Source organism: Apodemus sylvaticus, chromosome 17 (assembly GCF_947179515.1).
Source record: "Apodemus sylvaticus chromosome 17, mApoSyl1.1, whole genome shotgun sequence".
In the NCBI taxonomy this organism is placed as follows: domain Eukaryota; kingdom Metazoa; phylum Chordata; class Mammalia; order Rodentia; family Muridae; genus Apodemus; species Apodemus sylvaticus.
The window spans coordinates 68,257,024-68,397,193 of NC_067488.1; the positions used below are offsets into that span (position 1 = coordinate 68,257,024).

A 140,170-nucleotide genomic window follows, 5' to 3' on the forward strand; every position below is an offset into this window, starting at 1 on the left:
AGTGAGTGTGTGAATATGGATGTCTGTGTGGATGTGAATATTTGTGCATGTAAATATGTATATGGAGGTATATGTGATACACATATATGTATATATATGTATATGGATGTGACACTGTGCATATGTGTGTACACACAGTTGTGTATGCCTGTGTTCACACAACTGTACGTACCTGAGGGAAGCACACTACAGCCCAGCCCTCTCTATCACTGTATGGGAGGGGAAGGTCCACCTGTGGGCAACTGGCAGGGGAAAAGTGAAAACTGGGTTTGGTGACACGAAGCAAATGCCATGTGTACACTTGGTCTATGTACCCAGATCCCTCTCTGTGCCATCTTTGTTCCCACTGCTAGAGAGGAAGACATAGTAAAAACATAGAGCCATTTCCAGTCTCTCTTTCCTAGGCAAGCAAGGGAAATAGCAAATTTGGGTCATTTTTCAAATGTCAGCCCAAAGCTCTTACACTTGGGCATTTAAATGCATTGCAGGATTTTAAAAAGCAAAAGCATATGTTTTAAAATTTATGGATGGGTTATGATAGTATTTAAATGAAGTTGCTGTCTCAAAAACCACAGTGACAGTCAGCAAACATGGTGGTGGATGCAGGGGGCACCCACCTAAGAATATTTCAAGATCGGTTGTTCCTTCTGCTTCTTGTCTGCAGTCATGGTCTATGTTCCAATAATAAAGACAATGGACGTGGTATTCGCTTATGTTGGCATGGACAAATTGTGGGGGTGAGAGGTCCATTATATAAATGGTATAGCTGGATGGAACTGGCTGGGGTGACCTAAGGAACCACATTGCCTCCCTTGATGGTCAGAAGGCCCATCTTGAATTTCTGAGGCTTGAATGTGCTGTAAGGCTGCTGATTTCTCTTCCCATGGAGAAAGCTGTTCTGAGCTTGGGGTGTTCTTTAGGTTCGCTTCCTGGAGCAGCAGAACCAGGTGCTACAGACAAAATGGGAGCTGCTGCAGCAGGTGAACACCTCCATTCGGACCAGCAGCCTGGAGCCAATCTTTGAGGACTTCATCAATCAACTGCAGAGGCAGGTGGATGCTCTGACCACCGAGCAGTTGCGCCAGAACACGGAGATCAGGACCATGCAGGATGTTGTGGAGGACTACAAGAACAAGTGAGGAGCCAGGGTGGGGCAAAGGGCTCAAGGAGAAAACTGTCAGGGTCCTTCTGCTGCGGGTGGGAGCGGCAGAAGGTAGGCTCTGCATTGTGTAACTGCAGGGGGCACCATTTTACACGTGATACTCCTGTGTAGGACAGCAGTGACAGCCAGGTGTCAAGTTACATGGAGCAGGTGTGGGTGTGGGGGTTGGAGGGTGGGGTAGGGAATGGGGGAGGGGAGGGCAGGAGATTGGTGAGGCCTACTACAAGTTCACCTCTCTGCCTGGAGTGTGCCCTCCTTGCTGAGTTCTTAAATTTTAGATGCATCCTGTTGCATCCAACTCTGCACCCCACGCCAGTGCTTCTGATCCAGTGGGTCTGGGTGCAGCCAGTATACGTGTATCTCGAATGTGTGATGCTACTGGGGACCACACACTGAGAAACAATATTTAATAGTTCTTAGTATTGGCCTTTTCTAAGCACAAGCAATTATGGGCAGTCATGGTAGGGATGACAGTTGAGTTTCAGACCAGCTGTCCATGAGTGATTGCAGGTGCCCCAGTGGCCTTTGACAGCACCTTGATGTGCTAACTGTGTTGGGTCACTGGAGGGTCAGGTGTGTGTGAGTCTACAGGGGAAAAAAAACAAAAACATTTTGGAGGTGGAGACAAAACTGTAGTTGAAATATTTTTCTCTTAAAAGATTTAGTTAAGGTGGTTATGTTGATGGAAAAAGCTTGAGGGAACACATATAAAGGAAGTCACAACATCAGAATAAATGTGAACATTTGGGGGACAGTCTGTGTGCGTGCGTGCATGCCTCTGAGGTTTCCTGTCAGGTCCTCATCCTGTTGTTAGGAGTTTGGGAGCTACCTGTAGCCATTCATCTGCCAGAGCACCAGTCCCTGGCAGGGGGCAGCAGTGCTGTGAGCAGGGGGTGGGGGCGGGATGAGGTAGGGGTGGGGTGGGGGCGGGAGTGGGAGTGGGGATGGGTTCAGGACAGCGGAGGATTGGGAGCGTCTGGGTTTTCTGCTGGGAGGCTGAATCTCAAGAGGCTGAGGTGAGCCCTTACAGCCTGCTTCTTGCCTCCCTCAGGTATGAGGATGAAATCAACAAACGGACCAATGCAGAGAATGACTTTGTTGTTTTGAAGAAGGTAAAGGAAAAGAGGGGTCCTCGGGGATTGAGTAGGAGAAAACCCTGGGGGTACTCTGTGCTAGGGACAGGATGAAGTCTTGGACTGAAACTAAAGTTGCAGAAAGTCAGGTCCATTCAACTGTGGCTCAAGGAGTCCTTTAGGCTTTGGAAATGGAAATTAAGTTAACAGGCAGCTTTCAAATGTCAGCTATGTGTAGCCTTGGGACTGGGAAAGGACCTATGGAGTTGATGTCACTGACTGAGGAGGTGTGGAGGTGCTGTTGTGCCTCTTTCTGGCTAGGAAAGTCAGTTTCCAGGTCTGACTTGAGTGAAGTGATGACATTTTTAGCCAGGAAGTGGCTTTTGCCACTGGCCTGGGGGCAGCCAGGAAGCTGGTGGCCGGCGGTGCCTGGGTGATAAAACTGAACCCCTTTGCTACACAGGACGTGGATGCTGCTTTCATGGGCAAATCAGACTTGCAGTCCAAAGTGGACACGCTGTATGGGGAGATCAACTTCCTCAAATATCTATTTGATACGGTGAGTGCAGCCCCTTTTCTTTTCCACATCCCATAAGAGTGCAAACTGGGGCAGGCTCACCCCACCAGCACCAGCGTCCTTCCTCAATTGGGTCATTCCCTCAACTTGAGTGGTTCTGGGGGAGCAGTGGAGATGTGGGCGGGGCAGTGAGACCAGCGAGGGTGAAGTAGTTCCCTGCTTCATGCTCTCAGGCCATCTGGGACATGAGGGTAACAACCGGGTCTTCACACCCTGTGGGAAGTCCATAGGACTCTGGGAGAACCCCATAGAAGGCAATAGAAGGAATTTTGTGGTAAGAACAAACTGAAGGGGAGCAGGATAGTGTGCTCCCCACCTGTCACTTGTGTCTAACATGGGGGTTCATGCTCTGACCTGACCTGAGTGCTGTGTCAGACTAACTTCATAGTCAAATGGCTCCAAACTGGATTCTTTCCCATTGTCTCTGAGGACTCTATGGCAACAAGAGGCAACTGTGTCTGTCAAGGGCCTGTATCAGAAGGGTGGTGAAGCCACAGCAAGGCTGGGCAGTTTGTACAAGAGAAGCTTGATGCAGTCACGAGCTGCTTCCTCCTGCCCAGGTGCCATTAGTCATTACCTTTAGTCAATACACTTAAGACCTTCCCTTTATGTTTCATAGCACAAAACAATGGAGAGAACATCAAGAGGCCTTTCTAGTCCAGATTTCTGGCTTCCCCAGACGTCCTTGAGGGAGAAGGGTGGAAGGAGTGAACTGTGTTCTGTGTCTCGCAGGAGCTGTCCCAGATACAAACCCACGTCAGTGACACCAATGTCATCTTGTCAATGGACAATAACCGCTCCCTGGACCTGGACAGCATCATCGATGCCGTGCGCACCCAATACGAATTAATTGCACAGAAGAGCAAAGATGAGGCTGAGGCCCTATACCAGACCAAGGTGAGCTTAGGTTTCCAGTTTTTACTCCAAAATAAACAGACAGCCTTCAAATTGCTATTGCCTCCTGTCTGTGGAGTCTAACATATCTATAAAAACCTCATATATAAATATAAATATAAATATAAATATAAATATAAATATAAATATAAATATAAATATAAATATAAATATAAATATAAATATAAACCTCACATATAAAGACTTCAGAAATTATCTTTCTCTCCTCCACACTGAATAGGACAGGATAGTTCCTGCCTATTTTGTTTGTCTGCTCATTTTTAGTTAATCCTTCTGGAGAACTCATAGGTGCCAGGCTACTTAATTTTCCTAAGCTTTGTAACAAGCAACTGTCCTGAAAACACTCACTAAACCCAGGTGTGCAATTTACAAACCCTTAACCCCTACAACATTTGTTATTTTTAATAGCACATTTTTTAGTTTTCCACTTTTTTAATGTATCATCTCTTAGAAATCTTAAGAGTCACTTTCTGCTACTCCAAATATTTTTAAAACATTCCTAGCAGTACGGGAACTTAACTGGGTGAATAGACTTGTCACTGTGCCACTGGGCATTGTTTCGACAACTTCTTGGGTAAGAATTGATGTTTTTGAACGTTTAAGACTCTAGTTGAAGGAGCAAAGGTTGAAGCCCCCAGTTATCGCGTTCTGAATAACTAGGATGTGGCGACCTGCTCTGTGGATTTTAAAGCCAATTCCAATGCCACCAACTTCTGTCCCACAGTCTGAAAACATGTTCTGGGCTGTGGTGGATTTTGTAGGAGACTGGGGAAGGAGAGCTTTGTCAGAATGCACATTTGTCAACTCTTCCTGAGGATGCCCTGGGTATAGTCTGGTTGATACAGCGATACTGACCATGATGGTGCCTCTGGCCCATAGTACCAGGAGCTGCAGATCACAGCTGGGAAACATGGAGATGACCTGAAAAATACTAAGATGGAGATCTCAGAGCTCAACCGCAGCATCCAGAGGCTGCAGGCAGAGATTGCCAACGTCAAGAAGCAGGTAGGATTCAGGGTGGGCTCACCAGGCATGCTACCTCCCGTAAGGCCCAGGTCAGATTGTAGGAGCTCAATACCTCTGTGCTCCCTCACCTGTTTCCGATTTAGGTCGAACAGATGCACGGATCCATTTCCGGTGCAGAGGAGAGAGGAGAAAGGGCACTCCAGGATGCCAAGCAGAAGCTGCAGGAAATGGAAGAGGCCCTACAGCAGTCTAAGGAGGACCTGGCCAAGCTGCTGAGAGACTACCAGGCAATGCTGGGTGCCAAGCTGTCCTTGGACGCGGAGATCGCCACCTACCGCCAGCTTTTGGAGGGCGAGGAGAGCAGGTGGGTGTACAGTCGCCATGTTCCATGAGCCAAAGATATGGATACACCCATGGAGTAAAGAGATTGGAGGGGCTTTCCCATGTGTTCCCGGGAAGATTGTCCAGGGTGAGCGGGAACATTCAAGTTAGGATGTATAAGTTACAAGGGTAGGGAAGAAGTCATTGCTACCTGCCCCCTTCTCCCAAGCACTGCGCTTCTACCCTAGCCAAAGCTGGGTGCAGCCATGTGTGACCCACAGATGCTACAAGGCTACATGTCAGTGCTGAGGGACACCTCTGCTCTACCCTCCCACCAGCCTGTCTGCTCTTATGATTGATGCGTATACTTTGATTTCACAGGATGTCGGGGGCCCTGCAGAGCCAAGTGAGCATCTGTAAGTAGCAGCATCCTGGGACAGGAGGCTGGTTGGTGCTGGGCAGAAGGTGGACTGGGCCCCATTGCTTTTGTTTTCTAATCTCATACAAAAAACACCAAAGTGAGAAAGGCCTACTTTCCTTGCTTGAGATACTCGATAACACCTGCTAGAGATCATTGGATATGTACTCAGTAAGAACTGAGCACAGAGGACCTGTCTCTAAACAGGGGTGGCACACTTTACTAAAGTGAATGCCTACATCCTTCTGAAGTGTGCCGTTGCCTTCCAGTGCCTCTGTTTGCAAAGGAGAGGGCATCATTGATTCCCGGCTGCAGGCGCTCAGGGCTGATGCTGCCCTGAGGGTCCCTCGGCTGAGTTCTCCTGACCATTCTGTGTCTGTCCTTTCCGGTACAGCTGTGCAGAGTAGCCAGGTGACCATTGGTGGCGGCGGCTCAGGAAGTTATGGAGGCGGCAGTTCCCGCGGAGGCGGAGGCAGCGGCGGTTACGGAGGAGGATCAGGCTCCCGTGGTGGCGGCGGTGGCAGTGGAGGCGGGAGCTATGTCTCAAGTAGCAGAAGCAGCAGCAAATACAGCGGCGGCGGCGGCGGCTCCTCCCGCACGCAGATACTGCAGACCTCCACCCACAGCTCGCGCAGGCACGTGGTGGAGTAGCAGCCACGCTGCTGCACTTGTATAGCCTTCTCCCGCAATCTCTCCCGGGCTCTCTCACCTATCTTTTCTCAATGGGTCTCAGCACGTGTCCGGGTGACACTCAGACTCTGGTCTTACCACTATCCTGATCCTCAGGGGCTTTGTCCAGCAACGAAGAAAAAGCTTGGTGAACAACTTCACTAAGCTCCCCAGTCCCAGGTTCGTTGGTAAACTGGACAGCTCAGTAAATAATAACCCACCCTGCAGAGGCAAGCTTGCTTAGCAAGGGAGCCATGTGAGCCAAGAGCCTTCTGTAGGCTCACACTCTTTCACCAGGACAGCAAGGGTAGGTTTGTTGTTCTGATTCAGTACCTGCAGGCCATGCCTGTGCTGACCTGTGTCCACTGGTTAAGTCTGTCGGATATTTCAGTTGATATGGAGACTTAAGAAGTGGGTGTGGATGGGATAGGTTGGTCATCAAGCTCTGTTTCTATCCCTCCCACTTTCAGCAGACCCCTGCATTTAGAGCCATCCCCTTCCCTGCTGAGAAGTGCTCAAACACCAGCACGGTGGTGGGGCAGCCCTGCTCCATACAATTGTCTGGGCCTGGGGAGTGAGAGTTGCTGACTTGGATTGTAGAGTGGTCCAGCCTTGTGCCAATGTGGAAATGGCCAGGCTTTTTGCAGACAACTCAAGATTCGTTTTCAGACCTCCTTTGTCCCTTCTGTTCTCTGGTTCTGAGACTTTGTCTCCTAATTTAAAATTTAATTTACAGTTCTATCAGAAATACTTGAGCTGTGCTGAGGGGGCAGGAAGAGGAAAGGACCAGCCAATGAAGAGTCATGAGAGAGGGAATGTGCCTTTGCTTCGTGTCCGGAGACCCTTTCACTTGCTTGCCTAGTTTCTACATCTATAATTCTGTCCGGGAGAGCTTCTCTGCAGGGGCTGCTGGGTAATGCTTGTGACCTCATTTCCTGGTTGGAAGTTGAACTCTGAAGGGCTTGGCAGTTCTGTTTTTTTTTTTTTCTACAAAATAAATTTCTCTGTGATCTCTGTACATTGTGTGGTCAGAAGACGAGTTATTATTTTGTCAGCACTTTAAAATTAATTCTAATTTGAAAAGTTAAGGCTTATTCTTTTTTCTTCTCATGTGAGTATGGGTATATATGTGCACAGGAGCACATGTATGCGTATGTGTGTGCAGCTGTGTGCACATGCCTATGGAGACAGAGGACATTAGCTGTCAGTCTTTGGATGTTGTCTCTTTCTTTCTTTCTTTCTTTCTTTCTTTCTTTCTTTCTTTCTTTCTTTCTTTCTTTCTTTCTTTCTTTCTTCTTCCTTCCTTTTCTTTTTCTTTTTTCTTTTGGTGTGTGTGTGTGGGGGGGGAGGATGACAGGTTCTCTAACTGGCTTGTAATTCACCACTTAGCCTAGGTGGTGGGCTGCCCAGTGAGCCCGGTGCACCCACCCTTCTCTGTCTGACCTGGTGCTAAGATTGCAAGTGTGTGTCACTATGCCAGGCTTTTAAATTCTGGGAGAAAACTCAGGTTCTCATGCTTGCAATGAGTAGAAGCACATCCCTGTGGTGGTATCACTGCCCCCCAAGGATTATTGCCTTTATTATTTTTTTATTGTCTAATCAGCACACCATCTTGGAAAGGCCCCCAAACTCTCACCCTTACTAGCCTGTAAAGTTGCTCGTCCTTCAAAAGCCAAGCCACACAGCTGTTCAACGGGATATTTGTGTAGCTCCTACGGTGGCTTAAAGTGGGATGCAATCAAACTGGAGTGAATTGCTGTGCAGAAGGCAGTCAGTGGCTCAGGCACTGGAGGCCATGCAGGATGGATAGACCTCTGAGCCTTGAGCTGCTGAAACGCAGATGATATATTACAAGGGAAAGAAGGTTCAGAGGGAAGAGAAAGCAGAGAGAGTGTGTGTCTCTGGGTCCTCCAACTTGATGGCATAAACAAGACCCCTGAGGACCCAAGCAGACCGGAATGATGGAACTGCATCAGGGGTCATCAGAGAGTAGGGGTGGCTTCTGGAGACTGGAAAGTTGTCCGGGGCTTGAGGTTAAAGCAGGGGCAGATGTGGGCAGGCAGGACTCTCTGGAGACTAAAAGGTAAGGAGAGAAACTAAATCAGGAGGCAAGGGAACTGAGGCACACTCAAAGACAGAGTGGCTTTAATAGAGGCTTTAAGATCAACGAGGTGAAGAAACATTTAAAACAGAGCAAACCACTCCATAACTGCGTCCTATGTAAAAGTTCAGAGTCTGTCTGTGGGTATAACATAAGATTTCCATTCAGTGAAGGAGTATAGACAGAACTCTGATATGAGATGCATTTGGTTTTGACCACAACTTATCTCGGTAAAATGTATTCCCAGGCACACCTGACATTCTGCCTTGGCAGCAGGCCTGTTGGAAGAAGGCTAAGGGAGGGAGATGTGAGTAGAGGGATTGTCCCAATGGAAATAGAAGGAGAGGATACAGAAGCAGGATTCTGTATTTAAAATAAAAAGACAAGAGCCCAGGCAGCAGCCAAGGGAGAGTAGGGTAGGCAGCAGTGAACGTAAAAATGATTGACAGTGCTTAGCTGTTGGTGAGAACACGTTAGTCAACAGGGCGTGGTGATGGCTGTGGGAACCAGGAAGAGAAGAATCAGGAAGAGGAGTTGTCAGACCACTCCGGGGGCTCTGAATGCTAAGATTAGTAACAGAGAGGAGCCCATTCAGTGGAGCAGTGACCAAGACAGTAGTGGTGGGCATCATAAGTCTGGCCGTGAAAGGAAAGGCCGGAGGAACTGAGGAGCAGCCTGGGGAGGAGGGAGCTGGGTTTGTTACGTGCAGAGAGCCTGCCTAGGCAAGAAGGTTTGTCTCCAGCCGATGACCCAGTTGGACAGGTGGAAACTACAGCAGATTTGGTTTCAGTGAGAGCCACCATTTGTGACTGTGATGAGAGAGGCCCCTTGGGGGAGTTTTCAGGTTGCAAGCCATGTTGACTGACTGCTTGGCACTAGGTTGAGGGAAGTCACAGGGATGGTTGGGATGTGTGCATGAAGGCATTCCACATCCCTGCTGCCCAAAGTGTGCATGAGGGAGAGCCAGAGGAACGCAGGGAAACATAAAAAGTAAACTTGGTATACTTAATGGGAAGAGTAAGATCAGACTCCAGGGAAGGCTAAGTCAAGGAGAGGACAATCATGAAGCCAGGATCATAAAATAAACCCCAGTTATTTGGCAGCACTAGACCCATTAAAGGGTGTGGAACGGGATCACTCACATGCGTATGAAGCTTGAAGGGAATCCAAGGTGATTTTGGGAAAAAGCAGCAGGACAGGGCCAGTCATAGGTCATCTTTCCCAGTCTCCTTCTGGGCAGGATTGTCCCAGAAAACATTGCCCTGCCTCTTCTAACCTCAAAAGACTCTACTATCTTAGTCAGAGAGGAGTGGAAATCATGAACCAGAAGAAGGGAACCAAAACCCCAGTTCTAAGGCTGTGGGCAAAGAGAGTCTCAGGACAGGTGCATAGGAAATATGGGGAGAGGGAGAAGAGGCAAGCGAGGAAGGAGTCAGAGTCTAGATGTTTATGTTCTGGGCTATAGGAAGCTCTCTAGATCTTGAATAATAGAGACTAGCACAGAGATTAGAAGACATAGAAGACATTGGAAGACATCAGAAGACTAGAGAAGGTTTCCTGGTGTGGCCAACGAACAGTCTCATCAGGGCCAAACACCCTCACATCCAGGTCATCCCAGTGAAAATAATAAGCAATTCTATGAATGCTATAAAATGCCTAGCTCGCATTATCTTATTTGGTTCCCACTGCCTCTCAAGAGGACCTGGGAGACCCCAGTGGGGTCTTGATGGGATATTCCATAATGTTGAATTAGTAGTTTCCCATAAGGCAGGTAGTCAGAAGCAAAGCTGGCCCATCATCCATCACCCATCAGATATGGGCTGGCAGGAGCTAGTATAAATCTCAGGGGAGCTTTGCCAGCTGCTCCTCCCCTCTGGGAGACTGTGACAGGGCGGGCCACAATAGAAATCTAAATTTAATTCCACCTGCTTCTCAGCTGCAGAGATTTTTATCTAGGACACGGCGAACAGGAGGAGCAGTCATTGGCTCACTAACATTCTAACTCCATCTGACCTTGGGTGAATGTGCGTGTCTAGGCTGGGAAAGTTCTTGGTCTAAGGAGGAGTCATATGCCCAGCCCTTTGGCCCAGGAGGTATCTTCGATTAAAGAGACAGGTCTCGCTCCTTCAAGCTCTCCGTTGCTCCCACGGCTTTGCTGGACTCGATGCCCTGGTTTTATCAGCTTTCCGATCAGTCCAGGAAACTGGATGTCTTCAAGTTGATCAGTGCTCTGTTGCTGGGTTGGGCTGGGAACTTGGGCTGTTGGGAGGTTCTTCAGAATGAACAGTCATTTCCAAATGTCCCATTGCTAAGCCCGGAAAGCCACTGGGGGCTCCAGTGGCAGCCTTGGTTTCCAGCCCGCTGCCCCAGCATGCTGAGTCTGTGGAGCTTGGCTCCAAGCCACAGAACAGGCTTCCTATGGTTTCACTCAGGGTTCCTTGCATCTAACCCCACCTCCCTTCTGTCACAGGAGCTGGCTGCAAGCATCATTTTTATGGGATGCAACATATGGGATGCATTATCTTTCCTATGACAAACCTATGGTCCTTACAAGTCCTGGGGAGTTTCAAGAACTTAAGCCTTTCTTAGTATTTTGATGAATTTCAGCAAGGGGCTTGTATTCCCAATGATTATATCAGCTTTTGGGTCCTTCCAAATATAAGGAGGGCAGAGCTCACTTTCTCTAGGTATCATCTGCACCCTGCAGCTTCCTTGCCAGGTAGCTTTAGCTCCTGCTTTACAAATGAGGAAAGTGAGTCTCAGAGCTGGTAACCTGCCCAGGGTCATACGGCTAGTAATGTGCAATGGGCAAGTGTGACACCCCCAACCCCAGCCCCTGTTACCCCCGTGCAGCCTGAGGCAGCATCCACAGTCTCTCTCCTACACACACAGCGCTTTGTTCCCTCCTCTCTGGCCCCTGCTGGCTCTCACACTGCCTAGCAGTGACTCTTGGGGGCTGTCTGCTTTGCTGCCTGCTTTCAGTGGATCTGTCCCTTTATCCCCACCTTTCTACCTTGCATTAAAAAGCCTCGGTGGCCGCCCCTCAGCCATTTATCAGCTTTCAACATCTCACCCCGCCTCCCCATTGTCTGTGACTCCCCTGTACTCCTCCCAAGCTTTGGCTTTCCCCACTCCCCTGAAATTCCCTTCTCCCACAGCCTTGCCAGAGCCCCACGGGGCTGGGTGGCTTGTCATTGCATGTTTCTCTTAACTCTTTTCTGGGCCCCATCCCTCAAAAAGCTCTCAAAACATCACCACACCCGCCCCTGCTGTGCCCCAAAGCTTCTCTTGGCAGCGATGTGGGGGTGGGGGAGGGCCTGTGCAGGTGTTCCGGAATGCTGTCAGCGTGTACTGTGGGGATTATCTCTCCATTGGTCCCCCTCCCTCCCACCTAGGAGGCTGAGAAGCCCCTATGCCAAGGAGGATTAGTATTAGTGAACAAATACACGGACAAGCCAGCAGAAGGGCCAGTACCGCAGCATATTCTCAGCTAGGGCAGGGACCAACACACTAGTAGCATGGTGCTAATCAAGGAAACCTCCTTGGAGGAGGTGAGGTCTGGGCTGACCCCTGACAAACTGAGCGTTGCTTATTACAGTCGCAGAATAAACTGAAACCAGAGTCTAGAGCAGTAGCTAATCAGTAGAAGAATCATGAGATTTTTCTGTGGTCCCAGAGCCTGTCTGTGGGATGGGATTTAGAACAAGTTGTCAAGATAGAAAGAGAAGAAGGAAACTTGGAAAATGCAGAGGAACAAAGAGAACTTAGGAATAGGAACTTGTCAGTCTGGACAGAGCGTGGGGAGGAAAGGTCACCCCAGGGGGTTGAGCAGAGAAGGTATAGGTGACGCAAGTATGGCTGGTCGAGGGCAAGAGGCATGTGCTCTGGTGTTGGACAAACCTGGCTCGTCTGGGTGACCCCAGGCACACATTTCAGCCTCTATGATAAGTTATGTTTGTTTTAAAGTGGGGCCAGGATCTCTCAGCAATGTCTACCTGAGATATAGCGCCTGACAGTGCTTGGCGCCAAAGAAGTTTGGGCTGCTTCTCCCCTTCCTCCATGTCTGTGTTTTCTAAGTGTGTGGCTTACACCTTCCGCTAGTTTTAAACTATCCTACATCCTAGGACATCTTAGGGAGGTACTGTGGCTTACTAGCAGTGTTATAATTCCTACCCTGTGGAGTTGAAAGTGAGCTGTGGAGAGAGAACAGGGGCTGTGATTCAGAAACTGGAGCATCCCCGGGAACTGACTCTATGACCCAGGCAGAAGTCAGTTACTTCTTTGAAGCGTGTTCTCACTTCTGTGGTGGGCAGGCTTGACGGTGCAGCCTCTGAGTACCAGAAGATGGGAATAGTCCCCGGTACTACTTGCTGTCTCTGTACCTCTGTCCCAGGATAGAAGGAAGGTCAGCAGAAAGTCCAGGGTCTGGACCCACATGTGTCTTGTCTTAGCGGGAGTGTGTTAAGCAAGCCACAGCCTCTCCGGGTCCCAGGTTTCAGCCTCATTTACTAGGTTTTCAGGGCTCTACTGGGAAGCAAACTTCGGTATGTATCCTGTGGGAGCTGTGAACTTAAGCAGAGAGTGATTTTGTGTCTTCTTGATGCTTCCAGTTCCTGTCTTTCGCCTTCTCAAGATGTGCCTGTGGTGCTGTAAACTGTCACCCTTGCCCCGTTCTCTGCTCTCTTTCTGTTGGTTGCTTAGGGAAGCACCAACATATGCACATACACACGCATGCACACACATATGCACTCCCCTCCAAAATGCTAGAAGGAGTCGATTGTGTCTCATAAGGGAGTGTGCTGAACGAAAAGAATTTTGATTGCCTATTAGAAGGCGATTAGGCAACCGTTGTTAGCACACCAAGGCCACTCGAGTCCCATTGTTCTAAGACTGGATTACTCATTCCCTAAAGAGATGGTTAGTTTAGCAGTCTGAGGATGTCAGCGCTAGCTAGGACAGAGTTCCAGAAGAGAGAGTGCTGTGCAATAGGGAGGGGTGGGGGACAGGGGCAGGCTGGGGTACTTCTTGGAGGAGGGAAGGGCAAACACTGGTACAAGAGAAAGCTTGATGGATAGGGTTCAGAGTATTGTCACAATTCCCTGGTTCAGAGCCGGCAGGCACTGGGCCAGGATGGTCTTTACAGATGCCTCCTCTTCTACAGAGCTTATTTGTACAGGGGGAATTCCCACGCATTCACAGGTTGTTGGAGCCAGAGCTCTCAGAGCAGGTGCCTCCAGAAGCTGTCTGCTACTTTGTTTGCATCGAATGTGAAGAGCATGCCAGGCTTCCATGATGATTATCTGTGTGTTAAAGTCACGACTGCCTGTAAATACTGATCTGGTACTGCTTTTCAGAAAGGCTTCTAGCCTGGTGCGATGCATGCTGGGTACGCTAGCACCAGGACAGAAGCCAGCATCTCCCTCATCTTCAGGTTCCCCTTCTCAGAGTGATGTGAGGGAATCTTTCCAAAGTGTTCCCACGGCCAGGAGCCAAGGACTCAGAGCCTTCCGCACCAGCACAGCATCTCATGCTGTCCAGTTTTCCCCGAAGCACACAGGAGAAGGTGAACTCAGTTGCCGTGCTAACACACGAAACGTGTTAGGATCTGCCACACTGTCCTTAGTTAGGTACCCTCAGTTACACCCAGGTGGACATTGACCACCCAATAGGATGTGGGGAAGCTTTTCAGACCTCATGCCTTACCTTTCTCATTTAAAAATGGGTAGATTAATACTGTTCTCAAATTTCTGTGAACAGTAACTTACTGCATATAAGGCACAAAACACTTTCGGGTACATAACCAGTTCCTGACTGGCTTTAGCACCTCTCCCTACCCTAATCCCTCTGACCCCCAACCTCCGTCATCATAGTTGTCACTTACTCTAGAAACACTGTGAGCATCTCAGGTCAGGTTTTTCAGACTTTCATAACTGCTTTCTTTTCCAAACCTACATCTCTCCTGTGGTCCAATGTGAGGTAAGGTTTAACCCTGTCGTGCCTCAACTGCCCCACTTTGCTTTACCACACGAGCCAGGTGCCAACTTACCTTGACACGCTGTGTACTTTTTATAATGGCATTTGCAAGCTGCCTATTTCCAACTGCTAGTCTCTGGTGCCTGCTGTTCTTTGTTTGAAAAGGAACAACCAGGACGCCTAGGAAAGAACACATCATCCCCTCAGGTGCTTCCAGACTACCCACCCTTCCATCCTGCTCAGTGACAGCTACCCCTTCTTTAATCAATCCGCTAGGTGCATTTGAAAACTTACTCTAGAAAACATTGGATTTTCTTTTGCTCTGTGTCAGGAGATGTGATTTGGTGAGCTCTGGGGTTTAAAGGGGCAGTCTCAGAAATGGATAAGAGCCCCTTTAGGGATTCAAGCTCGACCAAGCATCCTGTCACTCAAGGAGCCTACGAGGCCCTAGTGAGTGTGTGGGCATGTGAGCCTATGAGCTGGGGATAATGGTGCCGGGGATTATGAAATCCTATCAAGAACCACCAAGAAGCCAATGTGGGGGTCCTACTTTCTCCAAGTCACAGACACTCCAAGAGAGATCCTGTCTGATAAAGTGATTACCACACGAGTCAATCTTGTCTATGCAGCAATTTTGAGAGCCCATCCTGGGAGCTAGGTGTGTGGTGTTTATCGTATTGTTGAGGCTCGTAAAAATCTTGTATGGCTGCAGGCAAGCCAAACCCATTGCAGGCTTTGCATCTCCGGCTGACTCTGAGGACCAAGCCCAATTTCCTCTCAGTATATAAGGGCATGGCACCAGGCTCAAGGCAGAGGAGTTCTCAGCTCCTTCCGCCTCTTGTCTTTGCTCTCACCTCTCTCTAAGCCATCATGAGTCTACAGTGTAGTTCCAGGTCTCTGTGCCGCGGTGGTGGCGGCGGCGGCAGGAACTTCAGCTCAGGCTCTGCAGGCCTAGTCAGCTTCCAACGCAGGTCCACCAGCTGCTCTATGCGCCGCAGCGGTGGAGGTGGTGGTGGTGGTGGGAGATTTTCAGGAGGAGGCTTCTGTGGGAGTTCGGGTAGTGGCTTTGGAAGTAAAAGTCTTGTTAACCTTGGAGGTGGCAGAAGCATCTCCATAAGTGTGGCTGGAGGTGGTGGCAGCTACGGTGGTGGCTTTGGGGGTGGCAGCTATGGTGGTGGCTTTGGGGGTAGTGGTTTTGGTGGTGGCTTTGGTGGTGGTGGCTATGGTAGTGGAGGTGGTTTTGGTGGTGGTGGCTACGGTAGTGGAGGTGGTTTTGGTGGTGGAGGATATGGGGGTAGTAGATTTGGGGGTGGTTTTGGGCCTGTCTGTCCCCCTGGTGGCATCCAGGAAGTGACCATCAACCAGAGCCTTCTGCAGCCCCTCAATGTTGAGATCGACCCTCAGATTCAAAAAGTGAAGTCTCAGGAGAGAGAACAGATCAAGTCACTCAATGACCAATTTGCCTCCTTCATTGACAAGGTGAGTTCACCTGCTTCGAGTGCGGAGAGCTAGCTGTTCCTAGGCTGTGAGACTGAGCAGGAAAAGGGTGGGCTTAGTCTTATGTGTCTGCATTTGATGACTAAAGGACTCATCGTGGAATGGAACTCTGGGACAAACACTAAACGTATCCTCGGGAGTGATGCTAATGAGTATGTTCTTTACTGGACAAACCTGATGGTGAATGTGGCTGACATCCCATCACAATGCCACTGAGCTCTTGAACTGAGTTGGGCTCACATCTGTTGGCTGAAGATTGTAGAAATGGGGCTACTGGAATTTTCTAGGGTGCAGAAAAGAAACTCATAAGGGTTTCAATGGTCACAAAGAGGTGTGACTCAGGATGCCCTGTGAGGGAGCAGGAAAGGCAGAGTAGGTCAGCATCCTGTGTTCTCAGAGGGGTCGCTCTCCTCCAGCAATTTCCTACAAGTATTGGATCAGAGGGAGATTTTTAAAAATACGCACATTCCAGGGTTCAGTTCCAGAAAACCATGAGGGACTTTTGACTTTCCTGTTAATTTATCAATAATGTCAATATAAAATTAGACACATTAAATTCCAAATCCAGCCCGGTATTTTCCTGACAATGAACCGCATATACATCCCTGTGGTGTAAATGCCCATCTACCTAAAAACCATCGGAAGGCAAACTTCTGAAGCATCACATATCTACCTCAAAGCATCATGTCAATAATTTTATGTGTGTGATGCTATTGGTGATATAGAGTTACTTCCTTCCAGGGCTTTTCTGCATTAAGATGCATGTTAGCTTTCCCTCTGATAAGCTTCTCCCTACGTCTCTCTTGCTGTCAAATGGGAATTGACATTCTTTTTAAAATACTGCATTCATCTTGCTCAGTGGCCTTTAGATTCCATTCCTGCACTTGGGGTAATGGATCCTCTGTTTCCAGGTGCGCTTCCTAGAGCAACAAAACCAGGTGCTGCAAACCAAATGGGAGCTGCTGCAGCAGGTGGACACCTCAACCCGGACCCAGAACCTAGACCCTTACTTTGAGTCCTATATCAGCAATCTCAGAAGGCAAGTGGACTCACTGAAGAGTGACCAGTCACGGATGGATTCTGAACTGAAGAACATGCAAGACCTGGTGGAAGAGTACAGGACCAAGTAAGAAAGCCCAGTCGGGCGTGTTTACTATTGAACTAAACTGTTTCTGGAAACTGATATGCTAACCTGAGGCTTTCCCTCAGTTAGGAGCAAATCAATTGGTCATTAAAAACAAAAACAAAAACAAAAACAAAAACCTCTTCATCTTCTCAGAACATAGATATAGCTGATGGTTTTAGTGCTCAGAAGAAAGGGGTGGCCAAGATGACCCTGCTTGTAGATGGAGGCAGGGGCTCTTTTATTCCAGAACACCTTTTTGGACATCAGCCTGCTTTAATTGCCTAATCACCTATACTTTCCTGCAGGTACGAGGATGAAATCAACAAGAGGACCAACGCAGAGAATGAATTCGTGACCATCAAGAAGGTGAGCAAGTCCTGTGGGGTGGAGTTCATCTGTGAAACAATAGATGAAAGTCACAGCAGAAGGAAGCCATGCTGTGGGGAACTGGGCAGCAAGCCTGCTGAGCATCTGGGGTAGGCTGCTACCTAGGCTCATCCCAGGACGCTGCCCCCGTGCATCCTAAAGCGAGCAGGAAGGCAAGTTCTCAGCAAGTCAGGCCGGCCCTTTGTGGTAGATGAAGAGAGAACAATCTAGATCTATGGTGTAACTGGGCAAACAAAGAATATATTCCCCAACTCCATTTCTACTTGGAAAACCACTTTATGGACAGAGAGAGGAGGCCCATCCTCAAAAAAAGCATGTGCTTATGATACCTTCCTTCCTCTAGGATGTGGATTCGGCTTATATGAACAAAGTAGAGCTTCAGGCCAAGGCGGACACCCTCCAGCAAGAGATCGACTTCCTCTCCGCACTCTACCAAACGGTAATGAATTTCAAGCAAGGTTACCTACCTTGAGTCCTGACCTCACTGCTTTGCAGAGTAGAAACCTTCCATTCCAACCCCCATCTCCCAGTCTCCCATATCTCCAAGCCCCCCACCCCCAAGTTTTATTTTGTTTTAAAAACTCTGTAAGAGTTACTGAATTATCACATCCTGCAGGAATTGTCTCAGATGCAAACTCACATCAGTGAGACCAATGTTGTCCTGTCCATGGACAACAACCGCAGTCTGGACCTGGACGGCATCATCTCAGAAGTCAAGGCCCAGTATGACAGCATTTGCCAGAGGAGCAAGGCTGAAGCCGAGACCTTTTACCAGAGCAAGGTAAGCGCTTGCATGCTTAGCTGGTTCTCTGGGACATTTGATGTTGTGTCCTGTGCTTGCGGGTGTGTTTCTGTGCTGAAGCACACTGGTTTCTATCCATATTGAGCTGAAACAATGTGTCACCTTTAGTATGAAGAGCTGCAGATCACTGCTGGCAGACACGGGGATAGTGTGAAGAGTTCAAAGATGGAGATTTCTGAGCTGAACAGAACAATCCAGAGACTTCGATCCGAAATTGATGGTGTCAAGAAGCAGGTACCCTCAGATACACAGAATGGGGTGACCCTGGGGACTTGGGGGGAGACTTTCCTGATTTTGAGTCTTGCAGTCTTTACCAAGGCTGTACTACCTTCCCCATTCCCTTTGGGGACTATGCCAGCTTCCAGAATTTAACTCTCATGAGGACTACTCTTGAGGGAAATTTGAGAAGATGACGTATTAGAGGCAAGATGGTGGTGACAGTGAACTCCTAGCCCATGACCTTAGGAGCAGAGGGATGAGGAGAGGTAGTTAGAAGTTTTGAAGTTGGAATGTGGTAAAAGGACTGCAGAGCCTTAGGTCAGGCCCGGGAGAAGCAACTAAAACCTTTCAAGTCCTTTAGGGAAGTCATGACGATGGCTAAGGTGACCCAGAGGTGCACTGGCCCACTGAGGTGGTGAGGCTGACGGAGCCGGAAGCTCATGGTGACGGGAGGGATTGTGAGCCCGGGTAACGCACTGTATTCTTCTCTCAGATCTCCCACATGCAGCAGAACATCAGTGACGCTGAGCAGCGGGGCGAGAAGGCCCTCAAAGACGCTCAGAACAAGCTGAATGAGATCGAGGATGCCTTGACACAAGCCAAAGAGGAGCTCGCCAGACTGCTCCGAGACTACCAGGAGCTCATGAACACCAAGCTGGCGCTGGACATGGAGATCGCCACCTACAGGAAGCTTCTGGAAGGAGAGGAGATCAGGTGATTCCTGGCCCCCTGGCCACTTCTTAGGGATTCCTTGCTGTCTGTAATTTGTCTTGGTTTGGGAAGATCACTACAACACGGGGTGAATGGCGACCTTGAGTTCACAAGTCCTAATTTCTTTTCTCTTCTTTCTTCTTCTACTTCTCTCTACACTGTTATTTTTCTGACTTGCCCTCTGCCTGCCTCCCCATTGCATACGAAATGGAGCAGTTTATTGGGGCCCGGCTTGGATTCCTTGACACACAGTCTAATAATAGTTGGGCCACACAGCTCTAAGAGCCTCGTCTGATTTAGGGAGAGCTCTCCCTGCTTGGACTCAGGATGGAGAAAACCAACTGGGGAGGGCTGGGAGAAGTCTGGGATAGACCCCTTGGGAAGGGGGGCTGCGAGGGTGCAGGTTCTGAGGGGTTTGGTTTGTTTCCCCACAGGATGTCTGGAGAGTGCACCCCCAGCGTGAGCGTGTGTAAGTACAAGCGGAGTTCTCAGGGCGCTTGGCTGGGTTGGGGAAAAGCTCAGTGGAATGGGGTGTGACAGGAGGCTTTCTGCAGCGGTGAGCACCAGCCACACCAGCATGAGCGGAAGCAGTAGCCGAGGCGGCGGTAGATACGGAGGCGGCTCTGGAGGCGGCAGCTACGGCGGCGGCTACGGAGGTGGCTCCGGGGGCGGCGGCAGTGGTGGCAGCTACGGCGGCGGCTCCGGAGGCGGCAGCTATGGAGGTGGTTCCGGAGGCGGCAGCTATGGCGGCGGCAGCAGTGGAAGCCACAGAGGTGGCTCTGGAGGGGGCGGTGGCAGCTCTGGAGGCAGCTACGGTGGCTCCTCTGGGGGAGGCCGGGGAGGATCCAGCTCCGGTGGTGTTAAGTCCTCTGGCAGTTCTAGCGTGAAGTTTGTTTCCACCAGTTACTCCCGAGGGACCAAATAAAGTGGTGCCCACCACCCCATTAGCTCTCCCTTTCCATCAAGGCCAAATATGGCTGGCAAGACCAAGATCAATTGCGCTAGCTGTATTAAAGAAACGAGCTATGGTTAATTGCACAGATTAGGCTTATTTCCTCTGCGCTTTCTTTTCTGCTCCGCTTGCAAAGTTTTCATACTAGTAGCAGTCTAAGTCCTCTGGTAACAATCCCACTTTATGTTTTGCTGAGAAACAGTTCAGAACTGCCATCACCAACATGACATTTCAAAGAGGACTTCAGCATCCCGTATCCTGCAGCAGCGCTCTGAGTTGCTTTGGTTTTGTACATAAGGTGTTTGCTAGTTTGTCTTTTATGGAGCGCTCTGAACGGCCCCCACCCCTGCCCAAACCACATTTCTTTGTTTTTCTGCAATAAACTGCATTAGAAACTCTCAATCCGTTTCTGCCTGTTTGTGTACGATGGGGTGGAGGGTGATTGGGTGACTTGTGTGACTGACAGGTTACACAAACAAATGGCTTGGGGTCGGGGGTCAGGGGTGGGTCAGGATCCAGAAAATTGAGTGAGAAGGGAGACAGATCAGGCCACTTTAATGGGGGTGGAACCCCAGAGCACAAGCTCTCTCCAGAGAAGTGGTCCTGCTGGAGGGCTCTATTTGAGCATTCTGTCTAAGCTCCGCCCCACAGTTACCTGGCAACAGCCAGGTATGCTCCGCCCCACAGTTACCTGGCAACAGTCAGGTTTGCCTGAACCACTATAAAAGGGGCTGCTTGCCCCCTTCCCTCTCTCTTGCTCTCACCTTCCTGCTGCCCCTTCCTCCTTGCACATGGCTAGCCTCTGCTCCTCTACTCTCTCTTTCTTTCTCTGCTGTTCTCTGCCTCTACTACCCTCTTAACTCCCCTCCCCATGGCCTGAATAAACTCTATTCTATACCATACTGTCCTGTGGCTGGTCCCTCAGGGGGAAGGGATGCCTCAGCATGGGCGGGCAGAGGCACCCCCTTCTCCCACTCCTCACCACACATCCACCAAGCACATCCCTCGTCTCTTTATCTTTTTATAAACACATCACTATTCATGTGAGAAGGCTTTCTTAGAAGGCGCAGGTCGGGAAGGTATCCCTCATGGAGAAAGAAGAGAGGAAAGCACTGTCTGGAAACGACATGGCTCGTGTGGAACAGCCAGTGGTGAAGGATCTGCAGGGACAGCAGCCAAAATGCAAGCATTGGCCGGGGGTGGGGATGTGGGGGCGGGGTGATGGTGGTGATAGACAGGCCGGGGGTGGGGGGTGGGGGTGTGGGGGCGGGGTGATGGTGGTGATAGACAGGCCGGGGGTGGGGGTGGGGTGGGGGCGGGGTGATGGTGGTGATGGACAGGCAATGCTCGCTCTTCGCCTTCCCCACAGACCACCAGCCAAGGCTTTGCCTAATCTAAGATGCGCCATTCTTGGTATGCAAACCAAACCTGTGAGGTAACCAGGGCATGGCAGAGCGACTAGAAACACAGGCATCTGAACTCTGGTGCATGGGTTGGAGTCTTAACTAGTCAGGGGCAAATATAGCTCAGCTATAGCGATCACCACTGGGTGCCCTTTGATGATGATGATGATGGTGATAGTGATGATGATGGTGGTGGCGAGCTAGCCATTATTAAAATTGCTTGCTGAACTTTGGATAGCCCAGTAAATTCTCGTTTAAAAGAATCGAATTACCGCTTTCCCGATGTCTTCCTGATGGTTCCAAAAACCACGAAAAAGCCAGTTCTCTAAGCACCACTAGAATACGTCTTCCTATCTATCTCTAGGGTCAGGCAGGGCTAAGATGGGCAGGGGTAATGTATAAACAGCACTGGGGCATGCGCCCTGTTTCCCACGTCGTCGTCTCTTCTATAGGATCAGTTCTTCCAGATGTCTTTGTGTCCCACAGAACACCTGGCACCTCGACTGCTCTGTGGCTTAGCCACCAGACTTTGCTCGTTTCCCCTGCAGGCTTGAGCCTCAACTGTTCCCCTGCACTGGTAAGCCTGTCCAGATTGGCTCTTGAAAACACTGAGAGAAGTTAATCCTTTTTGCTAAACACGTAGCAACTGGCCCCTGCCCGAAACAAATTTCTTAAGCTCTCATGCAAAACCGGCTAGCTCAACCCACTCCCCGTTGATTTATTGGTGTGGACCAGCCCTCGTCTTGTGGTGTACCTCAGGATGTTTCAACCACCTCTTTATATGAGCCTTCTTAAGAAATGCTACAGACCCACCACTTTGGCACAGAGTGTTGATTTTTTTTGGAATTCTGACATTCCCCCCTCCCCCACCACCACCTTGGCATGACTTGGACACTCCTTTTTGGAAATTTCCATGCTGCAACTTTTGAGGTCACTCCAACTGTGTGTTCAGCTGGAAGAAATATCTTTGTCAGATGTGTTACTGACTGGACTGATATGAGAGTTTAGAAAGTGTTTTGAAGCAATGGCACCCAGGCAAAGAAGAGTAACTCAAGCTTCTAGGATGTGGAGATCCTTGAATGAGCTCTTTGGCTATCCTGTATCTCAGTTGACTCTTGGGTAAAATGGATAAGAGAGCATTTGCCCTAGACACGCAGAGAATGAAACATAATTATGGCTGCTAGATAGAAATGGTTAGTGATATTAAAAGGGAGCTTGGTGTTGTGTTTTATAAAAGATAAGGGAGAGAAGGAATATGCTTGGTGGATGTGCAGTCAGGTGTGGGAAAAGGGGTGCCTCAGTGGGCCCATGCTGAGGCATCCCTTCTCCCTGAGGGACCAGCCACACAAAGGTATAGTATAAAATAGAGTTTATTCAGGCATGGGAGGGGAGTTGAGAGGGGAGTAGGGACAGGGAAAGAGAGAGAGGATGAGAGAGAGAGAGAGAGAGAGAGAGAGAGAGAGAGAGAGAGAGAGAGAAGAGGGGCCAGGCCAGGAGCACATGGAGAGAGAGAGAGAGGGAGGAGGGGAATGGGGAGTGGAGGGAGGGTCAAGAAGACAGAGAGGGAGCAAGAGAAAGAGAGGAGGGGGCAAACAGCCCCCTTTATAGTGAGTCAGGCATGCCTGGCTGTTGCCAGGTAACTGTGGGGTGGAGACTAGGCAAAAAGCTAACACTGGGGAGCTGGGTTGGTAAGGGCTTGCTGCATACACACACACACACACACACACACACACACACACACACACACACACACAGTTTGGAAGACATGAGTTTGGATATCCAGCACCCACATAAAAGGCAGGGGCAGCAACATGGCTCTGAAACACCAGCCCTGGGAGGCAGGGCAGGGGTATGGGCAGGAGGGGACCCATTGGCCAGTCAGCTTGCCAAATGGATGAGTTCTAGATTCCATGAGAGACTGTTTCAAAACATAAGGTGGAGCATGACTAAAGACAGTGTTGACCTCTGACCTCCCTAAGTATGCACACACACATGCATCTGCACACACACATGCATGTACACATGTACCAACACAAACTCAAACGCACAAGACACATACAATCGAGAGGGGATGGGACAGAAGTAGAAGACAGCAGTTTCTTGGGACCCAGCATACACTGCAGAGTGGTGGATCCATTTTACCAGTGCGCACCAAGTTGAACCTGCTCCTGACGTCTGATTTGTGTGAACTACACATATAAGGAGTGGGTTCTGCCGAGCTTGCACTAGCTTGTGAAGGAACCCATATTTCCACTGTCTGAACTATTAGATCCAGCCTACCTTATTGGTGTTTGTAGATTTAGAATAATGGAGGTTGGATGGGCTTGAGGGGATGGTTTACAGTCTACATAAAAAGAGCTGAGTTCTGCAGGATGATGCTTATAACACCAGCCTGCTGACCTCTGCAGGGATGATGGTTATAACACCGCCTTTCAAGGATGCCACATGTTCCTGCACTTTAACTTGCATGTTTTAGATTCTGTTTAAGGTTACACTGCAGCATGATGGTGGTGTTAGTGGTGGTGGAGTGTGTGTGTGTGTGTGTGTCTGTATGTGTGTGAGTTCATGGGGTATGTGTGTGTATGTGGTATGTATGTGTGCATCCATGTGGTGTGTGTGTGGTATGTGTATGTGTGTGTGGTGTGTGTAGGTATGTGGTGTGTATGTGTGTGTGGTGTGTGTATGTGTGTGTTCATGTGGTGTGTTGTAGGGTTATAGGGTGTCCTGTATCCACTCTGCTACAGGGCTCAGGCCACTGGTGGAAGCCAGACAGGGAGTTTTGACTGCACTTAGCCCATGCTGGCGCCTGGTGGGTGATGGGCTATGCGAAGCCACTGGACAATGCTCCAGTGGTGGGGGTGCACAGTCTGAGCTCCAGGGGATAGCCAGAGCTGGCTCAGAGGTCCCTAGGCCTGCTCGGAGGCTGGGCTGTCTGGGACAGCCAGAGCTGGCTCAGAGGTCCCCAGGCCTGCTTGGAGGCTGGGCTGGCTGGTTCTCATGCTCTTAGGTACCCAGGTGCCTCGGGATGCCGCAGAAGAGCTGAGAACAGAGTACCCCTCCTCCCCCTTGAGGGTGGATCTAGTCTGGGGCAGAAGGGGAAAAGAAGGGAGAGCTCCGGCTGGGACCTGGGGGAGGAGAGTCCTCTTTAGATGAAGGCCTGTTCCATTATTCCCACAGTGGATCCTGATGAAGAGAGGCAGTCCATGGTTTTAAGACATTTATTGTCAAGGAGGAGAGTGCCGATGAGTAAAACTGTACCTCACTTTCTCAAGGCAGGCCTGAGGTTAAACACTTTTTGCGGGGAGAAGTGTCTGCGAAGGGGAGTTTATTGGCTAAGCCTCTAGGCCTTTAGGCATCTCATTAAAATAGACATCTATCTTGAGGCTACATGATCTGTGGTCACATTCTTTACCTGTGGAGGGGCTTGGGGCATTGCCCTTACATTACTGATGACAAACATATGGAAAGCTGTGGCCTCGTGCCAGGAGTCTGGCAAAACACCTACCATTCCTTGCAGAGTTATCCCCTACGGGGTTACCGGGGTTTCAAGCCTATGCTTGACCAGGGACCAGGCTGCCTATTGCAGCCCTACAGTGTGTGTACATGTGTGTGTTCATGTGGTATGTGTATGTGGTATGTGTGTGTTCATGTGGTGAGTGTGTGGTATTTCTGTATGTGTGTTCATGTGTTGTTTGTGTGTGTTCATGTGGTGTGTGTGTGGTGTGTTTCTGTATGTGTTTGATATGTGTGTTCATGTGGTTGTGTGTGGTGTGTGTTTCTGTATGTGTATGTTCATGTGGTGTGTATATGTGTGTGTGTGCATGTGTTCATGTCGGGAGGTGTGAGGTGTGAAGGCCAGAGGTGGACATTGGTGACTCCTTTGATCAATAACTCTCTACTTTAGTTTTTGAGACAGGCTTTCTTACTGAGATTGAGCTCATTGCTTTGGCTGGCCTGTTGGGCTAATGAACTCAGGGGATCTGTTTGTCTGTCTCCCCAGCACTGAGATCACAGGCATGCACTGCTGTGCCTGGCCTTTTTGTGCACTCTGCAGGTTCAAAGGGAAGTCTTTGTGTTTATGCAGTGGGTACTTTACCCACTGAGATTCCATCTCTCCAGCCCCTAGGTTACATGATTTTTTACCATATTTCAGTATGTTTCTTGTTCGTCATTTGTGCCTGGATTCAAGACTGCTCAAATACAAATTTCCTGTACAAATAGTATAATTCAGAGGGTAAAACCAAGCTTTGGGGACTCTGCTGGGTGAAACATGTTTTTTGCTTCTAGAAATATCAGAAATGTGGATGGTAGGGAGTATAACAACATATCAGTACAATTCCCATGACCCAAGCAATGGTGGAAACACACAAGGCACAGAAAATGGGGTACAGATATAAGTGTGATTAAAGGCGATGTTTGGCAGGGGTTTAAGGGACACATGTGAGTTTTTTGAAAAGATAATCAGAGCTTCAGGAAGAGGGAATTATCTGTGCAAAGGTAAGGGAGAATAAAATTGCTTAAAGCATAAACTCAGTGACAAAAATGAAGTTGAAGAGATTCCTACCCAATGAAAATGGGCCGTGTGGGCAGCTCGGACTGCCATAGCTCAGACTGCCGATGTGGGCTGTGTGGGCAGCGGAAGTTGTGTTGGCTGCCTAAGGAACCCGGAATGTCAATGTGGGCAGTTCTCAGATGGAGTTTTGGGCTTATTACAGGGGATACTGGGTCAGTGGAAGTGAGGGGATTGCATTGCTGCCGCCAGGACAGGAAATGGAGTGGATAACAGTCTTGTGCCTGAATTCCCCAAAACATCTGATCTGCTTGTGGGAGGGAGGGCTGTGTGTGGACAGGAATGGCAGCCATATGTGAGAGGCGTCATCAGAGGAACAGGAGCTTAACGTGGTCAGATTGGGGCTTTAAAAGGATCACCAAAGGCAGAAGTTTTCATAGGTTGCCTCATAAGAGACATTTCAGTTTGTGTGTCATGAATGGTGTTGGCTCCGTGCTCCTGCCCGAGCACTGGGAGACAGTCCACGGAGCCCGTTTGTCCCGCAGTTGGTTTTTGAGCACAGGTTAGGCCTGGGTGCAAATACAGACACTGTCCTTGGCACCCAGGGAGCTCACTCTGGTGGGCACAAGCTTCAGGTGTCACATGGCAACACTTTCTCTGGGAGGGAGAGGAGATCTGAGTACTACACCTAAAATTATTTGCTTGCAAGGATGTCTGGAAGATGATTTCAAAGCCAACCATCCCCTGTGGTGTGCCTACCCTCTGCAAGGAGAGCCTCACCTGCCAGTCTCAGGAATGGGTGAGACAGGGCAGAGCATGTCTCATCCGATCTATACTTCTGTAGCTTTACGAACCCTCATTTGCGAAGCAGCAGCACAGAATAGGTTTTTCCTATGTCCCCTATTTCATGGGAAACTTAAAAAGATCTTAAAACCCGTGTTAGCCACGTGGGTCTGTTTACTTTGTGAAAACTCGCCAAGCACAATGGACTTTCATGATTTGTACATTTTGAGTAAGAAAAGATTACTGAAAGTTTATTTATTTATTTATTTATTTATTTATTTGGTTTTTTGGAGACAGGGTTTTTCTGTATAGCCCTGGCTGTCCTGGAACTCACTCTGTAGACCAGGCCGGCTTCGAACTCAGAAATCTGCCAACCTCTGCCTCCCAGAGTGCTGGGATTAGAGGCATGCGCCACCACCGCCAGGCTCGAAAGTTTATTTTAAATTTTAAATTGACAGTTAAAGGAGAGGAACCAAACTGCACAGGAATCATAGACTTGCATCTGAATTTAATTTGAGAATCAAGAGAGGTATGCAGTAGGACTGTCTAGTGGCTTGTGGACCATCCATTTCCTTTTTTAAAAAATAAAGATTTATTTATTATTATATGTAAGTACACTGTAGCTGTCTTCAGACTCCCCAGAAGAGGGCATCAGATTTCATTATGGATGGTTGTGAGACACCATGTGGTTGTTGGGATTTGAGCTCAGGACCTTCAGAAGAGCAGTCAGTGCTCTTAACTGCTGTGCCATCTTTCCATTTCCTCTTAAAAAAAGAAAATGATCACTTAGGGAGGACTGAACAGGTCCTTCCTGGAGAGAAAGAATTGCAAGGACATAGACAGAAAGTTCATAGGGCAGGCAGAAAGTTCAAGTCCTTAAAGATGGCAAAGCCACCCAAAATGAGGCTATACATTTCACAGACAATAAGCAGTCAGATCTTACAGGGTGGGTCGAAGACCAGATGTAGGTAGTTCAGGGTGAGAGGGCGAGACTCAGGAAGCCGAGAAAGCTGACTTCCATGTACATGACCTGGGTCAATGGTACAGGCAGCAGCTGGGGTGTGATGTAAGAGAGAGGTTGGTCGGCGGCTGCCTCTGCTCTGGATCTCTTCCTACCAGGGCTACAGATATAAACTTGAGTCACTTATGCTGGGAAAACAGAGTGAATCCTCAGATAACTTAGAAAGAAGGGGTTACTTGGGGGCCACAGAGAACTTCCAAAGGAGATGCTTGCTCGACCGGAAAAAACTTCAAGGATCTGAGAGTAAGGATTCTTGAACAGCTAGTCAGCAAAAATCCTGAGGTCTCCAGTGAGACTATGACATGCTATCTCCTGGTGGCCTGATGTGGAGGTAATACTTACTGTTTATCTAAGCAGTCACAGCCAGCAGGAGAGAGGTCTTCATGGATACAGCATCGTGGTCCACTTTCTCCTGCTCTTTCTCCCTTTTTCTGGCAGCCACTGTCCCGAGTGTCTTGAATATCCTTTGGAATGCTTTTTTGTACATCAGTAGAAAAGGTCTATACCCAGTTGCTCTGCTTTCTCAGGCTTTCTGCTGCTCTGGAATCTCTCCCAAGCTTACTTAACTACCTTCACCCCACTGGGATTTAAAAGCTTGCCATGTAGCTCATAAGTATTTTGGAACCTGGCTGTGGCTTTTACCCATTGGCAATATAGCAGAGTGGTTTTGGCATTTTGTGTGAATTTTCATATATCTGTAGACACCTCCTTCCTCAGCCTAGACCCAAGAGTCTCCCTCAACATCATGTAGCTGGAAAGATAGAATCCCTTAGTCTGTCAACTGAAGAAGTCATGGGGATATCTCTGAGCCATTCTTTTTTTCCCTTGAAGGGTCACTATGTTCTAGCTCTTTTTCTCTTATAACTGTCTGGAGTCTTCCACCCTATAGTGATATGGTTTTTATACAGATGTCTCTTCTAGCTCTAGAGACAACTGGGCTACTCATTCCCCCATTCCCCCAATACCAGCTGCCTTCTCTTTCACTACTCAGTCAACCCAAGACAACCTCCTGGAGACTCCGGCAAGCAGGCAGTCCTAATAGCTCTTCCCATACCTGTCACCTCTCACATCCTAGCATGGCTGAGTTCACTTCACCATTCAACTCTCTCTTGTGGGTTTTCACTGACTCAGGGAGAACTTAGGGAGGAAGAAAGCCAAAAGATGATCTGGAACTGGAGACTGTGGTGTTCTTGAAGTCTTAGGAACTAAAATCCTCCAGAAGATTTAATTAGAATAAAGATGGAGAGGTCTCATACATATACACACATACACATATGTATGTATGTATGTATGTATGTATCATCTATCTATCTATCTATCTATCTATCTATCCATCCATCCATCCATCCATCCATCCATCTATCTATCTATCTATCTATCTATCTATCTATCTATCTATCTATCTATCTAATGTATCTGTCTATGTATCTATCGATGTACATACGTATGCATGTATGTATGTATGTATGTATGTATCTGTCTGATCTATCTATCTATCTATCTATCTATCTATCTATCCATCTGTTACCAGGAGGGCTGGGAACATATATCTCAGTAGTAGAGTTTTGTTTAACATGAGTCTCAATTTAAATTCCCAGACCTACAAATAAACATAAAATAAAAACAAAAAGAAAACAAACAAAAAAAACCCCAATCAAACAACCATGACCAACAACAACAAAAAAGGTAAAAAAACAAAAAAACAAAAAAACAAAAAAAAACAACCCAAAACTTAGCTTTATGGATATTGATAAACGTTTCTTTGGAAAAAGAATATTAGTATTGTCACTAATGTTATTTGAGACAGGGTCCAATTCTTTAGCCTAGGTTGGCCTGGAACTTACTATACATCCCAGGCTTGCCCTGAACTGGTGGCAATCCTCCTACTTCAGGTTCCTAAGCACTGACATTACAGACAAGAGCTACCAAGTCTGGTTAAGATATTTCCTTGGTCCAGGATTCTGAAAATACCATTCTCATTGCTCCCTGTCTTAGAATTAAAGTGGAGCCCTGCACTGTCAGGAGGAGATAAGCATCGATGTATTATGGTTACACCATGTAACCATAACTATAACCATAGCCATAACCACAGTTGTAGTTACAGCTGTGTAAACATAGACACAGAAGGAAAGGTTGGTAATATGATCACACATGTATTTCAGACATAATGTTTTTATTAATTCACTGAGAATTTTATACATTTCATACATTTTAATCAGATTCACCTCTCAACAGATCCAGCCTCACTTCCACCCCTCCCAACTATGCCTCCCAGCTCACACACAAAATTTCTCACCAAGTCTAATTTGTGTGGCACATATACTCATAGCCATGGGGGTCACCCTCTGAGGGGGAATGGTCAACCTACCAGAGCCACCCCTTGGAAGAAAACTGATTCTTTCTCCCCAACAGCTACCAACTGGGAATGGCTTCCAGGTAGGGGTGGGGGCTTGTGAGCCCTTCCAGAGTCCATATATTATGTTATGTAGACTCTTAGGCCAGGTTTCTTTGGAATGCAGAATTAAGTAGTGTCCTGCTCAAACTCAGAATCACTATTTGGTTAGCAACAAATGTGGCTCTCTGTTGGAAATGTTGGCATTCTGAATAGTTTCATCATGGATGACACAAGTTTACAAAGAATTAAAAAAAAAAAACCTACTGCAGTTAGTCCCCTTATGAAAAGAAAATGAGTTCTTCTCTTTAGACAGCAGCTATCTTCTGCAACAACTTAGTGTACTAGAAAGTGACAAAAATACCTTTTATTTGTGTGTGACATGAATTCTGGAAGTCAAGCACAATCTGACCCAGAGGATGAGATATTAGCAACACTGCTGTGTCAGTGACAAGGGAAAACCATATCAAGAGGTTTCTGAAAGATCCCTAGAAGAACAATCATCTTCACTGAGTGTGTGTGTGTGTGTGTGTGTGTGTGTTTGTAGGAGTAGGAACATTAGCAGAGCATTCTGGGGTTAACCTAAGATACATAGTTTCAACTATATGGCCTCTTTTTCCATCTCAGTTATAGAAAAGGTGTATCCTGGGGGAATATTAGAGGTATTCCTGAGTGTGTAACTTTCTTTGTTACTTTGTTTTATTCTCCATGAAAGCAACTTATTTTCTTAAAAGGGAGAGAATGATTCAAAACAGAACCCAGGGCCTGTAGGATAAGATACAAAACCAAACCAAACCAAATCAAACCAAACCAAATCAAACCAAACCAAACCAAACCAAACCAAGGCCAGTCAAACATGTTAAGGGAGCTGTCACTTAGGGAAGGAAAGGCAGAGGCCATGCCGTCATGGAAACCGAGTGGTGAGCACATTGTAAGAAGCAGCCTGGAAGAGAAGCCAGTGGAGATGACTCTGGTAGAAAAGAGGCAGAGCAGAGTCTGACTGGTGGGAGTGACTCAGAAGCTTCTTCCCCCAAGAAGAGGATATGGCCTGTGGGCAGCTTCAGTGGGAACCTGGAAGCTGCAATGGTCTGTAAGATGGCTCTCTAAAGGAAAAGTTGGCTGGATCTGCGTGCCAGATAGAAAGGAGAGGAAAGATGCCCACAAGACATTTGGGTGGTGCCAGTAATTTTTAGTTCTTTGTTGAAAGAATTAAATGGGTACCCATGATGCCTTGCACCACTGTGTCAGTGTTCTCGCTCCTCCCACTTCTGCTGGAGGACACCTGACACTCCCTGCCAATTCATTATTGGAAAAATGGCGCCCCATGTCTTAGTCAACTTGTGACCTTCTTCACAGGTTCAGGAGGAGGGTGTTCCCACCCTTCCCACGGGCCCACACCCAGTTTCCAATCTGTCAATATAGGCCCGGCTCGCTCTGTCTAGGCAGTGTGGAGTGTCCTCTGCTGGTACAGAGGCGTCTTTACACATAGACACTGCTGCCTGCAGGACTACACAAGGCAGAGGCTTCTGGAACGAGGTGGGAAGACGCTGTAGTTGGAACAGTTCAGGGAGGTTCTTGGCTTTGATTGTAAGATGCTGTGGCTGAGCCCATTCCTTACTCTCTTCCCACATCCTTCAGATTCCCTCTCTCGTTCCTGTTCCAAATAGTCTCAGGTTCCTAGACTGAACTTCTAGAATGTTGTGATGAGTTATTTTAAAAATGCAAAGGCCGGGGCTGCAGAGATGGCTCAGCGGTTAAGAGCACTGACTGCTCTTCTGGTGGCTCACAACCATCTGTTACAAGATCTTTTTTTAAAAAACTTAAAGGCCATTGTACTGGCTGGTTTTGTGTGTCAACTTGACACAGGCTGGAGTTATCACAGAGAAAGGAGCTTCAGTTGGGGAAGTGCCTCCATGAAATCCAGCTGTGGGGCATTTTCTCAATTAGTGATCAAGGGGGAGGGTCCCTTGTGGGTGGTGCCATCCCTGGTCAGGTATTCTTGGGTTCTATAAGAAAGCAAGCTGAGCAAGCCAGGGGAAGCAAGCCAGTAAGAAACATCCCTCCATGGCCTCTGCATCAGCTCCTGCTTCCTGACCTGCTTGAGTTCCAGTCCTGACTTCTTTTAGTGATGAACAGCAGTGTGGAAGTGTAAGCTCAATAAACCCTTTCCTCCCCAACTTGCTTCTTGGTCATGATGTTTGTGCAGGAATAGAAACCCTGACTAAGACAGCCATGGTTTTGGCTTGGGCTATCTCATAGGCTACCTGGAAAACATTTTTTTGGCTTGATCAGTTAAAATATAAAGAAAAGGTAGGGTCTAGAGAGACTGCTCAGTGGTTAAGAGCACTGACTGCTCTTGCAGAGGACCTGATCTCAGTTCCCAGAATTCACTTAGAAGCTCACAACCATCTTTAACTATAGTTCCAGGGGACCCAGTGTCCTCTGCTGACCTCCATGGACACCAGAAATGACTATGGTACACATACCTACGTGCAGACAAATGCTTATGCACATAAGATGAAAATATGGAATTTCTTTAAAAAGAAATTCAGTCTTCGGCATGGGTCGCTTGGTTTAATTCTGCTCAGGTTCCTGCTATGTACCCAACGTGGCTTAGAACCTTGCAGATGGGGACTGTAAAAAAGCTGAGGGCTGGAGGCTGTGCCTGCTGCTGGTCCTGCTGCTGCTGTGCCTGCTGCAGGTCCTGCTGCTGCTGTGCCTGCTGCTGTGCCTGCTGCTATGCCTGCTGCTGGTCCTGCTGCTGCTGTGCCTGCTGCTGGTCCTGCTGCTGCTGTGCCTGCTGCTGGTCCTCCACTGCCACACTCTTCTGTGTAGCTGTAGAAATGCTCTTGCCATCTTAGCAGGTCATTTACAGGACAGGGAGATGGTCCATCTGAGGTTGTTATGGCCTATTGTCTACCCCCAATCTAAAAACTGCACAAACAATGTAATGATAACATGAAGGAAGGCAGAGGGGAAGGAAAAGCTGCCTCTAAAAAATATGATTGTTCTACATTGTTCTAGATTGTTTCTTGATGTTGCGGCTGTGACTGCAGACTATGTATAACCATTAGGAGGTTTAAAATAGGAATTTTCAACCAGGTGCAAGGCTAGCTGCTCTAGAGGTAGAGGCAGGAGAATTCCAATTCAAAGCCTGCCCAGGTACTTTAGAGAAACAGTAAGCCAAAAAAGATGGGGGTATAGAAGGACTCAGTGGTTAAGATCACTGTTGCTCTTGTAGAGGATTCAGGTTCATGGTGGCTCCCAGTCATTTGTAACTCCAGTTCCAGGGGACCCAGTGCCCTCTACTGGCCTTTGTAGACACCAGGGATGTAAGGTATGTAGACGCACTGCATAGTCACAAATGCACAAAACACTCATAAACATGGAGTAAAATAAAATAAGTGTAAAGAATTTTAAAATGACCTTTTATTCAAGGCCCAGACCATAAGATAAGAGAGTGTTCTTCATGTCCTGTTTTAACCTGCCCACATCTCAGTGTTTGAGAAATGATGTGGCTGTCACCTGAGCGATTTGGGAGGCCCTAGGTGGGTGGCAGGGTCATACTTTATTTAATTGTGATTCTTTTAAAATACATTTAAAAATCACTAAAAGAGCAGCAAATGGTGTCTTTACTTTTCAGACTGTCCCAGGGACAGAACTGTGTCCTAGTGAAATATACTCCGTGGTCTAAAACAAGACCACTGCTTTACTGCTATCCAGCACGTTGCAGGACAGTGCTTCCTGTGCAGGGTGGGGCTTGGGTGGGTGGGGAGGGGAGGGCCTAGCAGGAGAAGCAATGACATCTGCCTATTGTGGGGTTGGAGAGGTCCCTAGGGCCATTCCTGGGGAAGAGGAGACTAGTAATGCCTTAGAAAGACCTGAGCGAGTTAATATTTCCTGAAATTGGGGGTCAGGGCAAGGAGTTTGGAGTGTGTAGTAAGTTATGTAATTATTCATTATGGGGAATTTGTTGTGGGCAAAGTGGGTGCTTCAGTGGTGGCAGATCTGGGCAGGGAAAGGTGTGTCAGTGTTGTGTGACAGCCTTTGAAGAGATGCTACACACACGCACACACACGCACACACACACACACTCACACACACTCACACACATTTTCTCTCTCATATATACACTCACACACAGTGACACATACACAGTCACACACAAACTCACACACTTGCACCCATATTCAAACATACTCACAATATACTCTCACACTCATACACACACACTCAAACACAGAGTCAAATACACATTCATACACATACAGTCACATAACCACATACACTTATATACTCAAGCACATTCATACTCCTCATACACACACTCACATGCACTCACCCACACATTCTCATACACATTCTCACACACACAAGCTCAAAGAGCACATACGCAACACACACACACACGCGCGCGCGCGCGCGCGCGCGCACACACACACACACACACACACACACTGAGCCCAGGAGCTTTTGGGGGAGGTCACTAACAGGAACATAAATGAAGAGTTACTCATATGGAGCCAGCAGGGGTAATTAAAAAGCAGAATGGCCACCCAAACACAGCTCATCACCCTGAGACCTGCAGCCCTGAGCTCTCCACAGGCCACTCCATATCCTAACACCTTTCAGCTTGGCTGACAGGCTCTCCCCCTTCTTGTTCACTCCCTTTTATTCAGTTGGCAGGGATCTTCAAGGACTCCAGGCTCTGTTGCCCCGGGATACCTGACCTTGGCTTACCTCCTGCTTGCCACTCCAGGCCTTAGACTCCCCTGTTCACTGGGGCCAGTGCTTCAGTTAGGAGGAATGTCACCATTCAGAGGAACACGCTGGGTGACAGGTCAGGATGGCCTAGCCTCTGAGGCCATTTTCAGGGTGGTTGAGGCCCTTCACCTTGATTTTTACTAGAAAGGTGGGCAAAAGGCCACTGTGGTTGGGCTCAGTCATGGGTTCGTGCTGTCAGCTTTGCCAACCAAGGGGTGAACAGGCTTTGGGGTGGTAATCTTGGGGTCACTGTTGCCCTTTTCTTTGTGTGTGTGTGTGTGTGTGTGCGCACTAGAAGCCGGCTTGGTATTGTTTCTCAGGCACTATCTGCCTTCTGTTCTTGAGATAGGATCTCTCTCTGGAGCTGCTGGCTCCCTGAGTAGGACAGGCCAGCCATTAAAGCATGCACACCACCACTCTTGGCTTTCTACCTGGTGCTGAGCATTGGATTCAGGTCTTCATACCGACATAATAGACACGTCACTAACTGAGATGCCTCCATACCCTCGACGGTCCTTTATAAAGAGTTCCGACAAGTTCACTCAATGCAAGAGATGAACATTAGCCACACAGAACATCTAACTTTAGTTCAAGACACCCTACCTCAGATGTCCCCATCATGACAGATGCCCGAGAAGTTACACCAAGCAGGTTCTCCTGAGATGCCACAGAGGCCCTGCTAGGGTTGGTGAAGGCAGGTGGCAAGGGCATGGGATCCTGGCTGAGAACCTACACAGGGCCTTTTCACATCCATTTGCTGGGAATGTTACTACCAACTTAGTTCTTGCCAGGGTCAGACCTAGGCAGAGGTGTGATACTGTTGTCTGCTAAACAAACCAAACCTACCCATTTTTATGCAAGTGCGTCTTCATCTCAGAGTTCCTCTCTCCCTTTTAAGTGCATAACACTTATCAACCCTTTGAAAGCTAGCTATTGGGTGTTCCTCCTTCTCTGACTCCTGTATCACCTTCTCCATTTTTTTGCCCCTGGTTGTATGCCTGGTGACATGCCAGCTCATGAAGTCCAGCCGTGTGCCTCTGCTTTTAGCTAGAATCCATCACATTATGTGCTAGGTGGAAGTCAGCTTTGGTGGCTGTTTTTGTACCACCACACAGATGAGAAAATACTCCAAATCAGAGCTTCCCTCCACCAGAGACCAGCTGTTAAACCCCGACCACATACCACCTCCATACTCTGCATCTCTGTGGTGTTCTTGCTCATGAGTCTTTTGTCCATGGGCTAATGCATTTCTTGTGGGAGGCGACTGTGTCTCCATCTTTTCATCCCAAGAATATGGCAGAGTGTGTATTTTACTACATAGGAGCGGAGAATGCTTGTTCAGTGACTGGAACAGACAGGAATCAGAGGGAGGGACACCATCAGCACAGGTCAGGGTCCACTAGTCCAGAAGAGATTGTGTCTGGGTTGGGTCTTGGAGGGTGGGTCATGGTCTTGGGTGGAGGTTTGGGTAGGATCCCAAACATTCCTCATCCCAGAAGAAGAGTCTATATGGCAATCTCTAGTCTGGATGTTGTCACCTATCCATCCTAGATTTAGGTGCCTATTTTCCCTCAATTATATGAAATGGTAGAAGAGGCTTAGGCTTAGCTCTCTCTTCCCAAATCCCACACAGTTGGTCTCACATTCCCTTTTCTACTCTACACAACATGGCCACTGGTTGATCCTTTCGGTATCAGGTTTAAGCTTCTTCTAATGTCAACAGAGTTGACTTCCTCTTGTCCCATCACTGGTGATGCTGAAAGAACATCCCAGGTAAGAGAAGAATGTGATGTCTATCTCTGTGCCCCAGAAGAATGTAATGATTCGCTGGTGAAGTCACCTGTGATCGGCATACCGCGAAACAGTTGGGCGTCTTCATCCCTGCTCTGCTAACTGCTAAGGTGTGCTTGTGTTGGAGAAAGCTCTTTGCATTCCCAAGGAAATGCTCTGGTTTGTTGGCTGCATCCCCTCATCCATTCTCTCTTGACAGTGGATAAAAAGGATTTCCGTGGTGAAGACATTAGGCTTGGAGGCAAGAGGCTGTGTCAACACAAGGCTACCTCATTGGTACTTATGGCCCCGCACGTGTCACCACAGAGAGATGCATGCTGAGCAGGAGCAGGGGCCAGTGCAGTCTTTTCACTGTAAAGCTGTCACCAACCTATGACTGCTTAGGCAGGGTTGGGCTCCTGAACGTAGTTCATCAGCCCCTCTCCTGGCCCATCTACAGGGAAGCCGGTAGGAAGGTGCGGCTGGTCTGTTCCCTGACAGCCCCAAGGGAAGGAAGCATTGCAATGAAAGATTTAGACAGTTGTGAAGAACTTGACTGTATGTTTCCTCTTTTCCATCATTACGTGTAATTGAGTGTTGACTGCAGTGTTTATTATGCCCCTGCCTTTGGACTCCCTAGCCTTTGTGCTGGTTGTGAAATTAGTGTGCCCGGGCTGGTGCAGCCTGGTGAGGGAGCAGCTGGGCTGGGATCCCACTTTGTCAGGGACATCTATCTGTCTGTCTGTCTGTCTGTCTCTGTGTGTATGTGTCTCTGTCTATCTCTCTGTGTGTATGTGTCTCTGTCTGTCTCTGTCTCTCTCGCAATTGGATGTTTATTGAAGACAAGTTTTTCCTAGAATTAAAATCCTGTACTGGCTGGTTTTGTGTGTCAACTTGACACAGGCTGGAGTTATCACAGAGAAAGGAGCTTCCATTGGGGAAGTGCCTCCATGAGATCCAGCTGTGGGGCATTTTCTCAATTAGTGATCAAGGGGGGAGGGCCCCTTGTGGGTGGTGCCATCTCTGAGCTGGTAGTCTTAGGTTCTATAAGAGAGTAGGCTGAGTAAGCCAGGGGAAGCAAGCCAGTAAGAAACATCCCTCCATGGCCTCTGCCTCAGCTCCTGCTTCCTGACCTGCTTGAGGTCCAGTCCCGACTTCCTTTGGTGATGAACAGCAGTGTAAGCTGAATAAACCCTTTCCTCCCCAGCTTGCTTCTTGGTCAGATGTCTGTGCAGGAACAGAAACCCTGACTGAGATGAATCCTTTTGTTACCTTTCTCGTGGAGCCAGGGTCTTGCAGTGCATCCCCAAAGCACTGATTGGCTTGGAATTTGCTAAGTAAGGCCTCAGACTCACAGATATAGGTGGGGATTAAAACTGTGCCCAGTTTTTGGTTTTGTTGTTGATTTTTTGTTTCATTTTGTTTTCTCTTAAATTCTTCTCTCATGTATTGCATCTTGACCACAGCTTCACCTCCCTCTCTTTTCCAAGTCTCTCCTCCTCACCTCCCCTCTCACCCAGACCCACCCTACCTCTGTCTGCCCCTTCAGAAAAGAGTGGGCCTCTCAGGGACATCAACAAACCCAGCATAACAAGCTACGGTCAGGGACACCACGAGAACACAAGAACATGGCACTCTCAGAACAATTGACTGGGACTCATGGGGCCTCACAGAGATCAGGGAGCCTGTAAGGGTCTGACCTAGGTCCTCTGTGTAAGTTATGACTGAGTGGCCTGACGTTCCTGTAGAAATCCTAACAGTGGGAGTAGGGTTTGTCTCTGACTCTTCTGCCTGCTTATGGGTGCTTTTCCTCCTGCTGGGTTGCCTCACGCGGCCTTGATGCAATGGTATGTGCCTGGTCTTGCAGAAGCAGTCTCTTCCTCTTAACCGTGAAGACAGAGAGCAGCTAAGATGATCAGTCTCTGCTGGGTTTCTGAGCTGTCTGTGTGGGGGCCAGAAGGGAGAGAGCCCAGCAAGGTGCAGAACACTTTGGCTCCATATTTTTTTCCCCTCAGCAGGGAGAATTGGACCAGAGAGGGCGGAGCTCTGACTTCTGACAGATGTGGGTTGTGTGGTTGTCAGCAGCTCTTTTTGCTCTGGGAGAGGCTCTACTGGTGTGTGAAGATTTCGTATTGACTGTCATCATTTCAGAAGGAGGTTGTCAAAGCAAACAACACACAGGGTGACCTGCAGCTATCACGAAGGGGACCCTGTGCCTGCTCCTCCTTGACAAGGCACTGAGTGTGGGATGAGCTGCATCTGGGGTTTCTGGGAAGGGCCACTTCCTTGGTGGCCAAGAGGTGTGTCCTGCCCGTCCTTCCTAATGTCTCAAGTATCCTCCTTTGTGCAGAAATGCTAACGCCTCTGCTTGATCAGGACCTATGGTCACCTGGGGTGAGTCATATCGCCCTGTGCCCCATAATATGTGCAGCTAAAATCAGAATAAAAAGCTCTCTTAGAAGCAAGCAAAAGCTTGGCTGCAGAGGTGGCTCCTCACTTAAGAGTGCTTAGTGCTCTTCTGGAGAACCAGAGTTCAGTTCTCAACACCCAACACCCACGTTGGCTAACTCACAGTTGCCTGTAACCCCAGCTTCAGGAGAAGCTGGCCTCTTCTGGCCTCCATAGGCACCTCCCCAGCATTCTGTGAGAGTATACACACACACACACACACACACACATACACACATACACACACACATACACATACACACACACATACACACACACAAACACACACACAATCTTAACAGCACACACACACACACACAAACACACACATAATCTTAAGAGTATACACACAAACACACACACAATCTTAACAGCACGCACACACACTTACACACACACAATCTTAAGAGTACAAGACACACACACACACACACACACACACACATACACACACACAGCTGCTATATAATGGCTGGGTGCCTGGCACCCCCAGGGAGGAGCCCAGAGCTTGCTGGGATTGGCAAGAAGGGAAGAAGACAAGCATGGTAAGGGCCTGGGAGATAGGCTTATATTACCACAGGTGAGGGGTGTCCTACAAGGCAGCAAGGTGGAGCCCAGAGATGTGGTGTTTCCAGCTTGTTGTCACAGTTAGAACTTCTATAAGATGGGCAAGCCAAGGGGAGGGTGCTTGCTTTGCACTGGGAGTTATGGTGAGTGCCACTGGCACTACAGCTCCTTAGCTAATCCTGGCATTGTTATGTCCTCTTCACAGGCCAAGTGACAAAGGCAAATAAGGGGTAAGCCCTTGTGATGAGGTCAAGGCTTACAAGTGATGAAGCCCTGCCTCGGTCCAGCTGTGCAGGGTAGGCACGTGCCCTTTATTTAGTAGAACTAGAGGAGAACTCGTGGGAACATCCACCCCTCCTGTTAACTCTCCTTCAGACAGCCCGGCCTCGAGACTGCACCGCTGCTGTGTTCATTAAAGGGCCAAGATTAGAATCATAGCTTTAGCTCCTAAGTAAATAATCCCTCAAAACCATTCCTCCGGGGATATTGCAGACATTGGAAAAGAAATACTGGAACTAGGGCAAAAAGAAGCCCCAAAATGACGGAGAGAAGCCCCCACCACTGCTGGGCAACACTACTTCCCCATGGCGTAGGGGAAGTGGGGAACATGACTGCCCAGGCTTGGGTGGAAGACAGGTGCCAACATTCGGGGCAACGTTGAAATCTGCTTTTCAAGGTAAAGGGAGTACCTGCCAGATCTAATGTGATGCTCTGTGATGAGGGCCACGGGGCGGGGCAGCAAGGCTGTGGGGCCAGGCCAGGGGCTGGTGGAGCACGCTCAGGTGGGAGCTGTGTTCAGCGTCTCAGAGCTCACAGGGTCTGAAGGAAGGACCCAGGAGGCTGAACAGTGGGTAAGAGATCAGATCTGAGGGAGGAGCTGCTCATCTCTCAGCACTAGCTGTTGTGGTAGGCAGTGGCTGGCTCCCTGTTTCCCAGGTGCTCCCATCCTCCGCGCCCCCCCTTTCATTCATTCATTCATTCATTCATTCCTGCATGCATGCATTCATCCAGTGGACCCATCCTCCATGTCTTCTGGAGAACCCTAGCATTCAGGGCTTTGAGCTGTCTGCCAGTCTTCCCTCAGCTGTCATGACCGCCTCCAGGGATGTTGGGAACTCCCTATGATGTGGTGGCAGCCCAGTTTTAAGCCAGACTCCCAAAGCAAGTCTTGGGGGTAATTCATGCCATTATCTCATCTGTGAACCCTTTGTCTTCAGACTGTCACCAGACTCAGGCCAATGATGTTTTTGTGTTTCCAAACTCGACAGGACAAGGGCCTCTGAAACATGTCCTTGAAAAACCCCATGGGAGTTTCCTGCTGACACCACACACTCAGCAGGATGTAAGCTATGCTTTCTCCTCACAGAGAGAAAGGATGACAAGACTCCCCGTCTCTTCCAGTTTGTGGCATATGGACTCCCAAGATGCCAAGAAACTAGGGGTCTGCTCTTTCTCCTCACATTCAACCTGACAATTTGCAATTCTCTCTCCTAGTCCTGTGGCACTGCTAACCCTCCCTGCAGCCCCTCCCACTCTGTGCTGGCACACTCCCCTGTCTCCACCCTCCATGGTGTGAGCAGAAACCCAGAGAGTCCAGACACAGCAAAGTTCTTTCCACACGTGTCTTGGTACGTGCTTGGAGAGCAGTGGCCTAGGATAAGACAGCCAATCAAAACACTGCTTGGGTTCTGTCACCCATTGAAGTTGGTTCTGGGAGCCACTGCCTGGAGCAGCTGATGAGAGACACAGGGAAGTGAGGGCAGCTCAGGACACTGGCTAATGTATGTAGATCCCGAAACCTGAGAACATGTGAGATTCCTTCTCCAGGAAGAAAACACTCCTGGGTCAGCATGCAGCTTGGTGCAGATCTCACAGAGACTCCTGCATTAGAACCAAGCTGAGAAGTTTGCGATCTGAGAATACCATGTGCTCATCCGGCACTTGGGACTGGTGTAAGAGAATAAGGGGAAAAGAAGGAAAGGTGTGATAGAACCAAGCAGGGAGCATTAGCTTAAAGAAATAAGGGCAACTGTCAGGGTGAGCAGCTCGGGAGGTGTGGAGAGGAATGGACTTGGGGAGAGGAAGGGCAGATTGTAGAGGAAGCTGGGAGGATGAACACATAGTGCCACCAACTATCTGGAGTTCACCAAAGTGCTGGGAATCCTTGTTGAACACCATAAGCAGATGTCCTCAGCACAGACCCCACACGCCTGGAGAGACTCTACTGTCACCATTTACCATTCTTATGATTCTCCTCTCATGGGGCTGTTAGCAGACAAAGGATGAGAGTAGAAAAGTACACACACACTCATGTACATACAGACACATACATACTCATGCACACACACTCATCAACACATATACTTATGCACACATATATAAATACATACACACACGAACACACACTTATACACACACATACTCATACACAAACATTCATATGCACTCATGCACACACACACATTCATGAACACACACTCACGTACACACATACACTTGTGCACACACATATGCATGCACACACATATGCATGCACACACATACACACACTCCTACACACATTTATAACATACACACATACATGCACATAGACTACACACACTACATATACTCTTGCACATACATGTGCATGCACACACATGCATACCACACACACACACACACACACACACACACACACACACACACACAGAGGAAGAAAGTACAGTTTCAATGAGAAGACTTTCAGGCCCCACCAAGGATGTCAAAACAAAATGGAGAAGCTGCTTCAGCCAGCTGCCTCTGCTTCGGGAGAGACGGTAAGTCAAGATGCTGTCTCCTCTGTGAAGTGGAAGGAGCCTGGGGAGTGGGTGAAACTGGGCCCTCCTGCTTTCCAGCATCAGCACTGAGCAGGGCAATGGTAACATATGTTGGCAATGATATGGCTTCACGGATTTGCCTGGACAAGCCTGCTATAACATCTTCATCGTAAAATTCTGACATTATAATTTTTCTTACCAGAGAGACATTGTTTCTGTTTGACAGTGAACGGCTGTCATGGAGATAAACCTTCTGCAGGGAGGACTCCGTCCAGAGGCTTGATGATATATATCTGTGTCTTTGGGCCTTGTGTGGTGTGGGAGACGACACAGCACAGATGCCTACAGACCCAAACAAGGTAGGTGTTGAGGTGAGCCTGGGGCACAGGTCCAAGGGAAAAGAGGACTTGGGGGTGATTATATGTGATGAGAGACTCTGATCCTTTTGAGATTTCTTTAAAGTATTCCTGTGTGGTGAGTGTGGTATCCCAGAAGGGAGGTGAAATTGCTAGCCTGCCCTGGTGTCCCAGAGAAGGAGGATGCTGAGAGAAGAGACTGGAGCAGTGCAGCTGCGTCAAAGGGACTCAGCTCCATTTTGGAGACAAAAAGGAGACATTGTTGATCTGCTCTAGACATCTGTGAACAATCTGGGATGACCATCCCACAGTTGAGGTATAAAATACAAGGAAACTGTCCTTTCTGATCCTGTCTACCCCACAGGAGAAACCCCATCACCAGCTGGTGGCACCTGGTAGCTTCTGCTTCCTCTCCCCTCTGTGCGGCTCCTGAGGTCTACAGGCCCGTTGTCATTGCCTGGGACTGGGTGGAAGCAGGCTGGCACTGCATACCATTCCCAGGCTCCTGCAGAGCTGCCTCAGCTCTGAATATGCTTGAAGAACTGTTGGTATCTAAACCTTCTGGATCGGCAGTGCAGTGCCGTCTTTCACAGAGAAACTGGAAGCCCGGAATAGTTAGGTGCCAGCCCAGCATGGTCATGGCTCAGGGGATCCAGGGCGGAAAGTGGAGTGCAGGTCCCCTGACACCTTCTCTAAGAGTCTCCCAATGGCCACCAAGCCCTTCAGTCCACAGGCAGTGCATGGGGCAGAGTGAACTGATGTGTGCCGGTGACACATCTGCTTTCTGGTACAATGAACCTGACCTTTGCTCCTAAACACACGCTATTATCACCCAGCTTCCCTTGTAAAAGTCTGCTAGCCAGAGGTGAGCACGCTTTGTGAATACTCAACGGGCTATGAAGTGTGCCGAGAGCTCATAAAAATATAATTCAGTCATAAATTTAATACGTCCTGGAAGAATGACTGTACCAGGTCTATTTTTAATTGCTTAGTCGGCAATGATTTTGTTAACATCTTTTGTTTTATTTTGTATTTAAAAGGTTTTTTTTTTTTTAAAGAATTTGCAAGATCTGTTGTTTTGGATGTCAAGAAACATAAAGCTGTCCAAAGAATTCTGACCGGCTGTCTGCCTTTCCCTCAAATCCTTACAGCAAACAACTTGCTCAGGACGAAACCGGTGGCTGTCTTTAAATGTGTTTTGTTTTGTTTTGTTTAAAGTTTATTGCCAGGCTGAGCAACAGAAATCACTCTAATTTTGGCTTCTAAAATAAAAGTTGTTTTAAATGTATATTTTGACTCATTTTACTGGGAGAGCGCGACTTCACCCCACCAGCCCTTGCTTACATGATCCACATGGGGACAAGACAGAATTCCGACAAGAAGACTTCTTCCCACTGGTGTTGGAGGGAAGGGGAGGTCGGATGTGGATTCTGACCGTCAGTGGGGGCAGTACACTATGGGATTAGAGGGGTACCCACCTCTGAGGGGCTGGGTGTGAACGGGGCAACACTGAGCCTACAGTAGACTGGGAGGCCTCTGAAGCCTGAGGAGGGCGTGGACACATGGCTGTGGTGATGCTTCTGTTCTGATCCTGATTAGGGTGGCATGGGATATCCAACGATCTGGTTCTTCCAGGTTTGAGTGGCTCCATAGGAAATGGACAAAAGTAAGCTCTCAGATCTGGCAGCAGAGACAGTTGTCCAGGGAAGCCATGTGGCTGGAGGGAGGATTTGGGCTGAAACATCAGGGCTCTCTAGGAAGACCCTTTGTAGTTTTCTCTGTGTGAACAAAGGCCTGGGGCCACAGACATACGTTGTCACACATTAGCCAACAGGGACCAAGTCTCCACTAACCTTTAAGATACCTACAGAAAGAATTTGAGTTGATGGAGGGGCAGATCCACCATACAAAGAACAAATTCACAGTACAGAACTTGCAGTTTTCTGGGCCAGAAAGTTGGGCATGGCAGTATGTGCCTATAATCCTCACACTTGTAAGCCTAGAGCAGGAAGATACCTGATTTCAGTGTTAGGTTGGGTTATGGGACTGCAGTTTTACACACACACACACACACACACATAGTCACACACACACACACATAGTCACACACACATACATATACATATATACATACACACATCCATACAGACACACACATACCCATACATATATACACATACACACACATACAGACACACACACACACACACACACACACACACACACACACACATACACACCTCGATTAAAATTAAGTTACATATGCCCATAGCAAGGAGAAATGAAGTGGCATTCATTCACTGCCTAGCATAAGCCAGCTTCTGTGCTGGTGCCTTTCTTCATTGACTAATTGATTTGTTTTTCACTAATTATTGCATTTCACAAATGTGTGTCAAATGCCTGCTGGCCACTGGGCCTGTCCCTGTCCTCATTGCCCCTCTGCTCCTGAAGCTTGCACATCCGCTCTCTCCGGAAGCCTGGCATGTGTGTCCTGGAATGCCCTCATTCCGGGACTGTCTCCCGGAGTGAGGCTTTTGGGAACTGCCAGCTAACCTTTTCAGTTAACAGTTTGGTCAGGACCCTTTAAAAAAAAATCAACAACCGCATGTTGCTTTATTTCAGAAAAGGGGGCAAACAGAAACCAAACAAGAGCCCAAACCACTGGAAAAGAGCAGGTTAGGTAAGACAGGAAGGAGAGGCTGGAGCTGGGATGGGGAACTGGGTCAGGGGCTGGTCTTGGACTGAGTAAGCAAGCAGCTTTAGAATAATCGTTTACAAAGAAAGGCCCTGGAGGGAGACGTTGAGCAAGTGGCTCCTCCTGGGAGTCTGCCAGGCTCTGTCCCACCTTTCCTTAGAGCCACTGGCTCTGTGATTGCGCTCTTCAGAGCTGCATGTTGGAGCTCCGATTGTAGCAGAAGTAAGCTGCAGGCAACGCGGGCATGCTGACCACCTTGGGACGCGGCTGGCACGGACGGCTCTTGCTTTCTGTCACTTTCAGCACACGGGGGCTGGAGGAAGAGGAAGAGGTGGAGGAGGGCTGTGGTGTTGTTTTATATTTATTTAAAAAACCCAAATGCTTATCTCTATCTTGAGAGTCCGGGCACTCTGCTCAGCTAATGCACAGACTTCAGGAAAGGGAGATGAGCTTGTTCGAAGGTATGAAGGGGGGGGGGGGTCCTGCTAGAGTGACATAGAACCTGTGATCACTCCCACAGTGGGAACATCAAGGCCTCCCACAGTGAGATCACCAGGGACTTGAGCAGAGACTTTGAAGGCTCAGGCTCAGACAGGGTCACCACTATAGTCCTGCACCAGGACCAGTCTGCAGTCCCAAATCAAACTCTAGAAATGAGTTTTGGTTACAGGATAATTTCTGGGGTTATGGAGGTTTCTGGTAAAGGTGAATATGATCTCGGCTCTCCCCTGAAGAAGACTAGGGGCAAGTTCATTATAACATAAAGAAGGTTGTGCCGGGAGGCTGTAAGGGACAGGGATTTGCTGCTAAGGGGTTGTGGAGTGTGAGACTTCTTTCTGCTGTCACACCTTGCTTAGACTTCGTTTTCTGTGGGCTAAAGAACTGCTCCCCCCCCCCCACTTATCCCTAAGACTTCAGCGTTGTTCCACTGGCCCACAGACAGCCATGAAAAGCATCAGGAACTTGGACTTGCTGGCAGCTTATTGAAAAAAAGGAACTGAGGTATACAGGAAGGGGTTCACTCCATAGGATTCTTGTTCTGTTCAGAGGGACAAAAGCTGTCCTTTCCACCAATAGGTTAATGTCCTCATGGCACAGTGACTATCTGGGACAATGGTTCCCATGGACATAAACATCAAAACCACAGCCAGACCAAGATCCATTCCTTCAAAGAATGCAAAACATGTTATTTTTAAAAGAGTATTAAAGTTGTTTTTTTAAATGTGAAATTAAAAAACCCGCATAGAAATAAAATCATAGATAATATTTAAGTTCCAATGGTCCTAACCCCCACACTTCAGTAGAGGAGGAGGAGGAGGAGTGTCCTTCAAGTTGTTTTCCACACACTAGAGACTTAGGTGCTCAGTAGAGAGAGCTCCAAGATTGGAGAGAGCAAAATTAAAATGTTCATGTAGACTATGTGCTGGGCACAAAACCAGGACACAGCAACCGCTCACTAAATGGTCACTCCTTTTTCTCACTTCAGACCCCTCTGAAGCTGGCACAGCCCGGGCACAGTCAGAGTGGAGTAATGGACAATTAGGGCGTTGCTTAGATATCCATAGATAATGACACATTTGGCTTTGGATTGAGTCTCCAAAGCTTTTAGATTTATAGTGTATTTGCATGATTGTAATTATATAAGCTGGATTGGGAAAAAAATCGAGGAGACTCTTGGATTGCTTTGTTCAGCACTCTTCTACAGCAAATGAAATAGCTCTAGGAGTTCCCCGCTTCTTATCTCTGTTCCCTCCCACCCCTGCTGTGTAGTTACCACACAGGGCTGAGAAGGGGGAGAACCAGAAGGTGAATACAATTCATTGGGTTTCAGCTATTAACTAGCAATCGTGTCTTATACATGTGCATTTGTGCATTTCTTCTTCTTCTTCTTCTTCTTCTTCTTCTTCTTCTTCTTCTTCTTCTTCTTCTTCTTCTTCTTCTTCTCCTCTTCCTCCTCCTCCTCCTTCTTTTCCTCCTCCTCCTTTCTTCTCCTCCTTCTCCTCTTTCTTTTTTCCTCTTCCATTCTCCCTCCTCCTTCCATTCCTCTTCCTCCTCTTCTCCTTCTTTTTTTTGCCCTCCTCTTACTTTTTAAAAGATGAAGAAACTGAACAACCAAGGCTCACAGAACAACATGAGTTATCCAACTCTGTTTCTCTTAGTCACTATGAAAGTGTGACCTAGGCCATTAGAAGAGAGACTATTGCACTGAGGTTGAAAGAAAAGGAAAATATGCTTGTCTCATTCAAAATAACATCATCTAATGTTTACAATAGCATGGTTATCAAGACATCACATACCAGTTTTCTACCCCATAGCTAAGGCAAACAGGACTCAAAGTTTCATCCAAGGTCACACAGCCAGAATGATGGCAAAACTGAGATTTAAATCCAGAGTCTCTGAGTTTGTTTTGCTTCTATTCCTTCACAGCACCTGTCTTATATGCATAGCCATATGGACAGGAGAAACTATGTCTGAATTTGGTGTCAATGAGTGTTCTGTGTGGCTGGCAAATTTGTGCAGACTGTCTGGGTTTTCCCAAGCTCACCTGTCTTTGAAAGTCAATGAAGAGCCTGCCTTCTTAATGCCTTCAAAATCACAAGGCAGTACACGGTTTCTGAGCAAGAGAGTTGGTTCACACTTGGATCTCAAAGCAACACGTTCACATGCATCCCGAGTCCTACCGACTTAAGAACTCTTCCTTTTGTTCTTTGTCCCCCCATTGGAGTTGATGGTAATAAAAGTTCCTGGTGACAGGACCCAATATGATCCCCTTCCCAGTGGTTGACTATGTGTATGTTTGGTGTGGTTTCTGGGAAGAAAGGGGTTGAGATCTTTTGATAAACGGCTGCAACATTGCAGCAGTGGAGGCAAGCCTCTCTTTGTAAGCACAGGCTGGTCCCTCCACCGTAGCCACGGTGTATGGTGCCCCCCCCCCCACCTTGGCCACATGGAGGCAAGAGAGCTAGAAATCTGAAGTGAGTGCTCTCAGAGTCTCAAACCAGACCTCCCTCCCCTGGCAAGCTAGGTGGGAAGCCCATGAAGCCTGGGTGGTGGCCAGCTTCCCATGGGTCGGTCCAGCAGGGAGCAGCATATTCTTCAGGACATTTTTTTTCCAAGTTGGGAAACCCAACGACTAATCTCCTCTTCTGATGATTTTACAAAAATCAAATTGCATGACAGATGCGCAGATAAACAGGAGCCATTCGCAAATCAAAGCAGGTTCTGGATTGGAGCTGATTAGTAGATGTTTTAATGGCCATTAGGTTGATAATCACTCACCAAGAATAGCTTCCAGGCAGACCAAACCCATGCATAAGTGGGCCCACACCCAAGCTCACCAACACCTAGTTGGCAGGTATATAAGGGACCCTGTGAGTCTCCCAACAGCACAGTTTGGTCTCCAGCCTCGGATCTGCTCAGGAATATTCACTTGTCTTGCTGAGCAAAAACATCATGAGTTGCCAGATCTCCTGCAAGTCCCGAAGAGGAGGAGGAGGAGGTGGAGGAGGCGGTGGATTTAGGGGCTTCAGTAGTGGTTCGGCTGTGGTCTCTGGAGGGAGCCGGAGATCGACTACCAGCTTCTCCTGCCTGAGCCGCCACGGTGGTGGTGGTGGCAGAGGAGGCTCTTGTGGAGGTGGTTTTGGCAGTCAGAGTCTTGTTGGCCTTGGAGGCTACAAGAGTATCTCTAGTAGTGTGGCTGGCGGCGGCGGTGGCTTTGGCGGCAGAAGCTATGGTGGCTTCGGAGGTGGCAGCAGCTTCGGAGGCAGCGGTGGCTTCGGAGGTGGCTCTGGCTTCGGAGGAGGGCGAGGATTTGGAGGTGGCAGTGGCTTCGGAGGTGGCTCTGGCTTCGGAGGAGGAGGCCGAGGATTTGGAGGTGGCAGCGGAGTTGGTGGATTTGGCGGCGGCGGCTTTGGCGGCGGCGGCTTTGGCGGAGGCCGATTTGGAGGTGGCCCTGGAGGTTTTGGGGGCCCTGGAGGATTTCCCGGTGGAGGCATCCATGAAGTGTCTGTCAATCAGAGCCTCTTGCAGCCTCTTGATATTAAAGTAGACCCAGAGATTCAGAACGTGAAGTCTGAGGAGCGGGAGCAGATCAAGTCCCTCAACAACAAATTTGCCTCTTTCATTGACAAGGTGAGTGGAAGAGGCCGCACCTTCTGTGATGAGACCCTGGGATCCTGCACTTGCTGTGCTGTCTGAAAGGGAAAGGACAGACTCTCCCTCAAGAGTCATCAATGAGGCCACAGTAGCCAAGGGACTTTGCAAATTCCAAATTGGAGAGACCCTGGTCTTGTGGACTACACATTCTTCAACAGTTTCTTTGTATTTTGTTTTCCGGCCCCAAAAAATGTGCTATTTATAGAAAATTCTGATCTCATAGAAAGGTTGAAATAGGCAAGTAATAACAGGGCAGGTCAGGCCAGGTGATGGCAGGATTGGAAAGCAACAGCGAGAAAGGATAGCATTTGTTTCGCCTGTTATTAGTCTAATAAATCCCAGGAATCTATACTTGAAATATCTTTAGGGCTGAATAAAATTCCAGCCTTCCAGAGAACCAGCTCGTTTTGGTGACCCATAAACTGCTTATTGGTGTCGCTTTGGGGTGTTGTTGTCTTTCTTCCTCTGCCTTGGATTAGACAGGATTTACAAGACTCTTAAAACTCAGGGGAGGAGCCCTGTCCCCAGGACTCTCTTACTTGATGCAATCTGCTGCTGGGACAGCAGGTGCCCGCATTTTTTTGGTCCAGAATTTGTAGGGCTTTGGAAGTGTTAGAACAGAGGAGGGGCCTGAAGTCTGGGAAGGAGCTGGGAGCAAGGCAGCAAGCCTGAAGTAGCAGAGTGCAGAGCGGAGAGCATCAGTGTCTGAAGTCTACAGAACTTCCATGTGTGATGCCAGGAGCTCAGAAGCTCCACCCGGTGCTTCCCAGCCCTCCTTGGGTAGTGAGGGTGAAGTCTTGTGACTTGTACATCTTCCGGAGCAGCACCAGAGGTTCTCGGGTTGAGAGTGGCTCACTGGTGTGAAAGGCGACCCCACCTTCTGTATTTTGTATTCTTCCTCTGGCCCCTGTAGGTGCGCTTCCTGGAGCAGCAGAACCAGGTGCTGCAGACCAAATGGGAGCTCCTGCAGCAGCTGGACGTAGGCACCCGCACCACCAACCTGGACCCCATCTTCCAGGCCTACATTAGCATGCTCAAGAAACGCGTGGACAGCCTTTCTGCAGAAAGGACCTCACAGGATTCAGAGCTGAACAACATGCAGGATCTTGTGGAAGACTTTAAGAAGAAGTAGGTGACGAGGAGACCTCAAGTGGAGATGGATTGTTTTTTAATCCAGCATCTGCTCTCAGCAGTGCTTGGGCTGGGGCAACCAGGGTGGCATGGAGGGGCATCCTTTTTGAGTGCAAAGGAGGCAGGAATATACAGCTCATACATGCCTGAGTTAATAGAAAGGCACCTTCAATTTGGATTTTTATATTTTCAATCTGGGCATTTAAAGAGTTTAATTTTTCTAGTAGAAAAAGGGGAAGAAAGAAAGGAAAAAAAAACCCTGGCCAACTGGATCTGGCCTAACCACGGTTGTCTTTTGGGGGCTCAACAGGTATGAGGATGAGATCAACAAGCGCACGTCTGCAGAGAATGATTTTGTGACCATTAAAAAGGTGAGTGAGAGACTACCCTGGGCTCGGGGTGGGGGGTGGAGGGGGTGGGGGGTGAGGGGATGAGGGTGGGGGTGAGGGTGAGGGTGAGGGTGGGGTGGGGATAGGACTGTTCCACATCTTACCGTGTCTAGAGAGGTGGCTAAGAAATCACTGTGAGGGTTACACAGCCAGAGCTGAACTAGGGGTACGTCAGGAGTTGGCTCTCCTGAGAAGAGCAGGGCCTCTGTGTTCTAACTTCCATAGGTGATGTTCCAATTTGCTTACTGTGTTTGGGAGAGCACCCCTCATCAATAATCTGCTTAAAGAATGTCATGAAAAAATGCCAAAAGGACTTAAAAGCACAGGAGGAATAGGTCTCTTTAGAATGCCTGCTTTGAATGCGTTACGCTCATCAAGGATTGAACTAGAAAACTACAAAGTGCTAGCCTAGGTCCTGCAAGGGTTTTAGAGAACAATCCATGTAAGTTCAGGAGAGTCTGGCTGGGCGGGTAGGATGGAAGGTGTGAATATGGTGGAAGGGCACAGAAACCATCTAACCTACCCCTTAGGGGAACTCACCATGTCTTAAGCAGGAGGGAGACTAGTTGGTGATGTTCTGTCTATTGTAAGCTCTCGTGATGGTGGAGTGTGTGAACGGTAGATCACCTGGAAGTGCTGGGATATCAGAGGGTAGTTAACCAGCAGTTGTTAACCAGCAGTTGTTAACTAGTGGTTTTTAACCAGCAGCTAACCAGCTGGCACTGGGTGGAAGCATCAGAGAAGCTGGAACTCACTCAGGTGGCCAATCATGACCGGTTGTATTCTTCTTTGCAGGATGTGGACAGTTCCTACATTGACAAGACAGAGCTGCAGGCCAGGGCAGACCTACTGACACAGGAAGTTGATTTCCTGAGAACACTCTATGACGCGGTAAAGGACGCTGTCCCCAGTACACCCTTACTTCCTACTAAAGAAAAGTCCTTCCAATGTTGAAAAGCCTGCTGTAGCAGGGTTTGTTGACTCACTGATTTCAATGCAGTACAACCACTGCAGACCTCCAAGGTGCTTCCCTAGTGCAGGGTTGGGGGAGAGAAATTTCTTCTGAAGTTGCATGAGGTTTGGAACTACCAATGTCTCTTTCCTCCATCCCCTGCACACCCAGATCCATTTGGAAGAGACCTTCCCTGTGCGCATTACATTCCAGAGGTTAAAACACGTGACAGCTCCTCCCTTCCCAGCCCACTTCTGAGACAGGAAGGAAACTTTGAGAAGTTTGGACCATGGACTATGGACCAGTTTCTTTCTACAGTCTATTGGCATGGTGGCAAAATGTTTTATTAGAATGCTCATAAGCATCTTTCTGTCACCATTGCCATCCTGATGGTGGTCCTGTGGTGACACCACTCTTCACACCGAGGGCTTAGTCTGAGAGTCCCCATTTGCTCCATGCCAAGGAAGGGAGGCCTTTCACTTTGTGGCCACGGACAGAAGATGATGGCCAATGATCTGTGTATTGTAGGAACTGGCCCAGCTGCAGCAGAATGTCACCGACACCAACGTCATCTTGTCCATGGACAACAACCGGAACCTTGACCTGGACAGCATCATTGCTGAGGTTCAAAATCAGTACGAGATGATCGCCCACAAGAGCAAGACTGAATCAGAGGAGCTGTACCACAGCAAGGCAAGTCCTGGGGACACAGGGAGCCACAGCAGAGTGTCACTAACTAAGTCACACCCGGGAAGGGCACTGGAGTGTCTGTCTAATGGAAGTTGGGCATCATTGCTAAAGCAGCGCAGAGGGTAGTGACCAAATCCTTTGGGCCACGTGAGATGGTTTCTCATCTGCCATCCTTTAGCTCAGGCTAAGCCTTCCTCAGATGGACTTCCTGTGAACTGACTCCCCTTTTCCTCACCAGTATGAAGAACTCCAGGTTACCGCTGTGAGACATGGGGACAGCTTGAAAGAGATCAAGATGGAGATCAGCGAGTTGAACCGCACAATCCAGAGGCTGCAAGGGGAGATATCACATGTGAAGAAGCAGGTGGGGCCTCTGTCTCTGTTTCTGTCTCTGTCTCTGTCTCTCAAAGCAAAGGGGAGAGTCAGAGGGTCAGGATTTCTATCCCTCTGAGAAGTTCTAATCTAGTTCACACCAATCCCAATGTCCTCCAGACCAATGCTTTTTAGATTTTTAGAGTTCAGGAAATGTTCTGAAGTGAATATCAGCAAAGGGAAAGAATCCTTTGACTTAAAGGGAGCAATGGCCAGTAAAGCAAAATCTGGTTTGGTTCTGCTTGCAGTAGTTGTGGACACAGCTTCCTGCTCCTGCATGGTGCATCCCCTAGGCACCAGCTGTGATGGCTGTGTTCACAGAAGCGCCGTGAATGGGCTGGTGGACCTTGTCCATGCAGCTGATTGCTAGGGACATAGTCTGCTGAATAGGAGGCAGAGATACCTGTGTTGGGAGGGTCAAGGGCATTGCAGGGAAGCCTATGGGTCCAGTCAAGGGCATGTGGGAGGAAGGTAGCCGAGGGGCGGTGGCTGCAAGTCAGGGCACAGTTGTCTTCAACTATTAGCCCCAAAGGGGGAGGGGAGTATCTGAGACTTCCAGAGCCAGTGATTCTGTTTTCCTGCACGGAGTGTCCCTGACCCTAATGCCCGATCTCAATCTGTACAAACGGAGCCTTCTCTTCCTTCCTTACAGTGTAAGGGTGTACAAGACTCCATTGCAGATGCAGAGCAGCGTGGAGAGCATGCCATTAAAGATGCCAGGGGCAAGCTCACTGACCTGGAGGAGGCCCTGCAGCAGGCCCGAGAGAACCTGGCCCGGCTCCTGCGGGACTACCAGGAGCTCATGAACACCAAGCTGGCCCTGGACGTGGAGATCGCCACCTACCGCAAGCTGCTGGAGGGCGAGGAGTGCAGGTGAGAGGTGCTGCTGGGAGGATATCAGGGTGTTCATTCGCTAGGCAGGGGCTCAGACTAGTGAGGTAGCTGTCAATAGCGCTTTCAGGATGAGAGCAACAGCGTTGTTCTCTAAGGGTTCCAGAATGATAGGCAGGCCCTGTCACCAGACACATACACATTCTGGTCTTTAAAAGAGACACAAAGCAATGTGAATATGGGTAGACAGGCTGAAGGGTTTGTCTCTAAGTCTGTAGGATGACTAGCTTCCCTCTCCACCATGGTATGATCTAGAATGGGGACGTGGTATCAAATGTGTCCAAGGAACAAGCTTTGTTCTTTTAAAGCTTCTAGAATGGCAAAAGAATCATTTGACTACTTTAAGGAGAGTCCTTTGCTTACTTTGTCACCAGCATCCTTAGGGACTTAAAGTGACTGAAGCCATTGAAAGGGGAAACACCCTTAGTGTCAGCATCCTTGGGCATCAGCATCCCTGGGTATCAGCATCCCTGGGTTTCAACATCCCTGGGTATCTGCATCCCTGGGTATCAGCATCCCTGGGTTTCAGCATCTCTGGGCATCAACATCCCTGGGTATCAGCATCCCTGGGCATCAGCATCCCTGGGTATCAGCATCCCTGGGCACCAGCAACCAGCATGACAAAGGAGCTGCTTTTTCCAAGTGACTGCTACATGCTTGTCTGAGGCAATGTCTCCTGTGAGCATGAAGGAGCTGGCAGGCATTGTAATCTGGGTTGGAACAGCCAAGGTTTCAGTGGAAACAGGAGGCGGGGAGCCCAGGAAAGGTAGGCAGCTTGACAGCAGTTCTTTCTGCTGAATGTTCATGGTGTGACCTTGTTTTGAAATGTTGGGTGTGGCACGGACTCAGGACAGCAGATTCCCTGAGCTGTAAGTACAAACTGGGGTAGGCAGTTGGAAGTGACTTGGTTTTTCGGCCACTCTGGATCTACAGTGTATGTGTTTGTTTTGATTGAAGCAAGACCTCGGGATGGACTGAGATGCAGGCTATAGATAAGTGTGGGGTCTGTCACCACCTCTGTCATCATCCATCACCTGTCAGCGTAGAAGGAGTGGCTGACCCAAGTAGCTAAAATGAATGTCAGTAGGTGGAAGTTGTAAGACAGTTTTGTTGATCCATGCAGAATCCAGATGCCTGCTCACAAATCCTTTTCCTTCTCCCCCTGACAGGATGTCTGGAGACTTCAGTGATAATGTGTCTGTGTGTACGTAGAGGGGCATTTACCTGTCTAATGGGGAAGTGGAGGGTAGAGGTGGTCAGAACTCCTGGGTTAATGTTGTCTTTCCCACAGCCGTGACAAGCAGCACCATTTCCTCATCTGTGGCATCTAAGGCTGGCTTTGGCTCTGGAGGTCAAAGTTCAGGAGGAAGAGGATCTTATGGAGGACAAGGAGGAGGAAGAAGCACCTATGGTTCTGGAGGCAGAAGCTCCGGAGGAGGTGGATACAGCTCTGGAGGAGGCTCCAGGGGAGGATCTGGAGGAGGAGGATTGAGCTCTGGAGGAGGCTCTAGAGGAGGCTCCAGCTCTGGAGGAGGAGGATACAGTTCTGGAGGAGGCTCCAGGGGAGGATCTGGAGGAGGCGGATTGAGCTCTGGAGGAGGCTCCAGGGGAGGCTCCAGCTCTGGAGGAGGATACAGCTCTGGAGGAGGCTCCAGGGGAGGATCTGGAGGAGGATACAGCTCTGGAGGAGGCTCTAGGGGAGGATCTGGAGGAGGAGGATTGAGCTCTGGAGGAGGCTCTAGAGGAGGCTCCAGCTCTGGAGGGGCAGTGTCTGGCTCTGAGAGGGGCGGTTCTGGATCAGGAGAAGGTTGTGGCTCCGGCGTGACCTTTTCCTTTAGATAGAGATGGGTCTTCTCTCTACTCTTTGATTCCAGAATGTCAGCCATATCTCTGTATCTCTAGCTCTGATCAACCCCAGTATTTGTAATCCACCCCATGTGATTGTTTCTGAGAGGGGGTGATAAAAGATGTCTCCTCACAATTAGAGCCAGAGATACTCACTGTGTTCTGGGAAAGAATCTGCATTGTCCAAGTGTGTCTTCAAGCCATGTCGCACTCCTGGCCTCTCGCATTGCCCACCTGGTGTCCCCACCCCCAGATGGTGGTGTGTTGAGGACCCCAGGGTAGCCTCCTTAGACTACTCCCAACAGTGGTCTAGGGGACTATGCTTTTTGTACATAGCCTCTTGAATGGACTCTGCTTTCTGAGTGCTGGGGTCTGGGTCTCTGCATAATAAACTTCACTTGCAATTGATATTGTGTAATGTCTATTGAATGTCAGGCTTTTGCAGAAGTGGGGCCCATATAGAAAGGGCATTTTGGAATGATGAAAGCAGGTTTCCTGCGGGAGGGATGGGGCTTTGAGGAAGGGGTGTCTGGGGCACACAGGAGGTTTTCCTGTGCTGGGAGAGGGCAGGGAATGACCCTGGAGTTAGGGTGGTGAAACATTCTCAGAAAGGGTTTGCCAGACTGGGGACCACGGCCTTGCTGGGTGGCAAGCTGGGAAACGTATAGAAAATTTCTTTCTAGGTAGAAGTGCTCTTCCTGGGAAGCAGTTCCCACAGAGTGCCCTCCGAAGCTCTGCTCAGGGCAAACCAGCTAAGCCCTGGATAGCCACCAAGTTTGTTGCAGCTGAGTTTTCAGGGCAGAACACACTCAGCCCAGCACAGGACAGATTTATGTCCCTAAGAGTGTTCTCTCCCTTGCCAGGCTGAAACAGAATACCTGAATGGAATCTTCAGAAAAATCTGCTCCTGTTTGTACAGGTTAGCAGCCTGGGTCAGCACACCAGGCACCTTGCTTTCCTTGCCATTCATAAACTCTCCTTCCTGCCACACCCCTCCAGGAGGCCCACTGAGGTTGAACATTCAGCTGTTCCCAACCTCACACTGGGAATAAGGTACACTTGTGTGACATCAGGAGAATTGCTTTTCTTCTCAAAGTGTATTTTTGTATCATTTCAGAGGGGGTTAGACTAGGAGCTCTGAATGCAACATAGTCTATGTGTCCTCCATTTCCTCAGAGATCATGGTTTATGACCCACAGTCGGTGAGGAGCCTGAAGAGCTGTCTGAGCATGAGTGTGAGCATGGGTGTGAGCATGGGTGTGAGCATGGGTGTTGAGTATGGGTATGAAGATAGGTGTGAACATGAGTGTGAGCAAGGGTGTGAGCATGAGTGTGAGTATGGGTGTGAACAAGGGTGTGAACATGAGTGTGGGCAAGGGTGTGAGCATGAGTGTGAGCAAGGGTGTGAGTATGGGTGTGAGGATGAGTGGGCATGGGTGTGAGCATGGATGTGAGTGTGTATATGGGTGTGAGTTTGGCATGAACATGAGTGTGAGCATGGGTGTAAGAGTGTGAGCATGGATGTAGAATTGTGAGCAAAGGTGTGAGCATGAGTGTGAGCAAGGGTGTGAGCATGAGTGTGAGCATGGGTGTGAACATGGAACCCTCTGAATTCTTTTCATTCTACTTAGCTAAGTGTCACATACCATGATGGAGGCGAGGGGCTGTGTTTGGCTGTTCAGAGAGGAAGGCTGAGCTCCGCTCCGGCATGTAGGTAGGGATGGATGCACTTATTCAAAGTGGGATGCAGCTAGTGAGGTGGCTACATTGGGACCTGCTGTGTATAGTAAAGCAACTTGGAAGCTTATTTAAAACACACACTTTTACTTTCAGCTCCCAGAGGAGTTGTGAGGATCCTGGAAATGCACAGGATTAACAAACTCCAGGTGCGCCTGAGGCTGTGGCCTGAGAACTGCATTCTGTGGTCTCAATGGGGGGGGGGTCATTTTCTGGTTCTTTGAAATTCAGTAGGCATTTAGTAAAAATAGTAAGGACTAGACAAGAAATGTAAAACCTCTGGTGCATTTTATCAATGTAATAATTCAGAACCTGGGTTTATACATTTATAAAACAATGAAATAGTATCTCTTTACAGGGCTGTTAGAAAGATAAACACAATGAAAGTGAGAACTGTCTGCTCACTCCTGAGGGCCTGTGATTTCACCACAGGCAACAGTGTGTTTCTCATTGTTCTTACGAGACAGTATTGTGGGGACGGGGAAGATTGCACAGCTGAGCTGGGTTTGCACACAGGCACATGACTGAAAATTGACACCAATTCCACACAAACTCTTCCAGAGGACAGAAAAATGAATACTTTCCAACTTGTTTTAAGGACCCACACCAAGACTTTTTTTTTTTAAATACCTAAACATGTTCACATCCCTCAAAAACAAAGACTCCAAAGTTCTCAAGAAGATATGGGCAAATTCAACTTAGGGATTTGTAAAAAGGATATGACATCATGCTTATGTGAGGCTTATCCCAGCAGGGAAAGACTGGTCAGCATCAAGAATCAGTGACTTGCTTCACTTGCCAGAACTGAAAAACCAACCCAACCCAACCAACCAACCAACCCAATCCAACCCAACCAACCAACCCAACCCAACCAACCAACCCAACCCAACCCAACCAACCAACCAACCCAACCCAACCCAACCCCACCCACCCAACCAACCCAACCCAACCCAACCCAACCCAACCCAACCAACCAACCCAACCCAACCCAACCTAACCAACCCAACCTAACCCAAACCATTTGCTGTATTGTCACACTATAGAAGAAAAGCACACATGGCTGTGTGAACAAATGCAAAAGCACTTATTAAGTTGAGCATTCATTCCCTGAGAAATCAGACAGTGCACAGTGAGCAAAGAAGATGGCAGGGATTTGCTGGAAAATTCTCTGGCAGCTGTTCTCTGAACTCAGCTTTTGGATCTGAACTGTGTTCTCCAGCTTGCCGTCTCCCCCATCAGACTCTATACTGTGAGATTTCCACAGTCACCTGAATCAGTGGGAGAGAGGAAGAGGGAAGGGGAGGGAAGGAGAGAGAGGGAGGGGGAAGGAGGGAGAGAGAGGGAGGAATGGGGAAGGAAGAAGGGGAGGAATGGGGAGGGAAGGGGAGGAATGGGGAGGGAGGAAGGGAAGAAGGAGGGAGAGGGAAAGAGACAGAGAGAGAGGGAGGGAAGGAGGGAAAGATAGAGGGAATGAGGGAGTGAGGGAGAGACAGAGAAGAAAGTTGAGGGAGGTTGAGGGAGCGATGAAGGGTGGGAGAGACAGAGACAGAGAGGGAGGAAGGGAAGGACAGGGAGAGGGAATGAGTGAGGGAGAGAGAGGGAGGAGGAAGTAGGGAGAGGGGGAGAAATGGGGAGAGAGAGAGAGAGAGAGAGAGAGAGAGAGAGAGATTTTCCTTAGAGTAAATATTAAATGCTGAAAGCCGCAGTGCTTTCCCCATAAGATTGGGAACAGGTACTAACCTTATTTAGCATTATCCTGGGGTTCCTAATTCAAGAAGTATAAAGCATACAGGTTGAGAGGAAGCAACGAGATTGGTGTCATTTATACACTGATTGTGTTTGTGCAAAGTCCCAAAGAAGTTGACTAGTATTGACTAGCATGCCTGTGTCATGTTGACTCACGCAAACACTGGCGATATTTGTAGCTTGGTGCTTTCCAAATATATTACTACTTTCCGTTGAGATAAATAGTGGGCGGTGCTGCCCAGGAGACCAAGAGCTCACCAGCTCCACACAGGGCACTCAATGTGTGTTCCCTCGGGCACCTATGGATCTGGTGCCTGATTCAAGTCTATACGTGTGTTTTGAGCAAGGAACCAGTTGGCCGTGGTTCAAATCCTGCTTCTACCAGTTAGCTTAGTCGCATCATTAAAGCACTTAATCTTCCGAACCTTAGTTTTCAGTTCTGACAAACAAAGGTATTGTTTGTAACTGCCCCCCAGTGCTGCTTTCGGTACTCACTTATTTTATGTGGATGAGTTTTTCCTGAGTGTGTATATGTGCATCATGTGCATATCTGGTGTCCATGAGGTGCACAGAGGTTAGATCCTTGGGGATTGGGGATTGTCTTGGGTCTTCAGCAAGAGCAAGGTCTTCTTAACCTTCCCAACCAGGGCCTTGGGCTTCTCTTATCCACCAGCTGCTACAAAGGCGAGGAAAGTACAAGCTATCCCACTGACCAACAGAGATAAGCTCTGAGTTATCCCTTCAACCTGCATATTTAGTGTGTGTGTGTGTGTGTGTGTGTGTGAGAGAGAGAGAGAGAGGACAATTTCTGAAGTCAGTTCTCTCAAATCATGTGGTCCCTGGGGATTGAACTTGGGTCTTCAGGCTTGGAACAAAGTTCCTTAACTCACAGGGAGTTCCCTCTGCATTAGCTTCCCATATTGCTTCCCAAATGCGCCCCCCCCCCAAGTCTAGGCATCTCTTCCAGTATTCTTTCCCTCTCTCCCTCCCTCCATCCTTCCCTCCCCCTAAAACCTTTCTATTTCAATTCTTATTGCTTTCAGCCCACCCATGATTTCCCTTTTCCAGGGAGATCCATGTGTTCCCCACTAGAGCCCTCCTTGTTACTTAGCCTCTCTGGGTCCGTGGACAGTAGCATGATTATCCTTTATTTAACAGCCAATATCACTTATCAGCGAGTACATACTGTGCTTGTGTTTCTGGGTCTAGGTTACCTCGCTTAGGACGATCTTTTTCTTTTTTCTAGTTCCATCCGTTTGCCTGCAAATTTCATGATGTCATTTTTTTTTTTTTTTAAACAGCGGCGTGATACTCCTCTGTGCAAATGCACTGGTGACTTTGTACACTGCTCCTTCCCAGTAATACTCCTTTGAGCCAAGCTTGCACTGAGGCTCTCTGTAAACAGGGTTTGGGGTAGATGAGGCTCACAAAGGCTGCATACTGTGCGAGCTCCAATGGGATGCTGTGTTAATGCCAGTCTCATCTTTATCTTGCCGTCTTCTCCAGGGAGGAGGAGACGTGACTTAGCATGACTTAGCATGACTTAGCATGACTTAGCATGGCAGCATGGATTTGGACTGGGCACAGGTGAGCATGCAGTGAAGCAGAGTAGGCGGCTGTGTCTAGTACTTTAGGTTTTGCCAGTGTACATGCACTGTAAGGAACTGCATCTTTGTCTGACCCTGCAGGGGAGAGAGGGATGGGACGCAGTATATGGGATGGTGATGGAGAAGATTCCATGTAGGCAGAGCGAGCTTAACCATTTCTACCAGGAAGACAGGTAAGGAGTTCCAGATACTCACTGTCAGTTTATTCACACGTTATCACCAAGACAACCTTTTCCTGGCTCCTTTGCTACTGGTTGCTTGCAGCCACAGGCCAGGTCATGAAGACAGCAAGAAGGGTGAGCAGGCAGACCATTGCTTACATCAGACGGCTGTGGCCACGACAACAGGGCATTCTGCTATCAGAATGAAGGCAGGAGAAGATTCCCAAGAGAGACCTATTTCCCAGGATCCCTTGGGGAACAGCTTCTTGACATATAATCTTCCTCAGAGATCTAGACCAATAGTTCTGCAACTCTGCCGGAGCTCAGCATCATCTGAGCCACTGGTCACTCCGTGAGGCGGAGAATATATCCCACACCTCTGCTTTCTGTTCAGCTTCCCAAGTGGTCTTTTTATGGAGCTGGAAAGACAGACACTGGCGTCAACCATTGTGGGATTGAGGGTAGAAGTCTTTGCGTTCAGGTGAAGGCAGATGGGCACCTGGTTAGCACAGGGCATCATGGGATCTACCTGAAGGCACGCAGGAGGTTCACCACCAGAGGGTGGAGTCTGGATTTGGATTCCTGTCCTGTGTCCCTGACGAATAAGCCATGAGAAATGTTTCCATCAGCCTTGGGAAACCAGGCCTTGGGACTTCCTAACCACATGAAAGCAGCTTAGCCAGGGTCTCCGAGGCCGATGATCTGATGCTGGCACAGGTGCGAGATTTCTCAGAGATGACACTGTCAATTAGAAGTCTCCTTCAGAACTCCTACAGTCCCAGCCCTCTGGAAAAGGACAGCTGGGACCATGACAAGCTTCCTAGCCAAGATCTTTCTGGGGATAATATGGCCTAGCTAATTACCCCATGCTAATAAGATAAGACTCAATTACATGCAGAGGACTTGCAAGCCCAGCACTTTGGGGGTTTTTAAGTTGCCCTATGTCTATGATTTCCATAGGAGAAAATGATTTCTTCCTTCCAGGCAAATTAAACCCAACAATTAGAGCAATTGTTCTCTTGAGCTCTATAAAGGGGAAGGCCAAGATCACAAGCAGGTGAGCAGCCAGTCTCTTGGTGAAGGTGTGCGTCTCATTCCCTGTCTGTGGCTTCTTCATGATGAATCGCCAATTCACCTGCAAGCCTGGAGCTGCCAACAGGGGCTTTAGCGGCTGCTCAGCTGTGCTATCGGGAGGAAGCTCATCCTCTTACCGGGCAGGGGGCAAAGGGCTCAGCGGGGGCTTCAGCAGTCGTAGCCTCTACAGCCTGAGGAGTCCCCGGAGCATCTCCTTCAATGTGGCTAGCGGCAGCGGGCGTGCAGGGGGATATGGGTTTGGCCGGAGTCGGGCCAGTGGCTTTGCTGGCAGCATGTTTGGCAGTGGGGCTCTGGGGCCTTCAAATCCATCCCTGTGCCTGCCTGGAGGCATCCACCAGGTCACAGTCAATAAAAGCCTCCTGGCTCCTCTCAACGTGGAGCTGGACCCGGAGATCCAGAAGGTGCGCGCGCAGGAGCGGGAGCAGATCAAGGCTCTGAACAACAAGTTCGCTTCCTTCATCGACAAGGTGGGACTGCTGATAGCTAACTATCTCCCTTCTTCCTCCACTGCCCTCGGGGCCCCCTGTCTGGAGATGGGATGATGCTACCCCTTCCCGGGGCACAGACACATACTAGGGCAGAGCAGAGAGGTAGCAAACAATCCCCGGGACCCCAGAACTGAGAGGCAGCGGACCTTAAAGGCATGTAAAGAGCTTGAAAGAGTTCTTTACATTTGGAAGTTGTCTAGGAGGCAGAGAAGTGGCTTGGTACAGAAGCAGGTGAGTGGGGTAGAGAAGGCAGAGAAGCGGACAACAGTGGCCTTGTGAAGTCTGCCTTCCCACGAGTCCTCTAGGAACACTGATGCATACTGAAGTCTGAGCACCTGAGCATAAGTGGTAGGTGAGCACCAAGCAATGGAAATTCCTGGCGTGAAAACCACAGAGAGCTCAAGGTCCCAGTACAGCTGAGTACAGGGCTCCCAGGTAGGCTGGAGAGGCCATGGATACGGAGGGAGGGAGAAGGCCAAATATAGACCAGATTGCCAGACCCCAAAGAGTAGGAGGCTAGCAGGCAAATTTATATCCAAGAACTTGCCACAGAGTAGCAAGTTTCTACAGTTGGTCAATATTGACAAAGCAGTTATAGACAGCACTAGGAGACAATCAGCCAACATTGTGACAGGTCAGAGGGAAGCTCACCTTCTCACCTTGGGCCCCTCCTGACCTCCAGGGCTGCCTTCTGGATGCTAGACTACGGACTCCCAGAGGGAGCTGCTTGGGTGGCTTGTTTTTTCCTCCTCTGAGCTCACCTGTGAAGGTCACAGGGTAGATCAAAACCCACCCTTTTCCTCTGGAAAGAAAGTCTCCCATCCCCTGTGGAGTGGGTTCAGGCGGCTTCCTTTTGCATCCAGGTGCGCTTCTTGGAGCAGCAGAACCAGGTGCTGCAGACCAAGTGGGAGCTGCTGCAGCAGCTGGATCTGAGCAACTGCAGGAGGAACCTGGAGCCTGTTTACGAGGCCCACATCAGCAGCCTGCAAAAGCAGCTGGATTCGCTATCTGGAGACAGGGTGAGGCTGGACTCTGAGCTGAGGGGCATGCGGGATGCAGTGGAGGACTGCAAGAAGAGGTGAGTAGGACACTGTGGGCAACTGATTCCTGGGGTGAGGCTTCCTAAGTAAATCCTGGGACTTTTGCCTGTAGCCCCAGGGGGATGGAACTTGAGCAAGACAAACCATTTGAGCTTACCCAGCAAGAGGAGAGCCTTCATGGGCATAGCCAAGCAGGCTGGGTGTGGATACTGAGTGTGCTGGGCAGTGCCAGGGATGCTCTTGAAGGCAGTTTGCTCCTTCATGTGTTGCTTCCTAAGCCCTCCTAGAAAGCCTCTGTGCATGTTCAATTCGTAATGACAGTTCCTTAGCTTACCCAGGGTGCCCTAAGTTCCAAGGAAACCCCACAGAGCAGAAGATGGGCTTCCCATTGGGGCTCTCTCAATCTCACCGGGTCCCACATATCTGAGCCACATTCTTTCTTGACATGGGTAGGGGTAGTTGTAGCTTCCTGGGCCCCCTTCCCAGGTTGGAACAGCATTGTTGGTGATGGGTGTCTGCTGGCAGAGTCCTGCTCTTATGATTTGGATTCTGAGGAGGAGAAAAACCGAATACCTTTTCCTTGCATCAGAAGAACCCTAGACCTAACCCCCCCCCCCACAGCCACCAGGCCCAGCTCCCCACTGATGGCTCAGCCAAACAGTACTACTGGGTTGGGGCAGATGAAGACAACTGCTTAAGGATGCACAATTCAGACATCTTGTATTTCTCAATGAGATCATACAGATATAGACACACAGACACGGGCACCCTAAGCCCTGCTTACCGATGCTTTCCCTGCAGGTATGAAGAAGAAATAAACAAGCGTACAACTGCTGAGAATGAATTTGTGGTGCTTAAGAAGGTAAGCAGGGTACCTGGCCTCGGTCCCCCACTGTGGGTAAGAGCAGAGGAAGGGATGAGGCCTGCATTCCCCAGAGAGGGCCTGGGGCCCACAGTCCCAGAGATGAAGCTGGCTATGTCCATGGTGGACCCTGCTGATTGCCAAGCACAGATCACATAGCCAGCGTCTTCACGGTTGTGTAAATGGGCAAGGGTCCAGCTGTGGATCGTCAGTCCCAGCTTATGCCCAGCAGCACACAGGACTCTGGGAAGGGCCAAGCCCCCTTCTAACTCCCCTGTCTCTGACAAACTCTTATGGCTGCTTCAGCAACTGTGGGGAGGAACAGGCTTTGTACCTCTGTACCAGGCTTTGGAGAAAGGGGATGAAATTCTCACAGCAAGTCTGGGCTGATGTCAGGTTCCTACCTCTCGGGTCTTGAGTCTGTCCCTGGGACAATTTAGCCATTGGGGTATGGGGGGTTCATAAGAGAGGTTGGCCAGCAGGAGGTGTCTGGATTCCCCTTAGGATGTGGATGCTGCGTACATGAGCAAGGTGGAGCTTCAGGCCAAGGTGGATGCCCTGGATGGAGAGATCAAGTTCCTCAAGTGCCTATATGAGGGGGTAAGGCTTGCCCTTACCTCTTGCTTTGTAGTTGATAAACTTACGTATTTATCAGTTGGTTTAAGAGCCCAGGAACTCTCCAACACTTGTGTGTGTGGGGGGTGTGGTGGGGAGGGCTTTTGTTCAAAGGCTGTGTGAGAGCTAGGCATTTTCCTTTGCTTTTCTTACTCTTGGGACAGACATGGATTTTCTTCTCAGTTTGTTTTACATCTACTGGGCAGTTTTTCAACATGGTATCAGAACCTTGGGCTCTGTCCTTACATAGCTTTAGAGTACTCTGCTTGTGCCTGTTTGGGTAGTCTGGGGTTATCCTGCTGGAAAAGGCCATCATTCTGTCCCCCTCCCCTGGTTGCATTAGGCATTCCCACACCTTCTTGTTCCCTGCAGGAGATTACTCAGATGCAGTCGCACATAAGTGACACCTCGGTGGTCCTCTCCATGGACAACAACCGCAACCTGGACCTGGACAGCATCATCGCTGAGGTCCGAGCCCAGTACGAGGACATCGCCCTGAAGAGCAAGGCAGAGGCTGAGATGGTGTACCAGACCAAGGTGGGGTTGACGGTACACCTCTCCAGAGACTCGGGTAGGGAGGGGAATCTGGTTTGGTCTCATTAGCTCTGTTCCATGACTCATGACAGCCCCCAGCTTGCCAGGAACATGACACTGTCCTGGGCATTGTGGGAGCAAGAAGGGGGAAGACACAACTCTGTCTTCGGACTCCCCTTGGACCCTATGGCAGCCATTTCAGGGTGCAAGAAGCAGATGAAGTATCCTAACACAGGACTAGGTGGGATTCTTGGGACAGAGTGCTCTTTAGTACACGCGGGGGAGGGTAGGCATGAGCAGTCGAGGGTTCAGCTCTGTCATCACGGTGGGTAAATCACGGGTCTCCTCAGTGTGAGCTGGGAGCAGCCGACTCCCAGGATGACAAGGGCGTTGCTATCCTTCACATCTCAGCCCCTCTGATGGGTGTGGGTGGGAAGCGACTCTTAGATAATCTGGCTTCTCTGATCCTGATGCTAACTGTCTAATTGGTCCTTGCTGTTCACTGGGCTTTTTCTCTCGGGAAATCACCCCTTAGAGATTATCGCCTTATCTCTTCTACTTCCCAGTCTAGGATGGAGAGGTTTAGCCTGTTGGGGAAGGGTTAGTAGCCTTCAGGGCCTAAGGGGCAACACAGGCCTGGGCTTTTGACAACAGAGTAGGCTATGGCCTGGTCCCATTTCCTTCCCCATTTATCCTCATAAGCCAGGGTTTAAAATGGTCACGTGACTTAACCCCTGTGGGTTGTCAGGATCCAGCACTCGAACTCAGGCTGTTACCTCCATAGACCCTTCTAGAAGAATCAGACAAGTCTCACGGATGTGATTAGGGACCATTTGCTGCAGGGTTATCAGCACCTCCACTTCACCATGGACTTATGGGGAGGGGTGCTATGGATGGGTGCTGGCCGCAGTGTCTGGATGCTGGCCACAGTATGTGGGACTAGTCTTTATTATCACCATTTAAAAATAAGTGAGCCTTGCAGGTGCAGGAAACTTACTTACCAAGAGTGTTAGTACATAAGGGATGATGGTGCTGTCCAAGACTGGGGCACTGACTGGGGTGCTAAAGCAGATCAGGGCTTAGCATCCAGGGACAAGGGCAAGGCAATGCATCACCCGGAAGCACCTGTTCTGCTTTCCATTTAAGTCAAATTCTGAGATAGAATTGGCATATTCTCTGTTGACTATTCAATGGGCAACCCAAATAACAGGAATTACCTCCTGAGATTCATGGCTGATATTCAGTGCTAAGCCCACCTTCCTGCCAAGTCCAGTAAGACAACCTCGAAAGCCTGTGCTCAGCCCAGCTAGTTAGGAGAAGGGAACAGGAGAAAGTATAGCTGGTCAGCTCCTTGTGCAGTCAGTCATTGGATTTTTCTCTTGAGCACAGCGAGGGACTATGCCATGTACTGAGAATTCAGAATCAAAAGAAAACATCCACCCACTGAAGTCTAGTATGTCTGATTTCTGGAGAGCATGATCAAGGGAACAGAATTGTGTCTAATCAGAGGATTAGGGAAGGCCTCTTGACTTGGCTGAGCTGCAGCTACTTAAGGAAGAGAGATAAGTTCATACTCCCTCAGAGACATGGGGCCATGTGACAATCATTTGGGGGTGATATATTAAAGGAGTATATGTCAAAGCTTGGAACCAGAAAAATGCAGGCAGGGGCAGTGAGAGGTGAGTACCTCGTGCTATGCTAGGAGTTTGAATTTCATCTTGACCTCAAAGGGCTACAGGCAGGGAGGGTCATAGTTGGGGATTCATCTTCTAAAGATGCAGTATGGAGAGGCGGGACAAGAGTCCAGTGGCTAAATCCAACCCTCAAGAAGATCAGCCAGGCTTAAGGCAAATCAATCAATCAATCAATCAATCAATCAATAAAATAAATAAATAAATAATAAAAAAAGTAAAAAAAAATCAGGGACCGATGGTTAGAGAGGAAGAGGCTATATCCCTTTCTTCCTCTGCCACATGGCATCAGGCATTTCTGTGCTAAGTTAGGCTGACACAACCCTTGAGTCACATATGTGTTTGTTACCTACCCTCTGCCAGTTCCAGGAGCTGCAGCTGGCAGCTGGCCGGCACGGAGATGACCTCAAGCACACCAGGAATGAGATCTCTGAGCTGACCCGACTCATCCAGAGACTGCGATCAGAAATCGAGAGTGTGAAGAAGCAAGTGAGTGACTGGGGCTCCTCCACACCCCAATGGAGGCGGGGCTTAGAGCCTTCCCGCCCTGTCTCCTTCTCTTCATCCTCTGTTCTAGAAATCCCTTCCTCAGAGAATTCTCATCTCTTCCCCTACTTTGTTCCCCATCTGAGTCTAGAACGGTTGTGGTAGTTTCCCAACCCAATTACCCGGTAAAAGAAATCACAACCCAATCAGTATTTAGACAAGCTATAAGCCTGGATTGGACGGATCTCCCACTACACTACTCTATTCCCATCTAAGTTATCCCATATAACTTGCGGCTTTATCCAACCACAAGTTTTCTTTTCTCCCTCCTCTTCTGCCTCCTCTGTTGATCCTCTCTCCTCCGGTAGATCCTTCTCTTCCCACCAAAACCTCTCAGCTCCTCCTTCCCTCCTCCTGCCCAATCATTGGCTCTAGCCTTTATTTGAGAAGGTGGAGAGAAGGTTCTCAAGGCACCTGTGTACAACTCCTAGTCTGCAGACCCTCCCAGGAGTGGAATTAGCATCAAAATACAAGCCCAGGGCTATCCACAACATAGAACCTCATAGCTACAAGACCGAGAAAAACAAGCTTCCCTGAGGCCAAGTAAAAGTCCTCATTGCCTGATACATTCCAGGAAGTATTGCAGTATAGTAAGGCCCATCCACGATCAATACATGGGAATAATCAGGGGTGTGCTGCCCCTTGCCCCCAGTGCTCCAATCTAGAGACGGCCATTGCTGATGCTGAGCAGCGAGGTGACTGTGCCCTCAAGGATGCCCAGGCCAAGCTGGATGAGCTGGAGCGAGCCCTGCACCAGGCCAAGGAGGAGCTGGCCCGGATGCTTCGCGAGCACCAGGAGCTGATGAGTATGAAGCTGGCCCTGGACATTGAGATCGCCACCTACCGCAAGCTGCTGGAGGGGGAGGAGTGCAGGTAAGTGCAGGGGTGCTCAGACGCCATCCTTGCCATCCAGGTCCCTGTGATGGGAATGTAGACACTGGAGGAGCTATAGATGCTCCCCAGCCTCACCACAGATTCCAGAGTGATTTCCAGCCACGCAGTATGACAGCAATGGTCTTTAAATTCCCCTTCAGCTTTTCAGAGCCTCAACTTAGTATTGCTTCAAGGCCTTGATGTCCCTTACAAGTAATGCACGTTCATACAGGGGCAACGGATACTAAGTTCAGCCTCTCAGTACCACCTAGCGCTCTCCCTTCAGCTAACTAGCTCTATTTTCATTGCATTTATTTTTAGTGCCATTTCTTTTCTTATTTGGTTATGTAATTCTGGTTTTGTGCATTGCGACATATAATCTTCTTTTAAGAGAAATGTTCCCCCCACCCCATAAAAAGCTGTCAGTTAAAAATACTCAATTGATAATAATATAGGCTGCACAAAGTCCAGTGCATGGAGGGACAAGACAGATCGTTGGCATTTGGAAATCCTGGGACTGGCTTAGAGTCACACAGATGCTTCGTCCAGGGCCGCCTTCGTTGTCTGCATCCCCACACCTCCACTTTCTCAGGCGTCAGCTGCCCCACAGTCAAGCAATGGGTTCAAGAGAAACTCCAAAGGCAGAGAGGGACCCTGGAAGTAGTGTTAGTGTGAGAGCCCCAAGAGTACTACAGCCTTTACTTCTCTGTGGTAGGGTAGACTGGGGAGGGCAGGAGGATCTTGGAGACTCAAGTCTAGAGACAGAAGTTGTTAACTCTGACTGTTGGTACTCATGGGCTTGATGGAGGTGGAATTAGACCGACTGGTGATTCTGGCTACTGTCTGGTGAGTACTGGGAAGGACCACTCAGGAACTCAAGTGTGATGGGGGATCCCTGTGCTTTTTTCTGGGCAGGATGTCTGGAGAACACACCAGTGCCGTGAGCATTTGTGAGTATTTCATGTCTCTGAGGGGATAGTTCCAAGCAGTCTACAAGTACTAAGTGAATGAATGAGTGGTTGTCTGCTGTTGGGGTTCAGTCCAGCAGCGTGTGCTAGGCCTCCTGCTGCCTCCATCATTCAGAGCTATTTCTTCACCAGTGGGGTTAGTTTCCCACAACTCTGACTTCACACACTCACCATTTCCCAAGTGCTGGGATGAAACACTTGGTAGCTGAATGCCCTCACCTGCTACCCACACTGCTCTGCAGGATGGGAAACAGAGTCACCTATTCCTTCTGTCAGGAGAGATCTATGAAGCCATATGGCACGAATCAGTGTTAACACTGGCACCACAAGGTTCAAGCACTCTTTTCCTAAGATGAGGGCCCCAGCACAAGCATCCTAATTCAAGCCACAGGAAACACAATAGAATCAACATAAGGATGCCTTCTCAAGTCAAATGCAAGAAAGCAGCTTATGCCTGGGCATCATTTGTCCATTGGGGAAAAACATTGCTTTTCTTGTTCATCCGAGAAAGAGTAGGTGCCGACTGGGGATTCTGTGACACCTGGACTCATTTTCCTCAAGGTTGATCTGCTTGGGATTGAGTATGTGTTAACAAACTTATATTTGAGGTCTGCCTCTAGAGTTTAGTCAGCAGGGATATGTTTGAGTCTTTGGATACTGTTAAGGACTTGGGGCCATGTCTACCTTAAAGCACCCTCTGATGCCCAGTCTCTCATTCTTTTTCACAGCTGTCATCAGCAGTTCTGCACCCGGAGCAGTCAGCACCGGGACTGGTTTCGGGTTCAGTAGCACTGGCACCTATGGCTACCGGCAGAGCTCTGTTGCCGGGGGCTATGGCATACTGTCAGGGGGCTGTGTCACTGGTAGTGGGAACTGTAGCCCCCGTGGAGATACCAAGACCAGACTGGGTAGTGCAAGTGAATTCAAGGAAGTTTCAGGAAAGACCTTGGGTTTGGGTTCACCCTCAAAGAAAACCATGAGATAAATTGACAGCCAGTACCCCATTTCTGCCCAGTTTTGGTTTTCTCTGAATGCTCTTCCAGGAAATCCTTCTGTTTTATTTACCATTGCTTGCTTTTTACTTTTATTTGTTGCCAGCATTGCCTTCTCTCCAATCCTTACCCACTCCGATCCCTCTGCCTTTATTAACCACACCAGGATTCTAGGGTTGACACCTCACATCATTCTGCCCCAGTGTGAAGGGACTACTTCTCTTAGCCTTCTGTACATTCATGAGGACTTGCTTGCATGCCCCCTTGTAGCCTCTACCCTGTCCTCCTGCTGCCCATGACAGTCTGGGCATATGAGACTTGAAGTGTGTTGATGGATGTTCCTGTGAGAACCAAACCAGCCTGGATCAAGTACCTGGCCACCATTATATCTGGCATAATCTCTTGTTAAAGGACTGGGAGTCCCCATCCAGTCTGGACCTTGCGTAGGTCCCAGCTCTCTGTTCCTGTATCACACAAATAAACTTATAAAATAAGGTCAGACTGCCTCTTTCTTGAAGAAATCTTCATTTCAGATGACGCCCCCTTCAGTATGGTGTGTAGAATAGTCACTGAATGGGAACCTCTGGCACCTGAGGTTCCTCCGTTCCACAGAATCCTAAGAATTGCTAGATCTGCATGAGCAACACCCAGTACAGGATCCCTACCAACCTGCATGGAACCCAGCACCACCTACACTGTTACCCAGCTTTCATTTGTGCTTACCTGACAGGTGTGCCATCTGAGTCCTGCTTTCCTCAGGTCGCAGCCAGGGATGTACAATGTTTAACAACATACAGTCTACCAGGAGAAGAAGTTGAGTATCTGGCAGCAAAATTTAAAGAGGCAGAAGAAAGACAGTTCCAAAAAGCCTAGGACTTGATTTGTTTTCTGATTGAAAACCCCAAACATAGATTCTTCTTTGGAGTAAAGACCCAAGTTCTTGTGGTCCTTAATAAAGTTTGTATGGACTCAAACACAGGCATATCTGCATGTATGCAAGAACTTATATGTAAGTACATATGGATATGTGTGTGTGTGTGTGTGTGCAGAAGTGGATGGGCATCCCAATTATACATGTCACTTTTTTACAGAACTCTGTGCTCAGTGATATTTCCCAGGTCCCTGGGCTACAGGGATATTGTTAGATGCAACAGAATCAAATGCAAGTAAGAGACCGGTGCACAGTTTTCTGGGGACTCATGAACATCTGAGTGAACATCTGAACAGGGTCCCTGCAGGTCCAGGGAGAAAACAGGTTTCATGAACAGACCAAGGACTTTTGAATTCTTGATTCTGCAACTAACTGGTGATCCTGAGCAAAACTACCAGACCTGTGAGCTTCATGTCTTTATAAACTAGGCAGAACGGCACTTCCAGCGTTAGCTGGTGTGAGGCAGAAAGAGCAGATCCGTAGAACAGCACTTCCGGTATTGGCTGTGCCGAGGCAGGAAGAGCTGATGCACAGAATGGCACTTCCGGTGTTAGCTGGAGTGAGGCAGCAAGAGGACATCCTAGCAATTCAAGCTGAGGCATTTTAACTTGACACAACTGAAAACAGAAGCTTCCTATCTCTTTGGTTCAAAGGCTTGACTTAATTTGCTTACTGAAAGGTGCATAGGAACTACAAAAGCAATTCGCAAAATGGGTGTGTGTGAGAGTGTCTCACGAGGGATTGTACTGGTTACTTTTCTGATTGCTGCGCCAGTATTCCCGACAAGAAGCAACTGAAGGGAAAAAGGGTCACAGTCCACTGTGGCAAGGGAGGTGTGGCAGCAGAAGATGGGTGATCACATGAGAAAGCTCTCTGTCTCCCTTTTGTACAGTCAGGAACCTAAGCCACCAGGATGACACCGCCCACAGTCAATGTTTTCTTCTATCTTCAAACCTTTCTGTAAACATTCTTAAAGACACACCAGTGATAGGTTTCCATGGAAATTCTAAATCTTGTCAGAGTGACCATGAAAGATTAAACATACCAGGGTAATACAACCATGTTTTCCAACAGCTGTTTTGGGCCAGCAAAGAAGGGCAATTCAATGGTCTAGAGACGATTGTTGATATTATGACTCATTCCTCGTAGTAGACAGCTTATGGATTTGGACAACATGTAATGGCATGTGTCTTAGCCAGGGTTTCTATTCCTGCACAAAACATCATGACCAAGAAGCAAGTTGGGGAGGAAAGGGTTTATCCAGCTTACACTTCCACACTGCTGTTCATCACCAAAGGAAGTCAGGACTGGAACTCAAGCAGGTCAGGAAACAGGAGCTGATGCAGAGGCCACTGGGGGATGTTTCTTACTGGCTTGCTTCCCCTGGCTTGCTCAGCCTGCTCTCTTATAGAATCCAGGACACCAGCCCAGGGATGGCACCACCCACAGGGGCCCTCCCTCCTTGATCACTAATTGAGAAAATGCCTTACATCTGGATCTCATGGAAGCATTTCCTCACCTGAAGCTCCTTTCTCCTGACTCCAGCTTGTGTCGAGTTGACACAAAACCAGGCAGTACTGCATGTATCTGCCATCATGACAAAATACAGAGTTATTTCACTGCTCTCTAGATCCTCTAGAGCTAGGAAGTCCTGTGATCAGATATCTGCTTATTCCACATGTGTTAACACATGGAATACAGGTATGAAGAAACTCAGTGTATGCTCTTTATGGAGGTATGACTGCAAGAGAAGCTGAGTGCACCCTGGTGAGGTAACAGCAACCAAAGACTACCCAGAGGCAATCCTGGAAGTGAGGGGCCATGGGGAGCAGGAGTAGGAGAGATGAGGGGAGAGAGGAAGCGAGGGAGGGATGAGGGGAGAGAGGAAGCGAGGGAGAGATGAGGGGAGGGAGGGAGAAAGGGAGAGAAGGAGGAGGTTGGGCTCTCATAGGAGGCAGTGTGTCTGGAGGCTTCAGAGGCCTGAAGCTTACTTGGTGAACAACGGGAAGAAGGAAAGATTGGAGCAGAGGCACTTGAGTGGGCAAACTTCTTTCTTGTTGCTGGAACTAGCCTGGTGAGATAGGAGAGGGCTCAAATGACAGGCATGGCTGCCCCTGGAGACCCTTTCTCTTCTGCTGAGAGCCAGGATTCTCTCCTGCAGAGGGGGAGGGGGAGATGACACCTCAGCCGCCAAGTGAACTGAATCAAGACGACTTGGACCAGGCTGTGACCGGATATTTTGCTTTGTGGGTCAGAGATTCCTCATCTGTTGAGTGGTTAATAACAGTAGTTATCATAGGAAGTTGCCATGACAACTAAATTTAAAGGGCTAGCATTTGAGAGCCATTTATCTCACAGCCTGGTGCCCAGAAAGCTTCGCGAGAGGCTGCTCTTGGTATTATGAGGTGCAGAACGCTCTTCCAAGAATGTCCCATGAAGAGGGAATCAAAGATTAGAAATCAGATTATCTGATGAACATGAACTTAGGATAAAGAACATTAAATGGTTCTTCTGCCATCTAATTTCTTTTTCTTTTCTATCCTCAAATTTATTTGTAAAAACAGCATAGGACACTGGTCACCTGCAAATAGTGTGTGAGTAGGTGTGTCACAGCAGTCCATCTGTCTTTACACTGACAGGAGCCTTTTCTATGGGGCCTTCACAGAGGCCTGGGCACCTTTGGGAGCTGAGCTGGAGCTGAAGCCTGGGCCTTAGCTGGAGCTTTGGCCTCCGCCTTGGTTTGAGCCTTGGGCTTTGTCTGGCAGAGCCTATGCCCTTGGCCATGTAGCTTCGAATCCACTTCCCAAGCCTGGGGTGAGTGACGAAAGCCAGGCAGCTGAGTTTGCTGCTGGGGCTCTTTGGCATCTTGGGCTTGATGGCCTGAGGCTTCACAAGGGCCTTGATGGCCGCTGCGCATGTACTCACTGCCTTTGTATTGTCGGCCTGTATCTTCTTCAGGCCCTTCTTGTTGTGCTTCTTGGCAAAGCACATGTTCCTCAAGAGCTTGGGGTCAACCCCCTTAAGAGATTCATACCTTTGTGACTGGGGTTTCTCGATGCCATTTGTGGGACTGGTTGTGTGTGGTGTGGTTCTTGGACTTGGCCATGTCTGCATGGTAACCCGTGGCTCCCGCAGCACCTGGGACTGGAAGAAAAAGAGACTGCCATCTAATTTCTATGCTTAGCTCCAGAGAATCATTGCCACTGCCTCAGTGGACAAACCCTGAATGTCTTAACCCAAAGGGTCTAGTTTCTCTCCCACTGTCTGGAGCAGACCATAGCATCTCCTAGGGCTGTTCCAACAGGTGACTAGTGATCTTGGGTTTTTCTTAGCTAGAGTGCATGGGAGTCATGGCTTCCAAGATGACTGAGATAGAAGAAAAGGACACCCAAGCTCCTAACTGCTTTGTCACCCCAGATGTGGCTCTTTTCAGTGTCATTGACTTCTCCATGACCAACACTCATCCACGATTCCAAACACCAGTAGAACCTCAAAGGAGGCTGGGAGATAAAGAGGAGAGTGGGTTCAGGAAATTTCCCCCTGTGCCCATGTGTTTGAGGCTTTTCCCTACTTTCTCCTCTATAAGTTTCAGTGTATATGGTTTTATGTGAAGGTCCTTGATCCACTTGGACTTGAGCTTTGTACTAGGAGATAAGAATGGGTTGATTTGCAATTTTCTGCATGCTGACCTCCAGCACCATTTGTTAAAAAATGCTGTCTTTTTTCCACTGGATATTTTTTAGCTCCTTTGTCAAATATCAAGTGACCATAGGTGTGTGGGTTCAGTTATGGGTCTTTAGTTCTATTTCATTGTTCTTCCTGCCTGTCTCTGTACCAATACCATACAGTTTTTAGCTTATGCTCTAAGAGCAAGAATCAACAAATGGGACCTCATAAAATTGCGAAGCTTCTGTAAGGCAAAGGATACTGTCAATGGGGACAAAACGGCAACCAACAGATTGGGTAAAGATCTTTACCAATTCTACATCCGATAGAGGGCTAATATCCAATGTATACAAAGAACTCAAGAAGTTGGACTCCAGAGAATCAAAAAACCCTATTGAATAAAGAATATATCCAATTTAAAAACAAAACACAAAAAAGAGGAGAGTCAGGCTACCCGTCACTATCTGATAACCTCTGGAACAAGCTGCCTTAGTCTGAGAGTTCCTTTGGCCAAAGCTGAAAGACACTGGGCACATTCTCCAGAATCCATGCAAGCACCCTTCTCTTTTGGTTTTGACAACAACCCTGGACACATTACTGTAAGCTACATGAGGCTGCATGTTATATTTAAGTCCTTTTTTTTTTTTTTAAAAAAAATAACTGTTAAGAGGTATTTTCTACAACTTGGAGAATAATTGGAAAAACAGTAGCCATGTTTTTTATTTGAATGTGTAAATTCATAGAGTATATTAAGCAAAAGAATAAATATCAAGTAGCTGATAGGGAGATACAGCAGGTATATAGCAAGCTTCCTGAAATCAGGCAGAGTTGGGCTAGCCCAACATTGAGAGAACAAAGAACAACACCCTCAAACCAGAAAGTCAACCCGGAAAGCCCTACTGAGACCACCGGCTGGGGTTCCCAGTGGAGAGCCCCAGGGTGAATAGAGATCTGGTGAGGCTTTTAAGAATACTTCAGTGCAAGGGTGGAGATGTGGAACAATTAAGCTGAAGTGGTCAGCTGGAGTTTCTGATAAATCTGTATGAGCACTGCCTGGCTGAGCTCCTGGCTCCCAGTCCCTCTCCAGAGATTTTTATATCACAAGCGAACAATAGCAATCTCGGTTGGGAAGGGCTGACCTTCTAGCTATTCTCAAGGATACAGTGATTTAAATCACTGTTTAGCTCATCCTTTCTCTCCTTGTCACTCAGTGAGGGCCTGCCCATCTCTGGACAAGGTGGAGGACAGTTTCAACCAAACACGCTTGGGTCTGAAGTGAGGAGGAGGGGACTCTTTCCAGACCCAGCTAACAGGAGGCTCAAATAGCCCGTGATAACTTACCAATACGATATACTTTACAAGGAGGTGGAGCCAAGCCTTCTGGGTTTGGAGAATTTAAGTCTATTAAATGATAAGGTGGTGAAACCTTATACAGTGTCTCTCAAAGGCTATGTCTTGGAACCCTGGTTTCCATAAGATAGATAGATAGCCAAAGAGAACACTTTGGTTAAAAAGGCTCTGTATACCTTTCTTTTGTGAGTAAGAGGAGTATTTTATGTCTGATATAAAGGTCAACTTTCTCTCTTTTTATTCTCTGGTTTTATTGAAAAGTACTTCACTTATGAAAAGATTTTCTGCTCATATTTGAAAGGCCAGAAATAGTAAAAAGTTGAAAATGCCAACCATTCTTAACCCTACATTGGCACTGTATGCGGAAATCAAGGCTTAGAGTACCATTTGGCCTGAGGAAAGCAAATATCTTTGCTGCTGTTAACACAATTGACTCCACCCATCCATTTATTTACTTATTCTAGGTTTTTTTGTTTGTTTGTTTTAAAACAGAGTCTCTCTATGTAACCCTCTCTATGTAGCCCTGGCTATCCTGGACCTCACTATGTAGGCCAGGCTGGTTTGAACTCACAGAGATCCACCTGTCTGCCTCCCAAGTGCTGGGATTGAAGGTGTCCCCCTCCCCCATCAATCCCAGCATGGGCTTGATTTTTTTTTTTTAAAGGAAAACTTTAAGATTCTCAGAGTGGTAGGTACAGTGCTTCCTCCCATGTCCTCTGCCTCACAGAGGCACTGCCTCCCCCACCATCAACATCTTCCCCTCCCCAAGAGGTGCGCTCGCTCAGTGTAGTTGATGAACTTATATCACAGGGACTACAAGCAGCGACTAGAGCCCATGGCTCGATAACCCTGATGGGCAGTCCTTCCATGTTTGTTTTTAAGTGTATGTGGAGTCCCAAGGTTGGTGTCGATGTTTTTCTTGGCCACACTCTACTGTATATACAGATGAAGGGTCTCTTAGATCACTCCGGAACCCACTGATGGGGCTAGTCTAGCAAGCAGCTTGCTCTAGGAATCCCCTGTCTCTGACTACCATGCATTTAGATTATAAGTGGTACACTACATACCGGAATATCCGGTATTTGTGTGGTTGCTAGAGATCCAAATTCTGGTCTGTTTATGCATCTCACACACTATATCCACTGAGCCTTCCTCTCAGCTCTGGTGTAGGACATTGTATGGGCTTGGATAACTGTATAGCAACATCATACTGTCTTGAAAACACTCTACCACTAAGTGTGTAAATAGACTAACAAATCTCCCACACGAGATCTGCCTTTTTCTTAAAACCTAAAGGAAAAACAAAACAAAACAAAACCTAAAACCAAAAACCAAAAACCAACATAAACCCAACCTACCACTTTTTCACATGAAACCTTATTAATTTCTCAAGAATGGGTGTGTTCCAGGGCAAAGGAGATCCAGTTTAACCAGTACATTTGCAAGTCCCATCCCAGAGTGGTCTCATCTGTCTTTGGTTGTAGGGCTCTGGCTTTGAAGGGAGACATTCCTGTCTTGGTCTACCCACTTTTAGGGGCAATCCAATCCCAAAATGAATGGTACAGAAGTCACCTCCAGACCCCGAGGTGACACAGCAACCTGCTATCAGAGGCAGGTGCCAGGTAAACCCCTCTCCTGGGCCTCGGCTGTCTTTGATCTGCCCACGCCCCCACATGTCAGATGCCTCAGAAACCACATGTGTCTCTCCACCATCTGTAATCAAGGCAGTGCAGGGATGAGGAGCTCCTGATTCATCCAGCAATGGAGCCCTCAGGGGAAGGTAAGAAAAAAATCATTTTTACCTGTTCTCTACCTGGGGAAGAGGAGACCTGGCCCAAGAGGGACAGAGATATCCCTGTGCCTTAGTTTTCAGGAAAAGGTAACAGCAATGGTTACTTTTGTAAGCCAATGCTCCATAAGGATTATCCGCTATAAACAGATTTCTTACTTTTCTGTTCTTAATGGCTGGCATCAATAAACTCTCATTCTTGTGAGGGAAGCAGGTTAAAAACTGAATAGGTGGGACTGAAATAATAAATTGTTAAAAGCACAACCTGGAGTTTCTTAAGGGCCTGTTGACCCCACTGCTACCTCCAGCAGCACACTGGAGAGCCCACTTCTTCCCCATGGGGACACCTCAGGCTCCTCTATCTGTCCATCTTCACCTGGCGCCGCCATCTTTACCACTCCCAATACCCACATCACACTGTCCAATGTGGACAAACAGCTTAGCTGTTATTATGCCTCTGACAGGCTCACTGGAAGTCATATCAGCTGCCCCCAGGGACTGCCCCAAGGGGAAACTAAGCTCTGACATAACGAAGAGTCCTGTCTGAGGCACTTGTGTCTTTCAAAGTCATCCCCAATGCACCAAGACTTGCTCTGAATCCCGGCAACAGGGGAGAGAAGAGTAAATCCCGGCTGGGCTGTCAATCACATGGGGAATTTCTGAAGTAGGGCCAACCTAGACGGCTGCTCTGCTTGGTGCCCTCTCCCCGAGTCCTCCACGAGCCAGACCCACTGGAATTTTCTACTGAAGATCTTGGTAGTGATGACCTACATAATTGGAGGGAAGCCTATGGAGATAAGGTTATGAAATTATTATAATGCAGGAGACGAGTACGGGAAATTCAGGGTTCTGGGCCATTTTACAGGGGGTTCGTGGACAGGTGAAGTGGAAGAGACAGAAATCTTTGCAAGCGAACGGTAATTTCCTAAATGAAGGACCCAAGAGATCGTCCCCCACTCCACCCCAATAACCCAAAAGGGGTTTCCAACATACAAATTAGCTGACTCCATCCTACCGCCCAAGTAGGACTATTTAAGGGGCGAGCTGGGCCAGGAGTGCAGCTGAATCCGTGCCCCAGGCCTGCCTGCTGCCGCCCTCCAATCCTTGCCCGCTGCCAACCATGAGCCGCCAGTTGACCCTCTATCCCGGTGCTGAGCGCCTGGGCTTCAGTGGCTGCTCCGCTGTCATCTCAGGCCGGCTCAGCAGCAGCCATGCCTCGGTCAGGGCCGGAGTCAAGGGAGCAGCATTCGGCAGCAGAAGCCTGTTCTGTGTAGGGGGCGGCCGGCGGCTGGCGTTGAGCTCTGCGGGGAGGAGCGGCGGCTTCACACTGGGCCACGGAGGGGCGAGCAGTGGGCGGCCCGGGGGCTTCGTGGGCACTGTCTTCGGCAGCGCGGGGCTGGGTCCCACGTGCCCATCTGTGTGCCCACCCGGCGGCATCCCCCAGGTCGTCGTCAACAAGAGCCTTCTGGCTCCACTCAATGTGGAGCTAGACCCGGAGATCCAGAAGGTGCGCGCACAGGAGAGGGAGCAGATCAAGGCTCTGAACAACAAGTTTGCCTCCTTCATCGACAAGGTGGGTTCTTCTGCAGCTGCTAAGCCTGGGTTGGTTACATCACATGGTACAGAGCTCCTACTCTGTGGCTGAAGAGAGGGAAATGGTGTGAGCTTCCTTTCTGCACCTGTCAATCAAAGGGGCTCAATAATGTATCCTACCCCAGTGGCGAGACACTGGGACCAACTGTCCCGTGTGCTTAGGACATTAATTAACCCAATGAAGGGGAACCTTATCCTTCCTTTCATGTGGGAAGAGGCTCTGGGAAGGACGGAAGACTTGTAGCACGAGTCCTACAGGGGCATCCGGTGTTAGACAAGAAGTTAAAGACCCACGTCCAGAACAGGGGCACGAGAGGGACAATGGCCAGGGAATGTCACAAGGCATGGAAGTCAAAGCAAAAGGACAGGAGGCAGATTTCCAGAAGAGGGGAGAACAAAGAGCCAGAAATTTCCAGTCAACCTTAGGGGCATCTGCAGGGAAGGGCACACCAAGGTGCTCGGCCATGCATGGGGTAGCTGGAAAGGTGACTTTGGAGAGTCAGTGGCCGGGACCCCAGAGAATGGGAAAGATGCGAGGAATCCATTTCCCTTGCCCGGACACTCACGGTATAAGAGATCTTGACCGTGAGGGTGTTGGGGACATAATAGTGATGGCCAGCATTGATGAAGACATTACTGCATTTCTGGGGTGCCTGGTGACTCTTATCAACTCAAGGCCTCTGATTCTGTTTTCCTGGCTTTTATGCAAAGGAATTAGGCCTGGAATGATGAGGCACAAGCCCATGTTGAGAGAAGAGTTGATGTAGTTTCTCCTCCTAACTTTCCTCTACCCGAGTACGTTTCCTTCTGTCCCTATGCTGAGAGACGGTAGGACAGGGAGGCTGGTGAGCAGAGAGGAGCAGACATGGGAGGAACCCTGAAGTATGTGAGAACGACTTTGAACAAATAGCATCAACCAATAACATCTGAGCTCTGAGAGAAGGAGCATTGGCTCATCAGAATGTCCGGTTTTTCTCCTCTACTCCCCAATTCCTAGCATCTTTAGCAAGAGAAACTGACCCAGTCCATGGCAACTCACCGGGGACGTGATGCCATTAGTTAAACCTCATGGGAAACGGTGGGCCATGGCTGCCTTTGGGTTCCAGGTGCGCTTCCTGGAGCAGCAGAACCAGGTGCTGGAGACCAAGTGGGAGCTGCTGCAGCAGCTGGACCTGAACAACTCTAAGAGGAGCCTGGAGCCCGTCCATGAGAGTTACATCAGCAACCTGCAGAAGCAGCTGGAGAGCCTGTCTGGGGACAGGGTGAGGCTGGACTCGGAGCTGAGGAACATGAGGGAAGTGGTGGAGGACTGTAAGAAGAGGTGAGTGGGTAAGCAGAGATGGCGTCACTGGACGGTGGTATTCCTTTCATGTCCCATAGAAGAGATTCCTAGATAGAATGGGGTTGGAAAGATGGTAGCTCTACCCAGAATGCTCCTCCTAATGTCTAGGAAATCTGTTCAATGTCTTGCCCTGGAGACAGGAGACTGGGGCAAAGAGCACTGGCTAAAAGTCATCTGTGTAGCCTTGTGGTTTCCCCTAAGTAAGGTTTCGATGGCAGTTCCCCAAAAGAGAGATACCTCACCAACCCTGGAACAAAATTTAAAACTAAGCAAAATAAGATTCTAAACGTGGTTTGTCTCGAAATGTACATACTCTGTGGAAGTATCTCATCTCTCAGGAGAGAACAAATTTGAAGCCAGATTGAGAGTAGGCCAGGAGGGAGTACAGGAATGCGAACCAGGTATTTAGAAAGTTTGTTTCTAGGTGTCAAGTTTATAGGCACAGGTGCTAGCTGCCATGACTCCGAGGGGTGGAGATGGTCAGAGCTGGCATAGCTCTAACCACCCCTATTCTACAGACCCCCTCAGCCAGAAGCCTGGCCTGAGCTCCTCATAGAGAGCCTAACGGAGCTGGTCATTGCCCTGACCACAGAGAGACTATGGGAATGGGCTTTAAAAAACACTTTCAAACGGTTGCAATGAGTACAGTATAACTGAGATCAAGAGAACTCAGATGGGACCAGGTGAGGAAGCTCTGCTGAAGAGGGGCAGAGGGGCAGGGTAGAGGCTGTGCTGTCTCTGGGCCTCCCTTGGGGTAAAGATCTGGAGTTCCTGAACTGCTATTCACTGCGTGGCTTTAGGTGAGCCCCTCAGGCCTCTGGAACTGCAGCATTAGTACAGTACGTGTAACATCAAACACAGATGACTGGTCTCAATGCTTGAATGAGCTGCTAAGAGGAAAATGACAAACAGCAGTGTACTGGCAGCTCTTAAAAGCTCCAAGTTCAGCACAGGGCACTTGGGCCTGCCTGATGACCAGAGTCCCCGATGTTAATTTCAGCTTCACTATTAGCTAACTTTGTGACCCTGGCCAAGTACACTTCTCCTGCCCCATAAAACATCAGGACAACAGAATAGACCTCATAGAAAAATAGAAAAGATTTTATTGGAGTTGTTGTGGAGCTGGACATGATGGCACACACCTTTGATTCCAGCACTGGGAAGGCTTTCACTTTATATAGTGAGTTCAAAGACAGCTAGGAGTGCATAGAGAGACCCTATTTTAAAAAAAAGAAAGAGAAAAAGAAAAGAAAGGAGAGCTGATACAGGAAACAAACTAGACGACAAAACATTTATCCTGTTGTTTTGCATGCAGCAATGAAAAAATATTACTTGGATTTATTATGATTGTTTAAAGTTACCAGCTGAAGAACCATTTGTAACTCTGGCGGTTGCTTCTGACAGTCTTCTTGATCAAACACCTCCTATGTATCTTATAAACTAGATAGAAAGTACTAAATCTATAAAGTCCTAAAATCTAATCAGTCCGGCAAATAAGATATGCCTTAATTTTTGTCGTGAGGCATCAGATATTACATGTCTGCAAGACAGGCAACAAGTTGAGTAAGAGTAATATTTTATCATAAAATGCCATCTGAAAGCTTTCAGTGACTTGCCAAGCTACACACAAAATCTGGGATATATCATATGAACTGTTTGAATTCATCCAACATTAAAAAACCAGGGCAGCCTTAGCAAACCTCCCAGGCGTAGTTACTTGATTGCTTTGTTTAGTTATATTAGGGATTGAACCTAATGCTCCTTACATACTAGACAAGTGCTCTGCACCGGGCTACGGCATCGGCCCCCAGTTACCTCTTGAAGAACTTGCTTTTCTATCTAACTCTGATTTTGTTCCATTCATACTTTCTGAATGGAGGGGCTGCCAGTGATGTACTTAGGGATACATGAGGGTCTGCAAAGTGTTGCTTATATTTAAGCATGTAGAAGGAACTATTTTCTAACATTAGATCCCCTGTTTATTATAGTAAGATATGTATAACAAAATGTTTCCATTTTGAGCTCTTTAAATTAAAAAAGTTAACAATATTTTTTCTTATATACAATGTATCCACATGAAAAACATTCCAGTGCCGTTCAAACACTAAGACCTTGTTTTACCTGAAGTGGAAGTCTGAGACTGGCATAAAATAGTTTGAGTTACCTCTGCTTGGTGCCCTGGGCTGCGTCACATCAGTGCGGTCGGGAGCAGGTGAACCTTTCTGCCACAGCATGGAAGGGAAGTGCAGTGGATCCTGCATGTTCCTACCACGGAGATGTCTTAGGCAAATCATGTCAGGGCAGACTGTATACGGAGTGAAGAGCTAGAGGAAAATACTCCTAGAACTGGTGCTCCTTCTTGGGGCAGCTATGTGCTCTGGGGTAAACACTCTGCAGCTGTGATGCAGAAGAAATGGCTTCCGCACACAGAACTCAACTGACCCAATGGCACGGCTCTTGTCTCCCACAGGTATGAGGTGGAGATTAACAGACGCACAGCCGCTGAGAATGAATTTGTGGTGCTGAAGAAGGTAAGGGTGGGTGCAGTTGGGGCAGGGAGAAGGTTGGAGTGTTTCCAACCATCAGCGACAGTGATATGTGTAGGGGAGGGAGGGACTCCAGGGCTACTTGGTTCCTTGGAATTCTAACATCTCAGCTCCTTCTGCCGAGTCCCTCCCCTGGAGTGCACGATGCCTCTAGAACCTGCACACTTAGCATTCAGCTTAGTCCCAGGTATCCTGCTGCATCTCTGGTGTGGCCGCTCGCTGAACTGAGTTAGTTTCTTCCTAGGGACTGGGCCATTCTTGAAGGATGAGGTGAGGGGAATGAAGAGTTAACTACTCTCCACTCCGAGTGGCAGGGAGGGCAGGGTGGGCAAGTCAGGGAGGGCAGCCTGACCCTCACATGTGCCCCAGGATGTGGACGCTGCTTACATGAACAAGGTGGAGCTCCAAGCCAAGGTGGACTCCTTGACAGATGACATCAAATTCTTCAAGGTCCTCTTTGAAGGGGTAAGCTCTCTACTGGCCTCTCTCAGGCAGCTGCTCCTAAGGGCTGGGAGGAAAAAGCCTTTTGTTCTGGTGCAGCTAATGGTCGATGAGGTCATACTAAGGGCTGGGCACAGGGCCAGACTTTGAGAAGACCACCATGGTGTTTGTGCTCCAGGCTTGGCATGGGAAACTGCATGGGAAGGTGCTTTAGGGGAGCAGAGGAAGGCATGTGAACCCCACCTGGGCCTTCAGGGACTGTCTCTGAAGAGAGGATGTCTGGGAAGGGAAAGGAAGCAGGAGACTCCCTCCAGCCATTTGAGTAGAGCCTGGAGTCTTGATGTGATTAGCATTGCTAGCTCTGGAGATGGGTGGGAGGGACCTGTACTGTAGAGAGCAAACAAAGTATCATTGCTTGGGTCAGAAGTTCAAGGAAGCCAGTCTCACCTCTGCTGAGAAGCGTCAGGGGAAGTAGTGTGCTCATGGCGCCCCTAACAGACTCCCCTCCCCCACTGGCCACCAGGAAATTGCTCAGATGCAGTCCCACATCAGCGACACGTCCGTCATTCTGTCCATGGACAATAACCGACAGCTGGATCTGGACAGCATCCTCGCTGAGGTTCGAGCCCAGTATGAGGAGATTGCTGTGAAGAGCAAGGCGGAGACAGAGAACATGTACCAGTGTAAGGTGAGCCTGGTGCACAGTGGGCAGAGAGCTGTGGGTGTGGCTCTGGTGTACGCACACGTGTGTATGTGTGTGTGCCTGTGTATGTGCACATGTGGGCCTGAATGTGTGGATGGACTTAGTTGAGACTCTTTTTTGTTTTGGAGTTGAACCTCCTAGAAGTGCTTCCCCCTGGTCAAGGGAGCTCAGTCAGTCTTAGCTAACGCTATGGACAAATACAGGTTTAGCCTTTCCCTCACCGTGTGGCTCTGAGTGACAGATAAGGCCATGCCCACTACAACCCTCAAGAGCCTGTGAGTAACCCACACACCTCAGCTTTTTTCCTTTGGTGAAACAAGGACAGAAAATGGACTCTGACAGGCCATCATATTTAAGAACCCAAGGGCCCCGCTGAGCTAGAGCACGACCTTGCTCTTAGAGGGAATTGCTGCTTTTCCAGTTCCTTCCATTCCCTCCTTCACGCTCCTCCCTCCTTGACTGGGGTTTAAACTTCCCTAACATGGAGACCACAGACATGGAGCACTGCCTCCATACTGAGCACCCTTCCCCCATGCTGAGTGCTCCCATGAGGTCCGCCCTTAACCACCTTGCACCCTTCTCTTCTGATCTGACCACAGATCCAGGAGCTGCAGGCCACTGCAGGCCAGCATGGGGATGACCTCAAACTCACCAAGTCTGAGATCACAGAGATCAACAGGCTGATCCAGAGGATCCACTCAGAGATTGGAAACATGAAGAAGCAGGTGGGTTCTATGCAGCAAGGCAGCGAGTGGGTTCACTTGGCGCCAGCCAGGGTGGGACTGTCCTCATCAGGTGGGTTGGACCGGCTGCGATCCACTCATCCAAACTTCTGTGCCTGTTGACAGACCTGGGGGCCGCTTATCAGACGAGGAGAGCACAGTTGAGGAAAAAAGCTAGAAATCTTTTTTTGGTGTCAAAATCAGTTGTTGCTTCTTCACTGTGGAGCAAACTTCCATAGGAAGGGGACATCCCTTCCCAAGAGAAGGTGGAATTTAGATCCCACCATCACTAAAGCCTTAGCTGAATGACCAAAACATACTCAAACTAAAAGATTGAAGAAGCTTCCAGAGTCCTTCCATGTGCAAACACACAATCCTAATGACCGATAGATTTCAAGATTCCCGACTGAAGGTGTTTGCCACCTGCAAAGCCTGCAAGCCACACAAATGCATCTTTAAGGCCTGTTCTTGCCCTGAGTATGATTCTCTGCCGATGGGTGGGCGAACTGAAGGCATAGTGGACTTATTAGACAGATATTTTACTAAGAGGAACTTATTAGCTGCCATATCCCTCTCAGATTCATGGGCACCCCGAGACACCCTGTGAGGTGTAAATCTCTAGCCTCAAGGAGACTTTTACCCCCGGTTGCCTTTAGAATCTGATAGACAATGGTTTCTAATTGAATGGGGCAGGGCCAGGGCCACATACCCAGGCATCCCATCTTCTCTATGCCCTCCTTCTCTTTCCTCTCAGGTAAAGATGTCTACTTTTAGAGGTTGAGGCATGAGTTGGGGTGGGGGCGATGGAGAAGGGAATGAGGCAGGTGGTGCCTAGAGTCAGAGGAAGAATAGACTCACCTCCAGTTCTGTCCATGCTGGACCAGCCAACAGGATCCTGAAGCAGCATCAGGGGAGGAGGGCTGAGCAAGATTTCAGACCCAACGTGACGAGTCTGTTTGCTCCCAGTGCTCCAACCTGGAGACGGCCATTGCTGATGCTGAACAGAGAGGCGACTGCGCTCTCAAGGATGCCCGGGCCAAGCTGGACCAGCTGGAGGGAGCCCTGCAGCAGTCCAAGGAGGAGCTGGCCCGGATGCTGCGTGAACACCAGGAGCTGATGAACGTCAAGCTGGCCCTGGACATGGAGATCGCCACCTACCGCAAGCTGCTGGAGAGCGAGGAGAGCCGGTGAGGAGCAACGCCTTTGTCTGGGGCAGTTTTTGCTTTAACAGTTTGGCTCTGTTTGGGCTCTCCTGAAGTGAAATCATACGACAGGGGTGCTTACCTTGTGGTAGGGATGACATAAACTGGACAGCAAAACGGACCCACTTATAGAATCCCTAAAAGGCCACAGGAAAACAAGTATTGATGCCACCCATATTAGAGACCGTTCCCTGGCTCTCTTCATGGTTCTTGGATGGGAGAGAGGGAAGAAAGCCTCTCAGACACCCAAGTTCAAAGTCACTGTGGTGAAGTCCGAGCTCGGTGAGGACCTTGGATCATTTTCACTATCACTAGAGAATGACCGGATTGTACTTCTGTGAAGCGGATGGCCCAGGAGCCTCTGGTGTAGAGGGGCTTCCTAGAGCAGGGTTCTCACTGACGGTTGCTCAGGAACTGGAAGAAAGGAGGTTGGGAAGGGGGTGGGGCTTCTCTGACTGGAAAGACTCCGGTCTCCCTGAGTAGGTGGCTGATTGAGGTGGACTTACTTGTTTGTTCTCTCTCTAGGATGGCTGGTGAATACCCAAGTTCTGTGAGCATTTGTAAGTACCTGCATGCTCTGGTCTGTCCGTGGTTATCTTATCAGGAACCTATGTAGCTCTAGTTTCATGGTACAAAGGAGTCATTGGAATCTCAAGGAAACTGGGAGGGAGGAAGGGGTTAAGGATGGAAAGAGGGGTCTGGCCTCAATGGCGCAGGGAAGCAACAGCTGGAGAATAATAATACATTGAAATATGAAAGAAAACAATCAACAGATTTCCGGCAGTGAGCTGCAAACGATGCTAGACCACAGCAGTCTTCCTATTCCTGCCAGAGCAGCATGGCCACTCCCTTAGCCTATTTCTCTGTAAGGAGTTCAAAGTCTTATATGGATGTATAGACCCAGCAACTTGCAAAAAAAACCTTGAATGTTTGGGGTTACGTACGGGTAAAATGAAGTCACAGTTATGAATGCTGTCCACAAAGATATCTCAGTAAACACACACACACACAACTCATAACACATACACACAGGAATATACACACAGACACACACACTAACTCAGGTTCTTAAATACACGCATATACATGCATGCATGCACCCATGAAAACACACACACATAGAGACAGAGACAGAGGGAGGCAGAGAGAGAGGGAGGGAGAGAGGGAGAAAGAGAGAGGAGACTGACTGAGGCTGGGATCTTCTGTCTACCCTTCCAGCTGTCATTAGCAGTACCAATGCAGGACCAGGAGGTGCTGGCTTCAGTGTGGGCTTTGGTGCCTCAAGCAGTTATAACTACAGACCTCTGGCCTTGGAGGTGAAGACCAAGGGTAGCTGTGGCAGCGAGCTCAAGGATCCTCCGGCCAAAACCTCAGGCAGCGGCTGTGCAGCCAAAAAGACCTCCAGATGACAGACAGGGGCAGTGCTATGAGCAGAAGGCTGTGGACCCCACTCTCCTCTTCCCTCTGGTCCCTTTTCAAGCCAGGAAGCATTTTCTCCATCACTGAAATCCCAACTGTTCTCCCAGCACGGTTTCCTCGGTGCAGGGAACCTGCACTGTTGGGTAGGGGAAGGCCAGCCAGTCACTTGCTCTCCCAGTGACCTCTCCCACTCACTTCCTACTGGATAGCTGCCCCCACACAAAGATGAAGCGTGGACCCAAGATATTTCCCTGAAGCCAACTGCTAGCCTCTCTGTGTCTTCCTCCAGCCTTCCCTGTCAAGACGGCCTTCTCTGTTGTCCTCTGGTGGGGATTCTGTGTAGCTCTCTGCTTTTCTTGCAATAAATGATTGATGGATGTCATCATAATCTTTTTCATGTTGCTGTAATAGAATACTTGAGATGGGGTGTTCTGGTTTGAATTGGAAATGTCACTCCACAAGCTCATGTTGTGAACAGTTGGCTCCCAGCTTGTGGTATTCTTTGGAGGTCTGTGGAGCCTTTAGACGATGGGTCCTGGTGGGTAGCAGGAGGCCACTAGGCCTTGAAGGTTATACCCAGCCTGGGCTCCAGCCTACTTTACTTCTCCTTCAGACACTGTCTAAGGAGTCTGTGCCCACGCTCCTCTGTTGTGAGCAAGTCTGATGGACCACAACCCTCTCAGATCACAAGCCCAGACAATATCTCCCTCCCCACAGGTGTTTGGAGTATTTCAGCTGGTAATCTATAAAGAGCATGGTTTATTTTGACTCATGGTTCTGAAGGTCTAAGAGCAGGGCACCAGCATTTCTCCATCTCCTGGAGATGGCCTGGCGCTCAGTCACAGCACGGTGAAGATGCAGACAGGGGAAGTGAGCATGTGTGTCTGGACCTGTGTCCAAGGGTAAGCCTGTGTTCACAGGTGGGCAAGAGAAGATCTCAGGCTCAGTTCATTACCTTACTGTAGAGAAAGTCGTTAATCCAGTCATGGGGCATTGTCTCCATGGTTCAGTCGAAGCCCAAAGAGCTTACTGGGAATCAAACTTCAGCATGAGTTAGATGGGGACAACTGCATGCAAACATATTTGTTTGGTTTTCAGTGTTTATGTGTTACCCACATGTCACCCTTTGCATTGGTCTAACATTTTTTTGGGGGGGGGTCCTGACTCTTGCTCCACTCTGGACCACCAACCACACACACACATCCTCTTTATTGTCTGGCTTCACCCTGGTAGACAGCAGGTGACAGTTGATCCAGAGATGGGCTCCATGCTTCCCATGCTGTTACATATGGGACGGGTGATGTCACCCTCACTGTGGAGACATACTCAGCCTGGAGCCACCCCAACAGTGGCCCTTTCTCCCCCCATGTGGCTCCATTTCCTCATCTTCTAGCACAAGCAGGAAGTCTGTGCACAGGGATCTTCTGACTGTATCTGTTCCAATTGTTTGTACAAACCTGCTGGCTTATGGGACAAGTATGGAGTGAGCCATTGTCTGGGGACTGGGGATACTGAAACAAACAGTGTAGGCAGAGACCTGGGAGGTTCACATTCTACTGAGGATAGGAGAACCCAGCAACAAACAACGAAGTGTCGGTAAGTAGGGTTAACTGCTAGGAAGAATTATCAGCACAGTAAGATGAGCGATTTGGGTGATCTTTGTAGGCATGTGTGTCTTTGCATGGGTAGGCCTGTACCTCAAGAACAAGCCTCATTGAAAGGCGGTGTTCTGGGTGCCTCTTGGCCCACCATCTCATCCCTTAGCACACCAGGCTCTTCACACCCAGGGATCACTGATCTATTTCCCATTTATTGGGAAAAATGATTTCCTCATCTTTTGTAGCCGGGATGGACTACCATTCCCTCTCATGTGCCTGCAGTGCCCAGTTCCTCCTGTAAACTCCATCAAGACATCTAGCATGAAAAGAGAAGCAACAGTCTTGCTGTCAGCCCAACCATTCCACAGGCCCCACTCCTCAGGAGTGCAAGCTGTCACCCAGAGGAATGAGATCTGCTTACAGTACTGGGTGGGGGGAGGGCCTTGGTAGGTAACTGTGTAACTGTGACACTTATGCTGGTATGTCCCTCCTCCATCCCTCGACACCCCCTTATCCCAGGGGCCTCAAGTGTGGCTCAACTCAGGATATATTTTCTGCAAGAATGTGCTACTGAGTGGAGTCCTGTCTTCTGGGGGAACTAAGAGCCCTACATAATACAAATGCCTTAATGCCTTGCCATGCAAGTGGGAAAACACTAATAGATTTGTGTGTCTTACATAGCCACACACATACAGTTTACATAATTTATTATTCAAATGGGGGCCCTTTGATATCATCAAATGCTAAACTGATCCTCAGGAAAGAGGCAAAGCAAAGACTTCCAGGCTAATGGTCCCTGTGGACCTGGCATTCTGGCTTTGGATTTTGGTTCTTTTAACTGCCAGTTGTGGCCCAGGACAAAATCATTCCCTTGTAAAAAAAAATGGGCTCAACTGTGAAGAGATGTGTGAGATATTAAGTCATACCCAGCTGCTGCTGGGGCAGCACTATGGATAAGCAGATGTCACACACTCGAAGACAACGATTCAATGCATCATGTAGCAATGCAGGCACCAGTGACAGCCATCTGTTTTCTTGTTAAGTATTGCGAGTGCCCATAAGTGTGTAAGCTACCGCAGTTTATGCACGTAAGTGTGTGCTCTCCAGACTTACCATGAACACCCGAGTCCTACCCAGTGTTTTGATAACTGGAGCATCATCAAATGACAAAGTTTTCAGCTTTGTTATCCACTGTGGGACCTGTTATATACACTGCTGTTTGCTGACCTGAACCTGCAATGTGTCACTGCAGGATCTGGGTGGCTGATAACTTCATTTGGGAAGAGTTTTGCTGAGTAGCCCTGGATAGCTTGGAGCACCCTATGAATCCCAGGCTGGCCCTTGACTTGCAATGGTTCTCCTGTCTCTCTCTCCAGAATGCTGAGATTCATGCATCATGTTCTGTCCATGGGTCTTGAGTCTGTGGTTCTCTCTCTCTGGGGTTGTAGGATGTGTATTGATTGATTCAGGGCACAGGAGTCGGGCAGCAGCAGAGGTTGGTGGAGTTGGACTGTGGAATAGTGGATCTTTTTTGTTGTTGTTGTTTGATCTATTTTTTTAAACTTTTTTTAATTCGATATATTTTTTATTTACATTTCAAATGATTTCCCCTTTTCCAGCCCCCCACTCCCCGAAAGTCCCATAAGCCCCCTTCTCTCCCCCTGTCCTCCCACCCATCCCTTCCCACTTCCCTGTTCTGGTTTTGCCCTATACTGCTTCACTGAGTCTTTCCAGAACAAGGGGCCACTCCTCCTTTCTTCTTGTACCTCATTTGATGTGTGGATTATGTTTTGGGTATTCCAGTTTTCTAGGTTAGTATCCACTTATTAGTGAGTGCATACCATGATTCACCTTTTGAGTCTGGGTTACCTCACTTAGTATGATGTTCTCCAGCTCCATCCATCTTATATCACCTTAAGTGCAAACACTTCTAATCTGTGCATTCACTGCCCTCTGCCAGCAGCTCCTGGTATTACACCTACCATGGCTCTGAGAAAAAGATTACAAGAAGCTGGGGGATAATCCCGGGTCAGCCCAGTGCCTCTGGAGGAGGAGCTGCCTGGCTCCTTGGCATGCTCCCAAACACCGAGTTACCAGGACTCTGTCTCCTGTCTCCCCTCCCCCTCTTCTCCTCTCACGGAAGGAGGAAGGAGGCAGCCCCCTCTTTCTGAACCTCCTCACCTTCATGTTCTGTCACGTGGCTTTTCCTTGGGTGCCCAAGGACCTCGATGTTGTGTCAGAGATCCTGGGAGTGTGGGAGGTCTGTCACTCAGCAACAATCCCTTCCTCCAAGCCCCACTGGCATCTCAAGCAAGCCCCAGCCCTGGCTACAAGCAACCTTTGAATAACTGTCTCTCGAAGCAGATAAACCAGCACCGCAGAACTGCACATAGACAATCTTGGAAGGCTTCCTGGAGGAGGATTGGAAGGCTACTCTGTAGGTCCCCAGGATTCCACTGCCTCAAATGCCTTCCGGGAGACGGTGACGGACGGTTATTTTGTACTGCCCTTCTGTCTCTGTGTTCTTCTTCGGCAGCTCCTTTCAGCGCCAGCAGAGGGCTGCCGGGTGGGAGCGTCTTCCCTATCTCCTCCAGCCTCAGGGTAGCATCCACTCCACATTCCATGTTGCTGTGGGTCTCCCTTAAGATGCCCAGGATTCTAACCTCATACTTCCCACTATCTGTCCCCACAAGGCGTGGGGTTTTAGAACTAGATCTCCGATGTTCCAGATTCCTCCAGCTGTAACTATAGACGAAGGATCAGAGATGAAAGCCATTTCAGGGCTGGCCTGTGGTGTCCCGCGCTGGAAGGACACACCACAGCCAACCAGCGGTGCATTTCATTTCTGGCTTTGTTTCTTTTGCTATGCATGACCGAGGGGGTGGGGGGCGACTCCTGCTTTTGTTGTTTTTTTTTTATTTTAACAGTGGGAAAAAGGAGAAAGGATTTGTGTGAGGGTGAATGAGTTAAAATGGCGCTGATTCCGGTAACTGGAGCCTGTAAGCCGTGGATAAGTGGTTGCTCCGCACCTCACTGAGATGAACCTCCCAGGCTAGCCACGTCCCAAGCCTGCTTCACACAGCTCCTTGGACCCAGGAAGGCTCTTTCCCGTGGCTGCTGGCTCCTGCCAGCGCTGTCCCTGGTTGTTCCACACTACCCTCTCTTCTTCCTCATTACCTGGAAAACTAGTGCGCCCCAGTCCTGAGCTCACTGCTGCCAGTCCCCTGGCTCCCCGGTGGCTGCTTTTCTCTCCTCTCTTGGCTTGTGGCTCATTTTACAAAGCCTCTTTCTGATCTGGCAGTGGGCATCGTGTCTTGTAGCCAGCCATCAAATCCTGCTCTCCATTTTGGGACCCCTGGTCACCAGGGAAATGAGGATATGGTTCCCTGGCACCTGCCCTCCCTGTCACTGGGAGGGAAAGGTGGGTAGAACTTTTTAGCTACAGTGGGAGAAGATGATATTGTGGCTCTGAGCTCCAGTTGCTGACATCTACCGGCTCCTAAGCCCTGCTTGTTCTAGTCTCTAGTTCTATGACCAGTCTGCTTCTCTGGGGATAGGACTCGGGCAGGACATTTCCTGAAGTCAGCAGGTGACCTGTCCCTCAGTCTCTGGCTGGGCAGCATGCAGACGCCTGTGTTGACAACTCCAAGGGCTTGGTTCACAGTCTGTCAGCAGCTATGGTGTGCAGACCCTTTGTTTAATCTTGGCTCCTAACTGAGCAGCTTTTGCAGACTCTGTCTTCCTCGAAACCCTCCATTTTCCCGATAAATCCTACTTCTGCGTCTCTTTCTCCCAATCCCGCCTTCTCTTGTGTTACCTGGTGCCCACTACCTTGGACCTACCCAGTAGTGTCTCTCCAGCTCCCACCCTCTTCCTAATTCTATCAAAGGGGTCCAGCAGGCTCAGTTGTAATGTTGACCTAGAGAGGGGGCTGGCCATTCCCTCTATACTGAGGCACGTGCCGTGCCGTGCCACCACCGGCCTGGCCCACCACTCTAGCATCTCCCTAGGGTGAGATGGGGCAGGGCTCCTCCTTCCTGTTTGGACAGGGATGGTGGGAGCGGGAAAGCATGTCATTAGTGATGACTTGGCTTAATTACAGCCCTCAGCAGAGTCAGGCTTGTTTACTCTGCAAATGTGCAAAGGAAGAGGTGGATCAGGCATCAGACTTCCCAGTCATGATCAAAGATTAAGGTGCTCTCCCTCCCCCTACCCTTTTGTTCTTTTTGGAAAAGAATCACACCACACAGAAGGACAGAGTCAGAAAATATCTTACACACATCTCCCAGAAGTGGCTGAGGCTGGAGGACAAAGAGATAGATGAACCAGTACCTGAGTAGCACCCCCCTCACCACCCTCTGCCCTCCGCCCCTGTGGTATTTTGGAACAAGCGAGGGAAGAAGCCTCCTCTTTCTTAGAGCAAGACTGCACTTGCCTGGACATACCTGAGAGCATGTGGGCTGGGAGGTAGGGCCTGCGGTGACTGGGAGGGGGGAGGCAGAGCTGCACAGGCTTCAGAGAACTTTTCTTTTAAAGAAGACGGGAGAAAGAGCCAAGAGTGCGTGGTCCCTAGTAAAGACTAAGTGTCAGGCAAGTGGCTACAATCACGAGTTGGAAGGGAAGAGATATCCAGACTGGGAACATAAAGATGAGTCCATAGAAGCTGAGTGGGGGCAGAGCTCCCTGGTCAGGGGCCCAGTGAGCTATGATGGACACAGGCTGAGTGACATCCAAGTCAGGTGGTCGCCACGGCCAAGTGTTTCTCATGGCCGAGTGAGTGCAAGGCACACTCCCTGCACTTCTACTCACATAAATGTGCAGCCAGGAGGCAGGACCCAGTGTCCATTCCTCTCACTGCTCTCTGTCTCACAGAATCTTCCCCATGGAAAGACCTCTCTACACATTTCCTTCAAGAGCCAAGGACCTTCCTCTGCAAGAGAGTGGGGATGTTCAGGTGACAGACACTGGGGACTTCCCAGGAGTTAGCCCCGAAAATCCAATGTCAACATTGCCGGTTTAATCCTACAAAACAGCATTGAGTCAGTCCTGGCTGTCTTGATCTTCTGTGCCTGACCCTCCACCCACTGCTTAGTAACAGAGCCGTTTACGGTTTGCCTCAACCTCCCCCTTGTTCCCTCCCACTCCAACTCAGCTCCTGCCTCCAGACAGGGCCTTTCTGGTGTGGGACTGAATCCTACAGTCAAAGGAGCTCATCATGTCAGGCTTGGAGAAGGAGCAGGGAGACAGTGGGAGAAAAGATGTCTCTTGTCGAGGAAGCTGCCTGACTTTGGGCCAAGAGGGGAGAAATCAGGCCCTTCGTGCTGAGGAGAGGCAGCGAGGCTGGGTTTCGGCACCGAGCTCATCTGGTAAGGGTCAGTGGGACTCAGGGCCACACCTACTTCAGCATGTTCATCAGCTTATGGCTCCAGGCAGCTCAGAAGCCTTCAAGGGCCTTCCTCTCTCCACCAATGGCTTTGGTCTACAGACTCTGTCTCTGGTCCAGGGGCAGTCAGTAGATGAAGGGGTTAGAGAAACCTGACCTTCATTACCCTCTGCAAAGCAGGCAGGCATGATGTCAGTCTTACCCACTTGGCACTGTCATGGTGTCCCACTGGGGCTCCTTTCTATTTTTCTTTGGCGTGATGTGCTTTGCAGGGTTGTATTTCTTTCCCTTCTCAGAATATTGTGTATCAACATGGTGCCAGATCAGAACACAATGGGCTCAATTTCCTTGGGACTTTCAAGGGTCCCTACAACTCCTGAAGTCTCAGAGGATATAGAGCCCACTTGTGACACAGTGTTTATGAGGTTGCCCGCTGGAGAGACTTCCCTGATTCTATGCTGCCTACAGGGAGAAGGGTATTGTTTACAACCTGCTCACTGTACCTGCCCAGGCTGCCTGGCCATCCAGATCCCAATCCACATCATAAAGCTCAGCCTCTGTTTTGGTCAAGGTTTTTATTGTTGCAACAAAAACACCAGGACCCAAAAGCTAGTTGGGGAGGAAAGGCTTTATTTGGCTTATACTTCCAGATTATAGTTCACCATTATAGGAAATCAAGACAGGAACTCAAGCAGGGGTAGAACCTGGAGGCAGGAGCTGATGCAGAGGCCATGGAGGGACGTTACTTACTGGCTTGCTCCCCATGGCTTGCTCAGCCTTTCTTATAGAACCCAGGACCACCAGCCCAGCGATGGCACCACCCACGAAAGGTTGAGCACTTCCCCATTGATCACTAATTGAGACAATGCCCTACAGCTGGATCTTATGGAGGCATCTTCTCAAGGGAGGCGCCTTCTTCTCTGCTGACTCTAGCTTGTGTCAAGTTGACACACAAAACCATCCAGTACAGCATACTTGAAAGTAATTATTTAAAGAGTTCAAATTTCAACAATAGCTGTAGAGTGTTTAATTTCCTCCCGGTTGGACAGACCTTTGCCACCCTGAAGCAGAGTGACTGTAATATCCCCCAGGATCCCTCAGGCAAGCAGGGCTATCAACATTTTCTCAGAGGGAGAGGGACGGTCACAAAACCTATGACCCAAGACCCTTGAGATACATTCATGTGATCATTACCTGGTTCCTGGGGCCTTTCAGTAGCACAAGTGTCCATAAATTACCTGTATTCCCATAAGTAACTCCCAAACACCTACTTATTAGCCAAACTGAATTTGACAGAATCTCATTTTGTGCCATTAGCTCCTTCTCTGTCTGGGACAAAATGGATCTTCATTATCTTTGTCACTGTCATTGTTGATGTGTGTGTATTTGTGTGTGTGTGTGTGTGTGTGTGTGGTTTTAGGGAACACACAGCTATTGTGTGACTCATGACACAGGCAGATGGAGATAAAACCGTGACAACCCTCACAGAACACATCCCACTTACATCTCTTCCGTTGTATCTAGCTTGGTTAGCTTGCCTCTAGAGTCTAATGTATAGAGCGCACACAGTAGGTTCTCAGTTCCACATAGAGCGCACACAGTAGGTTCTCAGTTCCACATAGAGCATACACAGTAGGTTCTCAGTTCCATATAGAGTGCACACAGTAGGTTCTCAGTTCCATATAGAGTGCACACAGTAGGTTCTCAGTTCCACATAGAGCACACACAGTAGGTTCTCAGTTCCACATAGAGCATACACAGTAGGTTCTCAGTTCCATATAGAGTGCACACAGTAGGTTCTCAGTTCCACATAGTGCGCACACAGTAGGTTCTCAGTTCCACATAGAGTATACACAGTAGGTTCTCAGTTCCACATAGAGTACACACAGTAGGTTCTCAGTTCAACATAGAGTACACACAGTAGGTTCTCAGTTCAACATGTGCTGCCTGAATCAGGCTCTCCAGGCTTTAGATACTCACTACTTCAATGAACTTACTGAGGGGTGTGCATGGCCGTGAGTAACTAAAGGACAGCCAACATGGTGTGGTGGTAGTGGTGGTGGTGGTGGCGGCTAGAGGAGATCCTCAGGCAATTCCTGCTTGTACCTACTTGGAACCTCTGTCTCCACTCACAAACTGTGACTTTTCTGGACACACACACACACACACAGCAATAATAATGACAACCAAGATCTATTTATCCCAGACAGGGAAGGAGCTAAAGTGCAGTTATACCCCTGCTGTCCCTTCTGCCTCCTGCTTCACTGTCACAGTCACCACAGCGGTCACCATGACACCCTTGCTGACCACCCCAGGCAGGGTCTGTGCATAGGGACCCTCAGGACTTCTTTGAGAATAAAAAGTGTCCCAGGGCCCCTTCCTAGTTCCCTACACTTTGCTGTTTCGAAGTGTGTGTGTATGTGTGTGTGTGTGTGTGTGTTTTCTTTACCTTTCTTCTTAAAAAATAATTATTTGAGAATTTTATACAATGTGTTTTAATAACATTCACCCCTAACTCCTCCCTGACAAACCCTCACATCCCTACCCGGAAACTTAAAACAACTCATGTTGTTTTTATAACAATCAACTCCATTTTTGTAACAATTGACTGCCTATGTGCTCTTGGGGTGGGGCCATTCACTGGAGCATAGATGACCTATCAGGACCCACACCCTTGAAGAAACCTGAATATCTCTGGACAGGCCCCAGAAACTCAACTACCCACAGCCGTTGTTTGAGGGTTTGTGCTTACGATCCCCTTCCCACCCCAAGCTAGAATGTTGACAGACTTGATCTTGTGCAGGAAGCCCAGCTGCCCAGAGTTTCCATCTTACCCAGAAGGCACTGCTTTTCTCTGGTTCTCTCTGACCTGTCACTGTTAAAATCTTTCTACCCCGGTCTTCCATGATGATCTGAGGGCCTCTGGGAGAAGGTATATGTGGATTTGTGGCTAATTTGGTGACATGTACCCCTTCTGAGGCATGTTCACTGACACCTGAAGATCTGCTGCTGTGTACCGCCGTCTTCTCCAACACACACTGCTTTGCTGCGGTTCCATTTGGAAGGCCCCAGTAAGAGGTCTAGCTCTCCTACCAGACTGGGCTCCTGCGCTGCGGGGTGGTGCACATACTTGTTTGGATTCATTCTAGGGAATCACAGTTGGAGCCAGGTTTCTTTTCCTTTTGGAGTTGGAGATGAGAGGCAAGCATGGGGGCTCTAAAAAATCCCCAAATAGCCTCTTGTACGAAGAGCCCACTTGTGATACAGTGTTTATGAGGTTATGGCCCCTTCTGTCTGCTCATCACTACTTTGATCACCGTTTGCTCTGAGTGCTAGAATGATGTCTCATGTTGGGTTACCCGGACAGGAGCCCTGGATCCATTGCAAATCCCTTTTCCTTCATACTGTGAGAGTCTCTGCAGTGCCTGCTACACATGTCAGAAATCTCTGTCTTGGCCGACAACTGTCATGTCAGTCACATGAGGTAGCAGGCAGGGAAAACAGACACACTTGAATTTGAGGACTGTGTCTGACTTATTAGCTGAGTGAGCCTGTGAAGTGTCTCTAAACCTCTGTTTTCACAACTGTAAGCAGTAATGCATGGATTCCCATGTCAGGGAAAACACAGGCATGCAATCCTAGCACTTGGTGAGGTGTGGTAGGAAGATCTCAAGTTTCTGCTCTATTTTCAGCCACACAGAAAGAGAGCATGTCTTTAAATAATTAAAGTGTAATGCTTCATACATATGGAGGGACACACACACACACACACACACACACATACATTGAGTCTTCATACTGCCACCATGACAGCAACAGGTCTTACTGTTACCGTCATTGCTTCTGTTACCATAAGCCATCACTCAGCCCTTGCTGGTCTAGGCCAGCTCCTATAGTGAGTATTGTTGCTCATAAGTCCAGTCTTCCGGACATCCCCGAAACTCCGTCAAAATCAGCTCCTCCTCCTCAGTGCATCTTGGCTTACTGTTCACAGAGCTCTCTAGTTACTCCAGGATCTCAGCCTGGGCCTCAGTTCTTGGAGTAGACTCTGTTTTCTAGTCCAGGGACATATAATGGTCGTTCCTGGTAGAGGACCTTACATAGCTTATTGACGTTTCCACACCAGAAAGGAAGCAAAGTTAGACTCTGCCATCTTTGCAATCTGGCCTAGGAAACCACAGGCAAAAGCCACCACTTCTGTTGCTTCCCCTGTGTCTTGGGGCCAGGCTCTGAGAGGCACAGTAAGATGCAGAGCCTCTGAGAGGGAGGACTCACTGATTTAGGGCTGATGTGAAAACCATTCATGGAGTGGTCCTCTGATGTTGCTCTGTCTCTCTGCTCCTCTTTCCCAGGCTTACACTTTCCTTCCCATAGCCTCACCCCAGGGGATGGATTCTCCCCACCTTTGCCAAATCAGAACCCATCAAACCTTCCCAAAGCTTATGGGAAGTGGACAGTATCCTGGGCTGGGATGACTGCCCAGATACTTTGTTTTGAGATACTTTGAAAAGATCCCATCCCACCAGGTCCCCTGACTTCTCACAGACTGATGCTTTCTATACTAAAATGGAGCAGTTTTTGGAAGACATGAGGGAATTGGCAGAATGGTGCCCAGGAGCCCAGGAATGGGACCTAGGAATTCTTACCTTTGACTAACTTTAGCCAGGATGTGTTCTAACCAAGCTAGAGGTCAGTTACTCTCCAGTCCTGCCTGAGCTTTTAGGACAGACAGACAACCTCAGTTAGGAGAGAAAATTCCAGAGGGCTAAATGGCAGCTGCCTGAGAAGCTTCTCACTGTTGGGAGAGCATCTTTGAAGCTACCATAAGCTAGATACTCCCTGACAAACACAGGAAACCCACACAGCGCTCACGCAGGAGTTAAATTAACACTGGCTCTCATTTCTACTGCCTTATCTTGGGGCCTGTTTGTTGCTGGCCAGTTGTGGTCCTTAGCATAATCCAAGTGGTGAATCTATGGGTCTTCTTTCTTAGCTAGATCCGTGAAGACAGAGCCATCTTCTTTCTTAGTATCCCATTCCTCAAGAAGATTAGGTGACAGGAAATGGCTTCCTTAGAGGGTGCACTGGCTGGTTCTGTGTGTCAACTTGACACAAACTCCAGTTATATCACAGGGAAAGGAGCTTCAGCTGGGGAAGTGCCTCCATGAGATCCAGCTGTAAGGCCTTTTCTCAATTAGTGATCAAGGGTGGGAGGGCCCTTGTGGGTGGTGCCATCCCTGGGCTGGTAGTCTTGGGTTCTATAAGAAAGCAAGCTGAGCAAGCCAGGGGAAGCAAGCCAGTAAGAAACATCCCTCCATGGCCTCTGCATCAGCTCCTGCTTCCTGACCTGCTTGAGTTCCAGTCCTGACTTCCTTTGTTGATGAACAGCAATGTGGAAGTGTAAGCTGAATAAACCCTTTCCTCCCCAACTTGCTTCTTGGTCATGATGTTTGTGCAGGAATAGAAACCCTGACTGAGGCAGAGGGGAGACAGTGTTTGGAGGACCCCTCCATGGATGAGTTAGGCATTTACCCCGTGCCTTGTGGGTAGATCAACAGGAAGGAAGGAAGCACTACTGGAAAAGTAAAGCTGAGAGATCGCCGAAGGGGATAACTCTGCAGGTCCCTAATTAGGAGCCAGATAAACTCCAAATTAGACCACTGTAGCGTGCAAGGGCAGCATATTCCACTTTCTATCAAAAGGTCTCATTGCTCAAAGGCTTAGAGATCTATGATCCGCAAATTGCTCCAGCCCTTATGAAGGGGAAGGAGATAGTGGAGAGACGCCCTTTTCTGGTGCCCTGGGCTCGGTGGGGATAAAAGGAGGCAGCCCTCTTGTGCCCCAGTGTTGTCTTTCTCCAGCTCCAGCACACTCTCTGCTCTACCGTGAGTTGGCAACTGAACTTCAGGTCATGCAGTGACAAGGGCAACGTCAGTGTGCTTTCTGCAGTGGTGCCAAGCAAACCTGTGGGCAGCGTGGCTTCTTGCCATGCAGCTGGTCACAGGACTGGGGCTGGTCTCAGCAGCAGGAGCCCGACAGCCTTGGAGGGAATCGGCATGTTTCCTTCAGTGTGGCAGGTGGCAGTTCGCAGACCACAGGGCACAGCTTTGGGGATGGGTGTGGAGGGGGTTGAACCAGTGGCTTTGCCAACAGCATGTTTGGCAGTATGGCCCTGGGGCCCACTTGTCCATCTGTGTGTCTGCCTGGAGGCATCCACCAGGTCACAGACAACAAGAGCCTCCTGGCTCCTTTGAACATGGAGCTGGACCCTGAGATCCAGGTGTGCGCACAGGAGCCGGAGCAGATCAAGGCTCTGAAGGACAAGTTTGCCTCCTTCATCAACAAGGTGAGTCTTACAGGAAGACATGATGTCATAGCAGGAGCAGTCCTCTTGTTTCCTGTGCAATATGGATGAATGAATGAATGAATGGATGGATGAATGGATGGATGGATGGATGGGTGGGACAGGGCCTGGGTGGGGTCCCTCTTCTTAAGGGGAAGAGAATAGACTTACACTGCCCAGAAAGGGTGGGGGCAAATGAAGGTCAACTCTTTAGGGAATATTAGAGAGAAGCCGGGAAACTGGATAGAGGTAGCTTTTTATTTTTATTTTTTATTTTTTTGAGGGAAGTGGTGAGTTCTTGGAGGGCCAACAGTGGAGAGCGTCTTTAGGTTTTTTAACGAACATGAATAGCTGAACAGATTGAGCACAATCCAGAGGGCAGGATTCACAGTACAGAAGGTACAGTTAGACTCAAGGGAGAATGTCTCCTGGGTCCACGGTCAGGCCACAGAAGAAATAAGGATGCTGCTTCCCAGGTAAGTGTGCATCAACTGGGAATTCAGACGACCAAGAAAGAGCAATTACTAATGATCCCTGGAGAAATAACACTTGTTAATGATATCTGAGGGTGGATGGTCAGGACTCAACTCATAGGATTTTCCCTTTTCTTGGGAAGTCAATGGTCTATGTCTATGGGGCACCATATCTGTGTGGTTCCAGGTGGCTGTGGGTTTGGGTTCCAGGTTCACTTCCAGGGAGCAGCAGAACCAGGTGGGAGCTGCTGCAGCAACTGGACCTGAGCAACTGCAGGAGGAGCCTGGAGCCTGTTTACCAGGCCCACATCAGCAGCCTTTGCAAACAGCTAGAGACGCTGTCTGGGGACAGGGTGCAGCTGGACTCAGACCCGAGGAACATGAAGGAAGTGGTGGAGGACTACAAGAAAAGGTGAGCAGGCCACCAAAGGTTCTTGAGTCATGTACCAAAGCTCCAGGATCAGGAGGTCAGCTCTTGTGGTCTCTGGCTATGGGGGAGGTACCCACCCTGTGATAGGTAGGAATTCCTGGGCTCACCGGCCCTCTGGATGCTTAGTTGCTGGTTAGGGATTCTATATAGGCATTTGGGTATTTTCCTGGGTTATAATGAGGGAATCCAAGGATTCTTACTTACACAAAGGTAAAGACACTTGCTTCTGGCATATCAGTTACTGGTTACTGTTTACCAATGCCTGACAGGAAACAATGTAAGGAAGAGAGGTTTACCTTGGCTCATGGTTTGAGGGGATCCGGTCCTTCTTGGCAGGGAAGGCACAGCAGCTGGTAGCCCCATGGTGATGGAAACCTTGTGGCAGTGGCTTGTTTCATGTTACCAACCAAAGGTCAGAGAGCTGAGCCACAGCTATACCCCTCCAGCTCTATGGCAGACAGTCACACATCAGCCTTATATAATTAGAAGCTTCCAAAACCTTCAAACAGTACCACGTGCTAGGGACTAAGTGCTCAAACGTGTGAGTCTGTGGGGTTCGTGTAACACTCAAATCATGATACCCAGAGATCCCAGCAGCCACAGGGCTTGCCCCATTCTAGACAAAGGAAGTTACCTGACAGAAGCTCTGACATCTCTCTGTTCTCCCACAGATACGAGGTTGAGATTACACAACGTACAGCAGTGGAGAACGAGTGTGTGCTGCTTAAGAAGGTGAGACCCGAAGCACCCACGGGCTCTGGTCTCTCCTGTGCCTGTATCCTAAGCAACTCTGCTCAGGACTTCTTCCTGGAGAGGGTCTAGGGGCTGAATCTTGTTGGGATCAGAGTTACATCTTCCAGCAAGTTAGAGAGGAAGGGCACATAGCCAGGAACTGGATAGGAAGGGACAGGAGAGAATCCCAGTGGGGACATTGGAAGGAATGTGGCTCAGCTCAGTCTTCCTGTGTGGCTTGAGGAAAGGCAAGCACCTCTGAAGTGAAACAAAGGAAGACCTGTCCCTGTTCCCTTCCTCTGTTCCCAAAGGTTCAGTCAGAGAAAAACTGATATTGAGTGACTGCGCTGCAAGTCAGATGCCTTCACGACAGGGCAGCAGCAGAGGCAGGGTGATTGGTGGGCTCAGGGATGATGTATTGGTGATGTCATGGGGCCTCTTGGCAGGATGCAGATGCAGCCTGCACAGTCAAGGTGGAACTTCAAGCCAAAGTGGACTCTCTGGACAAAGACATCAAATTTCTCAAGTGTCTGTATGATGCAGTGAGGACTTGTCTCTCCCCGACTTTTCTGCCTCTTTCCAGCTAATAGCTTCCCAAAGGGACATGAGTGTGTGGGACTTAAGACCATATCAGATAAAGGTGATTGCACAGACCAGTGTGACCAACTCTGTCCGAGACCACAGAAGCCTGGTGGAGAAGAAGAGAGGATCTGGGGGTGCTGATCCTGTTTCCATCCACAATCCAGGAGTTTGCCCAGTTCCAGACTCATGCCAGTGAGACCTCTGTCATCCTGTCCGTGGACAACAATCAGGATCCGGACCTTGACAGAATCATCGCTGAAGAACTAGGCCGAAGTGGAGGTGTTGTATCAGACCAAGATGGGGGCTCATGGGGGAGGGGGAACCTCTTTCCTTCTTGGGAAAGAGGGCAGAGATGCTGAGTGAGAGCTGGTTACAGCTGCAAGGACCAGGGGCAATCTATCCAAAAGGTGTTCTCAGCAGTGCTATCAAATTAGCATGGATGGGCAAATCCAGTGGAGAGGGACAGTAAGTCCTTCAGGAGGACTCACTCCCTTCTAACACAGATGCCTTTACAGGGATGGGGGTATATGATACAGGGATGGGGACCAAAAGCTGGAGCCGGGGTATGGGGGAGGGGACATCCGGAGCTCCCTTCTGCCATGCACGGGAGTGTAGGAAGCCCCGCCCCCCAGCAAGTTGGAATTCTAAAAGCATTCCGAGTGACAGGTTAGGTGGTGAGGTAAGACGCTCCGGGGGCTCCTCCTCTAAGCCCCATCTTCACAGTCATGAAAGCCCAGATGTGTCAACTTCCTGTTTCTGAAACAAAATGGTGAGGAGGATCAACTGATGCGCAGGGGAGGTTTAAACCAATGGATGTGCCATGAGGTTGGTTTGGTCCTTGGATGCAGAGGTTTCCATCTGCAGACGCTTGGTCTTGGAGAAGAGCAGTACATCATGGCGAGAGTTCATGTAAGAGGGGGCAGCTCTCTTCCCAGCATCCGGGGGACAGAGAAGGAAGGAGAAAGTGGTCAGGTGTCTCAGGTCCCAAGTTCTCCTTCAAGGGCTTGTCCCCAGTGACCAGGACTTATCTCCCAATGGTGGCAGGCTGAAGCCCAAGCTAGTAACACATGGGCCTTTGGGGGACAGTCTCAATTTAGACCACAGCACCACCCAGAAAGGATGGTAGGTGTAGTTCAATGTCACTACCCCCTCCTGTCCCTTGTTCCTTGTCCACGAGCGTGACACTTCCTCCATCCTGAGGTACATCCTGAAGTGCTGGACATAGTACACTACCCTAGTCCCACCTGCAAACTCTTCAATAGACACACCTGTCCCCGGGCTTCCTTCCCCTTTGACCTGTGCTGGGGAAGTGTTAGGGGAAAGCATGAGCCTCAGAAGAGCTGGGCTGCCCCACTCACCTCTGCATCCGGTGCCAGTGCCAAGTGGGGCCTCTAGAAGACGAATCTCTGAATACAGCATTTGAAGGAGGAGGGGGTCGGACTTCTCACATTCAGAGAGTGCTTATGAGTGGGAACTACATCCTGTCTACCCCGGGAAAGACTCAGGATGGGGAATAAGTCAGGGAGGGAGGGCCACACGCAGGTTCTGCCTGTGATGAGGTCAGAGCTGGAAGGGCACCTGGGTTCCAGCTTCACCATCTCCGCTTAAGGCTCACCTCAAGCTCCTTGGGATAGGTGTGCTCCCGAGTCACTCTGCATCTTGTCTCAGCACCATCTTCCTGCCTCTAGGACACTAGATCCAGGAGCTGTAGCTGGTGGCTGGCTTCCATGGAGACAGCCTTAAACACATCAGGAATGAGATGTTGGAGCTGAACCGGCTCATCCAGAGGATCCGCCGTGGCATAGCTAACGTGAAGAAGCAGGTAGGCAGCAAACCAGAAACCAAGCAACAAAGTTCCACATGTGCGGTGGAAACTTGGGGCTGCCCTGGAGGGGGAAGCAGGGCCCCTTCTGGTGCATGGGAGTCCCAGGAACAGCCACAGGCCTCTTTCTCACCCTGTATCAGAACGGAGAAGCCGCCATCTATCTCTGGTGTACCCAGGGTGCCCGATAGGTAGCTGAGCAGAGACTTGCCCTTCCTCCAGCTCTTCATTACCAGGGCAGAATTAGAATGTGGGTCTTCCAGGTACCCTTGTGCTCAGTTACTTCTGTGTCCAACACACCTGTTCTGTGCCCTTTGGTGTGCCCCTCTGAGGCCAGGCCTTCTCCCAGGTGTCTGGGTGCATGGGACAAGACAGGGACATCTGTGGCCACCCTGCATACCTTTCCTCATGCTGGAGCAGGGCCCTGGAGGAAGGGTGCAGCAGCAGATGAAGTCCTAGATTCTCCCCCCTGGGCCACAGGACTCTTATTTGTATTTGTATTAGTCTCACCTGAAGACAGCAATTCTTAAATGTTGTGTGTGTGTGTGTGTGTGTGTGTGTGTGTTCCTCTCAGGGACTCTCTGAGGAACCATGTTAACACAGTTAACAATGGATTGTTATAGACATGTCTCCCTGCATCCCCAGAACCTCATGTGACATGGAGGAATGGGGCACAGGGACACCTGTAAGACTCTATGGTTGGCTAGCTTACAGACTCCATCAGAATCACCCTCCTGTTAGCCCTGGAAACTAGAGCAGCCTTGGGGCCTTCCTCAGAGTCCATCGTCCAGAGCTGCAAGTTAGGCTATTTTAAGAGATGCTGGTTGCCTTGCTTTTGGAGGTAATGTGGGAGCAGGCAGGGAGCCTAGAAAAAGCTCCCTGCAGAGTGCAGGAGGGCTCCAGCCATACTGTCTTGGTACAACAGACACAAAGGTTTTCTGTAGCAGAAACCTGAATGTGATGGTGCCTAGACTTGTCTGATCCCTGGGGGGCGGTGAGGCTGGCATCTCAAGAGTGATTCTCCTGGATCTGGTGGGCAGGATCCTGCTACACGGAATGGCCTTGAGTTTAGGCTTCAGACTAAGTTGACGTCACTAAAGCTTCTTCCTGATCTCTGGACTTGCAACCACTCCCAAAGGTCCCACCATAAAATATGTATGCATGTATATGTGTGAGTGTGGTCTATGTGTGGTGTATATACACACGTGTACAGGTGTCCACACCTGTATGTGTACAGAGGCAGGAGGAGGACACTGGGAGTCTGATCTGTCAGTCTCTGTGTTATCTCACTGAACTTGTAGCTAAGCTGGCTTCCTGCAAGCCCCAAGGATCCTCTTCTTCCACTTTCCACCACGGTGCTAGGGTTGCATGTGGGTACGTGACCAAATCTGTTTTTTTTTTTTTAAATGTGTGTTCTAGGGACTTGGATGCAGGTCCTTAAGCAGCGTGGCCTATATATACATTCTAAGCTGTCCTCAGCTCACAACTTTAAACATTCTCCTACAATGGAAATGCAGATCCAGGTTCTGGCCTGGCTCTGTAGCTCCTTCCTGCACCTTGGGTCCCGTCTGTATAACGAGTCTGCTGAGTTACTCTACCACTGTCTTAATCAAATACCTGATAGAAGTAACTCAAGGGAGAAAGGGCTTTGGCTTGCTATGAGAGTCCATCATGGCAGGATGCCTAGTTGCATCTATAGTTAGGAAGCAGAGGATGATGAATCTTGAGCTCTGTTAGCTTTCTTCTTTCAGAGGTGATCTGGGACCTAAGCCTAGGGAATGGTACCGCCCACGTTTAGGATGGCTCTTCCTACTTGAACCAACCTAGTCAAGATAATTCCTCATAGGCACAACCAGAACCTTGACTCCTAGGCAACTCTATTAATATCAACAATCATGACTGGTATGATCTAGATCCTATCTTAGGTCTTGAAAGTCTCTGTTCTTTATTCCCCAGTGTTCCAATCTGGAGACGGCCATCGCTGATGCTGAACAGAGAGGGGACAGTGCCCTCAAGGATGCCAGGGTCAAGCTGGATGATCTCGAGGGTGCCCTGTAGCAGGCCAAGGAGGAGCTGGCTCCGTTGATGTGCCAGTACCAGGAGTGTGATGGGCCTGAAGCTGTCACTGGACATTGAGATCGCCACCTACCACAAGCTGCTGGAGGGCCAGGAATGCAGGTGGAGCCTGGAGGGCAATGGCAGTGCCGAGTGAGAAACAGCTATGGTTTCTCAGGCTGAGGGAGCATTCAGAAGCAGGAGGATGGGCACAACAGTGTGGCAACACTGTGAGAGAGGGTGGCTGTGGGTATCCATGTGCATAGTCATATGCACAAGTGATTGTGTGGTGGTGCAAATGGAGTATCCTAGAGATGGGCTGGACTGAAGAAGCCAGGGGCCCTTGGGATACAGTGATGCAGGAAGCCAGGGGCCCTGGGATACAGTGATGCAGGAAGCCACAGGCCCTGGGATACAGTGATGCAGGAAGCCAGGGGCCCTGAGATACAGTGATGCAGGAAGCCAGGGGCCCTGGGATACAGTGATGCAGGAAGCCACAGGCCCTGGGATACAGTGATGCAGGAAGCCAGGGGCCCTGAGATACAGTGATGCAGGAAGCCAGGGGCCCTTGGGATACAGTGATGCAGGAAGCCAGGGGCCCTGGGATACAGTGATGCAGGAAGCCACAGGCCCTGGGATACAGTGATGCAGGAAGCCAGGGGCCCTGGGATACAGTGATGCAGGAAGCCAGGGGCCCTGGGATAGAGAGATTCACTGCCAGTCATAATCTTACTTCACCTAGAAGTTTCTGCAGTCCGGTGCAGGTTCTCAGCACCAGAACAACATTTCCCACCTTCGTCCCCAGGAAAAAGTGATTAGAATTCACATCTCTTTTGCTGTCCACCCCCTGGGGTAGTGCTGTCTAAAGAACGGCTTGGGAATGGTCACTTTCCCAGGCTATCCCAGATGGCAGGCAGCATGTCTATTCTGTATGGTCCCCATACAGTTCAGCACATAACAAGGTCTCATTCACTGCATTGGCTATGTATATTGAGTTCTGAGGATGGTCGAGGGATTAGGCAGGACTTCCTCAGAGATGGCAGTTGCCATGGCTGTCACTTGCTGACAGACACCTGCTTTGGCCTCTTCGCCCACAGCTGTCATCAGCAGCAGCTATGGCTCCTATAGTTATCATCCAAGTTCCATGATCTCTGACCCTGAGGCTGGCAATGCAGTTGGCAGTCCCAGCACCCCTCAGAACAGCCAGACCGAGATCAGAGGATCAAGAGTATACCTCAGGGACACCCAGGTGGTGCTGCTGGAACGCTGGCCAGGAAGAGCACTCAATAAGTCCACCACTCCACTCACCTCAGTGCTGGAGAAGGAATGCCTTTGAACTGCTCAGAGATGCCCGTGACACTTGAAACCTCCATCCCCGAGTTTTGGGATTGTTTCTAGTACACTCGACTACCCACTCTCTAAGTTCTGATTGTCATGATCAGTCTTCCAATGTAGGTGGGTCCCATGCAGGCTTCTGACTTTTTGGACCTTCAGCCGGAAGGAGGCTTTAGAAGCTCAGGCCACCATTGGCTTCTTTAGGCTTTAGAAGCTCAGGCCACCATTGGCTTCTTGAGCTAAGGAGGCTATGATAATCCAGATAGGGAAGAGGAAGGTGGTAGAGAGAAAAGGGGGACATTGAAGTCATGTTCTCAATAGTCTAGATTTTCTGGCCTTCTTAGAAGGTGTGGGATTTTCAGCAGCTTTTCTCTGTCCCATTAGCGAGGCCATTGTAGACCGTTGAGGAGACAGTGTATGTGTTTGCAGGTCCCCCGATGAGCTCCTATTTATAGAGCTGTGTGGAAGAGAACAGGGCTCTTTACCACCTGTACCACCATCTTTATTAGTAATGATAGCTACTTCCACCTGCCGAGCACTATTACAAGGCAGGTTGTCAGGAACCCTATATGTGTTGCCTCAGATTCTCACCTAATCCTGCAGGGAACACACAAGCCACATCTTTGGGACACAGAGGGAAGCTGTTTCTTAGCATGGGTGAACTGGCCCTTGCTACACACCTATGAGCCAGCTCAGGCCTGGCAGACAGCAGATTTCATGTTTCGCTGGTATGTGACGATTATTGCCATGGGAAGGAACATCTTCATCCCATGGGAAGAAGACATGCTCCTCGATGGGGCAGCAGGTGACAGTGGCTTTTGTGAGGACTGTGGCTGTGTTCCTGCTCCTCCCTCTGACTCTTGTGTAACTACTGAGAGCTGAATCCAGCAGGTGCACTTGGCCTTGTCTCTGTGTGGACCCTGTAAGTCATGGCTTACTGTGTGAATAGTCTTAAGAATGGCACCAGCTTGTCCCCCCTTTGTGTGACCTAAGGAGTCTAAATTTCTGCTGTATGTGCAATAAACCGTCTTGACGAGGGTCAGAAGTGCACATCTGTCAGTCTGTCAATCTCTCTGAATGTTCCACTGAGGATAATGTGACTCACCTGCACAGCCCTCCTGGGTAGCTGGAGGCCAAGCCACAGGAGCTCCAAGTCTCTCCAGGTTGCCAGGAGAGGTAGAAACACAAAGCAATGTGCTTGTGTCTCTCATATCGTCCACAAAAGCGAACCAAATGTGCACAACATGCAAATACAACAGCTAAAGCCGTAAAGCTCCTGGAAGAAAAAAAAAAGTAAAAATTTGTGTAACTCTGGGACCAGGAGCAGATGAGACAAAGTAGATAAACTCTTGGGATTCGTGGAAGTTTAAACAGAATCAAAAGAGGTCCCTTTGCTTTATTTTATATTGTTTGAGGCAAGGCCTCTCCAGCCCAGGCTGGCCTTAACCCAAGCTGGTCTTTTCCTCTTCCTTCCTCAACCTCTGAGGTTACAGGCATGAACCACTATGGCCAGAATTGTCTAAGGCTTTAAGCCATGTCAAGGGACTTTTCCTGGGGAGACAGGGACAGACATCTCACTGCAGATAGGGCCCTAATGACAGGCTAAAGAAGTGATTCCATTCAGGTATAACTTAGTGAACCAGGGGTGGGGGGAGGCGGGTGCTGCTTACAGGGGCTACAGACAGGAGTTCAGAAGAGGAGGTACGACAGGAGCAGCTAACTCAAAGGCCGCTGCATCACCAAAAGCTCATGCCCACACAGGTGACAAACCAGGAAAGCCGTGTTTCTGGAGCTTGTCTAGCTTGTTGTCAGCCCCAGAGGACAGTCTTCTCAGTGATGGCTTACAACTGTTATAACTTCGGGTAGCCTTGTGACTGCTGGAATTTTCTGTGCTTTCTGGGTCTGGTAAATTTTAAGAGTTGCCCTGACTCTTAGGAATGTCCCTCTTCCCTTCAGGAGGGAGCACCTCAGTGAGTATCCCTCCTCCCTTCAGGAGGGAGCCTGTCAGTGCACATTAAACTGCTACACAATTCACATTATCAAGAAAATGTGGAGAACCATAAGTGGGTGTGTGTGCTGTGACCTCTGAATTTCAGGGGCTGAGGCAAAAGGATTGTGAGTTCAAAGCCACCTTGGGGTACGCACTCAGACCCTCAAGGAATAAAAACTGTGAGGGCAATGAGAGATTAAGGGAAAATTCAGCCTACAGAAGGAGAAAAATATTTATAAATCATTTCTCTAGTAAGGGTCTAGTATTCAGACTATGAAAGGAGCTCCCGCAACTCCACAGGATAAGGACAGCCTAGTTAAGAAAGCTGCAAAGGGGCCAGAGAGATGGTTCCGCAGTTGAGAGCCCTGCCTGCTCTTCCGGAGGACCCACATTCAATTTCCAGCATGCACATCAGGTGGTTCATAACCACCTGTAATTCCAGCTGCAGAGGAGACCTGACATCTCTGGCTTCTTCATGCCTCCTCATTCACATGCACAACCCTCCCCACAATTAAAAATAATATTTTTTTAAAAACAGAAGTGTGCAAAGGACTTCAGTTGATTTTCACGTAAAGAAAGTGGACATATGGACAACGAGCACATGAAAGTATGTTCAGCATAATTGGACTTTATGAAAAGGGGGACCAAATCCACGATTTACATCATATAGGACAATTTTAATATTAAAAATATTAATATATAGGGTAATAACAGATACTGGTGAGGATGAAGAGACACTGAAACTTTTTGTGCTTTTGGTTTTGTTTTGAGATAGAGTCTTATTGTGCAGCCCTGTCTGGCCTGAAACACTGTAAACCAGGTGGTCTGAAGATCTTAGAGTTCCACCTGCTTCTGCCTCCTCAGCACTGGGCTTAAGGGTATGTGCCACTAAACCTGGTGTAGAGGTTAGAATTTTTATATGGTCCTGTAGGGAATGGAGAGTTGGCTCAGTGCATAAGAGCACTTGAGACTCTTGCAGAAGACCCAGGTTTGGTTTCCAGTCTCCACAAGGTGTGGTTCACAATCATCTCTCATTCTAGGGGATCCCATGCCTTCTTCTGACCTCAGTAGGCCCCTGTGACACACACACACACACACACACACACACTCATACATACAAAATAATATAATAAATACAAGGATTGTCATGTGCCAGTAATTCCACTCCTAGAGATACAGGCAAAGGAACTGAAAACAGATATTTCAACAGTACATATAACATAGAAGCTCAGAGATATACAAAACAGCCCAAGCATCTGTCAGTGAGTGAATAGAGAACTGGGGTACAGTATACACTTACAATGACAACTTTTTTATCCATGAAAAGAAATGCTGTGGCACTATCTGTTACAGTGTGAGTGACTCCTGGGGGAAAACATGCTAAATAAAAGGAGAGAGAGAAAGAGAGAGACAGAGAGAGACACAGAGAGACACAGAGAGACAGAGAGAGACAGACACAGGGAGATACAGAGAGACATACACACAGAGACAGAGAGAGATAGAGAGAGAGATGCAGAGACAGAGAGAGACAGAGACAGAAGAACAGAGAGAGACACAAAGATGCAGAGAGGCAGAGACAGAGACAAACAGAGAAATAGAGACACACTGAGACAGAGAAACACACAGAGAGACGAGACAGAGAGGGGGACAGGGACAGAGACAGATGAGACAGACAGAGACACAGAGAGACACAGAGATAGAGAGAGACACAGAAAGACACATACAGAGAGAAAGAAAGAGGCAGAAAGAGAAAGTGAAGAGAGAGAGAGGGAGGGAGAGAGGGGGGGAGGGAGAGAGAGAGAGAGAGAGAGAGAGAGAGAGAGAGAGAGAGAGGGAGGGAGAGAGAGAAATGGTTTTCCTCATTGCACGATCCATTCATAGGAAGTGCCCAGGTTAGGACATCCAAATATTCAGAAAGGGAAACTAGCAGGTTGGTGGCAATGGACGCAGGGCTTTCTTTGAGGTGATGAAATGTTTTGGAGCTAGGCAGAGCTGGTTGTTTATACCACTGGGAACCTAGAAATGTCACTTAACTGTTCACCAAAGTGGTTAGTTTAATGGTCTATAAATTTCATTTCAATAAAACTAAAATTGAATGTGGGAGTGCTAGACTAAAGAGGCCAGAGAAACTGTGTTCCTAGGCTTAAGTTCCCAGTCCTTCCCAACTCACCAAATGGCATGGCCAGGGAAACTGTCCAGGGCTAATGGGACACAGGGACAACACGCCTTCTATTCAGCGGGCTTCCAGCAGGGCAAGCTTGTCTTTGGTGGCCAAGAGATGAATAACTGGGACACTGGCTTCTGCCAGACGAGGCAGCTGTGGGTTCGCTACCTTGTCACCTGCTATGTAACTGGTTATGTGTGTCTCAAGCTTGGCTTGGAGGACAGCTGGGAGCCCAGTGCCTGTGTTCGCCTTGAGGAATGGCCAGCTGGAGCAATGGAAGCTGACAAACTACAACATTTCTCTCTCAGCCAGAACTGTGGCCCCTGCCCTGGAGCTTAGATCTCTCTCTCTCTCTCTCTCTCTCTCTCTCTCTCTCTCTCTCTCTCTCTCTCTCTCTCTGTGTGTGTGTGTGTGTGTGTGTGTGTTTACATGTTCACATGTGTGTCTATGTATATAGTTAGGCTATAGTTCAACTTTAGATATGTTTGTCTAGTGCTCTCCACTCTATCTATCTATCTATCTATCTATCTATCTATCTATCTATCTATCTATCATCTATCTATTTATCTATCATCTATCTATCTATCCATCTATCTACCTATCATCTATCTATCATCTATCTATCTATGTATCTATTATTTATCTATCATCTATCTATCTATCTATCTATCTATCTATCTATCTAATCTGTCATCTACCTATCTATAGCGTCTCTCCATGAACTTGGAGTTCAGTTGGATTCAGCCACTCTGATTGGCCAGCAAGCCCCTGAGACCCTCCTCCCTCTGCCTCCCGGTGCTAGGGTGGCAGGCGTATCTCACCAGGCCTGGTTCCTATGCATGTACACAGCGTCTGAACTCAGCTGCTCACATTTCTATGATAAGCACTTTGTCCACTGAGTTGCCTTCCAAGCCTTTTAGATCAGGAATTTAAGATACAACCTTGCTGAAATTCTCAATCCCATGGCACCCAGCTCATGTAAGCCCTAAATCCAACCACTGCTAGAAGCTTCTCTCCATTCAGGACTCAGCAGAAGACACCAAGCTTTACTGGGCTGAGAAGTCCTCTCAGGCAGGCTGGCTTCCTTTATCTCTGTATGGCAGATGCCTGGCATGGAGAGGCAGCTTGATAAATGCTGACTGAGTCATTTGGGAAGGGACATCCTCTCAGTCCTCCCCTGTTTTTGTGGTCTCAGGGTTGGATGGAAGCATGGATGATTACCTCACTGTCAGCAGCTGGAGTCACTGCCTCCATTTTTGGGTCATTATTGAGCAAGTATACTTTGAATATACATGATATGAGACTGTTGGAGTTAGAGACAGGAGCACTCTGGGACAGAGGGACTGGATCCAAACAGCTTGGTATTTACCATCATGGGTCTAGAGTTAGATAGACAAGAAGAGGCAGAAACCAGAGGCTCTGGGAGGTGAGAGTTGGGTGCGTGACCCTGAGGGGCAAGCACCCACTCCAGGCATTCATGTTACAGAAAGCCAGGCTGTGGAGAAGCCGGGGTCATAGGCTGTGGCCGCCGCTCTACCAGCAGCCAAGCTATGGCACAGCTCCTCACCTGCTGTGCCACCTCAAGGAAGTTGCCTAACTTCCTTTGGCATTAATGCCACCTTTAAGAAGTGGGGGTAATAATAGTGCCAGCCTTCAGGACTGTTGTAAGGATTAGATGAATTAATATATGTGAGGTGCTCAGGCCCATGGCTGGCAGGACGAACCCTGACTAAGTGTTAGCTAGCACGGTCACGGTCATCTTCCTTATTATTATTTACGAGGTATCTTCCATCCACCTTGGGGAGTAGGTGGGACAGATGTTGGTGTCCCCTCATTAGGGATGTAGAGAAGGAAGAAGCCCTGCCCACTGTTACACAGGTCATGAGTGGTCCAGGAGAGACTGTGACATGGGTCCTCAAGAGCCCACTCCATCAGAGGTGTGGAGTCAGCAGGTGAGGAAGGTGCTCAACCTTGCTCAAAGGAAGTGTCTTGGGCAGAGAGCTAATAGAGGTGGCAGGGGACAGGGCTGGCCCGGAATGGCAGCTCACAATGCGAGAGCACACTGTGGCTGGGTGGAAGCGGAGCTGTATTCAGGACATGCCCCTGTCCTTTATGCCAGGCTCCTAGGGGTGGGCTCACCTTTGACCTTTTTAAGTACCAAACCTGCTGAGCACCTCTCCTGCCCTTAAGTGGTCTGATTGTGGCCAAGTCCCCTAGGGACTGCAGTCAGCCTGGCTGACTCAGACTGAGGGCACTGCCCTGCTGAGGCCATGCACGGCTACAAGGAGACCCCATTTGGGAGAATCACAGACTGCACAGTCATGACCTGCTCCGTCAGCCGAGGACGCCTGCGAGGACCCGAGCTGATGTCATCTAAACAGCCCAGCTCATTTTCTCTAATTTTGGAGATAATTACTTTGCTCAGAAAATGACCTGGCCCTCTCCTGGTGCCTCTCACCTCTCCCATTCCCAATTTACCTCCCAAGGAATAAATTCCGCCTCAGGTGTGCAGCTCCTTCGGACCCAACAGCCTTCATTGGCTCCCTGTCTCACATACAGCTTGGGATCTGGAACTTCTCTACCCAAGGTCACCCTCTGCTCATGATCACTTCAGCCTACTCAGCGGTTTCTTTTCCTCACAATGACCTGTGTCCCACCATCCTGGGCTGCTTCCCCGACTTCTTAGAACAATCATTTCAATGCTTCTTCCCTTAGAGGGTTGGAATGGAAGCCTCTCTCCTACTGCAGGCTGCCCTGGTGCCTAGAATCCAAGCCTCTCCTGCAGGCTGCCCTGGTGCCTAGAATCCAAGCCTCTCCTGCAGGCTGCCCGTGTGCTTAGTTTTCCAAGGTCGTCTCCTTGCTCATCCCTTTTTCAATGCTGAAACTGCGGCCTCATGGGCTCAAGTGTCTCTCAGAGACTTTTCTCTCAAGAGGCTTATTGGCCCGAGACCTCTGGAAAGGAACAGCAGACACACCAAAGCCACAGGACACAAGCAAATGTGTCAACAGATTGTCATCACACACGGAAGCACGGATGCAGAGAAAACTGCAATTTACTCATACAAACAAAATAAAAGAACTGAGTACACAGCCAAGAGCCACACCACAGAGGGTCCTTGGGACCCTCATCACGCTCAGAGAACACCATTTCTCTCATGTAGACGGCATGGACAGAAGACCAGAGGGCAGAGGAGACAGGCCAGGCCAGAAGCCAGGGCTTCAGCAGTTTCAGAGAAGGGATGTGGGCCAAGTCAATCAGATAAGCTACCTGCCTTTCCCTTGAATGTCCAAGCCAGATCTTCCTGGTATCTTCAGGGTTTTATTGTATATCTCTGTCACCTCCCCATTTCACAGGAGAGCAAGACTGTGCCCCTAAGACATGTGTGGATAGGTAAGCATCACTGAAAGTCCGTTCTCTCCTAGAGAGCCACCTGTGGGGGGCAGGTGGGTAAGGTCTCCACCGTCGGGCCATGGGATTCCCAAAGCACGGGGTCAGTCTGCCTTCTTCCTGCCCACAATTCTCTCCAGATCTCAACTAAGAGACAGGCAAAGGCAGAGCCCTTTGTAAACTGGGGCTCCATTTTGGCCATTTTTTTACTCCCTACCTTTACCCTCTAGCAAAATGTAAGCATCCCGGGTGCCTGATCTGGGCCCACCCTTCCTGTGGGTGGTCCAGAAATCTGTTGTTTCCTCCTCAATTATCACCCTCAACAACACTGGGCGTTGTGCTCCTAATGGCCAGGATCTGATTAGTTCACGCCACTGTGTAAATGACTTGGTAATAACCTAGTGAGGTGTTTCTCTCAGGGAGCTGAGAATAAGTTCCTCAGAGGCAGACCGCTTCCCTCAGAAGTTGGTTGTGTGTCTGACAAATACGTGACAAGTGGGCCGACATCAATAGATGTGACATGATGTCTATAAAGAGCTTCCTACTGGGTTTTAACCCTGGCAGCCACTTGATTGACTGTAGCTATTACTGCTATTAGTATTTGTAATGGTCAATTTTCCGGGATTGGCAGCGGTCTGGGAGAGCCTGGGGCTTGTAGGGTCACCGCCTCTTCCCTGTCCTCAGCACCTCATGCCACTCTGTAGGAATGTGCTGATGAAGGTGCCCCACTGGAGAGGAAGGAGGGCAGACAGCCTGAGCCTCTGGCTCTGTAGTCACTGACACCGGTTATTGGACATTAAGAATGGGTCAGGCCTTAGGGAGGCTTCCTGTGGAACAACACCAACAGTCCTTGCCCCTCCCGCGTTAATGTCTGTTGTTACATTCTCCACGGGAAAAGCTGAGACCAGAAAGGCCAAGCAGTGCTGGAGAAGAGGTTGATTCCCTGGGGTCCAGGTTACCATCTGGCGCCACTCCAGGCGGACAAAGGTCCAGCATCCATCTCTGATCTTTACTGTGTCTCCAACAGGGGCTGCCTCCTGGGAGGGGGCTGGTCCAGGCCTGCAAGGGGCCCACGGAGGGAGGTATCACTGGTTCCTGGACCTTCATCATGCTCAGAAATCGCCATTTCTCTTATGTAGAGGCCATGAACAGTAGACCAGAGTGCAGAGCAGACAGGCGTGGCCAGAAGCCACGGTTTCGGCAGAATTTCAGAGGAGAAGAGGGATGTGGGTAGAGGTGGTGACAGAAGTGGTCAGAGATGGCTTGGGTAAATGTTAGGGAACACTGAAGACGAGACCAGAGGATGAGGTGTCCATGGGTGGACAGGGATCAGCAAGCGACAGTGCGTGGGTGGGAGCAGGACACGGCTGCCTGGGCAGGGGTGCTGCTGTGCATGTCAGGACCGTGCAGCTGGCTAAGCCCTTGATGGGGATTCCGCACAAGGGCTGTGCTCTGCGAGCACCGAAAAGCCCTGTGAGCATTACACAGACATACCGTGGGAGCTGAGTGGAGGCTAACAGGGGAGGAGGCTAACAGCGGGGAGGAGGAGGGAGAGGACCATGCTAGGTGTCTCCAGTCTGGAGAAGCTCTGCTATCCTCACAAAGGAAGCTAAGATGGTGCACAGTGCGGAGCGGCAGTGAGGAAGTTGTTACCAGGTATCCAAGAGTACACCCAGGACAGAGAGAGGGGAGCAGAGCTCAGACCAAGCTATGGTGGACCAGGAGGATCTGTGAGGAGGGCTGGGTAGAGTGCGAGAGAATAAAAGATGGGGGAGGTAGATGGAGGGTGGATGCAGGGGTGTTGAAAAGAGAGCAGAGGGAGTGAGCTATGATGTTTTGATGTCAGACAAGATGGCGAAGGGAATGGAGAGGAGCACAGGGGAGGAGAGAGTAGGCTCTCTCCAAGTGCCTGTTGAATCCAGATCGAGCCCTAGCCCAGCCCGTGTCCAGAGTTTCCTCCCTTTAGAATCCTACTCAGCTGAGAGCCCCACCTCACCGTGGGGACCTTGTCAGAGACCTTTGAGAAGGGCCATTCTCCAGGGGCGTGGCAGCCATGGGGTGGACAGAATGATCAGTGGGGGGACTAGAGCCCATCACGGGAGCCGCTGACCCAGGATAGAGGGGACTGCAACAGGGAGCACATAACCAACAAACAACAACAGGAAACAGCAAAACAACAACAACAACAACAACACCTGGTGTGGTGTATGGTTGTATGCCCATTGAGGGCTTTCTGAGCTTAGCTGTGTGATGTCTGGATGCCTAGGAAAGGCCCCAGCCAGGCTGGACTCTTCAATTCCCAGGCCTGGGCAGTAGTGGCTGGAGGGAAGGCCCGTGGAGGACAACTGATTCTTGCCCTTACTGTGAACATGCAGATGAACGTGGCAGGCGAGAGGCATGAGGTCACGGAGGTCGTATGGGGCACCTTTGAACTCCTGAGACAGTGGTCCTCTGGGCTCTCTGCCGGTGGAGTCCCCCCAAACTCCACTCTTTTGCTTTTTTGTTTTCCCTAAGGGCCAGAGGCTTGTCCCTTCCCTCAGCCCCTTACTGACTTTACTATGTGGGTTGAAAGGTGTACTGGGACCATCTAGCTCTCCAGAGCATGTGATAAACACACGGTTGTCTTGAGCCCACAGCTGCTGTGACCTGGGCTGCTTAGGTCCCATGCTAAAGATAGGGTCCTGTACCCTGGTACCCCAACAGAGAGACCCTCTTCTCTCCATGGCTTATATCTGCAGGAGGCCTGGGGAGAAAGTCTCCTGGAGAATTGTCTCCCTTAAAGGTCCCTGCCAAGGCCCCACATTGAGATAGTGTTCTCAGCTGAGTAGAATTCTAAAGGGAGAAAAATCTGGACACAGGCTAGGCTACGGCTCTATCTGGATACAACTAGTCTCAACTAGGCTTCCCCTTTCTAGGACAGAGGATACAGCTGTGATAGTCTTTGGGCATTGTATTTAGTGGCCTGCTCTGTCCAAAATGTCTACACCATCTCTGCCTTCTGAATCCCTGCAAGAAAGCCAACCACAGAGATGAATCTGAGAGATGGTAGAGTCCTGGTGACATTCCCCTGGGGAGGCTGTGGCCTGGGGCAAATTACCTTATAACAGCGGGTTAATTAGATAAGACCCAAATTACCAGAGCGAAGTTTGCAAGCCCAGCAATTTAACAGTTTCGTGTTGTTTCAGAGGTGGGGAGGGCCGATCTCTGGCTCAGCACAGAGAAAATGACTTCTTGCTCCCAGGCAAGCCAAACCCACGAATTAAGCTCTCCACTGCCCATCTGCTAGCCCAATGCCAAGCGTATATAAAGGTACCTGCTGGTCTTCACTGCAGCGAGCACAACCTTCCTGGGATCTACCTTCCTCCAGTGCCTCTTCTCCATCTCTACCAACAACATGAGTCGCCAATTCACCTGCAAGTCTGGAGCGGGCAACAGGGGCTTCAGTGGTTGCTCTGCAGTGCTCTCTGGGGGAAGCTCATCCTCCTACCGGGCAGGGGGCAAAGGGCTCAGCGGGGGCTTTGGCAGTCGGAGTCTCTACAGCCTGGGAGGCGCCAGGAGCATCACTCTTAACATGGCTAGTGGCAGCGGGAAGAACGGAGGTTTTGGATTTGGCCGGAACCGAGCCAGTGGCTTTGCCGGAAGTATCTTTGGCAGTGTGGCCCTGGGGCCCGTGTGCCCCACTGTGTGCCCGCCTGGCGGTATCCACCAGGTCACAGTCAATGAGAGCCTTCTGGCCCCACTCAATGTGGAGCTGGACCCGGAGATCCAGAAGGTGCGCGCACAGGAGCGGGAGCAGATCAAGGCTCTGAACAACAAGTTTGCCTCCTTCATTGACAAGGTGAGTCTGTTAGGACAGGGAGACCTGGAAACAGCTCTTCTCTGATCTGCTTGGAGTAGGTTGTCTTCAATCCCTCAAGAGGCATTGAAGTTGGTACAGTTACTGTACATCAGGCAGGTATATTCTGTAACCTTAATATCTTGTAAAAGATTCTCTGCTGTCCAGAGAGAGAACTTTTGCAGGGGTAGTTTCTGCAGGTAGAGGCTTTTAGGGATGCTCTCAGGGACCGCTGGGAAAGAGATATGGGCCTTATGTGGAGACCTGGATTGGTACCACTGTTAAGCCTTGTGGTCGGTCACACTGGCTATGCACAGTGAATGCTGGCAGGAAAATCAGCCTCAGGGTCCTTGGAGCCTGTCTTCCTCTCAGGCTGATTCTGATCCCTAGTCACCTGACTGGTGGGTGATGGACGGGTGTGTGGTCACCCAGGCCCTTTAGGCTAAAGGATGTCTCCACCGAGCATGTTTGTTTAATGGTCACGGCTCTCTTGCAAGATAGGGATAGAGGTACTCTGGAGTCAGACTTGACAGGCTTTGGGGGGAAATTACTTGTTTCATCCGGGTCCTATGTCCTTCGCTGTAGTGTGGAAGTCATGACCTTCCTCTGGGTCTTCTGTCAGTTTGGAAATCTCATGTGAAGATCTTGGCGCAATGCCTGGCTTGGGCTAAGTCCTCCTTAAACAGTGGCTGCTGTTTTAGGGAAAGGGTTCTGGGAAGCAAAGGGACCTCAGATCTATAAAAGGGATTCTCTCTCGGTCAGGGTGTCTGCTGTGGCATATGAAAGACAGCGTCCCTCAGCTTCTGGGTCATCAAAACCACCATAGAGGTGTACATACCTACAGCCATTTGCAGGACAGGCATGGTGGGAGTTCACCCTCAGTCTCCTATCTCCAGGTCCAGGGGCAGAGATGAGAGGGATAAGGTGGCTCTACGACAGTCAACTCTCCTGGGCCTTGTGGCCACAAGAGCAGACCCTGCCCCAGCACTAGTCTTCCTATGTGGAGGCCCCACCCCTCTGCTCAGTCTCAGGGGCCAAGGCTGGAGCTGCTGCTTCTTGTCCTATGGGCTAGTCACATCTAGACAATCAAGGTCCTCTGAGGATTTGAGTGGGAGGGTCCTGCCTTTTGGGGAGGGGGAAGGGGATCCAGAGCCTGGTCAGCTCTCGAGGAGCTTTGTTTTCAGGATTGCTGTGATCACTTAACCTCAGACAGAGAAAAGATGTCCACTCCTATTGGTGACCTACCCATGTCTAGTGGCATACTGGGTACTGTGTTGTCCTGGGTGAGGCTCAGCTCAGGAAGAAGTGTGGATCGGTTTAACCAAGCTAAGTGCTGGATGATCTGTTGTTAGAGGCCAGCAGTTCAATGCAGTCTCCCTTCAGCATAGAATTCCAGGTAGTGTTCCCATGCCCCGTGAACATAGCCTTGCATAAATGTGCCTGTGTTCACAAATGCTAAAAAAGAAGTCAAATTTTTTTTTAAAAAAATTGTAACCAGTATATGCTAATGATCTCTGGTGAGTTCACTGGCCTGCTGAGGGTCAAGCTCTGTCTGTCCATCTGGTTCCATGTCTTGTGCTTGCCCCAGAGAGAGTAGTTCTGAGAGCAGCTTAGGGGACAGCATCAGTGGACAGAGAGGAGGGACCTGGTGTGGAAGTCTGAAATACCCAGAAGCTCTTGGCTCTAAGCTCACTGTGCTCTGACATGTCACAGACAGGGGCCTGACCCCATCTTCAGAGTGGGTGGCCTTTCCAGACAGATGTATTCAGCCTGGCCCCATTCTGCCATTGTTAGGGATGCTTATACCTTGCTCTGGCTTGGCCACAGTGGGCTCTGGTTGATTGGATGCCTTCAGTGAGGGGATGTGTGTCTAGATTTGGTTCTGAACTCTGCCCTTGAATACACTTCTAGACCCTGGAAAGAAGCAAAAATTCTTGTGCCCAGTTTCTTCTGCACTGATCATGTCTAACAATGTGCCTGCCCCTTACAGCTGTAGAGGGGTAAAGGAAAAGATGCATCCAAAGCATTGGGCATAATGGCTTTGCATGTCAAGTATGATGAATTCTGCGGGGCTCAACATCTGCTGGACTTGGGTTCCAGGTGCGCTTCCTGGAGCAGCAGAACCAGGTGCTGGAGACCAAGTGGGAGCTGCTGCAGCAGCTGGACCTGAACAACTGCAAGAACAACCTGGAACCCATCCTCGAGGGCTACATCAGCAACATGCGAAAGCAGCTGGAGACGCTGTCCGGGGACAGGGTGAGGCTGGACTCCGAGCTGAGGAACGTGCGTGACGTGGTGGAGGACTACAAGAAGAAGTGAGTGAGGAGGGAACCTGATGCAGGACAGCGGGCCCTGTCCCTCTGAAGGACTTAAACATTTGGTTTCAAAGTTTCGGAGGTAGAGAGTTCATATGTTCCAGGATATACCAAATAGAGTCACCACATCAGAAACCCAGGATTTCTATTGTGGCGAAACGCCATGACCAAAAAGTGTGTTAGGGAGGAAAGGGTTTATTTGTCTTATACTTCCACAGAACTGTTCACCAATGAAGGAAGCCAGGGCAGGAACTCAAGCAGGGCTGGAACCTGGAGGCTGGAGCTGATGCAGAGGCCATGGAGGGGTGCTGCTTACTGGCCTGATTCTCCTGGCTTGCTCAGCCTGATTCTTATAGAACCCAGGACCACCAGCCCCGGGATGGCACCACCCACCATGGGCTGAGCCTTTCACCACTGAACACTAATTGAGAAAATGCCATACAGCTGGATCTCATGGAGGCATTTCCTCAACCGAGGGCCCTTCCTCTCTGATGGCTCTAGCTTGTGTCAGCCAGCCAGTACAAATGGGCTCCCTGATCCATAGCCTCTAGACTGACACTGGGGACAAACTTCCAAGTAGCTGGGCAGTGTCAGAACTCTGGCTTGAGGCCAACCATGAGTAAACCTTTCACATTCTCAGAGCTTCTTCTCTGTTGAGAGAAGTGGCATGGGAACACTTGGTCACCTGGGGCACTGCTCACATTTGCTGTGAGGCAGCTTGCTTCCTGCATCCTCCTAGCTTTCCCAAAGGCCGTTCGATCCTGTGCTTCCTCCTCATTGCCCAAGATGGATCCTCTCCCAAACTTGGCCATCATCCTTTCCTCCAGGAAGCCTTCTTTGCTTGGCTAGCCCTTCAGTTCTCTGTGCCCATGGTCTGGCATTTTTCCATGTATTCAGGGTCTCCCCGGGGTGAAGGATGTAAGCTATGATCCCTGGCCTTCCCACAGGTATGAGGAGGAGATCAACCGGCGGACAGCTGCGGAGAATGAGTTTGTGCTGCTGAAGAAGGTGAGTGGAAGGCATCTGGCCAGAGAGGCTACAATGTGCTTTGCTATCGGTCCCCAAGTGAGATAGGATGGGACCACAGTGTCCAGGAGAAGGAATGATGGGTGGGACGACCAGGAAGAACCAGCACGAGGGGCTCCCTGGACCCATGGAACTTGGCTCAGATGTTGCAGAGGTAACTTTCACAGTGACACCCTTTCTGAGAGGCAACCATATTCCTAATCATGGAAGAGGTTCTCATAGTGGGAGATTGGGGCTGTACCTTCAGCTGCCCCCACTGCCTTCCTCATGAGCCACCTAGGAGAAGATAATGTCTCCAGCCAGCCAGCTGGGCTAAGCTGGGTGTCACCTACTGGATGGCAACTGAGGTGACCATGGATTGCTGGGTCTTCTTTTAGGATGTGGATGCAGCTTATGCCAACAAGGTGGAACTGCAGGCCAAGGTGGACACCATGGACCAGGACATCAAATTCTTCAAGTGTCTGTTCGAAGCTGTAAGTCTCTTGGCGCCCATTCTCAGGATGTTAGCAGCCCATTCTTCAGAGTGTCCTATGGCTAAAACTCTAGTTTAGGGTGTGTGAGAGTCACAGAGGCTCCAGCTATCAAGGAAGCCTCTCAGTCGGCCAAGCACCTTGCACATCACTCCCGAGAGTGCCCTCTCTATCCTGAGGCCTCATTCCAAGGCAGCAGAACCTACCTAGGGCTTAGCAAAGTATTTGTCTTTCACAGTCCTGTGTTTCAGGCTCTATGTGGCATCTCTAGAATTTGATTTGACGGTGGTCAAGCTAATATACTTCCCTGCTCATGGTCCCTGTAGGAGATGGCTCAAATCCAGTCCCACATCAGCGACATGTCCGTCATCCTGTCCATGGACAACAATAGGAACCTGGACCTGGACAGCATTATTGATGAGGTTCGCGCCCAGTATGAGGAGATTGCCCTGAAGAGCAAGGCCGAAGCTGAGGCCCTCTACCAGACCAAGGTGAGAGGCTGAGACTGGGCTGGGGGCTTCAGGAGGGGGCACCTGGAGGGAGGCATCAGGAGGAGAGGCGCCAGGTGTGTGGGGTGTCATCTAGGGGGTGTTAGGTGGGGTGACTCCATTTTGTGAAGGATAAACCTGGTATGTTCAGATAAGAATCAATGCTAAGGTCAGAGTCCCCTGTGCCCTGCTGCTGTGACCCTTCATTCAGGGACACAGGGACTTCACAGAAACCACACTATCCCACTTATCCATCTCTGCGCTTTGGGCTTTCCAGTTCCAGGAGCTGCAGCTGGCAGCTGGCCGCCACGGAGATGACCTCAAAAACACCAAAAATGAGATCACCGAGCTGACCCGGTTCATCCAGAGACTCCGCTCAGAGATTGAGAATGCAAAGAAGCAGGTGAGGAACTCTGGCCCGTGGCCAGGGGCAGTGGGCCTGGTGGAGTACGTGTGAGTTCCTTGAGGCCCTTAGCTTCCCAGAGGTCTCCAGCAATGAGAGAAGAGACCGGTGAGGTCACTGCTTCAGTGTTTGCATGTCTCTGGGCCACTTCCCTCACTACTCAGTCTAGGCGCCTCTCCTTGGATAGTTTCTTCTCTCTCAGGAAGCCTTCCCTGGCTTATGGGCTGGCCTGGACCTCCTCCCTCAGCTTGTGCTCCTCCAGGTTGTGCTCCTCCAGGCTGTCCTCCCCCAGGCTCTGTTCCCTGATCTGTCCACAGCCTTTGTCAGTTCTTCCTGATAGTTGCTTATCCCCCGCACTCTTTGACTGAAAGGAGTCAGGGCACTGCCTGCCTCGTGCCCCTCAGCTTCTTGAGCTGTGCCTACACATAGCACTAGATTAATAAATAAATATCATTGATGTGGCTGAGAAAGGGAAGTGGGCTGGGGGAGTCCCTAGTGAAGTATAGCCTCAGGTTGGCAGTGGGGACAGAAGATGCAGATAGAATGAGAGAACAGCAGAGTTCACCATCCTACCACATCTAACACAGATCCTGCGGAGCAACCTTCTCTCTGTACCAGATGATGGGGTGCATGGTGAGGGTGCGGGATACATAGCTGTTAGACCCCTATCTCTATTCTTCCTATGGACTTTAGCACAGCAGCTCTGGGGTCATGCGTGCAAGTTACCCCTCCTTACTTCACAGGAGGTCAAAAGGAGCCAATGAGTGAGGCGTGGGAGGCATGCACTGAGCACGGTGCTGGGCGCACACAGAGCACCTGGCAAATAATTGTCATTCTGCAGATTCTCCTGGTGACCCACACCCATAGGCCATGTTTCTGGGCTGGAGCTGCCATTGTATCAAACTGCTATATTCTAGCACATTGTCTTATAATATCGCTCTCTGGGGCCCTAAGCAACTCAAAACCAGACAGCCACCCATGAGCAATTGCCAGGCTTGGTTATCGGTGTATGGCACTGAGGTGGTTGTGGTCTCCAGAAGACAGGCAGCATGCTTTCCCCTCACCACAGACATCTTGGAATAGGTGCATAACTGAGGTCCAGGAGGGCTTGCCAGCCCCTTCCAGCCAGGGCAGAAGCCTGGCATGCATCCCATGAAGTGGGCATTTGCTACTGGATCTTAGTGAATGTGAGGGGTCTGGCTGCAGATAAAGCCCATGTTTGCTTCTGTTTTCTAACTTCCTTGCTTTTAGGCTTCTAACCTGGAGACGGCCATTGCTGACGCTGAGCAGCGAGGAGACAGTGCCCTCAAGGATGCCCGGGCCAAGCTGGATGAGCTGGAAGGTGCCCTGCACCAGGCCAAGGAGGAGCTGGCCAGGATGCTGCGTGAATACCAGGAGCTCATGAGCCTAAAGCTGGCCCTGGACATGGAGATCGCCACCTACCGCAAGCTGCTGGAGAGCGAGGAGTGCAGGTGTGCGAGTGTGCTTGGGCAATTAGGAGTATCAGCTGGGCTGGAGATGCAGCTCAGAGCAGAGCGCCCGCTTAGCATGTATGAAGCCCTGTGTTTAATCATCAGAATCGTCTACAACTGGGCATGGTAGTGCTTTTGCAATGTTCCAGCTTTTGTGAGGTAGTTGCCGGGAGGATGGGAGTTTGGGGGTCACCCCTAACTACATAGTGAATTTGAGGTTACATAAAACCATCTCAAAAAAGTAGCAGCCACATTCATGAGGGCTGAATGCTCACCTCATCCTGGGTGCCATGCTGTGGTGAGCTACATACATCAGTGCATTCTTCCATTACAGCCTGCCAGAGGGTCTGGGAGGCCCCTGCTTCTCTTGTCTTCTGAACCCCATTTCTCCATTAGGCTTCTTTGTCCCCTTGTTCTTACAAGCACAGGTACACTGTAGGTGTGCTAGGTTCGCCAGCCACTCCAGCTTCCCCGTGTACTAGGGAGAAGGCTCACATGGTGGGAGTGGACACTACAGTCCTCATGTACAGTCCTCACGTATGCACCTCTTAAAATCTATTATTTGGTCCAGAGTGTTGCCTGCTTACTCCCCAGTGAACGGTGGCCTCCTAAGCTCCTCAGGCTGTGTCTGAGCTAAAGCAGTCCTGAAGTGTCCACAGGTACCCGGTCGGTCCAGAAGCACATCTCAGGCTGATGGGGCAGTGGATTGGAAGATGCTGTGGGAAACTCTTTCTGATTTTACCTTTCTCCCTAAACAGGATGTCTGGAGAATACCCTTCCCCTGTCAGCATCTGTGAGTACCCATGGGCCTGGACCTGAGTCATAGGCGCTGAATACCAGAAAGAGCCGTAGTCACACCTGTGGTGTAGATGAGGGTCTAGGAAGTAGAAAGGAAAGGGATGAGGTCATAAAGCCAGAGGACAGGCACAGAGCAAGTCTCCCAACGCCCTGTTACCCCAAGGCCATCACTGTCATCATTCTGCCTCCCTGGGGATGGTAGGAAGGGATAGCCTCTGCCACAGGAGAGGGGGAAATGAAGAGGGAATTCTAAGAAAATGATGTGCCTGGGGGGCTGTAGCAGGCTTTTAAGGCTGAATTTGCAAGTTACAGTCAGACCTCGGCTGGGGATTTAGGCAGGGACAAAGGAACTCTGGAAGGGGTATTTCAAGCTGGCAGGAGTCAATCTGGATTGCCATCTGTGGGGAGCCAGCCGGAGAAAGAGGGTAGAGGCAGGAGATTTAGCCGAGCCACTAACAGGAGGGGCAGTGGTGGGTGCATGCATGCCCGGTGGAGAAGGCAAACTTGAATATCCATGGGGCAAGACTCAGCCGCAGTGCATATAAACTGAGTAAGCCAAGGGAGAAGGTATCTTTGGGATATTCTCCTCAGGGCGAACAAATGGCTGTGATCAGGTTCTCATGGAGCCCTGCCTGTTTTGGGGATAGGAGACCCCCCTCCCTAGCTCTGCCTTGAGTGGGTCTGAATCCATCCCTCCCTTCCCCCCATCTCTCTGCAGCCATTATCAGCAGCACCAGTGGCAGTGGAGGCTATGGCTTCCGGCCCAGCACAGTCAGCGGTGGCTACGTGGCCAATAGCACTAGCTGCATCTCTGGGGTGTGCAGTGTCCGTGGTGGAGAGAGCAGGAGCAGAGGCAGTTCCAGCGACTACAAGGATACCCTAACAAAGGGCTCCACTCTGAGCACCCCCTCCAAGAAAGGTGGTCGGTGAGAGGGCTTCCTGTGGCCTGGATCCCTCAGCACCCTCTGTGCCCTAGCCTATTGTCCCCCTCCCTAATCCCTTGTACCACTCCTGGGCCCCTGGATGTGTCCTTAGCCAACCTCCTTCACCCTCCAAGTGTTCTGAGCCTGGGTAGCTCTGGATTACCATATGGTGTACTTCCAGTAGACACCAGGGGTTTCTCAGCTTCAGCTCAGGTCCAGTCTGTCCCTTCCACTAGCCTTTGCCTCTGTTCTTACCACACTACCTGGCTTCTTGGGTCTCCATCTGGGCTTCCTCATCTGAGCTTTGGTCCCAGCTCCTGTCTATGACAGGAGCTAACTGTGCCCAAAAAGAAGACTAAGAGAAAACCAACTCAGAGTGGCCAGCCCGCCCTACCCCAGCAGTCTCATTTTGAGCAAAACCTCTCAGAGTAAAGGAACTCTGTCTTCACTTTCTTGAACCCAGAACCATAGAAAAGGGGACAGCCTTGGCTTCTCTTGAATTCTTTAAAGCCCTTTCCGTTGCATTCTCAATAAACAGCACAATCTGATGGCTTAGTCTCTGAGTCTTCTGTCAAATGCTCATGTGAACTTGCATGCAGGGAAGAGCAAGCACACCACTGTGTGTTGCCACTGCGGGTGGAGTAGGTAACAATGTAGAGCCGAGATGAACAAAGTATCAGAATGCTCAACAGAAGGAGGGGCCTTACTGGGGCTGCAGGTGGGAAATGCAGGGAACAGGCTGGACTGGACGGAGGAGTCCAGGGCAGAGACAGAAAGGTGTGAGTCTCTGCCCGTCAACAGGCCTCTGGACTGTTTCTGGCAGGAATTCTGACCCCTTTCTGGGTCTTTCCTAGCAGGCAGGCTGGTGGCTGCCCCACTCTTCCCTGTACTAAGCTCACTGGGAGAGTGGAGCGGGTGAGACTCCCGCATCCTGGGTCACTGCTGTGGTGGATAGAGCAGGCAGCAGGTTTTTGAAAGCTGAGGCTGGAGTGGAATGGCGTCCAGGGCAGTGAGGCTCAGTGTCAGCACCTTCTAGGATATGCTCTTGTTGACTGAAGGGACTAATGGCGTGATGGTCAGTCCTGCCTTGTGTGGAGGAGGGGAGCATGGAGGAGACAGATTCCCCAGGACAACTGTCTGGCTAGATAAGGGACAGAGGTAGAGGAGGAGCCAGGTGTTTGTGGGCCATGGAGAGCCAGAGATCATGAAGTCAGTGGATAACATTTGTTTGTAAGACAACCATACTAATAGTGCTGTTTGGAACCAGGCAGGGGTTGTTATACAGAAGACTAAGGGATGGAGACGTGAGGGTGGCAGGTGGGGGGGGAGGGCTCAGAGGAAGGGCTGAGTGGGTCGGGCAGCTGGTGCAATGTTCAGACTATGGCTTGGGGCAAGGCTGCTGAGCCAGTCTTCAAACCCCCTCCATATAGGAGGCAGCCTTAAAGTCAGATTCCTTGGCTGGAAAGGTGACTGGTTTCGTGTGTGTGTGTGTGTGTGTGTGTGTGTGTGTGTGTGTGTGTGTGTGTGACACACCCTGCCATTTCCCCTGCAAATGTCCTTTACATGCCTGTTGTTTTTGTTACCCCACTGACTTTACCTTAAGGAATAAAATGAAACAGTAAAAGATGGTTCCAGTCAAGAGCCTTGAACGTCTCAGACTTAGAGAGGAGAAAGCACCTCTGGATATTGTTAGTTTACCACTTGGATCTGGGGAAGAAGTAAAGAATCCTCCATTGTCCCTTTATGTCCTAGGGCTCATGGGAGCTTTCTAGATGAGCAGATTTATCCTAGGTTCTGAGTCTATTCTTTAGAGCCCTAGATACCCAGCAGGATACAGCTAGGAGCCCCACCTGGCAAGTCCCATGGGAGTGCTTGGCTAGATGACAGCCCAGTTGGAACTTGGTGGACAATTCGGGGCAAAGAAATAGTGACAGTATGTGTCCAGAAGCTTCAGGCTCAGTCCTCAGCTGTTGTCAACCTGTGGGTTACCACACCTTGGGGGTTGCATATTAGATATTTACATTATAATTCATAACAGTAGCAAAATTACAGTTATGAAATAGCAACAAAATAACTTTATGGTTGGTGGTCTCTATAAAATAAGCCCCTTTAAAAGAAACATGAGGAATGGTCACAGTATTAGGAAGGTTGAGAATCACCAAATTTGAGACTTTAAAAATTAGTGGAGATTGAGGAAGTCACCTGAGGTTGGCCTCTGGTCTCCACATATACACATGCTCACATACATATACATACACACATATACCACATGTACTACACACATACACACACAAATACATGCATGCATACACATAACACACACATAACACATACACATATATACCACACATATGACACACAAATACACATACATACACCACATAGACTATACAATACACACATCACACATACTACACACAAACCTACCACACATACCATACATACACATACCCATATACACACACACCACACCACACATACTATACATACACACCATACTTACCACACACACACATACATACACAAGGAACAGATAATCAAAGGACTGAGGAGGCTGGAACAAGAGGATAGGGAGTTTGAGGTCATCCTGAGCTACACAATATGAAAAAAAAGAAAAGAAAAAAGAAAGAAGGAAAGAAAGAAAGAAGGAAAGAAGGAAGGAAGGAAGACAAAGAGAGGAAAATAAAGGAAAAAGAATATTGGGCAGGGAATGGGGTCAACTTTGATCTTCTGAACAGACTCTATGGAGCCTGCCTGCGCTGTCTGTGGGTTACTGGCTGTAGGCATTGGTATCTGAAATGCAGAGTTTACTACAAGTCCTAACCTTGAGCCCAGCAGTGACAGCCCATGATGCTTGGTTTGTGTCTCTTGCTTCAGAGACACCAGTCTTCTCTCCACCCCACCTTGCTGGTCTTGTCCCTTCTCCCTTCCAGCATCAGAGACTCCACTGTTTTCTTTGTGTTCGTTGAATGTTCATGGCACACCCTGTACACCCATCACAGCCGTGGGCTGAATTCCTTGCCCACAGGACTCTGACTCCAAGCTGTCTCTGTGAGTCCTGACAGGAACCATCCTCGAGGTACCCAACTGGAGGGCACCCCAGGGTTGGCCAAGCCAGACACAGCAGCCCAGCTCAGGCTACCAAGAGCTGCTGTGGATCACAATGGCTGGGACCTATACATGCTACCTCTGAAGGGGAAAGAGAAAAAGACAGGTCCCCTAGCATGCCTGCCTTGGACACTGTCACCTTCTTCCATTTGTGAAGCTTCTTTTCCACGGCCCCTCCCTGTGGGCCAAGCCCAGAGCACTAGCCTGGGATAGAAGTGAATGCTTGTGACTCCCTTGGGCCACTCTCCATAGGCTGAACAGCACCTGTGTCACCTTCCAGGTGGGTGTTCTTTGCCCTGAGACATAATGTCTGAAAGCTGGGAAGACAGTGAAGACACAAGAGCTCTGTCTCTTCACATCCCACACTCTTTCCAGACACCACCCTGCCTCCCAGGATGGGAGCGAGTACTCTGCCCACCCAGCTGCTGCACCTTCCCAATCCTTCACAATGCCCCACAGGCTTTCCTGGGCATCCTCTATAGGAACTTCTGGTGATTTCCATCAGTGCAATCCTAATGGCTCTGGGTACCAGACACTGAGCTGGGCCCCCCTCTCTCTGGGTTTTTCTACTGAAGGCTGCCATAGGCTGGACACATGGCCACTCCAGGTCACCCTTCCCTACCCGCCACAGTGGTAAGGTTGTTAGGCCAAGCAGTAGAGGCAGCACTGGCCTAATCAAAGCTAATGAATATAGGAATAAGGAGAGATGTGGATAGACAATAGGAGGGGACTGGTGTGTGTGAGTGTGCATGTGTGTAGCTGTGCGGTATAGGTATGTGTATAAGTATATGCACAAGCACGTGTAGGTGTAAGTGCACGTGTGTAGGTGTATGTGCATGTGTGTAGGTGTATGTGCACATTTATAGGTGTGTGTGTATGTGTACGTGTGTGAATGTGTATGTGTGCATTTGTAGGTGTGTATAGGTAAGTGTGAGGTGTGTATGTTCAGATAAATGTGTGCAAGTGTGTGTGTTTAGGTGTGTATATGTGTGTAGGTGTGTGTATATATGTGTAGGTGTATGTGTAGATATGTATATATGTGTGTGCATGTGTAGGGGTGTGTATGTGTGCATATGTGTGTGTGTGTGTGTGTGTTGACTTGGAGGAGCAGGGGTGGCAGTTTGCCATGAGTTCTCAAAAACGAAGAACGATCCAAGAAGCAGGAGTTTGCCTTGTGCGAATGGCCCCTTGAGACTCTGGTGCAGAGGCCAGTCTATCCCACCAGTGCCCAGCGACCATCTCTCTGACTATCCCTTCAAGAAGGAAAGTTCCTCTCCCTTTGGAATCCAGAATTTTTATGTTTCAGAAACTTGCTTTTGTTCTCGGGTCTGACTTCCACTCTCAGAATATTCAGGACTAAAACAGGATCGATGCATATTTGTCATACTCACTGAAGCCTGGCTCTCTCCAAGAGCTCTCAGCTCTAGGCCTTCTGTGGGCCAAGTGTCTCTGGTCCTGTGACCTGGGCACAGGGAATCAGTGCCCTGGGATCCCTCATTCAGCCATCAGCATCACCTTCTTCCAACCTGAGCAAGCTCAAGGAGAGCTGACTTCTTCAAAGCTGGACTCCTGCCTGAGATGTTTCTATCTCTCCATTCTTGTCTAGAACGTAATCACAGTCCATAGCTGGACCAGTGGACAGTGAGAGAGGCTGTCATAGACCCACTGAAGTGTGGGACATGAAACAGACACCGTGAGAACAATGATCTAGGTGTGCTCCCATCCCTGGATGGGAGAAAGTGCCGCCCTTACTGGGCCATGGCTTTTTTCCTTGAAGACTTTGAAGGCCTTGGGATCCAGCCAATTCCATGGAGAGGGCCTCTGGGTTGTCATGGAAAATCTCCCAAACAATGAAAAGGTGGATGAATCATGCATGGGATTTCCCTGGTTCTGGATGGGACGGGGGAGGTGTTAGGAAGGTTCCTACTTCATCCTCTACCTAAGTACACAGGGGAGTGTTAGGAAGAGGGGCCCACACTGGCTGAGGCAGGTTTATGAAAGGGTTAGTTGGTGCACCACACCCTCTGAAGTCACAAAGGCTAAACTGTCCCCTTTGCACACCCCGGCAAGTCAAACCCAGCCCTAAGATCTCCCTAATCTCTGATCAAGGGTAACCAAGGAACTCTTCCACTTGACTGGAAGGCAGCTAGGCCAACACCCTTGAGCATCCTTCACTGCCCCGGGTAGCACAGATGCACCTGAGTACTTTCTGTATTCTGACCAGGTGTGCAGAGAGCAGCGGAAGTCAGTCCCAGTGGCTCCGGACAATGTAGACTGATGCTGAGTGCACTACAGACCAGGGGCTCAAAGTCAGTGCCAAGGTAGCAGGCCTTATACATTGCTACAATGGGACTAGATGCACAATCATTTCTTAAAAGGGACAAGTGGGGGACACCCCAGAAGAAAGCTGCTTTACTTTCTTATAGGTCCACTAAAGCAGTAGCATTATCTGTGTGCCACCGTGTTGGACTTCGTTTCCTCAAGTGTTCCAGACCCATGTAAAGGGACCAAGTGTGTGTGCTGCCTTAGCATGTGCTGTATTTCCCCTGTACTTCAGTGTCCTCTACACACTGGGGACAAGGCTACTTTGCCAACTCAACAATGGCGGAGAAGTTGTAAAGAGGGTAGGGTAGGGTAGGGTAGGGTAGGGTAGGTAGGGAAGCATTTAGAAGAACATGAACTGGTGAATGCGGGAGAGACCTCACTCGTGAGGAGTGAGGCTGTGTGTGGGAGGACTGGGGCTCAGGGCTCGGGCTGCGGCAGGACATCCACCCTTAGTGAGTCCGTTGGCTTTGCTGTGTCAGTCTCTGTCTCTGCCATAGTGAGGATGACAACCACAGCACTGGTAACAGTCATTGCTGCTGCTTAGCACTGCTGTGATGGAGACACCAAAAGCCAGGCCCCACAGGAAGAGTGTGGTAAACATTACTTGTTGTCATCATCATCATCGTCATCTTCATCAACATTGTCGTCATCATTGTTATCATCTTCATCATCTTCATCATGGTCATCATCTTCATCATAGTCATCATCGTCATTGTCTTCATCATCATCATCATCATCATTGTCTTCACCATCAACGTTGTCGTCATCATTGTTATCATCTTCACCATCTTCATCATGGTCATCATCGTCATCGTCATCATCATTGTCCTCATCATTGTCATCATCTTCATCATCATCATCATCATTGTTATTGTCATCTTCACCATCATCATCTTTGTCATTGTCGTCTTCATCATCATTATTTTATCATTATCATCTTCACCATCACCATTAGATAACAATAAAAGCTATCAAAGAAAGCTAATTTGGGGGGCTTGTTTCCTTTCTTCATCTTTTACCTAACACTTGCATATTTGACTCCAGCAGCTGATTTAGAGCTCAGAGCCCATCTCTTCCTTCTCTGTCTCCCTTCAGCCACCACAGCAGAACACTCCTCTCCCTGACTTTTCTCTCAGTCTGACCCCTAGAATCACCACCTAAACCAGCTTGTGCCTGATCCATGATTTACAGAAATTCTAGCTGTAGTCTTGGTCAGTGTGGCCCATTTGTCCAAAGGGTCTTTGTGGGATACAGCCTGGTAAGTTTGACATTTTCTTATACACTGTGTCTAGAACAGAACCGTCACCAGATAAATACTGGGTCCAAGAAACCTACACAATCGTGTCTTCAGTTCTTTGAACCCTTCTCACAGGCACAGAGTCCTCTTTTTGTGGCTTAGTTCCACTATGACCTGATTTTCTCTATCTTTGATGCTCTTGTGAATGGCAGGCAGGCAAGCTGGAAACCTAGCCACTGCCTGACATTCCCAGGACTAGGCATGCCAGCAGGTAGTCACCAGCAAATGTCGAAGTCAGGCAAGCAGAGCTTGGGCAAAACCTCAAGCCTGTGGAACAACATACCCACCGGTGATTGACTATGGGGGACAGGCATCTAGAAACTGAGATTGGAGCCAGGGCAGGAGAGTTGCACATGTGCTCTTCTGGGTGGAACAGAGTTAGGAGGGAGGGGAGGTACCTTCCAGGCCACTCCTCTGAGGCTTTCCAGGCCTGGAAAGGAGAGGCTGAGGAGGGAGCAGGAGGCTGGAGATGGGTGTGCTGGTTAGTAATGGGCGCTGCAGAGCTTAGCAACCTGCTGACATTGACTATGATACATGCAGGTGTATCTTGGTACTCATGGTGGCTTGACATTACAGTAAAAGGCACAGGCATTCTGAGGAAACTCTTCTTCATATTTTAACTTTTGATCATTTCATATCCTAGTGACATGCCACATGCTGCTGTTAAGAGTTTAGGTCTCAGTGACTCTCAAAGTCCCATGCATTAAAGATGTGGCTGTCATCTGGGAGTTGGAGGAGCCATTAGGAGGTAGGGCCAAGTGGGAAGGTTTGAAGTCTGGGGTGTATGTTGAAAGGGTTTGGGGACCCAGCTCCTTTCCCTCTGTCTTCTGCTGTCAATATGAAATTCTTTGTTCATCATGTGTTTGCATCATGCTTAACTGCCTTGTGGCCTCCAAACCACAGGCTGAACCCCCAAAACCATAAACCCAAATAAACCTTTCTTCTTCAAAAGTTGATTTTCTCTGATGCTTTTTTACATAGTAATAGAAATGTAGCAAGCAAGGATACTCTTTGGTAATGCTGGGTAATGGCAGAGAGCTGCAGTGTCCAGCCATGTGACATGGCTAGACGTGGTGAAGAAGTGATACCTCCAGTGTGTGGCACTGCCCAGATGTACATGAATGTTGGGGCGTGTATTAAAAGCAGGTCTGGTGCTAAGGAGGTGACTCAGTTGGGAAAGAGGAAAGTTGAGACTCGGGTGTTTCTCAGTGATGTGAAAGACTTCTCTGCTGGACTGGATAAAGCTTTTGAGTAGTGGAGTTTACTTTGCAGATATTACCAGTATTTACAATATACTAGCTGCACTTAAATTTAACCTTTATTACTAATGTTTTTTTTCTATCCCTTAATCTGGAGGTGTCCAATAGAAATGTAACATAGGCTATATATATTTTAAATCTTATAATAGCCACACAACAAAGAGGTGAAATTACTTCAAGCATATCATACACCACAAGGTAAATGTGCACTTACACAATCACTTTAATATATAATAAACACAAACAACTGGTGATATGGTTTATATATATTTTTATGCCAAATGTCTTAGTTTCCTTTCTAGTGCTGTGATTAATATTATGATCAAAAGCAAGCAGGGGAGAAGATGGTTTGTTTCCTCTTACAGCTTCCTCTCCATAGTGAAGAGAAGTCAGAATCAGAATTCAAGACAGGAACTGAAGCAGAGACCCTGGAGGAACACTGCTTACTGGCTTACTCCTCATGGCTTGCTAAGGACCACCTGCCCAGGGGTGTCACAATCCACAGTGGTCTGGATTTATCCACATCAACATTAATTCAAATGTTCCAGTCTTGCCAACAGGCCAGGTTGATGGAGCCATCTCCTCAGTTAAGGTCTCCTCTTCCCAGATGACTTCAGCTTGTGTCAAACAGTCAAAAACCTAACAGCACACCAAAGTCTTTAAAATAAAGCACATATTTTGTATTTGAAGCCTGTACAAATCCGGGCTTGTTTCGTGTCATGTGCCCGATCGGCTAGGTGGGGATAGTGGTGTGTATGTTCAATGGCGAGACTCTAGGCAACAATGGGGTGAAACAAGCTTCAGTTTGAAATACTTTCAACTCTCTTGGATGTAAATACTATCACGACAGAGACGTCCAGCACAATGTCCCCAATCGCAGATCTGAAAGAGGTGCGCACTGGCACACTGTTCTGTAGCATTTCTCCTGCACAGATTTGGTGCCTGGAAATAGCCCCAGAATCTTGGAGAATGATAAAGTGTGGAGAAAGTAGAAGGTAATAGGACGGGGCTTTTGTTTTGATATTGGGATTTAACAAAGAGAACACAATGGGGGGGGTGAGTGGTGAGAAAATGCCTCAAAAGACTCAACGAAATAGCTGGAGCATCAGGCACAACACAGCCAGTGGGTTTCCTGGACTTCCTGAGAGCACTTAACCACACCTGCTTCCCTGGACTCCATTTGATGTTGAGACAAAGGTTCTCCTTTTAAAGATCTCCAGGTTAGTAGTCGAGTGGGGGCCCAGGTTCTGAGTCTTCTAGACCCAGGAACTGGTGGCATGTTATTCTTTGGTTTTGCAGGGTTCCAGATCTGAATGTGGAGGGAACCCTAGATCCCTAGAGCCTACTTTGCCCTCTTCTCTTCTGACCCCTGGGTTTGTCCTTAATATAGCTACATAGCTCTAACCTCCACCTGCATACAGTAAAAACCTAGGCTCTGCACATGACCTGACAAGGCAAGAGCTCTTCCTAGACCTGGGCACAGGCTGGATAGATCTCTAATGAGGGGAGATGGGGTAGTTAACTGAACTGCTCTAGAAAGGGGAATATAGCCTTAGGTGAGCTATCCTTGTAGACCTCTCCTCTGTAGGGAGCAAACATCTGTAACAGAGAGTCTCTGTCTTCAGCTCAGACTCTGGACCCCCAAACACCTGGGCCAAGTGCCAGGCACCAAAGAGCATCAGGGTTGCTCAGGGAGGGGGAGCGGAAGATGCATAGGGAGTTGGGAGCAGGAAGTGAGGCTGGCAGAATAGTGCCAGCAGCTGTTGCTTATGAGGAATTTCTCTTGTCTGCTGGTGGGCTAGGTTCCTGAAGCTATTTCCTGTTTCAGGCAGCTTCACAACCTTATTGACACCTCATCTGGAATAATTAACAAATTTAGGTCGAGAGAGGCCCCCGATGTGCTTAGAGTGGGCCAACAGTAAGTGGTGAGTAGCACCCATTTTTCTTTCCTGCCCCACCCACACCATGCACTGCATTGCATGCTGGGAAGACAGGCAAGAAGTCACATTACCTCCGTCTTGTGTCTCCTGTCTGACACCTGAGATTTATAGAACCAAGGCTGGATCTGTGAGAGCCTTAAGGGCAACTGGAAAAACTGTAGACTTTGTATAGAGCCATCAACAAAGGGAGGGTTGGATTGAGGCTAGATATGGCCCTGCGGTGGAGCAAAGAGGGCGGAGCCGCAGGAGCAGCAGAACCAGTGGACAGGCAGGAGCCACAGGGGGCTGGAGGGGCAGGAGCTGCAGCAGACAGTCAAGGCTAAGCAAGGCCCCAGAGCGGCAGATTCTTGGAGCCGCCCAGGCCCGCCAGCAGGAGGCCAGTGAGAGGGTCTCACGGTGGGCGCTCGCTCCCTCCTCCTTTCTTCCCTGACTGGCTCCTTGGCCGACCTCCTGCAGCCTGCTGTTTGGACGGGTCAGAAGCTGTCTTTCTGCATTCACACCCTCTCACCTCTAAGGACTGTTATTCATCTCTCTGAGTGCTCATTTGTGGTTTGCAGCACTCCGTTGTGTAATTACAGAAGCTCGCCAGCCACAGCCACCTCCCTGACTGTGAGGCAGGTGTACCTGCTCTTCTCAGTTGAGGCTGTGAGTCAGCCTGGTCACCTGGCTCTGCAGGTCACCCTAGCAAGGGGACTCCTGGTTTGGTGGGAGAAGAGACCTGAGACCTGAAAAATGAGAAGGGCTCAGCTGCCAGGCTGGGACCTTAATGGAAGGCAGGTGAAAGAGGGACCTCTTCTTGCTCTCAAGGTGGATCTCAGGAGGAGATGTGTAAAAGCTGGGGCAGGGAAGTGGTGAGCCAAGGTGAGGTGGGCCAGTATCTCCTGCGTGGGCTGGCAAACAACTGTGGGCACACTGGGTTATTTCTGACCCTGTATCACAGCCTGCTTTGTGTGCAGTATTTTCGTGTACATTAGGGGAAAAATGTAATTTAGGAGCCAACAAAGGTTCCTTATAAAATGGCCCTATAAAATCACCAAATAAGCAGGTAAGCCACTTAACAAACAAAACAAAACAAATAAAGACAGTGATTGTAAAGGTGGTTTGTGGATATGGACCAATTCTTCCCCCCCCCCCCCCCCCCCGAGACAGGGTTTCTCTGTATAGCCCTGGCTGTCCTGGAACTCACTCTGTAGACCAGGCTGGTCTCAAACTCAGAAATCTGCCTGCCTCTGCCTTCTAAGTGCTGGGATTACAGGTGTGCACCACCACCGCCCGGTCAGGCCAATTCTTGATAGAGACCCTTACAAGGATTACAGTTTGGGCACTATTTAAAAAGCCATATAAATTTTAGGAGAAGGGCACTGGAGCACAGGGCACAGGCTAGAAGGGCTGGTGAATCCAGAGCAGGTGTGGCTGGTTCCAAGTCACAGACAGCTGCTGAGCTATGAGAAGGCACCTGGGGACTGGAGTTGGTGCAGGCACCCGAGAAAAGACCCATGTTATTTTATACGGGAGTCCATGTCCTCAGAGTTGGGGATGGCTAAGACATGTCCCCTACTATAACAATGCTTGTCAAAGGGAGAAGCATGGTTCTGTTCCTATTGCAGCTTCCACAGAACAGATTGCTGAACAGTGGGTCTTAGAGGGCGACAGGTTTCACTCAAACGAGGCACACAGTAGTTGTCTAAACAGGCAGGGAGAGGGTTCCCTGGTTCCCTATCAGTGAGATGCCATTGTCCAGCGTGGGCATGGAGAA

The 140,170-nt window shown here is 49.2% G+C and overlaps 7 protein-coding genes and 1 pseudogene across 8 annotated transcripts in view; 7 read left to right on the forward strand and 1 right to left on the reverse strand.

Moving 5' to 3' along the window:
• LOC127667535 (keratin, type II cytoskeletal 1b) overlaps positions 1-7,064 on the forward strand; it is a 10,207-nt gene extending 3,143 nt beyond the window's left edge. Inside the window, exons 2-9 of the mRNA XM_052160598.1 lie at positions 921-1,135; positions 2,214-2,274; positions 2,699-2,794; positions 3,545-3,709; positions 4,607-4,732; positions 4,837-5,057; positions 5,396-5,430; positions 5,827-7,064. Of these exons, the coding sequence (XP_052016558.1) occupies positions 921-1,135; positions 2,214-2,274; positions 2,699-2,794; positions 3,545-3,709; positions 4,607-4,732; positions 4,837-5,057; positions 5,396-5,430; positions 5,827-6,083 (1,176 nt within the window). The 3' untranslated portion in view covers positions 6,084-7,064. The remainder of the gene's footprint in view (positions 1-920; positions 1,136-2,213; positions 2,275-2,698; positions 2,795-3,544; positions 3,710-4,606; positions 4,733-4,836; positions 5,058-5,395; positions 5,431-5,826) is intronic.
• Positions 7,065-15,045: 7,981 nt separating this feature from the next.
• Krt1 (keratin 1) lies at positions 15,046-20,213 on the forward strand. The gene is made up of 9 exons (XM_052160596.1): positions 15,046-15,654; positions 16,584-16,798; positions 17,104-17,164; positions 17,529-17,624; positions 17,802-17,966; positions 18,096-18,221; positions 18,700-18,920; positions 19,352-19,386; positions 19,472-20,213. Exons 1-9 carry the CDS (start codon positions 15,046-15,048, stop codon positions 19,840-19,842), a joined length of 1,899 nt encoding a protein of 632 aa, XP_052016556.1. The 3' UTR covers positions 19,843-20,213.
• A 28,616-nt stretch (positions 20,214-48,829) lies between these two features.
• Krt2 (keratin 2) lies at positions 48,830-55,798 on the forward strand. The gene is made up of 9 exons (XM_052160595.1): positions 48,830-49,507; positions 50,445-50,659; positions 50,973-51,033; positions 51,847-51,942; positions 52,532-52,696; positions 52,932-53,057; positions 53,718-53,938; positions 55,126-55,160; positions 55,248-55,798. Exons 1-9 carry the CDS (start codon positions 48,830-48,832, stop codon positions 55,796-55,798), a joined length of 2,148 nt encoding a protein of 715 aa, XP_052016555.1.
• A 6,369-nt stretch (positions 55,799-62,167) lies between these two features.
• LOC127667538 (keratin, type II cytoskeletal 73) lies at positions 62,168-70,749 on the forward strand. Its single transcript, XM_052160602.1, has 9 exons — positions 62,168-62,614; positions 63,499-63,713; positions 64,477-64,537; positions 65,042-65,137; positions 65,525-65,689; positions 67,741-67,866; positions 68,576-68,796; positions 69,712-69,746; positions 70,493-70,749. The coding sequence occupies exons 1-9, from the start codon at positions 62,168-62,170 to the stop codon at positions 70,747-70,749; spliced, it is 1,623 nt and encodes a 540-aa protein (XP_052016562.1).
• Positions 70,750-74,294: 3,545 nt separating this feature from the next.
• On the reverse strand, positions 74,295-74,678 carry LOC127667390 (60S ribosomal protein L29-like). The gene has a single exon (XM_052160373.1). The coding sequence runs from the start codon at positions 74,676-74,678 to the stop codon at positions 74,295-74,297; it is 384 nt and encodes a 127-aa protein (XP_052016333.1).
• A 4,934-nt stretch (positions 74,679-79,612) lies between these two features.
• Krt72 (keratin 72) lies at positions 79,613-88,513 on the forward strand. 2 transcript variants are annotated; one of them, XM_052160600.1, is made up of 9 exons: positions 79,613-80,065; positions 81,192-81,406; positions 83,898-83,958; positions 84,343-84,438; positions 84,938-85,102; positions 85,717-85,842; positions 86,806-87,026; positions 87,567-87,601; positions 88,260-88,513. In XM_052160600.1, exons 1-9 carry the CDS (start codon positions 79,613-79,615, stop codon positions 88,448-88,450), a joined length of 1,563 nt encoding a protein of 520 aa, XP_052016560.1. In that variant the 3' UTR covers positions 88,451-88,513. The 2 variants fall into 2 exon arrangements, with proteins under 2 accessions (XP_052016560.1, XP_052016561.1); XM_052160601.1 differs by lacking the exon at positions 85,717-85,842.
• A 4,516-nt stretch (positions 88,514-93,029) lies between these two features.
• Positions 93,030-109,168, forward strand: LOC127667391 (keratin, type II cytoskeletal 74-like; annotated as a pseudogene).
• A 10,981-nt stretch (positions 109,169-120,149) lies between these two features.
• On the forward strand, positions 120,150-128,492 carry LOC127667616 (keratin, type II cytoskeletal 71). The gene is made up of 9 exons (XM_052160754.1): positions 120,150-120,593; positions 122,691-122,905; positions 123,853-123,913; positions 124,309-124,404; positions 124,728-124,892; positions 125,167-125,292; positions 126,544-126,764; positions 127,523-127,557; positions 128,281-128,492. Exons 1-9 carry the CDS (start codon positions 120,150-120,152, stop codon positions 128,490-128,492), a joined length of 1,575 nt encoding a protein of 524 aa, XP_052016714.1.
• The last annotated feature ends 11,678 nt before the right edge of the window (positions 128,493-140,170 follow it).

What these genes read in the sequence shown, in the direction of transcription:
- LOC127667390 (XM_052160373.1), bottom strand. Translation starts at nt 74,678, where the DNA reads ATGTGCTTTGCCAAGAAGCACAACAAGAAGGGCCTGAAGAAGATACAG.
- Krt72 (XM_052160600.1), top strand. Translation starts at nt 79,613, where the DNA reads ATGAGCCGCCAGTTGACCCTCTATCCCGGTGCTGAGCGCCTGGGCTTC. An exon ending in TCAAGGTCCTCTTTGAAGGG is followed by an intron (nt 84,439 to 84,937) that starts GTAAGCTCTCTA and finishes ACTGGCCACCAG; the next exon opens with GAAATTGCTCAGATGCAGTC. An exon ending in CTGGAGAGCGAGGAGAGCCG is followed by an intron (nt 87,027 to 87,566) that starts GTGAGGAGCAAC and finishes TTCTCTCTCTAG; the next exon opens with GATGGCTGGTGAATACCCAA.
- Krt2 (XM_052160595.1), top strand. Translation starts at nt 48,830, where the DNA reads ATGAGTTGCCAGATCTCCTGCAAGTCCCGAAGAGGAGGAGGAGGAGGT. An exon ending in AGGAGCTGTACCACAGCAAG is followed by an intron (nt 52,697 to 52,931) that starts GCAAGTCCTGGG and finishes TTTCCTCACCAG; the next exon opens with TATGAAGAACTCCAGGTTAC. An exon ending in TATCACATGTGAAGAAGCAG is followed by an intron (nt 53,058 to 53,717) that starts GTGGGGCCTCTG and finishes CCTTCCTTACAG; the next exon opens with TGTAAGGGTGTACAAGACTC.
- LOC127667616 (XM_052160754.1), top strand. Translation starts at nt 120,150, where the DNA reads ATGAGTCGCCAATTCACCTGCAAGTCTGGAGCGGGCAACAGGGGCTTC. An exon ending in TTGCCTCCTTCATTGACAAG is followed by an intron (nt 120,594 to 122,690) that starts GTGAGTCTGTTA and finishes CTTGGGTTCCAG; the next exon opens with GTGCGCTTCCTGGAGCAGCA. An exon ending in TCAAGTGTCTGTTCGAAGCT is followed by an intron (nt 124,405 to 124,727) that starts GTAAGTCTCTTG and finishes TGGTCCCTGTAG; the next exon opens with GAGATGGCTCAAATCCAGTC.
- Krt1 (XM_052160596.1), top strand. Translation starts at nt 15,046, where the DNA reads ATGAGTCTACAGTGTAGTTCCAGGTCTCTGTGCCGCGGTGGTGGCGGC. An exon ending in TTGCCTCCTTCATTGACAAG is followed by an intron (nt 15,655 to 16,583) that starts GTGAGTTCACCT and finishes CTCTGTTTCCAG; the next exon opens with GTGCGCTTCCTAGAGCAACA. An exon ending in AGACCTTTTACCAGAGCAAG is followed by an intron (nt 17,967 to 18,095) that starts GTAAGCGCTTGC and finishes TGTCACCTTTAG; the next exon opens with TATGAAGAGCTGCAGATCAC.
- LOC127667538 (XM_052160602.1), top strand. Translation starts at nt 62,168, where the DNA reads ATGATGAATCGCCAATTCACCTGCAAGCCTGGAGCTGCCAACAGGGGC. An exon ending in GTGGAGGACTGCAAGAAGAG is followed by an intron (nt 63,714 to 64,476) that starts GTGAGTAGGACA and finishes CTTTCCCTGCAG; the next exon opens with GTATGAAGAAGAAATAAACA. An exon ending in CACCAGTGCCGTGAGCATTT is followed by an intron (nt 69,747 to 70,492) that starts GTGAGTATTTCA and finishes TCTTTTTCACAG; the next exon opens with CTGTCATCAGCAGTTCTGCA.